General features: G+C 31.0%; 1 protein-coding gene across 1 annotated transcript; it reads left to right on the top strand.

The window, feature by feature from the left end:
- The first annotated feature begins 36561 nt into the window (after nucleotides 1–36561).
- Tecrl (trans-2,3-enoyl-CoA reductase like) lies at nucleotides 36562–120609 on the top strand. The gene is made up of 12 exons (XM_076864754.2): nucleotides 36562–36846; nucleotides 56702–56753; nucleotides 84546–84590; nucleotides 91075–91178; nucleotides 103363–103478; nucleotides 107922–108027; nucleotides 109283–109355; nucleotides 110124–110167; nucleotides 113942–113999; nucleotides 118850–118935; nucleotides 119480–119525; nucleotides 120410–120609. The coding sequence occupies exons 1-12, from the start codon at nucleotides 36613–36615 to the stop codon at nucleotides 120535–120537; spliced, it is 1092 nt and encodes a 363-aa protein (XP_076720869.2). The 5' UTR covers nucleotides 36562–36612; the 3' UTR covers nucleotides 120538–120609.
- The last annotated feature ends 23570 nt before the right edge of the window (nucleotides 120610–144179 follow it).

The raw sequence follows: 144179 nt of genomic DNA, 5'->3' as shown, positions 1-144179 counted from the left end.
TTTTGTATTTCTAAAAGAATGTCATTGGGATTTAAATAAGAATTGCATTAAATCTGTATTATACTTTTGATACTATGGCCATTTTGACAATGTTAATTCTGCCTATCTTGGAGTTTGGGAGATATTTCCACTTTCTCAGGTTTTCTTCAATTTCTTTCTTTAGTGTTCTGTAGTTTTAATTGTAGAAGTCTTTTACCTCTTTTGTTAGATTGATTCCTGGCTATTCTATTTTTTTTTTTTGAGACTATTATGAAAAGGGTAATTTCCCTAATTTCTCTATCATGCATTCATCACTGAAGTAAAAGAATGCATTTGATTTAAGGGTGTTGATTTTATATCTTCTACTTTGCTGACATTATTCATTTATTAGTTGTAAAAGTTTTCTGGTGGAATTTTTTTTTTTTTTTATCTTCTAGATAAAGAATCATGTCTCCAGCAAATAGCGATAGTTTGAGTTCTTCTTTGCCTATTTGTATCCCTTTAATTTCTTTCTTCTCTCTAATTGCTCTGGCTAGAATTTCAAGGATGATGTTGAATAGAAGTGATGAAAGAGGACATCCTAGTTTTGTTCCAGTTTTTAGAGAGAATGCTTTCAATTTTTCTCCATTTAAAATGATGCTGGCCTTGGGTTTAGCACATATAGCTTTTACAATATTGAGGCATATTCCTACTAACCCTAGTATTTCTAGTGTTTGTTTTTTTTTTAACATGAAGATGTAATATATTTTGTCAAATGCTTTTTTTGATTCTAGTTTTTTTGTTGTTGTTGTTTCGATGGATTTTCTCTATTTATATGTGGTGCTGAGACTCAAACCCAGTGCCTCACAGATGCTAGGCAAGTGCTCTGCCACTGAGCCACAACCCCAGCCCTATTTCTTGTAATATGATGAATTAGATTTATTAATTTCTATGTATTGAACCAACCCTGAATCCCTGGGATGAACTCCACTTGATGATGGTGCACTATCTTTTTTATATGTTTTTGTATGCAATTTGCCAGAATTTTATTGAGCATTTTTCCATCTATGTTCATTAGAGATATTGGTCTGACATTTTCTTTTCTTTGTGTCTCTGTCTGATTTTGGTATAGGGGTAATATTAGCCTCATAGAATTAGTTTGGAGGGGTTTCTTCCTTTTGTATTTCATGTAATCTTTTCAGGATTACTGGTGTTAATTCTTTTTTGAAAGTTTTGTAGAACTTGGCTGAGAATACTCCAATAAAATAGAAAATGTCGAATACATTGACAAATTTCTAGAGATATATGACCTACCTAAACTGAATGGGAAATCATACAGAGTTTAAACAAATCAAATTCAAGTAATGAAAGATAAAACACCATCAAAAGCCTACCCAACAAGAAAAGCCCAGGGCCAGAGGGATTCTCATCTTTTCTTAATAATGCTTTTTCATCTAATTCCATATTTTTAGTATTAAAAAAGCACCACAAATTTTTTAGTCTTTTGTACTTCATTTCCATATTTAGTTTCTTTATGCTTTTAATTTTTTCATATCCTTATTTTTAGGTGTGTTTTCTTTAAATAGTCATATTAGAGTTATTGATCCATTGTCATAATCTGTCATATCATTATTGTATTGTTAAATCTGAATTCTTTCATTGATTGTATCCACTGTGTCTTTTTTGACATTATTCAAGTTATCAATTGAAAAATATGTAAATAAAATATATGTAAATCTATTATCATCTTTTTGAAGTTTTAAAATTTCTTTATACATTTCTTATATTTTTAAAAATGATCCTTTATTTAATTTTTCAACTTGTTTTATATGTTATATATACTAATAAAATATCTAGATCTCTTAACTTTAGTCTCTGCTCTTCCCTATTTTTGTTGAATTTTACTCATGGTTTTTTGCTAGTATTTGCATTTTCTTTTTAAATGCAAAGTGCACGTAGCTATATTTATTCCTTATTAATCTGTAGAAATCAGGACTGCCCAATACATAGACTGCTTTCCAGGAGAAAACATTTTTTTCTATTACTTACAATATGATGTTACAACAGACTGCCATCATAACTAAGATGTAGCATCTCTCTATATTGTATCTTCTGTTATTAATTAATGTCCCTAATTAGCCTATTCCAGTAAAATACAAATGTAACAAAAGGAAATTTAGGTTTCATAGCTTAATGACCACTTAAAGCTTTTGCTAATAACTCATTTATTTCTTAGTTTTCTCATTCCTTTCTTGTTTAGCTGAAAAATCTCAGCATGCTTCATTGCCAGTCAATGTTTAATTCTGGGTTTTTTTTTTCATTTCTATTTAAAAATATTAATTCTAGGGTTTCTATACACAATTTTAGCATTTCCCTCAGAAATCATCTATATATGATGATATATATATATATATATATATATATATATATATATATATAAATAATATGTATATCTTCATTATTTCTCTATTTTTATATATACTCTCCTGTAAGAGAATACAACTTTAATGGCAAAACTGCTAAACTTACCAGAACTTCAATATCTTAATAATAATAGAGTGTTTATCATTAATATATCATTATTACTTGTTTAAATTTTTATTTTTTTATATTAGTAATACAAATTACTTGTGGATAAAATCTAATTTACAATTATAAATCTCTTACAAATTACCTTAGATCTCACAATTAAGAGGAAAAATAGCAAGCATGAGATGCAATGATTTTAGAATTTTACAACAATATATTGAGAAAAGAAATTTGCAATATTTTATTCATCTACTCATGCATGATTTTAAAATACATTTATTTAATTCTTACTATTGTGTAATTGTATTAGACTTATATAAATCTAAAGCAGTAGTATCCTAAATATAAATTCTGATTCTTGGTCCACATGTGATCTTGTGATCAATATTGGTTACAGATAAATCCTCATCCTTAGACACATTCATCTTATTAAATACATGCAAAGTTATTTTGCAATTTCTACATTTATCACCGTATTAATTCCATGGAATCTTGAGATTAAAAATAGAACACTTTGTTTGATTCATGATCAACAATATTAAGTACTATCAGTTGTTGGTTTTTTATTGGGCATATGTAATTATTAAGAATATACACATATACATTAGTAACACAAACATTTTAAGAAGAGAAAACTATTAAATGTTTGTTTAAAGACTCATCTTTAACAGGTGGTTTTTAATTGTCTCTAGCCAAGTAAAGTAACCTGGGAGCACTGAATTTCTGTCAGATAGTACTGGAAGTTGGACGAGTTGCTGTAGAAACTAACTATTTACAATAAAACACACAAATACTTATGCCAAACTATATTTCAGTGAAAAAGGTTTAACTATTTGAAATGATTAAGCAGTAAATAGCATTCTATGAATCCTTCTCAGTAAGTATTTTTAGAGGGTATGCTTTTTTAATTCAGTAAATAATTATTGCATGTTGTGCTTTCCAACATTTCTAAGATTTTCAGAAAATTATTTTAGATTAAAATGTTCTATATTAGTCTACTAAATGAAAAGAAGCAGCATATTTCTATACTATAACATTTTTGAATGCATTAAATATAAGCCAATTGTATTGATCCACTGTTAAGTCTTTGTAATAATATATTGTATTACCTTTATTTCATCTAACTATAGAAATTACAGTGTTTCTCATGCATACTCTAAAGTGATAAATCCCTTTTACTTTTGAAATAAAAATCTGTTTTGTAGTGCTAGGGAGGTTACTTTCATTTGCATGTTAATTGAAAAGAAAATAGTGAAAAAAAAATTTTAGTAAGATGATAAAAGAAGCCTATTTATTCCACCTAAACTTAGGTGTCATGTGTTCATTCCTGCTAGATAGGAAACTAACAAGACTACCCAATTAATTACTCACATAGATTGGAATTTTGCAGCTATCTCCTGGTAAAAATGAGAAATCCATTAATCAATGAAAATGAAATGAATCATAAGCCCCATGCTCCTACACACCACTTTAAATTTTGTCTGATAAGGGCTAGGATTTTTGTATACATTTGATGGTAAAAAAAAAAAAGCTCATTTATTTAAAGAGATACCATTCATTAAATTGTTCCATATCTTTCTGATATTGTTAAATCAAACTACTTTGGATAAATTCTTGTTCAGTTTTTAAGACATCAGGCTTATTATCCCTCAAAGAATGGCTAGCATGTTGAAAAAAAATATGTGATAGATAATTTTAACTACTTTGTTTTCAGTATAATTGAGAAAATACAACTCATAAAGCAGAGGGAGTGGTAGACTGCATATATTTAACAATGATGAAAAGTAGCTCGTGTCCTGAAGTTGTGGCTCAGTGGTAGTGCACTTGCCTTGCATAGGCGAGGCCCTGGGTTCAATCCTTAGTACCACATAGAATAAATTAATAAATAATAAAAATATTTTTCTAAAAAGTAACTGGTGAAAATGATGGCAATATGTCATTATCCAATAAGTGTGTATATGTGTGTGAGTGTGTGGGAAATCTAGTCTAGCTGTTTTGCTGAATAAAATGATCTCTCACTTTTTTTTTTTCAGGGAGGAAAATACAATATTTGGAAAAACACTTCTTTCTGGATGATAGCCTTTTCAACTTCTGCATACTCCTTCCCCTCTATTTGGGAGAGCCAGACCAAATGTCTCATATTCAGAGCTACAGACAATTTTGTGCCTGATTGTAAATATAATTTTGTTTCAAAGTCCTATCAAAATAATTAGTTGGCACAAGTAGATGACTCATTCTAGGTCCATTTTAGAAATCAGTGTGATTCAGACAGGGGCAGACAGATATCAGATATTACTGATGCATTAAAAGTAATGCTATTAAGCAAACTATCAAAAGCCATCCTGACAGGACAATGAGCAAAATATTATTTGTTATGAGATTAACTTAAATGAAAATATTGTTTGATAACTTTGTAATTTTATAAAATATATTAACAATGACAAAGTCTATATATATATTTTAGAGGATTTTACCAAGCCAATTACTATCATTTATATAATACAGGCCCTTGAATAGGGTTAAAATTTAACAATCATAGGAAAATAATGTAAAGTCAATCATTTCATACCATATTCCGGGAAAAGTATTTTTTTATCTGTACTAAAGTTTAAAGGCATTATGTCACTTTTGTGCTAAATACTATAAACATCTGAAGAAATTCGCTGAGAAATTTATCACTTCCCACTTTCCTCACCCGATCCTCTGCATCATCAATCCATACAAATCTCTATGGAATGTTATTCACAGAAACACTCCCAACCACCTAACCCACCAGTTTTCTTAGATACTTTTATGCTAGTCTAAAGCTTGAAATACTTTTTTGTCCTATTCCAGTCCTTCAACCCTATGAGGTTAACATCTATTTATCATAAATGCACCATAAAACAACTTTCCTCTGGAATATTTTCTTGTCCTGGAGCCCTATTGTATAACTGGGATAATAGATTTGGCCAAATCCCACAAGTGTTTCTGAAACTTTTTCTTACTCTTTGGTGTTTGGTCTATGGAGTAGCATAACATATTGTTTGCATGTGTCACTTGGAGATATATGTATATATATATATATATACACACACATCATGCAACTATTATTTTAACAGTATTTCTTGAACACATATTGCATCTATTGAATGGTAAGCAAATCTCTTTTGTTGTTGTTGTTGTTCAAGAAATATACCAATACAAAACACAACTTTTTTCCACTATCAGTCTTACATTAAGAATGAAAAAAAAAATATCTTTTTTGCTATGTATTACCTAGTAACAAGCCTGGAAAACCATGGGTGTGTCTGATTATTTTGTTTTCTATTGGTCACAAGAAAATATTTGAGATCTGTTAATTTATAAATAGCACATGTTTATTTAGCTCACAGATCTGGAGGCTGGAAAGTCCAAGAATATGGTACTGACATCTGCTCATCATCTAGTTAGGGTCTTCTTACTGCATCATAATATTGTGGAGAGCATCATATGGCAAAACAGAGCAAGCATGCCAGAGAGATCTTCTTTTTCCAACAGAGACACTTTTATGATAACAAATTAATCCATTCAGGCAATGACTGCCATAATAAGACTCCTAAAACTTAGGAAATACCACCAAGAGTTAATAAATGGAAAGGTGTGAAATTAACAAGTTTATACACACCAAAAGATACAAGAGTTTGGGCAGGGGATATGGCTCAAGCGGTGGCGTGCTCGCCTGGCATGCGTGCGGACCAGGTTCAATCCTCAGCACCACATACAAACAAAGATGTTGTGTCTGCTGAGAACTAAAAAATAAATATTAAAAATTCTCTCTCTCTCTCTTCTCTCTGTCTCTGTCTCTCTCTCTCTCTCTTTCCTAAGTTTGGATTCATGATTGTTGGAAGCCACGAATGAACTATGGGTGGGTCTGCAGCCATTTCTAAGCAGAGGTGAGCTCCTCAGAGAACTCTTGGTGTAATCTCACTAATCTGAGACAGCTTAATTTCCTTGGCAAAAGTCCTGCTCAAGATAAATCTGTGATACTGTGGAATTTATTGGCTCAGAGATCCCTAGGTTCAAATGGAATTCCCCAGGTAGAGAGAGAGAGCAGTGCTTCAACTAGTCTTGAGGCGTCTGCTGCCTAGAATAGAAAAGGAAGAGTTACTATGCAATTGGTAAGTCTCCAATCAGGCCAACTCCCCACAGCCTCTTGTTCTTATTTACCTTGAAGAACCCTTCCTTACAATGAATTCCTTTGGTATGTTTCACCGTAAGTAAATTCGAGGTTTTTCCCTTTGTTAGTATCAGACCCATCCATAAGGTCTTTTCCACAGTAAAGCCCCCATTTAAAAAAAAAAATTCTGTGTCTTTTGTTTTATTTCTTGATATTACTTTTTCAGTCTATTATTTCCAATTGGCCCACACCTCCGAGTGTTACTTATTCCCTCCTCACACTGTTCATGGGGGACACATGAAAACTTTGAGTGATGGTAGGTGGAGAAAGAATGAGAATGAGGGGAAGAAACTGAATGAACTCTTTCTTTCCTTTGTTACCCTTCTATGCTGTGTTATTTTAAGGTATTAATTATGTACTTCCATTAACCATTTGAGAAACTTTTATATAAATATGTAAAAATAAATTTATGTAATTAATGGTTGTATGTGGATGTTGGTCGCTTACTTTGGTGACCTGAAGCTCAGAAGAATTAACATTCCTGAGTGGTTCAGGCCACTCTAGCTGAAAGAATTAAATAGGGATTTAGGTGTGAGAAAGGTTGCAAAATAAGAAATTTTTATCTAGAAATGAGAAATGTGGAATGAATTCCTGTTGGAATCTAAAATGTGTATATCTCTTCTTAGAGTGCTAGAGGATATTTTCCCTTATTAAGAATTTTTCATAAAAATTTTCTGGAGCTTTGTAAAAAGGAACTCTGTGGTTTCAATATCCATTGAATCATATATTCTTTTTTTTCTGTTTTGCTATTTTGATGAAAAAAAAAAACCAAAACTTCTCAGGTGGAAAAAAAATCACCAATATATATGATATGCACAAGGACAATTTTTTAGCTTGCAGTTAATTCCCTTTTACAACTTGTGTTTTTATGAGAAAGTAACCAGATGATTCATCTCGTGGATTTGCCCTGAAGAAAGCCTGTTTATCAAGAAGTAGAGGGAGTATGCAGAATTAAATTTTTATTAGTGCAACTGTATAAGATTATATGAAAACAGATAAAAATAAATGTACTGATATACCTTCTTAAGTTTGAAATAAAATATAAAATTTTAAGAAGGATATACATTTTAGTCCCGTGTTATATTTCCTTAGAGATTCTTTGAAATTTAAAGAAACTAAACTCAAATTTGAGAAAGATTTTGATAGTAAAAAAAGTTTAGCTAAAATTATGACTTCTTATGACTATTATAAATTATGAAGCTAATTTGTTTGTAATGACTTACCATGCAAATTGCATAGATATCATCCATTATGTGTGCATTATTAAAACTGCAAAAGGGATCAATTGATTTAATTTAGAAGAAATAAGACACTACAACAGTACATTCTTAGTTAAGTGAATAAGTACATGATAATTTTTCCTATATAATTTTCTCCTATTCCATTATTAATCTTGGTATCCATCTCAATTATTTATTCTCTGCCCTATTTTTTGATCCAAAAAATTCATTGAATAAAATATTTCTTTAAGTGAATAGTTGTTCTTATCTCGAACTTAATATGAGAGCAGAGAAGTTTAATTCTAGCAAATGTATGAGAGACAAATAAAGCTTTTGGGGACAGGAAATTTTCTAATGATTCTCAAATCAAGCAGATAATCAGCTGAATCTTGAATGAACTATAGCCAGTTTATATTGAGTAATATTAAAATGAAATTTTACCTGGATTTCTGGTTTTTAGGAAAACATTATTTGATATTTTATGCATTATTTGTGAAAAATTTTCTATGTCATAATGGACATAATTTCATAAACTTTTGATTCTGATTAATCTATTGAAAATACTGCCTGGGACACAGAGTATGCATAATACAATGTGGTGTTAGAGACACAATAAGTTAATGATGATTGCATTATAATGATAATTTCAGGATTTATTAAGTTATAGATATTTAAATGATATTTTTCATGAGCATATGACATTTTTGACCATAAATAGAATATGTTCCTTATTCAGGATTTTTGCACTTTGGGAACAAAATATAATTAATCTTTATTCTCTTCAAAATAGCAAAATCTCTAAACATCATCAGTTATTGGTAGACCGATTTTCTACCATGTAAGAATTTGGTATATATCAAAGAAGATAATTAAAAAGAACTGCCCCAAGGTGTATCCATTACAAGTGAATGGGAATACACTAATCAGCCCAATGCTAATTGTGATTATAAGATTCCAGTTGCAGTTTTGCTCATCCAGAGTATTCTTTTTCAACTTGCACTTACATTTTCATGAGATACCCCAGTTTCCCAGTGTCCCTCCTCTCTTTTCTTTCTCTCCTAGCTAAGGTTGTTTTAGACATAATTGGTATAATATTTTCTGATATGGGATATTTTAGTCAGCTTTTCTGCTCTACGATTGAAAGATCTGATGAGAACAATTAAAAAGGGGAAAAGATTATTTTAAGCTCATAGTTTAAGAGGTTCAGTCCTTGGGTAGGGATTGAGATGAGTCAAGACATTATGACAGGGGTATGACCAAAGAAAGCTGCTCCGTGCATGACAGCCAAGAAGTAGAGAACAGTCTGTTTGGGGATACGTTATATTCGAACATTAATACAGGATATACTTTTTATATGGGAAGACATATTTTGTGGAAATCATGACATTATCTGACCCACAGTAATCATTTCATCGAATTTGATTTTCTACTCAAACTACTATATATCTGTGTGTGTGTATATATATTTATATATTATTTTGAGATATGTGATATATATTTCAAAATAAGAATACAAGAATGAGTAACTAATTATTGAAAAAATAGAGTATGGATCAAATAATCTAAATAAAATAGCTTACAAAAAATCAAAATCACTTTTCAAAGATATTTATTCTAGTATGCCTCAGTTATTTTTGTTATAGGTAACTTTATAGTTACATCTGCATTTATAATAATATGCTGATACTCTTACCTCTAAATATTCATTTTGAGTCATCATATATTCATTTTTTTCTATAATACAGACTAACTTTTACTTGGCTCATATTTCAAATTTTGATAGTAATGCCAAGGTTTTAATTCTTTTTTGTTTTGTTTTCCTTGTAATAAAGAAAGATCAAATTATAGAACCCATAACTTGATGTCATCTCATTGGCTGCATTCCATCCTTGTTTAATTTTTTTTCTTTCAGGAATGTTAGTTTGCTGTAATTGTGGCAAAATACCTGACATAATAAACTTTAAAAGTGAAAATATTTATTTTGACTCACAGTTTCAAAGGTTCAGTACACAATCACTTGGCTCCATTGTTTTTGGGCCTATGGTGAGGTACAAGATCATGGCAGAGAATATAAAATGGTTTACCTCATATGTCAGGAAACAAGAGAGAGAGAGAGAGAAAGTGTGCAAGAATTCAAATATTCTCTTTGAAGTCAAGCTTCTAATGTCCTAATTTCCTTACTCTATGTCCCATCTCCTAACAAGTTCCACCAGATCCCCAAGATAGCCCAAGCTAAAGATTAAATCTTGAGGATATGGGCCTTCCTTTGTGGGATATTTATATACAAATCAAAACAAGAGCAACACAATTTTATGATATGATTAATCATACACTAATGAACTTATCAGTTTAAGTGGCTGAAGAAAATATTTCTTCAGAGAATATGCAATGCTTTCACCAAGCACAATTCTAAAAATACAAATATTATGACCCCATTAAAATTCTAGGCAACAACAATGTATAAGAACAATTTTGAGACTAACCAAATATCATAGTCTATCTAAATCTTACTTCCTAGTAAAGAATACAACTCTAGCTGAAGTAAGCAAAATGGAGGATACTTCTAAAATATGGAGAATAGAAAAGTGTCATTAAAACCTGGGGAAGTTTCGGAGAGCTGGGTTGGTAGTATATAAAGATGAGAGAGTGCTCCAGCAGCTGTGACACTGGCTCCCTGCCAAGGGGAATCAGAGAGAGACTGAGTCCCAGCAAACTCCATTAATATGAATGCCAGAGGTATCAGTTACTTAAAATTTGGCAGTTGTGACAGGTTTGTAACCTAGTTTTAGGTTGCAATTTGGAGTTTGCACAGTAGCCTTGATTTGGAAAAGGAATTCACATTTCCTTCCTGCCAACTTCTTAGAGCACAGGTGGCTGGAGCTAGGTGGAATCTTGAGAAGGGCCAAAATCTGTTGTTCAAATTCCTTCTAGGTTAGGAACCAGAAAGCTCTGTACCTCCCCATCCCTGGAATCCCATAAACTTTTTATTACACCAATACAGGGGCTGCAGCCTCATGAAACCAACTTGACCCAGCAGAGGAACTCCTGCAGGGTTCCTTGAATCTTAGGAGATGGGTGTTTCCACACAACAGAGACTCCAAACTGCAGCATAGAATTTAAGATTATGACTAATGGTCATGAAAGATAGCATATTAAAAAGTTGATTTATTTTTTCAAACTGACTTTTTTTCTTCAACTAAAGTACATGATTACTGTGTGAAACATCAGAAAAATATATGTATTTCAGTATTTTAAAATATAGTCTGAATGAGAAAGAATGTACATCTGAGTATGATGATTAAACAATATTGTAAAATAATAGCATAATTTTTTCTTAATTAAAGTTTTTGAACTAGAAGAACAAAATCCTTTGACTTTAAATGGTCTTTCTTGAATTTTTTTCTGGCAGAATTTATGAACTAATCAAATGAAATAGAAGTCATTATTAAATTCTCTAGTAATCTAAATAGCATATCTTAAAATTAGCCAGGTTTTATAAAGTTGAATTTAAGAAAAAAACAGTGTATAAAGAATATGTCATTTTACTTACTTGAAACTATTTTGTGTAGCATAATATCAATATATGTCATAAAACTAGCATAGGCTAGCACAAAAGGAAATAAAAATTTAAAATGAAACCTCAAATCTGTCTTTTGAAACAGCCATCATTAATGGTGTTTTACTCTAAAACTGTAATACTACTACTCTACAAAATATATGCAGTCAACTTTTAGTGTAAAAGGAATTAATGTCCTCATATTTCCCGTATGATACCAGGTAATATATTTAGTTTCTATTCTATATAAATACTATATTTTTCTATCAGTATTTTATTCAGCACTGTTCTCTATCAGGATAACTGAATAAGTAAGTCATGTAGCTTTGTCAACCCAATAAGCATCAAATTCAATGACATGATGTACTGAAGAATGACAGATATTATTTTAATTAGAGAAGAAAAATAATATTTAGAAATTTGAGAAAAGTATCTCCATTTAATTATGATTTATATTAGTGAAGAATAGGAGAAGCTATGAGAGATAGAGCACTAAATAAAGTATGCAAAGTTTATTTAGAAAAACTGTAGTATAATTACTATACCTTTTTAAAATGATAAAGTGTAAGTTTTTGAAAATGTAAGCATTTGACGAATGTGTTACTGGTTGCAGGGAGCGCATATGTTACTGTGTCTCTTAAATTAACCATTTTGATTTGATTCTGATAGTTGCAAGATAACTAAGCCTGAGACTCTTTTCACTTATGATGACATGTCACACATTTAAACTATCTGCTTTGCTTCATACCCAATTAATTCAGGGTGCATTTAATGAATATATCTCGTATACCTATAATAAACCAAGTGCCAAATATTTAATAGTAAACAAAATATACTAATTCCTACTCTCTAGGACTTATATTCTAATGAAGTTGTGGAGGAAAAACTCTAAAAAAATCAAGCTTAATGTGTCAAAGTTGATATGTAGTAAATGGAAATAAAGGAGAAATAGAACAAGACTTGTGGGGATATGTCCTTTGAGATGGAGTGGGTCAGAACATTCTCCTTGATATGGTCATAATTTAGCAAACATCTGAAAGAACTGAAACCAGTTTAGTCTTTTATAATATAATTAAATCTTTCATAATATAAATAACTACACTGCAGTAAGGATGAAAATAGTGAAATCCTGAATGGAGACATATGTAAAGTGTTCTAGATACAGTTAGGCTAGTGAAGGAGCAGAATGTGTGGAAACAGCAGCAAAAAGTTACTGGACAATCAGGATTGCAGAAAAAAAGATCTTGACTATACCACATTAACTTTTGTCTTTTCTTGTGGAGAGATGAAAGAGTAATTTGATTTCTGTGCAAATTGTCTTTTTGGAAGCAAGAGTAAAGCAAAAGACAGCAATTTGGAGTTTATTAACATATTCAAATGAGAGACAATAGTGTCTTAGGTACCAGTGGCTTCCATGGAGATTGTAAAATGGCCCAGATTCTAGATATTTTTAAATTATAAAGCAAATAGCATTTATATATGGTTTGGTGGTGGTTATTAGAAAGGGAATAGGTAAGATTGTCTATACAAATTTTTGCCAGAACAATTGGCCAAATATGATCAACTATAGTCCTTAGTTCAATGTGAAGAAAATTCAATGGTTGAGAAAGAAGTGGTGAAAGGTGTTGAAAGTACAATGAAAAAGAGAAATCCTCAGACATTCATATAATTTACCTAATACACATGTGTGTAGTATAAAATTTAGCTTTCCCAAGATTTTTTCTATACATATTAGGTAGAAGGAAAATTATTGTTATAACAGATAACGATTTTCTTTTAACTTTTACATTTTTCTATCTATAGCTTGATAAATGTGAATATTTTCACATATGTATATACAAATATGTACATATTGATTTTTATCATCATTTAAACTTCAATAGTCTTAAATTTTAATAATATGTATTAGGTTAAGAAAATTAAGATTAACAGGCATAATAATAAGATTAATAGGTATAATAATAATAACACATTACTTGACATGTTATTTGTTTGGTAAAACCACTTAAATAGAGTTAAAAAATACTAAAAGAAATAGGCATGTTAAAGGAAATATACTAAATTGTTTTATATGGATCAGAAGTTAAATGACAAGTACATTAATATTTATCACATAGCAAATGATCTAGTATATGTGCAATCAAATTTTATGGTGTTCATAAAATCATCCCGCATTAGAGACAAAAAAAAGTCATAGGAATATGATAATTCTTATCATATTTTCTCAGAGTTTCTAGTATCAGGGAGATACTACAATGCAAATTACTACAAAATTTGCTTTGATTATTAATTTTCAAACTTCCCTTTTTATATAGATCACTGAGATGACATTATATCATATAATGCCATGAAAGTAAAACTCACGAGCCAAGAAGCTAAGCTATTGCTGTGGTTGGTAACATAGATGAGGTATTGTGGATTTCTGAAGAAAAATTCTAGGTCCTTACATTTATTTTGTATGTGATTTTATTGCAAACTGCTGACAAATGAATTACAATAATAATAACAGAAAGCACATTTTTAGTTTATGTTTAGCATTTTTGACATTTATGAATATATTTTATTTTCTAAATTATTTTTTTAGTTCATCATGACTCATTCCCCTAAATGACTTAGCATCTGTTTCATAAGAAAAACATTCTCTTACATAACTATAATTAAATGACCCAACTCATCATATTTAATTTTTCACAATATTATTATTTATTTATATATATAATTTCTGCTTCAATCTTCTCAAATTGTCTCTATAAGATAACAAAAATTTCGATTTCATCCTAGATCCAATTGTAACCTAAACAATAATTAAGGTTCAGGATTCTTTATTTTTCCATAACATGGAATAGTTAATTACTTTATTTTGCATTGTAATGTTTGAGAAATTTAGTACATGTGTAATATTTATTTTATTCCATTTATTATTGTTATTTTTTGCAAGAATACTACATAATTAATACTATGTCCTTTTCAGTGAATTATGCAAGCTATATCAATTTATTATAATTTTATTTATATCAATATAAATCTCTTGATTACAGAGGTGGTCCCCAGATTGCCTTTATGAAATATTACCAGTTCCTTCTACCTTAGTAGTTTTTCTATGGGGAAACAATTTGGAATTATGTAATATCCTGTTTTGACATTCTCTGATGAATTTTCCCTGAAAAAAGAAATTTATTACAATGGTAACAAAACGTGTTTTTGTGATGCTATTATTGGTTATCAGTTGACATTCTACTCTGAAGAGTATCTTTCCAGTTTTCACTGTTGATGAGACCACAAGCAAGGGAATAGTTCATGCTGATCTTAGTAACTTTGTTGAGGACACATGATTAGTTTGGTCTTCCTGATACATTTGTCAAGTGACAAGAAGTCCATCAGGCTTCATAGCAAGAACTATTGTGAAAAAACTGAAAAGTTTTTAATTTCCACATGTACACAAACCAGTGAGACAAGGGGAGAAATATATTGAGGGTAAGGGTGAATTTTATTCATATGAAAAACCTCATAGTCTCTTTTTTTTTTTGCATGGGTTTTTGTTTTGGTTGTTTGTTTTTTGTTAAGGAAGTTTTTTTGTAACATGTGATAGACATTGAACCACTTGTTCTCTGAAACTTAACATTGAAGCTTTTGTTTCAAGTTATGTTTTAGCATTTATTTCAGAACAATCAAGTTTTTCTTTAATTACCTAAATTCTTTATCTTCCTACATATGATACTTCTTCATCCATCTGTTGTCAATCCATTTTTACAGGAGACAGCCCTGACAGAATCTGGACATAACTACTCTTGACTGAATCTTTATTTCCTTGTAAAATCAAAGGACTATTCTGTTTCCACCTATATTCTAACATAATCCTGAAATTCCCTGTATTTTTAACCTAAAGCTATTTTTAGTTTGTATTTTTATTATACTGTCTTCAGTATCATTTTTATACTGCCATTTATTCAAAATCTGTTATCAGATGCCTGCCATACTGTCCCGTAAACATAATAACCGGGTGGTTCCTACTTCAGTTTTTAGGAAAATAGTTTATCTTTGGTTAGAACCATTAACTACAGCCCATTTAAATGTCAAAATGATTGGGCACTAGAAATGATGGAAATGTGACTCATTGTCCACATTTAGAGTGAATAAAAGTCCAGAAACTTGAGCTTATGTGCCTGTCAAAAACATAGTGTTTTACTATTTCCTTAAGAGCAAACTCTTCAAAAACAGCATTAATCACTAGCTCTAAATTCTCTCTCTCACATACACACAATCATCACAAAACGCACTCACACTCACACTCACGCAAACATGGATAATGCAATGTATTAAGGGTTCATTCGTTTTGAATGTTTTCTACTAAAAAAGGTACATGTGTCTATTTACCATATTGCAGTACCAATTATATATTAAGAGTTTATGCATATTTCTGTGTATTAATAATTAATAATTTTAATTAAAATGATAAATAGTAGATACCTATGTATATATTTGGTCTTTATGTATATGTGTGTAGCCATGAAAATTGATGCTGTGAAATGATTAATAGCTTAGACTAGTTGATGACCAATTATGCCACTTTTTATATCAATTGGGTCAAATTAAGCTCTTAGTGACCCAGGTTTTGCACCTGTAACAATAACTATCTTACAGAATCGTTAAGTGGATGAGTCCAAGGTAACTTGCCAGGACCATAACCTTCACATGAGCACTGACTATTATTACATGAATGTCGAGTATTTTAGCTTAAACATAACTTTTAAAAATTAGAGTAATTCATGAAAATCTTGTATCATAAAATGTATTCCAAAATGAAAAAAAAAATCCAAGAAAATCATAAGATACTCAAGATGATAATAGTCAAACTTTCTTCTTATAGACAAAAATGTGCCATAAACATATCAAGTCAGAATTTAAGATATTTGAAATGTGCAATAATAGACCTGTGTTAAAATATGACCAATTTCAAAGTTATGGATAACAGTTAATGTCCTTACTCTGTATTGTTTTACTCTTATTCTTACTATTAAAAAAAAAATATTTCTCAATATCTGTGAAACAAAGAAACATACTTGACTAATTTTCCTTGTCCCAGTGAAAAATAGAAACTATATATAATAAAAATAAATAAACTGAGTTGTGATTCTCAAATTGAACCTTAACTTTTGTTTGACCCTACAACCTACCAAAAAATGTAAAGATAAATCTATGTAGGAAGTGATTGGTTTGGTTTTTAAATATATAGAATTGAATGTGTTTTTTCCCCCAGTTGTTCTTTAAGTGTTGATAAAGGAGTTCTTCATCCACAAAATTCATGGCAAGAATCTCTGAAAAGATTATTTTTCTAAAACAAATATCAATGACAAATGGTGAAGACTAAATCATTTTAGATAATGGCTTAGTCTGACATATTAATTAATAATAAGGCTATACAATTTCAGAGTGCATTTTCAAATATTAGTTTAATAACTTCTGAGGGAGGGACTATTTTGTAGGTTTTATTCCTATCAGTTCCAAAATAAAGGGCAACATGTGCCACTAAATAGAAGGCAAATAGCAGTGAGACTGGGACTCCAAGGAAAGGCACGCCCTGGGGAGCTGGAAACTCTCCCCTGGGGAGTTCTGAGAACTCAAGAGCAGGAAGAATCAAGTGCCCCTGTAGAAGAACAGTAGGAAATCCACGAATATAAGACAGGTAGAACTGAGTGAAAGACTAAGTTTGAAGGATCTGTACTGAGCTTGCATAAACTGTTCAAAGAAAACTTTTTGCTAAGTATTCATAAAATTTAAAGGACAGTCAAGATCAACAGATATGTGTAACCTTGTTCAAACTGACAACGAAGTAAATTCTGTGCCCTCCCTATTAGTTTTTTCTCACCATTACATATTTTAATTTTACAAGAAACTCTGATCATTTGCATATATGAGATGAGACTATGTTTCCCCAATTTTCTTCAGGAAAGATTAAATCTCTGTGCAATTTATTTGCTTTTCAGGAAGCTATTTAATTTTAACTTAGCCTTGGAGAAGTATGGAGTTTTCCACTGCAGTCTGATTTGCTAATTAATAATAAGGTCATACAATTTCATAGTACATTTTACATATTAGTTTAAAACTAATAACCTTCTGAGGGACAGACTATTTATTCATACCTTTATATTATTAATGATTTTAAATATGAAGTAAAGCATAACTAGAAGAGTAATTAGAGACCATGGTAAGATTAACATCATCTCATATTCAGAGAATTTACCCAGCTTATCTAATATTACATAATAAACATGGGCAGACCTAAAAGTTAGGCAACCATCTCTTTCAACTCTAGAAGCTTTTGTTCTGTATTATAGCTACAATATCTTTTTTAATAGAATTATAGTAACTTTCTGTTATCTGAAATGATTTAATCATCACAATTTCTCATTGATAATTGTTTTAAATCAACAGTCTGAATCTATTACTTGAAAGGGCAAAGGTGAAATTGTGTCATAGTAACAACACCCATTTTCATTTTTCTACTTTATTGCTGTTACAAGTGATATACTTTATGTAACCAAAATAATTTTTGAACTACTGTGTATTAATTAAACTGTTAAAATCAATGGTTTAAATTTTACTGATCACAAATTGGAAAAAAAATGTTTTTGTACTTCCAGAAGTTTATGTAATAGATTGATAAATAAAATATTATTTTAAGAAAATTAATATCCTCTTGTGACTCAGAAAATAATTTGATTTTGAATATAATGTCCTTTCTATTTGAGCCTACTGATTCAGAGCCCATTTTATAGTTCATTAGGATCATTAAAAATGAAAAATCTGAGAAGGCCCAGGTCCATCCCTCCACTGATTGCCACCTGCCAGAGCCCAGCCTCCAACAGAGGACTGCCCCTTCTGACCAGCACACTATGGGAGGCCAGACCCAGCCCAGATCTGTTCACACTGGCCTGCACAGGACCCAGGTTTACAGTAGGTCCAACCTCCACCAGCAGTCACCCACTGGAGCCCAGCCTCAGGATGGCCCCTTCCAACCAACAGACTACAGGAGGCCAAGCCCATCCCTGATCCACCCACATGGGCCTGCATGGGTCCCAGGCTCACAGTAGGCACAGGTCCATCCCTTCACTGACAGATACCCACTAGAGCATATCCTCTGGCACAAGAGAGCCTCTTCTGACCAGCAGATTACTGCAGGAGGTCAGGCCCTGCCCAGATCCACCCACACCAACTTGCACAAAACCCAGGTCCTGAGTAGGTCTGAATTTGCCTCCCAACCCCACCAGAATACCTCCCATAACCCACTTCCATCTTGGGACACTGTAGTCATCACCATAGCCTTCCCCATGCAGTACCCCTACATTTTTGACAACAGGCAAGACCTAGAAGCAGCTACATCTCAGATCAGGCATCCCAAAGAGTGTGAGGTCCACCCTTACAGCCCGATTTCTTTAAGACATGGCTTCCATCTTGGGACACCTCAACCATTATCTCAAGTTACCTAGTTTACTGCCGCCACCAGCTTTAGTAGCAATAACATACATTGAGGGACAGCAGAAAGGTCTGGAAGCCCAACATCAAAGTGAGAAACAGACAGTCTGAATGTGTACTATAAGAATATAGGATAGATAGGAAGGGCAGCAGAATACAACAGACACTAGTATGGCTGTATGTATAAACGTAGCTGTATAACCAATGTGATCCTGCAATCTGTACACGTGGAAAAATAAAAATCCATACCCCATTTGAATCAAATATATGATATGTCAAGATCATTGTATTGTCTTGAGCAACTAATAAAAAAAGAATATAGGATAGAAACTGTAATTTCTCAGATCCACACTTCAAGAAAGGAAGACACATAGACAACATGAAAAAGCAAGGGAGGAAAGTTCCCCAAACCAACCAGGATACTACAATAACAGAACCCATGGACAGCAAAGTTCATGAAATGTCATAGAAAGAGTTCAGAAGGTTCATAATTAAAAAGATCTATGAGTTAAAGAATGACCTAAATGAGCAAATATAGGTAAAAAAATGATCACTCCATCAATGAGATAAGAGAGCAAATACAGGTAGCAAAAGATTACTTTAAGGGAGAGATAGAGGACTGGGGTTGTGGCTCAAGGTAGAGCGCTCGCCTACCATGTGTGAAGCACTGGGTTTGATCCTCAGCACCACATAAAAATAAAATAAAGATATTGCATCCACCTATAACTAAAAAATAAATATTTAAACAACAAAAAATAATTTAAAAAATAGAGATAGACTCTGAAAAAAAAGTCAGAAATCCTTGAAATGAAGGATACAATAAATAAAATAAAAAACTCAATAGAAAGCATAACATATAGACTAGTTTACTTGGAAGAAAGAATGTCAGATAATGAAGAAAAAGACTATAATATGAAAATAAAGTTGATCATACAATGAAGATAGTGAGAAACCACGAATAGAACATTAAAAAAAAAAATAATGGGACAGCATCAAAAGACCAAATCTAAGAGTTATTGGGTTAGAGGAAGGCACAGAGTTTCAAACCAAAGGAATGCACAATCTCTTCAATGATTTGATAGCAGAAAATTTGCCAAGCATGAAGAATTAATTGAAAAACCAAATACAAGAGTCTTATAGAACACCAAATGTACGTTACAACAGATCTACACTAAGTCACATTATAATAAAAAATGCCTAACATACAGAATAAGGATAGAATCTTAAAAACCATAAGAAAGAGGAATCAGATCACATACAGGGTGAGAAAAATTTGTATCTCAGCAGATTTTTCAACCAAGACCTTAGAGCCAGGAGATCATAGAACAACATATACCAAGCTCTAAAAGAAAATGGATGTCAACCAAGAATCTTATATCCAGCAAAATTAAGCTTTATATTTGATGATGAAACAAAAACTGCCCATGATAAAAAAGTTAAAAGAATTTACAACTAGAAAACCTGCACTAGAGAACATCATCAGCAAAATATTCCATGAAGAGGAAGTGAAAAACAATGATAAAAATCAGCAGAGGGACATATTACTCTAAAGGAAAATCTAATCAGAGGAGAAATCAAGTCAAGTTAAATACCAAAAATAAACAAAATGGCTGGAAATACAAATCATACCTCAGTAATAACCTTGAATATTAATGGCCTAAACTAACCAATCAAAAGACATAGATTGGATTTTTTTAAAAATGAACCAACAATATGCTACCTCCAAGAGACACATCTCATAGGAAAATATATCCACAGACTGAAGGTGAAGGGATGGGAAAATCATATCACTCACATGGACTGCAGAAGCAAGCAGGGGTTTTCATTCTCATATCAAATAAAGTAGACTTCAAGGTAAAGTCAGTCAAATGGAATAAAAATTAGCACTACGTACTGCTCAGGGAACCAGACACCAACAAGACTTAACAATTATAAACATATGTGCCCCCCAAAATGGAGTGCCTGCATTCATCAAACAAACTCTTCTCAAGTTCAAAAGTAAAACAGACCACAACAGAATAATTTTGGTGATTTTAACACACCTCTTTCATCACTAGATAGATCTTCCAATCAAAAGCTAAACAAAGAAACTATAGAATTCAATAATACAATCAATAACTTAGACTTAACTGACAGATACAGAATATTTCATCCTTCAACAAGAGAATACACATTCTTCTCAACAGCATGTGAATCTTTCTCTAAAATACACCATATAATATGCCACAAAGCATCTCTTAGCAAATACAAAAATGTAGAGATACTACCCTGTATTCTATCAGATCATAATGGAATGAAAAATAGAAATCAATAATAGAATAAAAAATAAAAGCTACTCCAACACCTGGTGACTAAATAATATGCTACTAAATGAACAATGGGTTGCAGAAGACATCAAGGAGGAGATTAAAAAAAAATAGGTGTGAATGAGAACACAGATACAACATATTGAAATATTTGGAACATTATAAAAGTAGTTATAAGAGGAAAGTTCATTGCATGGATTTCATTCTTTAAAAGAAGAAAAAGTCAACAAATAAATGACTTAACATTACATCACAAAGCCCTAAAAAAAGAAGAAATCTACACCAAAAGCAGTAGAAGACAGGAGATAATTAAAATCAGAACTGAAATCAATTAAAATGAAACAACAACAACAACAACAAAAAATTAAAAGAACAAAAAAATTGATTCTTTGACAAAATAAATAAAATTAACAGCACTTTTGTCATGCTAAGGAAGAGAAGGAGAGAGAAAGCTCATATTATTAACACACATAATGAAAAAGGAAATATCACAACAGACACTACAGAAATATAGATGATAATTAGAAATTATTTTTAAAACTTATACTAAAATAAAATAGAAAATATTAAAGTCATCAACAAATTTCTAGAGTCATATGATTTGCCCAAATTGAATCAGGATGTTATACACAATTTAAACAGATCAATTTCAAGTGACAAAATAGAAGATGCTCTCAGAATTCTACCAACAAAGAAAAGCCCAGGAAATGATGTATACACAGCTGAGTTCTACAAGACCTTTAAAGAAGAACTAATACCAATATTCTTCAATTTATTTCAGGAAATAGAAAAAGAGGAAGCATTTAGTAACTCATTCTATGAGGCCAATATCACCCTGATTCCAAAATCAGGCAAAGACACATCAAAAAATGAAAACTTCAGATCAATATCTCTAATGAAAATAGATGCGAAAATTCTCAATAAAATTCTGGCAAGTTGAATACAAAAACATATCAAAAAGATGTACACCAAGATCAAGTGGGGTTCATTCCAGTGATGCAAGTTTGGTTCAACATACAGAAATCAATAAATGTAATTCAGCACATCAATAGACTTAAAGATAAGAATCATATGATCATCTCAATAGATGCCGAAAAAGCATTTGACAAATAAGCACCTTTTCATGTTTAAAATACTAGAAAAATTAGAAATAATAAGAACATATCTCAATATCATACAGGCTATCTTTGGTAAGCTCCAGGCCTACATAATTCTAAATGGAGAAAAATTGAAGGCATTCCCTCTAAAAACTGGAACAAGACAGAGATGCCCTCTTTCACCACTTCTATTTAACATAGTTCTTGAAACACTAGCCAGAGCAATAGACAGACAAAAGAAATTAAAGGGATACACAAAGGAAAAGAAGATCTCAAATGGGCACTATTTGCTGATGATATGATTTTATACCTAGAAGATCCAAAAGTTCTATCAGAAAACTTCTAGAACTAGTAAATGAATTCAGCAAAGTAGTAGGATATAAAATCAATACCCATAAATCAAAAGCATTTTTGCAAATCATTGACAAATCCTCAGAAAGGGAAACGAAGAACACTACCTCATTTGCAATAACCTCAAAACAAACAAACAAACAAAAAACAAAAACAAACAAACAAACAAAAATTTGGGAATCAACTTAATGAAAGAGGTGAAAGAGCTATATATTAAAAATTACATAACTGTAAAGAAAGAAATCAAAGAATACCTTAGAAGATGGAATGATCTACCTTGCTCTTGGATAGGCAGAATTAATACTACCAAAATGATCATACTTCCAAAAGCATTATAAGATATAATGTAATTCTAATAAAAATCCTAATGACATTTCTCATAGAAATAGAAAAAGCCATCATAAAGTTCATCTGAAAAAATAAAAGACCCAGAATAGCTAAAGCAATCCTTAGTAGGAAGAGTGAAGCAGGTGGCATCACTCTATCAGACCTTAAACTATACTACAGAGCAACAGTAATAAAAACAGCATGTTATTGGCACCAAAACAGACTGATTGACCAATGATACAGAATAGAGGATGCAGAGACTAACCCACAAAATTACAATTATCTTATTTTAGACAAAGGTGCCAAAAACATACATTGGAGAAAAGATAGCCTCTTCAACAAATGGTGCTGGGAAAACTGGAAATCCATATGCAACAAAATGAAATTAAACCCCAATCTCTCACTATGCACAAAACTCAACTCAAAATGGATTAAGAACCTAGGAATAAAACCAAAGACCCTCCATTTAATAGAAAAAAAAGAATGCCTTAATCTCCATCATATGGCATTAGACCCTAACTTCCTTAATAAGACTTCTTTGACACAAGAATTAAAATCAAGAATCAATAAATGGGATGTTTTCAAACTAAAAAGTTTCTTCTCAGCAAAAGAAACAATCTGTGAGGTAAATAGAAAGCCTACACCTTGGGAGCAAATTTTTACCCTTCACACATCAGTTAGATCACTAATCTCCAGGGTCTATAAAGAAGTCAAAAGCTCAGCACCAAAAACCAAATAACTCAGTTAATAAATGGGCCAAGGACCCAAACAGACACTTCTCAGAAGATTATATAAAAATCAATCAACAGATATGTGAAAAAATATTTATCATCACTAGCACCAAATAAATGCAAATCAAAACTACTCTAAGATTTCATCTCATTTCAGTCAGAATGGCAGCTATTATGAATATAAACAACGATAAGTGTTGGCGAGGATGTAGGGAAAAAGGTACACGCATACACTGCTGGTGGGACTGAAAACTGGTGCAGCCAATCTGGAAAGCAGTATGGAAATTTCTTGGAATAATGGGGGAACCACCATTTGACCCAGCTGCTATCCCTCTTCTCAGTCTATACTCAAAGGACTTAAAAACAGCATACTACAGGGACACAGTCACAATTCACAATGTTTATAGCAGCACAATTCACAATAGCTAAACTGTGGAACCAACCTAGATGCCCTTCAATAGATGAATGGATAAAAAAAATGTGACATATATACACAATGGAATTTTACTCAGCAATAAAAGAGAGTAAAATCATGACATTTGCAGGTAAATGGATGTAGAAGGATGTAAAAGGATGGAGAAGATAATGCTAAGTGAAGTTAGCCAATCCCAAAAAACCAAATGCCAAATGTTTTCTCTGATATAAGGAGGCTGATTCATAGTGGGGTAGGGAGGGGAAGCATGAGAGGAATAGAGAAACTCTATATAAGGCAAACAGGTTGGAGGGCAAGGGAAGGGCCATGTGGTTAGAAATGATGGTGAAGTGTGATGGACATTATTATACAAAGTACATATATGAAGAAATGAATTGGTGTGAATATATTATGTACACAGAGATATAAAAAATGTGTTCTATGTGTGTAATATGAATTGTAATTCATTTTGCTGTCATACATAGATTAAAAAAAATAATTTTAAAAAGTGAAAAAACTTAAAAAAAATTAAGACCCTATAAAAGTTACAATGTAAGAGATTAAAACAATTTTTAGATATTTTAGTATATCAATTGAACTGAGTTAGTACCCTGCCTACTTTTTTTTTTTGTTATTATGAGTGATTTTTTTTTAATGAACTGGTATTGTATCATTTAAGTTTAGAAGGCTAGAAAACAGGAATAATTTTAATGTTTGAACAAGGTGACAGAGTAAACCAATGCCCATTTGGGGACCTATGCTGAAAATTAAATTAAGTTTATATGTTGAATATAATCCAGTTTTCTAAAGTATGAATTGATCTATTAGACTTAATAAAAATTTTGTGAGTTTCACATGTTGTAAAATGCAACATAAGCATCAGATCACATAAGTGTTTAATTAGAATGCAGATATATGAATCCATACATGGAATTTGCAGGGAAATGGATGGCATTAGAGCAGATTATGCTTAGTGAAGCTAGCCAATCCCTAAAAAACAAATACCAAATGTTTTCTTTGATATAATGAGAGCAACTAAGAACAGAGCAGGGAGGAAGAGCAGGAAGAAAAGATCAACATTAATCAGAGACATGAGGTGGAAGGGAAAGGGAGAGAAAAGGGAAATTGCATGGAAATGGAGGGAGACCCTCAATGTTATACAAAATTACATATAAGAAGTTGTGAGGGGAAGGGGAAAATAAACAAGGAGGGAAATGAATTACAGTAGATGGGGTAGAGAGAGAAGATGGGAGAGGAGGGGAGGGGAGGGGGGATAGTAGAGGATAGGAAAGGTAGCAGAATACAACAGATACTAATAGGGCATTATGTAAAAATGTGGATGTGTAACCGATGTGATTCTGCAATCTGTATTTGGGGTAAAAATGGGAGTTCATAATCCACTTGAATCTAATTTATGTAATAGGAGATGTCAAGAGCTTTGTAATATTTGAACAACCAATTAAAAAAAATAAACAAAAAAAAGAAAAAAAATAATAAAATAAAATAGTGGTGATATTTTCTAGGTAAACTGCTTATTTACATATTTACCCAAGTCTAGGAATAGGATAATTTGATATACATTTTGAGATTCTGTCTTTCCTTAGCTTCCTAAACTCCAATTCTTTTCATTAATATATAAAATTTTCTCATCAACATTGAAAATATGCACAAATGGATCATCTTTAGATTCCTATATTTTTCTCTTTCATTCACCCTTCTGCAGGGTCACTGTCTTATAGTATTTACTTGGGTGACTTTTATCACAGATTAAAATCATAATTTTTTTTCATGATTTTCTTTTCATTACCACAATGACTACCATATTGTGATATCAGTAATGAATAGTTTAAATTAGAATGGAAAATTTATTCATGTGATGACTTATTCATTCAACCAATAATACTGAGTACTTACTATGAGTAACATTCTATATCTTGAAGACAAAGCATTGGATGAAATTTGATCCAATCACTGCCTTATGAACTGTATGGTTCATCATTGTTTAAATATCACAAATGCATATAAATAATTACATCTTCCATTGATTCCCTGCAGAGTTGACTAACTGTTAATGAAGAATTCTAAATATAGAAAATTGAAATACATTTTAGAAAGAGAGCCAAGAAGCTTTGTCTAATGATGGGAAACATAGAAACACATATAGATATTCCAACTTGACACACTATGATTTAGAAAATTCACAAGTTTGAAATCAGTGCAGTATCTATGATAATAGCTAACATAATAGACAGAAAACTCATATAATACTAGGCATAACATTAAAAAGAAGAACAAAGACCTGACATCAGTGGATGACTGACATTGTTCAACAGAAGAACTTTGTATATCATGATAGTAATAAAGACAGTGTCTTGTTGGCAAAACAAGAGCATATAGATGAAGCAAAATAGAGAGTCCAGAATTAAATCTACACAAATGTAATTTTGATTTTGACAAAATAATAGAATATTGCAATGAAGAAATGATAGTATTTTCATTCAATATACTGGAATAACTGGGAGACCTTGCATTTTTCATAAAAATAATACAAAATGGATCATGGAAATAAATGTAAAATACGAAACAGCATAGCATCTATAATGTAGCATAGGAAAAATTTTGGCTATCTTTATCTTTGGTAATTACTGTCTACATACAATCCCAAAATCACAATCCATGAATGAAAAAAAATGAAGAAATTGGATTCTAATGAAATTATTAACCAGCATATGTAACCCTAGATAGGCAACTAGATAAAGGAAATTTTTGTACATATACATAATGGCATTTTACTCAGCCCTTAAGAATAAAATGATGACATTTTCTGTCAAATGAATGCAACTTAACAACATTGTGCTGAGTGAAACAGCCTAGACCCAGAAAGTCAAAAGCCAATTGTTTATCTTATATGTGGAAGCCACAGAAAAATGAGGACTAAAAAGGAAGTATAAAATAGAAGGGATAACTGTGGAGCAGAGGAAAGATAATGAGGTGTGGGAGCAGGGGAGGGGTGGGAAAAAACAGCAGAATGACATTAACCAAACTACTTTATGTGCATACACAAATATATCACAATGAATTTCAATTTTATGAATAACTATAGTGCACCAATTTAAAAATAAATCAATAAATGCATATTTGTAAAACATCTGAAAAAGTTATTCAAAGCTTATTATAATACAAAAAGAAATATTAAAACTCAACAATAATAAAACAACCTAATTACAAAATGGATGAAAGGCCTGAATGGACACCTCACCAAAGAAAATATACAAATAGGAAATAAAGATAATTAAAGTTACATAACATTCTTCATACACCATAAGGGAATCACATATAAAAACAATGAAATTCCATGACCTGACAAATTCTTATTACAATGGTTAAAATCCAACAAATTGACAACAACAAATTCTGATGAGGATTTGGAGAGACAGGAGCTCACATTCATTGTTAGTGGGAATGAGTGCATAATGTTCCACTCAATTTGGAAAACTGTCTCCATTTTTTTCAAAGCTACACTTAAGTTTACCATTCAGTCCAGGAATCACGTTGCTAGGTATTTACCTAAATAAATTTGAAATTATATTCATATCAAAAGCAACAGATAAATGTTTACATTAATTATGACCAAGAAGTCTTTCAATAGATTAATGAATAAATAAAGTATGATTCACCTAAACAATAGTATATTATCAGCAATTAAAAAAATAATAAGCCTTCAGTCTTTGAAAAAACAGAGACTTAAATGAGATTACAAACTGAAAACTGTCCAAAAACACTACGTGCTAAATAACTCCAACTAATGACATTCTGGAAAAGCTAAAGGTATGAAGATAGTAAAAAAAATCAGAAATTTTTAGTGGATCAGGTGATAAAGAATGATGAGTAAGTGGAGTATAGGACATTTTTAGATCATTAAAACAATCTGTATAATATTGTCACTGTGGAACATGAAATTAACCATTTTTCAAAACTCAGAAGTGTAAAACCAAAAGTCTAAACAGTAAAGTAATTTGTGTGTAGAGTTCATATAATCTATGAATATTAATTTTTTAATTTTAAAAAATATTCCACAATATATAAGCTTTAATATTAAAAAAATTGTGTGGTATAGTGGCCCATAGAAATATATGAAAATTTAGGTTTGTATGTTCAATTTTTTTGTTAACTAAAACTGTTCACAAAATGATAATTAATTTTAAAAAAATCAACAGAGAAGAAATAGCACTTCAAATAGGGAATAAATGGAAATGGAATATTTTTTTGTCAAAACAAATATGAAAGATATCAAGGTAAAAGCAATGATGTGCTACTTTTCCCCCTTATTTATATTTTACAGTATTTAAATGCATTAGGAAGAAGATTGTCACTGAGTTTTTTTTACAATACTTTTCTGATCTTAATGTTTTAAATTGCAGTATAGCATATAAATTGGCATACATTTTCTGCTGTCAAACAAATATCAACTTAGGTGTTATTTTCTTAATGATTTGCATATCAATTTTTATAACACCTTCATAAAGACAAATATTTTATTTTTCAAGCTACTTTGTATTCACAAAATGAAATAGTAATTATAGTGTTTTTATATTATATAGTTTTCATTCTCACTTTTTTATGTAAGTAAATGAGTAAATATATCAGATAAATATATACAGATTTCTGTTTTTTTATGTCATTCCCTTTCATTTTTCTCTTTTTTTAAAAAAATGTTCTTTATTTGTTGTTTTTAGAAATACATGACAGTAGAGGGTATTTTTTTTACTAAACTGCATTTTAACATATTATACATACGTGGATTATTACTTCCCATTCTTGATGTTATACTACATGATATGGAGTTACACTGGACATGTATTCTTTTATGAACATAGGACAGTTAATGTCTAGTTTCATTCTATTGTCTTTCCTACTCCCGTTCTTTCCCTTCCCTTCATCACCCTTTTTCTAATCCAGTGAAATTTCTACTCTCTACCTGCTTATCATGTGTTAAAATCTGTATATGAGAGAGAACATTTGGCCTTTGATTTTGGGGGATTGGCTTATTTCACTCAGCATAATAGTCTCCAGTTTCATTCATTTACAGCAAATGACATAATTTCATTGTCTGGCTAATATTCCACTGTGTATACATACTATGATCTCTTTATCCATTCATCTATTGAACAGCACGTAGGTTGCTTGCATAACTTACCTATGGTGAAATGAGCTGCTATAAACATTGATGTGGCTGCATCACTATAGTATTATAATTTTAAGTCCTTTGGGTATATACCAAGGAGTGGGGTAACTGGGTCAAACAGTAATTCCAGTCCAAGTTTTCTGAGGGATCTCCAAACTGCTTCCCAGAGTGGTTGCACCAGTTTACAGTCCTACCATCAGTGTATGAGTGTACTTTTCCCCTCACATCCATGCCAACATTTATTGTTCCTTGCATTCTATTTTTAAATTTTTTAAAAATTTGTTTTAAATAGTTATACATGACGGTGGAAATAGAGTATAATTTATCATTCTTCTGATTATAAATGATGTGGAATCCCAACAAATAGTATATATGTACGTAGGAAAATAATGTCTGTTCATTCTACTGTCTTTTCTACTCTGGTACCACTTTCCCCTCCCTTCACTGACCCCTACTTAATCTAATGTAACTATATTCTTCCCTACCATGCACCCCATTGTGATTTAGCAGCTGCATATCAGAGAAAACATTCAACTTTTGGCTTGTTGGTTTGAAAAAATAAAAGACCCAGAATAGTTACTTGCATTCTTGATAATTGCCATTATGACTGGAGTGAGATGAAATCTAGATATAGTTTTAATTTGCATTTTTCTAATCGCTAAAGATGTTGAACATTTTTTCATGTATTTGTGGACTGATTGTCTTCTGTGAAGTGTCCAGTTTCTTTGTCCATTTATTAATTAATTGGGTTATTTGTGTTTTGGTGTTAAGGTGTTTTTTTTTTTGTTGTTGTTGTTGTTTTTGTTGTTGTTGTTGTTGTTTTTTAGTACTGGGGATTGAACTCAGGGACACTCAACCAGCCCTATTTTGCATTTTAATTAGAGACAGGGTCTCACTGAGTTGCTTGGCTCTACTCCATGTGCTGAGGCTGGCTTTGAACTCCAGACCTCCTGTCTCAGCGTTAAACTGCTGGGATTACAGGTGTGTGTCACTGAGTCTGGCAGGTTTTTGAGTACTTTATATATTCTGAACATTAGTGCTTTATATATTCTGAACATTAGTGCTCCATCTGAGGTGCAGCTGGCAAAGTTTTCTCTCAGTCTGTAGTCTCTCTCTTCATGTTTTTGATTGTTTCCTTTGCTGTGAAGTAGTTTTTAGTTTGATACCATCCTATTTATTGACTCCTGATTTTACTACTTGCACTTTTGGAGTGTTGTTGAGGAAGTCGTTTAATAAGCCAACATGATGGAAAGTTGGTTCTAAATTTTCTTCTAGTAGGGACAGGGTCTATGGTCTAGTACCTAGATCCTTAATTCACTTTGAGTTGAGTTTTGTGCATGGTGAGAAATAGGTGTCTACTTTCATTTTCTTACATATGGATTTCCAGTTTTCCTAGTACAATTGAAGAAGCTACTCCAAATATGTTTACTATGACTTTGTCAAGTATGAGATACTGTATTTACATGGGTTTGTAACTTTGCCTTCCATTCTGTTCCATTGGTCTTCATGTCTGCTTTGTTGCCAATACCAGGCAGTTTTTTTTTTTTTTTTTTTTTTTTACTATAGTTTGTAGTATAATTTAAGGTCTGATTATTGTGATGCCCCTTCTTCATTTTTCTTGCTAAGGATTTCTTTGGCTATTCTGGGCCTCTTAACTTTCCAAATGAATTTCATGACTGCTTTTCCTATTTTTATGAAGAAAGCCATGGGAATTTTAATAGGAAGTGCATTAAATCTGTATAATGCTTTTAGTAGTATCGCCATTTTGACAATATTAATTCTGCCTATCTAAAAATATAAGAGATCTTTTCATCTTCTAATGTCTTCTTTAATTTCTTTCTTTAGAATTCTATAGTTTTCATTGTAGAGACTCTTATTTTTATAGATTCACTCAAAACTAATTTTTTTTTTGAGGCTATTGTGAATGGGATAGTTTTCCTAATTTCTCTTTCAGTTGATTCATCATTGATATATAGGAATTCCAATTATTTATGAGTTTCAATTTTTATATCCTGCTATATTGCTGAATTCATTTATGAGTTCTGAAAGTTTTTTGGTGAAGTTTTTTGATCTTCTAATTATAGAATTATGTCATTGGCAAATAGGAATAATTTGAGTTGTACAATTAATTGCTCTGGCTAGAGTTTCAAGGGCTATGTTGAAGAGAAGTAGTGAAAGAGGGCAGCCCTGTCTTATTAAGTTTTTAGAGAGAATGCTTTCAGTTTTTCTCCATTCAGAATGATGTTGGCCTTGGGTTTAGCATATATAGCATTTACAATGTTGAGGGACTTTCCTACAATCCCTAGCTTTTTCATGTTTTGAACACGAAGGAGCACTGTATTTTGTCAAATGCTTTTTTCATCAATTTATTTCTGTACATTCTAAAGTCTTTCACTGACATTTCTTTCACAGTGGTGTTGATGGATTATTTTACTGAAGTATCTTGATTTGCTTAGGGTGATTGGTTTCCTTACTTTTTCGTGTTATTTTTGTGTCTACCCATCTAACAGTATTTATCTGAGGCAGTAGAGTTTCTACCCTGTAGACTTATGGTATCACTGAAGGTTTCCAGTACCTCAACATTTAGGGGGAGACAAATAATAACAACAAACAAGGTGAACAATATAAGACAGTAACCCAAATAGTTCCTGCTATGACATGTACAACATTCAACATTATCACAATAAACAAAAATGATATGATCAGTTATTGCCCACAGTAAAAGCATTAAATTTGCAAAAAAAAAAAAAAAAGGCTTACAATTTCAAATGGTAGACAGGGAGAGAACAAAAGTGATGTAGGAAGTGATGATTATGAAGGAGGAGGAGAGAAAATAGAAGTAAAAATTTAAAGAAACAGTGAAAGAGAGAACAATAGAGTTTGACTGTTAGTGGAAGGCAAGAGAGAAAGAGAATCAAGGGAAACAGATAAGTGAGAGAAATACATATATATATAAAAGAAATTTTAAAAGTTAATAAAATTAAAAATAAAATAATACAAACCAAAATTGAAATTATTAAACAAACATCCTAGTCCTAAAAAAAAATCCATAAAAAATATTGGCTTCAAAAATGCTAGAAATGCATAATAGCACAAATATGAATATGAATAAATGTTCATGAAATATTAGGGTCACAATTAAACAGAGAAAAAAGAAGAAAGATCTCCATTAAAAGTTAAAGAATTTTTGTTCAATAAAGTTCAAAAGATTCTCATCCTCTCTTCTCAGCAGTGCTAGGTGGCGTGGCCTGGACTGTGATGCCTGCTCTTCCCTCAGGGTGGGTTTGCTGGAGTGAGAGAGGAAATCCTGTGGGTCGACCTTCTGGTGGTGGGTTTTAGGCATAGCTGATCTTCAGATTTTTTTTTTGTTGAATTGCAATTTGCAGATTTTAAATCAATACATCTCCAGGGCCCAGCAATTGTCAGACCATGATGGAAGACTGCACCCTAGGGATCTCCCAAGGTTTTCACTTATTCAGTGAGGGAGAAAATTCAGTCCCCTCTGTCACCTGTGGACCCTACATTTTCTGATCTGGGTTCAGTCTCCTAACTCAACATATCCTGCCCCTGCCCTTTTGAATTCTGAGCCAGGCACATCTCTCTTAGCCCATCTTTTGAGTAACTGGATTGGAATGGGAGGAGGAGAGCTGGATGGGTTTCTACAATCACTATTCTCCTGTGTAAACTCCTTTCCAAGTTTGATTTTCCCCTAGTGTCACTTAGATACACTCTATGTCATGCATTGTGAATTTTCCAGGCCCGTATTCCGTATTTCAGGCCAAATTCAGATTTTCCAGGAATCAACTTCCCCAGCCGCTGTACCTTTCACTGCAGCTGCAAATTGAGTCTTTCCTTTGTTCTCTGCACACTGTCAGGAGAGATGCAGTTTCTTTGAGCACAGAATATTGTGCAGAACACCTTTCAGTTTAGTTGGTCAGTGTCTTTGATCTCTGAACTCTCCATGCCTCAGGCCGCCTAAAAATGAAGGTATCCTTAATTCCTTTATCCCTTCACTTTGCTTGAAGAAGGATAGCTCTGACTGATACCTCCAGTGGCAGCAGTGGCACTGGAGTTTTCTTCCTTATTTTATTATATCCAAGATACTGAGTGGCCAATCTGCTTTAAATGTCCAGTATTCGTTTTCAGCAAAATCCCTCTTTTTTTTTTTTTTTCTTTTTTCCACTCACCATGATGTAAAAAGCTGCTTTTCTGCAGTCTTGCTCTCATAGCACAGAGTAGTCAGGGAAGCAACCTTCTCTATTCCATCATCTTGAAACATCCCCCCTCTATTTTCTCTTTATACCTTTATTATTATTAATAGAATAACAATTATTATTTTGATGATGGTGGTTTATTTTATACTTTATATTTGTCAGTCTCTTCTTTGTTTCCCCTATTCATTAGAGGTCTTAGATTTTTTGTTTTGTTTTGTTTGTTTGTTTGTTTGTTTTTAACTCAGAGGCACTCAGCCACTGAGCCACATCCTCACTCCTATTTTGTACTTTAGTTGGAGACAAGGACTCACTGAGTTGCTTAGAGCTTTGTCATTGCTGAGGCTGCCTTTCAACTTGCTATGCTCCTGACTCAGTCTTAAGAGCCTCTAGTATTACAGAAGTGCACCACTATGCCTGGCCTATTCATTAGACTTTCAAAGAGTATTGTTGAATACTTGCTGGAATGCCCCACTGTTTGTATTTTCTGTCTTCATAGTTGTATTCAGGTAATAAGCTGTGGGGCAATAACACATAGATGAGGTATTCTGATCTCATATGATAGTGAGTTCATGATAGAAAAGTGAATATTTGGGGTGATATGAGACTCAGCCACATTGTTAAGATACAGACTGTCTGTCAGATTTCTTATCTATAGAGTTTCCATGTTTCTCTCTTTATTACTTAATTTTTGTAAGTCTGTCACTCAGTAAAGTATATACTTAAGGAGAGGGTATTATTACATATACATATATTATTTGAAGTTGTTATGAAGAATTTTTTTTTCCTTTTTTATCATGTATTTTATAACAGTATGGATTTATCAGTATTTTATTGTTTTTTGAGTTACAGTACATTATTTTGATACTTGTATTGCTGTTGAGTTATTCTGACTTTGGCTATGGGAGCTTTCTTAGGTTTTTTTTATATTTATCTTTTTTATTTTAGAGAGAGAGAGAGAGAGAGAGGGAGAGAGAGAGAGAGAGGAGAGGAGAGAGAGATAGAATTTTAATATTTATTTTTTATTTTTCGACAGACACAACATCTTTGTTTGTATGCAGTGCTGAGAATCGAACCCGGGCTGCACGCATGCCAGGCGAGCACGCTACCAATTGAGCCACCTCCCCAGCCCTATATTTATGTTTTTGACTATTCTTTTTTAAAATATAAATTATCTCTGATAAAAAGGTTATATGGCTCATAGCTATGTCATTTTATACAGTACACATAGTTAGAAATACATCATTCTTCTACTCTTTCAAGATGTAATTCTTGCTCATACATTCATTTTTTTTTTTTTATTTTCTCTATGTTTCTTGAGTACTCACCATTTGCCAGTCTCTGTTTTAGGAACTGTAGATAGTCTAGAGAATGAGCTCAGTGATGTAATAGGGTGCTCAATGGAGTAGAGCACTGTATACTTTTGTACAGAATTATGGCTTTTTCTTAAGAAAAAATAAGATGCTCCTGTAGTGTACTGAGCAGATTACTAAATTAATTGCCCAGATATAAAACCGAATTACTCAAACTGCTATGTTAAAATGAACTATAGTTTGGCAAATGTTCCCAGAGAGATCAATTGGGAAAAATGATAAAAGTGAGGCAGATGATGTTATGATAGCTATGAGGATAGTGAATAGATTGCATTCTAGATTTCTGATGAATCAGATGTTAAGTATGGGTAAAAAATCACTCCAAATGTGGAGTCCAGAACAACTGAGTTAAGGTTATGCAACACATGTGCACAGAAGTGTATGCAAATGCTTGTGCAAATTTCCACACATACAAATACATGCAAATGCACATGTATCTCTACTTTTATGCTTTTGAAAATACAAAATATTGAGTATAATGATGATGTACAACATGAAATTATAACTGAACCATATATAAATGAAACTGATGTCCTTATTGTGTAGTAAACATTTGAAAAAAATATTATATTTATTTTAAAAAGTAAAGGGTAGCCTCATATACATAACTGAAATTTTTTCCTCCATACTTTTAGCCATTTTCCTTTAAATGTTTTTATTTAAAATAGCATTCTAGAATGTTATCCTTTAATATCACTTTGAATCAATGACAATATACTTTAGAGTATTTTTTCTTGCTAATTTTTCTTCACCATATATAAAATCTAAGAATAGTTGCAATCTCTTTATGAAAATCTCTCTTTCTAGGTTGTTTATCACATTTCATTGTTTATTCTAAGATTATTTAAATTTGACCCAATTTGATGTTGTGGGAAGTGTGATGTTTAGTACTAATTTTCTATATCAGTTCAATAATTTTCCGAAGACACAGAATGTGTAGAAATGCTAAAATAAGATTAGGTTCTTCTCCCTAAGTTATAAAATTGTTGTCTACATATTCTAATCTCATTGTTTACCATCTTTTCATTCCATGTATTGAGTGAAAACTTCACCATTTTTTGATGTGTTATCTTGAGTTTTTTGAAATGTATAATAGTGCTGATGAAAATAAATCTCTCAGAATGTTGTAAATGTAAATGTGCATATATATTAAGGTATAAAAGACATTATATATAAAAGGTATATAAAAGACATTAGTCTTTTCTTAACATAAATTTTAAAATGTGTTACATAATGCATTTTTTCATAATTGGAACTATGAAATGGTTAAACTATATTCAACTAAAGTTAAATATAGCTTAATGTGAATGTGCCTGCAACAGTATGCATGTTTTTGAAGATAAGTGTATCCAGAATTCAGAAATAATAAAAACTATCTATTTTCATGCTTTGGAATCTCAGATAAGAGTGGTCATATTAAGAAGCAGAGATAAAAGGAGACAGCAAGAAATAATTCAAATGCTGGTAAAGTAATACCCTATCAACACTGCAGCAATTCTTAATGTGTGTTATATATAGAAATAAGATCAGTCATTGTTTTCAAGCCTGCTAAATAAAACTGAACTCTCGGAATGGCATGCCACTTGACCTCTCAGGAGTTCGCCAGAGGTATTTAACTGGTGTAAAGGGGACTCACTTGCAAGTGTCTCCTGTTTGCATGACAGTTTCTCCTGCTAGTTCACACAATGTTCAAAAGACACAGGTCCCTTTCCTCAGATCGCAAGCGAGAATTATTCTTCCAAAGAGTTTCACGGTCCATAATGAAGAATGATATAAGAAATTTTCACTCTTTGTCTCAACTTGTACTCTCAGCAGGTCCTCTAAAAGCAACTCCAGCAGTCAAGCACTCAAAAACTACTCACTTTGAGATAGAAATCCTTGATGCTCAAACCAGGAAACAAATATGCATCGTGGATAAGGTGAGTTTTATTTACTTAATTGGTTTAATTATATCTCAAGCAAAGATTATTAATCCCTTGATTAAATGCTGACAGGACTGTGTTAAGAAAACATTCCTGTCTTTTAAACTCAATTTTAAATTGAACAGGACAGAAACTTTATGAATTGTTTTAGGAAAAGATATTTGCTGTGTTTTCATATTCTATTTAAATTAATTAAATGGTAAATAATAATTAGGATTTGGTTTTCCAGCTTTCTGTTGACCATTATGCCCAAGTGAATTTCTAATGCTCAATTTCTCAGCCTATGATAAAACTATTGCTAGATTTTCTCATCAGGCACTTTATTGCATGTGCAAATTAGTACAGAATTTCAAGTGTTTGTAGAAAATAATAAGCAAAATGTCCTGGAAGTTACCAGTAGCAATACAAAGTATTTATCATAAAATCTAACCATTTTAAAACTTTATGTTAAGGTGTTATTTGGCTTAAAAAATAACTTTTGTTTGTTTAAAAACACAAGTTCACTTTTGTTTGCTTAAAAACCGAGTTCAAATTCCTGAAAAGAATGTCTTTTCACATTCATCCAATTTATACTCATAATCACAGATGGGTCATTAAGAAATGATAAAATACATACATTTCAAGTGAGAAAATTTAAGTGTGAATATATGTGCACATTTTAGATATACATATATATGTAAAATAATACAAAATAATTTATTTCTCATAAAATTGAAAAGTAACTAGTTTATGAAGAGAAAGGCTGACGTTTTTAATACAACATTTCTTAATTTATTTTGCTTTAAAAACATGCTGCAAGAGTGTTTGCTGTCATCTTAAAAAATAAAATTCGATTATGCATTCCATTTAATCATTCTCTAGATGGGCTTTTAGATAAGAGGAAAAGAGAATAAATTATTTACTGCTTTTAATTCCCAAGATCATCTGTAGTTTCATGTTTACTAATTGTAATAACATAACCAATCTATTAATTGTGCAATATTATTTATTTGTGATGAAAATAAAGATTAAGGACTTTTTACAATTACATACAGATCATAGATTGTATTTAATAGATCAAAAAATTTTTCTTTTTCTACAATTTTGAATAATATGCTTTTTAATATTTCTACTGGGGCATATATGTGATTAATATATTATGTAAAATAGAATTTTGATATATGGAATTCATATATGATATAAGTTCTTTTTACTATCTCAATAAAGGTTTGGATTTTTTAAAAGCATACAAGATTATTATAAACTTAGAAAATAAAATTATCAACTAGAATTTGCTACTGTTGGCAATATCTCATTATCAATAATCAAAATTGTATAACAAGGATACCATTAAATCAGGGGAGATTAGACAACTAATGGAATAGAAAGAAAGTAAGTCAGATTTCTATCTTGAAGTGATAGGAAGTAATCAGTGTCTAATTAGTTCCTTCATACATGTAAAATATGTATGACTGAGATTTTATTTGAAGGTAAGAGGAATTTTTGTGTTTCTGGATATCACTTAGTTTGAAAAAAAGAAAAGAAAACATTCAGAAAGTCAGCATTCTTAAAGATTTTTCTTATTAATCTCATATGTGAACTGTTAGAGTCCTGGTATTTTCACCTCAAGTGGAAAAACTTTATAGAAGTCCAGTAGGCTAAATAGGAGATTAACTTTGGATTCCTCACCTTCCTTTACTGCACAATCAATTTATAGGACATACAACATACTGCATTCAAACCTTTGACTTCACAGTAGAATTGAATTGCATTGTTTTCTTATTTTTATTTTGTAATTTGGTAAATTGTTTCATAATGCTTATGGCACACTTGAGACAAAAAAAGTGGATGACTATTTTTTTTGATTCAAGATTCCTAGCAGTTTGCATTTATAAATATCAGAAAGACAAATTTTGTTTCTTGTTCATGACACTGTTTTTCTTAGGTTAGTAAGCTATTTAGTAAGATCACATTAAGTCCTGTTTTTTGCTCTTGGCTTTTACCCAGTATACAAAAGAAATGTTGCTTATCACTTGATCCCTGTCTTTCAATACTTATCATGTTACAAGTTAGTACAAGTTAAGTATGATGTACTTTGGAACTAAACATGCCTGAATGAATCCTTGCTACATCATGCCTAGGTATGAAGACTAAAAAAATAGCCAATAAGTTGCTTCTCCCAGGGCTTTTATTTAGAATATAGGTTAATAAAATCTGTTTTGTGAGCTTATATTAAAGAGAAGAATAACACATTCAACATGACAGTAACAATTTATTTTAATTTTAATAATAATTTTGAAAGACAATGTGGTTGATACCTAAAATCTAAAAAAAAAGAAAACTTTTATATCTGGCTCAAAATTTTAAATATGTTTTTTGATATTTGATTATCCAATGACATGACAGGAAACCTTCTCTCCTTCTACTAATTTCTACAGCTTCAGCCTTTTATTGTCCTTGCTTTCAAGTGTTGTAATTGTCTACCTCATTTGGCTTTTCTCATTCTATGTATGCCTCTTCTATTACTGCTCAGAATCAGAGCTTGCTGACATCATCAGTGAGGCAGTCGCAAACACTTTTGCTAAATTTAAAAGGCCATTCTCATGCTATGTTGACAACATTTTCCACTGTTAATAAACTCATTTTTTCTTTCCTTTTTTTCTTTGTGGTATAGGGGATTGAATTCTGGAGTATTTTACTACATAGTTGCATTCCCAGATCTCCATATCCTCCTCTTCCTCCTCCTCCTCCTCCTCCTCCTCCTTATACTTTCTCTTCCTCTTCTTTCTCCTCCTCCTTTTCCTCCTCTTCTTCCACTTCCTCTTCCTCCTCCTCCTCTTCCTCCTTCTTCCTCTTCCTCCTCCTCCTCCTCCTTATACTTTCTCTTCCTCTTCTTTCTCCTCCTCCTTTTCCTCCTCTTCTTCCACTTCCTCTTCCTCCTCCTCCTCTTCCTCCTTCTTCCTCTTCCTTCTCCTCCACTTCCTTCTCCTCCTCTTCTTCCTCCTCTTCCTCTTCCTTCTTCTCCTCCTCTTCTTCCTTCTTCCCCTTCTCCTCCTCCTCCTCCTCCTCCCCCTCCTCCTCCTCCTCCTCCTTTCTTCTTCTTCTTCTTCTTCTTCTTCTTCTTCTTCTTCTTCTCTCTCTCTCTCTCTCTCTCTCTCTTTCTTATTTTGGGACAATATTTTGCTAATTTGCCAAGACTAGCCTCAAACTCATGATCCTCCTTCTTCAGCTTTCTGAGTTGCTGACATTATAGGAATGTAATCAGAGCCTCTTCTATAAAATATTTTGCTGAATTTTGTTGTATATGTGTAGTTTAACCTGTAGTACTTTGTTGGCTACTCCCTTTCCTTGCTGCTGATTCATTATCTGGTGTATTGGGTGTGGATGCTCAGCTCAGGCATCGGAACTTCTTTCCATCTTCAGCCATTGCCATATTTAGTTCTATAGTTATAACTATCATCTCCCTATTGATGACTTTCAAGTTTATAACTGCAATCTATTTCCCTTCCTGAACTTTTTTTTGGTTCATCTGTATATCTAGCTATCTAGTTATCTATCATCTGTCTAATCTATTTACTTATGTACAATCCATCTGGATCTTTCTAGGTATTTCAAACTTAGTATATCTAAAACATCACTTTGTCTTTTCCCAATAATATTCAATATTGTTCTCCAAATAAATAAGTGGGAACTACATTCTTCAAATAGCTCAAGGTAAAGACTTAGAGGAGTCCTTATTCATCATCTCTTAATCCTACCCCACATGAAATCCATCTTCTTGGCATTACCTCCAAAATATCTCCAGACTTTGACAAACTTCCACCACCTCTACTGCCAGAACTCCTAAATCTTTACTCTGCTTTTGTCATTAGCACTTTCAATGTATTCCCTACATAGAAACCAGAACCAGCTTGTTGAATTGTGTCAGATAATACCATGCTCTTCTCAAAACTAGTCAAAGCCTCCTTTATATCTTAACAGTCAGGTATTCCTGAAAACCTATTGACTATTTAAAACTGCTATTTAAAATACTATTACTTTTCCTCTTTTAATTCTTTACTGAATTTATTACCATCTAACATACATTTTTTAAATTAGTTTATTATTTGGCTTACCTTAATATGTCAGCTTCACAAAGCAAAGATTTTGTTGGCTACTTGTTTTTCACTCCAGTATTTTCTGGGTTTATAGTAGTGTTTGGCACAAAGTGTTTAACCAGTATGTAATGAATAAATGGACAGCTGTTTGAGAAGTATGTGGATTTGAAAGTGCACATGTCTAATAGTGAGAGTTTTAAGGTGGACGAATATAATATTGAAAATACATCTATTTTATGAATCGAATTATTATTGGAATAAATGCAAATACATTAACTTAAAAAGGCATTTTCTAAAACCATTTCACCAAATCCCAAATTCCTCATAGTCTGCCCCAAACACAGATGCAGATAATGTAACTTTATATTTGTGAATAATTCATTAATAGATAGTCATGCTCTGATGACAAAAGTTAGCACATTTTAGCAATATCAGATGGAGATATTGATTTAATTAATTTACTTATTTTCCATTAATGCTTAGCATAATATAACCAATTAAGGATGATTCAAACTGAAATATCAAAAATAGATTTTAAAAATTTTCTTTTTTTTAAATTTTTTTTAGTTGTAGATGGACACAATATCTTTATTTTTATTTGTTTATTTTTTATGTGGTGCTGAGGATTGAACCCAGGGCCTCACACATGTGAGGCAAGTACTCTACCACTGAGCTAAAACCCCAGACCCTAAATTTTAAAACTTTAACAATGAATTATTTCCAGTTGTTGCCTCTTTTTGCCTTGCTTCTATTTTGGTAAATGTCAGAAGCTTATCTGGTGATAAGTCACTGAATCGAGAGCATGACAAGAACTCTAAAAGCTAGGACTGATAAATGTTTCCAGTATCTTCCCAGTCACTCTTTGATCTTTTTTCCAAGGAAATTGACCTCAAAAGATCACTTTTTCTGGTGATTTTTTTCATTATGTCAAAATTCTGAAAAACTTTCTTGATTTCTTACAAATAAAACAAAGTGCTTAATGATTTTCTAATCTTTCTAGTGTCCAAAATAACAGAGAATAGTAGGGAGCATTATGGAATTGGAAGACTGCATAAAAATTGAACATTTAACTCTTAGAAATTTAGAGAATTCTTGATTGACAATTGTAAAGATTGTCACTTTTAATGTTTTACTTTGCACCTGATACTTTTCCTTGTTTTGTTTATCTATAACATGAAAATGAGATGTACCTTAGAATGTCTTCTGGAAGTTTCAGAACCTCATATTTCTTCATTTTTCTTCCTTTTTCTCTTTCTCTACTTCTCTTCTCCCCTTCCTCTCATTTCTGCCTGTTTTTCTTCTCCATCTCAGTCCACTTGCTCCTACTGCTTCTGATAGAGCATGATATAATTAAAAACTTATAAGCTTTGAATTCAGATGCAAGAGAATTTTGATACAAACTTCAAGGTGCATTTTCTTTTTTTTTGGAAATTTTCCAATATCTCTGTCCCTTTTTATCCTTTTCTGCAAATGAATCTGATATTATTTTTCTATCCCTTTATAGAGGAAGACATTGTAACACAGAGATAGTGATAGATAGCTATGAATAAAATTGTTCATAACAAGAGGTCTTAATATTCTACCCTGAGAAGCATTAATGAGTGCCCTTAGCCTAAATTGGGTTTGTTAATTTCATGGCTGTAAACTGTAAAGATATCATTATTGTCCTCTAATGTAGGAAATGTAATGATACTTTATTTAGAAATTCTACATAAATAAGTTTAGAAAATGCATTTTTTTTATTCAGAGGTCCAAGCAAGATAATTTTGATGATAAGGGAGACACTGGTAGTGTCAAAGATTGTTAAGAACCATAGACAAATATTGTAAGCATTCCCGGCATTGAATGTCATGGTGTTTATTGTCGTATTTAATAGGCTACCTTAGGTAAAGGGATTTGAGGGGAAGTGCAATATGGAACAGGTTATGACAATCAGTAGAGGATAAAAAATTTGACTTTGTTGGCAGATATTTCTTTTGTAACCAGTTTATTTTCAGCTCTGCTCTCTCTCTTATAAGTTCTTGGGATTCCTCTTCTTGGAATTGCTTTAATCTGTTCTCTATTACTACTGCATGTTTCATCATTCTAACCTGCTTACCATTCCTAGACCACATTTTGCAATTTCTATTTTTTGAATTTTGAGCAACCTTGATTCCTTTGCTTGTCCATTTCACAAGGTCCAATGGAACTGATAAGTCCTTTGTGTGTCACATAGGAGATCCTATATGCAGATGTGTTCTTCGTCCCAATAACACTTGCTTCAAACATTCATTATATCTTTTATCTAATAGTTGGTAATGTGATTTTGTAAGGTATCATGGAAAAATGAAATAATAACGGTGCTTTTTCATTCTGATAATAATAATGAAGTGGGACTTGTCATTGCTAAACTAGTATTTAATTATTAGTAATTTATTTCCATTGTATTTTCAATGTATCAGTTCATGAAAAATAGAAATAAAAATGCAACTTTGTGTTACATGGTTTGAGAATCACTGAGTTAATGGGCATGAAAATGTACTTCTTAAAATTGACATGAAACAAACAAATCATGTGACCTAAATGTTTTTGTACAACGAATACATATTGGATATAAAATTAGAACATGTCACATCCAGGCTCCTCTTGCACTCTATTCTAAAGATAGCATTCTGTTGACAGGCAAGGTAAAACTAATAACTCTCAATGGTATGTGTTATAAATATAGAAAATAGGCAATGGCTTAAATGACTTAAACTTTTAGACCTATGAAAAGAGAATAAAACTGTTTTGTTTTTTTTTTGTTGTTGTTGTTGTTTTTTTGAAATTTTTCCTTTAAATAAAATCAAGAAAGATAGGATAGAAAAAGAAATGCTAAGCATTAGGGAAAGAAAAATAAATGGACATATTGTACAATTAAAAGAGAGTCTTTTTCTTATTAAATTGAGATTGAATGTAAAAAGTTAAAAACACCTGTTCAAAAAGTACATAGACTTTGATAACATTTTTGTATGAGAAATAGATTAATGACTATGACCAAGACAGATAAATAAAGGTGAGAGGTGTATGCCTATTTTGTTATTCATATTGCAGAAGGAGCTATTTATAAGTGGCTACTACAGATTACATGTGTTAAAAATTAAATATTTTTCTTTCTGTACAATATAGGAGCCTTCCTGGAAAGAAAGATTACACATTTTAAAATAAATTGTAATATAACACATGACAAACACAAATTTACCTCAAACCATACTGAAATGGCTATGGAAATAATTATTTGTCTATGAAGTTTAGGTGTGAAGATGAGAGTAAAACAAGTATTTCATTAAAGGATGCATTGAAAAATCTTAAAAACCATACAAAACAATATGTTAGCCTGGATGATGTGGAAAGAGCATTCCAAGAAAGAATAATTAGCATATTACAGGCAAAGAGCAGGTAGGTAGCAAGTAAGACTCCTCGCCTAATGTTATTATGTGTATGAATTTTGTTGTAGAATGAAACAAACAGAATAAAATGGAATAGCATGGCTGATGATAGAGGACCTAGATGCCTTGTTAAGGCATTCAGACATTACATAACAAATTAGGGGAGTGCTTTTTCATAGCTCTGTTTCAGAAGATTAAATCTGATAACTATGTGGAAGATAGAACAAATAGTAAGAGTTTGAAGATGGTTCAGTAAAACTGAGAAGCAAATCTTTTGGGAGCCTGCTCAGGAGTTCCATATTTGGGAGGCAACATGATCTCATGGGATTTGCTTAGGCTTTGCAGATACTCAAACACCTCTTATATTTAAATAGCTCATGACATTAGGCAAGGTTTGTATTTTCATTCCCCTTATATTGATATATGATATCCTGTTGGAGGTATCCCAAATTACCACCTTCCATAAAGAATTTACTCAAATTGTTATAACATACAGCCTTCAATACCTTAGGCTATAGTTAACAAATTGACATTTATAAATTTAATAATTAAACTAAATTATCACATCCATTATATATTTAGGGAATTAATATATAAAGAAAATTCAATAAAAATTTCACATGCTACTAAAAACACTAATGTAAATACATTTTCCCCCGTATATGTGCATAATGTGAGTTTTTTCAAAGTAAGTACAAATTTTTTCAAAGTAAGTAAAAATCTTTTAGTGCATCTTTAATATGCACTTGAGCTTTTAAGATGTATACAGATACATATTCTACTTCTGTCTTTACTACACATCATCAATCTGTCTTAATCAGTTCGGGCTGCTATTGCAAAATTATCATAGATTAAATGGCTTACAAAAACAGAAATTTATTTCTTAAGATATTGCCAGTTAGGAATCCAAGGTCAAGGAGCCAACAGAGTATCTGGTAAGGTATTCCTTGTGTAAAAATGAATGGCTACCTTCTTCCTATGTGTTCATATAGCAAAATGGTCTAGCAAACTTTCAGGTCTCTTCTAAAAATGAACTAATTCCATTAATGAGGGTTTCATGAATCCTTGTGATTTTTCTTATTGTATGCATATCATGAACTTTTGTGCTCCAAGTTACTTACAAACTTTATTTAACTTATTCCTCATTAAAATTAGCATTTAACAAAATTAGCACTAATCTAAAAAATATTGAGAAACGAACATTCCATTACCATATATATATTAAATTATCCAAAGCCATAGAAAGGTTTGAAAGGGCAAGTATGTCTCAGAACGACACTGATAATTATAGCACATTATGACTTGAAGTTCTCACACCCCATATTTCTGGACACAAATTTGTACTCCCTAAAGGTTTAAGCTTATGTTATCAGAAGCCTATGAGTGATTAAATATATTTTTTGCTACAATTTGTTTAAAGAAACACCTAAGATCTGCATAGTACTAAATTATATGTAATTGTGATTAATCTCAAATTTACCTTTATTTATGTAGTATCTTACTTTATGCCTTGAAAATTATGCTATGCACATAACCACATGACAAGAACTCAAACGTTTGAATGAAAAGCTTCATTTGAATATGATATTACACCTGAAGTTCATTCTGTTGATTATTATGAAGTAGCAAAAATATCTTGCACAGTCATAAACCTAGAATATTGATTTTCTTCCTTCCCTTCTGTGGATATGGTGTTCCACATCCACAGATTTTTATGTCTGTATTTAATATACTGAAAAAAATTGTATCTGAACTGAGTATCTATCAATTGTTTGTTTGTATCATTGTTCCCCCAACACTACAGTGTAGCAGCTACTTACATAACATTTAAATTGTATCCTGTGTTATAAATAATCTAGAGAAAATATAACACAAACTATAATAGAAGTAGGAATAAGGTGCAGATTGAGCCCAAATGATACTTTTCTACTGAAGTAATTTGAGAGCAACTAGAAATCTCTTCCAATTTTAACAGTTTCAGCACATGGAAAGATTATCATGGCATTGTATCTAACAGTAAAGGGCAGTCTCTTACAGTAGAAATTATCTCCTCTAAGTGCCTTAGATCCTTGGCCTTTCAGCTTTAACAGAAAGCATAGTACTATAGAGACACTTCTGAAGAGTTCAGAAATGAATGCCAGGGTGAACTCATTTCCCACTTAAGGTTTCATATGTGCAAATCCCTCAGGTTGAACACCATTAGTATATAATATTTTATTAGTGGATTTTTAAACTGACAATCATCAAATAGTCTTCAATTCATGTTGATCCTCTGGGATTTCACTGAGTAACCCCAGTGAACTGTGTGTCACCACATTAAGCCTGTCAATGTGGAACCCGCTTAGTTTCTACCAAAAGTTGGTTCTGTTTGTAAAAGATTTGTTTTGAATTGTGCACCACATCTAGATAACTTATTATATTTGAGAATTAATAATTCCTTCAAGGAATGTTCTACCTCTTCTTTCTTGTAAATTCATCATTCTAACATGTTTTTGTGAAAACAAAAGGAATTATTACCTGTCCTTTTTTCTTATTTCTTTTTGAGTTTTCCCATTATGCATTTTTAATGCCTCTAAAACAGACCCTTAATATTTTTTCAAGTTTGGAAGTGTATAACTTTGCAGTTATTGGTTATTTGACTTGTTAAAAATTATAATCTAATGTAATTAGTAATTTCTTTTAGCAAAACATTTGATGAATTACTATCTGTCTAAATGAATTTTGTGTTTGTCAATACTGTCTTATACACCACTGAATATGGATTTATTATGTGTTCCTCAGAAGCTTCATTTAATAAAATACAGTTACAATCTGAACTTAATTTAATCAGGACTTTAACATAAAACCTGAAGAAATGATTCAGATTTTATATTACTGCCTTTCAGAAATCTCCCAGTAAAATTCTTAATAAACTGCCTTTATCTTTTTTTTTTTTTAAAGAGAGAGTGAGAGAGAGAGAGAGAATTTTTTTAATATTTATTTTTTAGTCTCGGCGTACACAACATCTTTGTTTGTATGTGGTGCTGAGGATCGAACCTGGGCCGCAGGCATGCCAGGCAAGCGCGCTAACGCTTGAGCCACATCCCCAGCCCATAAACTGCCTTTATCTTAAAAGCTATTTTTAATGTAGAATTCCTTTAACTCTTGAGATAGTAACAATGTAAACATCCAAAACAGTCACAGATCTGAATTTTTCATTGCTAAAATAAAATGGTTCATTTTAAAGTGGAAAGAAAAGTTAAATAGGTTTTTTTTGTAATTATAGACTATTTATTTATATTTTAATCAGCATTCTTGGCATTGTATAAACCTGATTTCTTTTTAAGGACTTTATTTTAAAAAAATTCTACAATTTGAATTAATAGTCCATTTATATCATAATTTTAGCATATAAATATAATTTGGCTAAAATATCTAATTTTCTAGGATTATTAGATTTTTAGGAAGATATTTTTCATTTTTTTAAAAAAACTTCTTATCACATACTTCATAAGGTTGTTTATGTTGACTATCTGTATAGATCATAATATAGTGCCTGCCAACAATAAGTGCTCAATATATTTTTCTATACCTTCTACTCCCACTTTACCCTCTCCTGCTGAATGGTGAAGTCTAGTGGATAAGAAGAAGGTTTGGAACCCAGCTATTTGCATTCAAATTCCAACTCTGTAGCTTAATTATATGACTTCGATAAATTATTTAATCATGTTGAATCACAGTTTTCTCATCCATAAAATGGAAATAATATATATTTTAAGCCATAAATTTGGTGTGTGAATTAAATTATTTAATAAAGGTAAAGGTCTTGAAATAGTACAGGACTTATTAAATATTCAATGATGTTAATCATTACTGTTAGCAATTTTATTAATGATTCCCCAATTTTATGTCTCCACATAGTAATTTTAAAAAATGTGACAAGAATGAAATAAGCATTTTATATATAACACAAAACTAGCTAGAAAATTTACTTCTGTAATTAAAAATTCTAATTTCTATTGAAGTGACAGAAAATAGCATTATATATATATATATAAAGCATTGAAGTTGTCTAACTTATAGTATTCAAAAACACTCAGTTTCTTTAAAAGTCTATTATTTTTCTACCAAGAAACCTATGACTAGCGGAGCAGAAATAAAATCCCTTATCAGTATAATTCTTTTTGTCTTTGTTTTCTGATGTATTTATTGATAACACTTTTACTTCTTTTGCATTTAAAATTATCTTGGGGGCTGAGGTTGTGGCTCAGTGGTAGAGTGCTTGCCTAGCACATGTGAGATGCTTGGTTCAAATCTAAGCACCACATTTAAAATAAATAAATAAATAAATAAATAAATAAATAAAAAGGTATTGTGTCCAAATACAAGTATTTTTAATTTTTTTTGGAACATTTTGTTGCATAATAATAGAATTTGGAAATGCATATGGTATTACCTATTCTACACAATGATAAAAAATCTACTTTCACATCATAATATTTGGTCACTTATATTTGCTTCCCACAAGAAAAGGAACCCACCATTTTTAATGTAACACCACTGTGCTTTTTTTTAACAAAAATCAATAAAACATGACTATTTTATCATATTTTACTGATCCAATATATTTTATTGGAATTCCTTATAGGATAAAAATAAAATAAAATTCCAAGACTTCTTAGCAGTCTTTCATGGCTTTATCTACTAATTTTGGGATTAAACTTAGTCAAAGAAAAGCTTAAAGAATTTGTACATAGTTACATTTAAAAAAGAATTAAAATGTAAGTCAAACTTAATATAATTAAAATATTTCTCTGTGAATACTTTTAATAATTCATATTTTAATTTGTGACTTCCAGATACAAATGGTGTTTGATACTCTAACAATACATATTCTAACTTTATTATATTTATTGATATTTTCTGTAAGATGTCAGAATTAAAAAACACAGAAAAATAGGAAACTTATAGCCAATATTTCTCAAAAAAACTGAAATACTCTCACCCCTTTTTCTATTTTTAATATCCTCATGAAGTTGGCATAAATAGATAACAATCTCTCTTACTAGAGGAATTTAAAAATTATATATAATTATGTTTAAAATGTTTCTCACTGGAAATTTCTGTAATGATAAGATTTATTAATTTTTTTTGCCACAAATTTGAGTTAAGCAAAAAATTGGAATGATTTTTCTTCTATTTTTAATATAAGTGGTCCCATAGGTCATGGTCACATTTGCAGTTAAAGTCCTAGACTTAGATACTGGGAAAAGAATAATCTTGTGATGAATATCTATCATGATCAACAAATCTAATTTTATTATTTTGAGATTCTAATATATCTTGGTTTGTCTGTCAGTCAAGCATAACCTATATGATGCTGACACGTGCACCACTTCATACAAGGAATGGTGTGATGGGGTAATATTTAAATAATGCAACAATAGCTTAATCATTTTTTGACAGAGTGAGGGAATCATCAGAAACTGTAAATATAAAATCTCTGGTGATATAATTGTAAAATAATTGCTAAAACTGTTGCCTAAATTAACTTATGGATTATAGTACAAAACTAGTGAATTTGCTGATCTAGAAAAATGGGTAGGGATAAATTAACACTGCCAGTGGTTTGCTATTGTATGCCTTTAGCAATGGGTTCTAGAAGAAATGAGTTCACATAATAGCACAAGTGCTGTCAAACAGACAAACAAAAAGAGTTTGAGCCTACTGTCAAAAATATATATATTAGTCTGGACTAAAAAGAGCTGTGACTTTTTAAATACTCAAATCATTGTTGACTCCTAAACATGAAAGAGTAGGAAGAGAACTCTGGATCAGATAATTCAAAGACTCTGAAATTTGAGCTTGATTTCATGATCAGAAGGAAGTTTACAATACTTCCACAAGAATATGGAGAATGTATTTTGAAAATATAAAGAATATTGTACCAAATATTTGATGATCAGAAGAGAGAACTCTGTAAATATTAATAGTCTTATTAAGGTGTTTTTTGATTGGTTGTCATGTAGGAGCATGCTAGGAGTAAACTTGCCTATCTCACTGAAGTAATTTTTTTTTGTGCTGTGAAATGCAGGTTGAAGACATACATTTATTAACACAGGGAAGCTTTAACAATTAAACTTATTCTAAACCTTTCTAAAAGTGTCTGCCCTTGAAACAATGTTGTAGATGATAACTGCTTTGTCAGATGCCACTGATAAATGCAGAAGGATATACTACTAACTAATCCTGGGAGTACATGTCTCATGTGTATGGAAAATAACCACTGGCTACTTTAAACCACTGAGTTTTGCAGCACAATCTGGACTATTCTAACAGGTACACAAAATTAAACTGAAATTAAAATTGCTTTCATGATTTTGTCAGTTCATCATTAAAGATTGTTTAATCATCAGAACCATCCATAACAAAGAAAAAGGATTAAGAAGTTTTTCTGTGTCATTGTCAAATACTTCTGCTTAATTCTTTGTATACATGTCAATGTCAAACATCATTTAAAACTCTATGTCAGAATTACAACGTTATTGTTCATGTAGGGCAGTTACAAATTGATTATATTAGATAATCTAACCATTGGATTTTTAACTCTTTAATGAATATTTAGTGAGTGCCTAATGTATACTAAGATTTTAGCAAGTGTGTGTGTGTGTGTGTGTGTGTGTGTATACTAGAGATTTAATCCACTTTAACACTGAGCTACATCCTCAGCCCTTTTTATTTTGAGATAAGAAGCTATGGAGGGCTTCACTAAGTTGCTGATGCTGGCCTCAAACTTATGATCAGTTTACTTCAGCCTACAGAGTTGCTGGAATAAAAGGCATGTGCAACCATTTCTGGCTCTAGCAGGTAACATTCAGTGTAAAAAAAAAAAAAAAACAGAATAAGAGATCTGATTTTAGATATATGAAGTTGAATCAATAGAATTATGAAATTTCTTAGAAAATGAAGTTCAGCTATGATGATGATTTGGCTTGAAAAATTTTGTGACTATTGATGTCATTAATAGAGTGGAAGCAGTTCTTGGTCAAACACATATTGCATTTAGTTCTGTTTAATTTGAACTTAGTTGAGACATCCATGCAGACATGTTAAATATCCAACTGTAGAAATAAGTTTACAGGTATAAAAACAACTTGCCATTAAGAGTATACATTTTGGAATATTATATTAAGGATATGGCATTAATAATATCCTCCTTATACATAAATAACTTATTTTTACACAGGATAACAAAGGTGATATAATGAATGTGATAGAGCTTCATATATCAGTTAATCTTCAAGCATTTTTTCAAAATTTTAAACACACTAAAAGCTAAATGTTCATTGTTCTTTAAGATGAAAAATACTCTGAATTTAAGTGTTCAGAATGAATTCTTTTGTGAACATGCAATACGCACAGTTAAATTTGGAAAGTTACATGATCACTTTCAGTGGCTGACAATGTATAATAGCATTTATGAGAACACTGAGTCAATGAGGCAGAAATAATTGTAGCCTCTGTCTTTGTGGTTTGATGTCAAGCAGTCCATTAATAATATGAACTCTCCAAAGTTTATTTTCCTCTCTAATTATTTTTGCCGGGAGCTCCTTTCATATTGTCTGTACTTTAAAAATTGTAACATAAATCTTGAGGTAGGTAAAAAACACAAGACTATAACTTCAAAGTTTGAAGTGACCTTTTAAAATTTGGTTTCAAAATTTATTTTAAATCTGTATTTCTCAGGGTTGTAGGATCTGAGTTTGCATATATCTAAAAAAATCTTAGCATTTTATAATATATAAATATATAATAAATAAGAGTATCTTTCAGCTTACTCTCATAAATGATTTCGAATAATCAATAATGTTTTACAACCAATGTTTAATGCTCTCTCAAGTGATATGCCCAATCTGGATGAACTATGGCCTTGTGCTGAGCTCTCTTTGTTTTAGAATCAAATTCGTTAAGCAGTTCTTGTAACTTTCCAAAAAAATGAGCAGAGTGGTAGTAAACTTCCATGCTGCCTCTAGAAGTTTCCACCTAGATGATAATGTGTAACTTCCTGTCACATTTCACAGGACAATCAAGTCATATGACTATGCCTGAGTTCAACACAGTAAAGATAAAAAAGTACTCCATCTAGGAGGCGTGTCTAGATAGGGATAACAAATATTTCAATAATTATAAATCTGTAAAAGTAAGCTAGGGCTCTCTGGAAAAACATATTTATTCAAAAATTAATATGCTAAAATTAATTCACTATAACCATATAAGATATCCTGATTCTTCATTCAAAATCTATTAACTTATTTGCTTAGTTTTTAATAATCTGGTTTCTAAGAAAGATGTGAGATCCATAGTAGATAAGTGCAGGAACAAGTTCAAGAAATAAAAACCAGCAGCTTTGGGAGTAAATACTCATCTTGGTAGAAGTGAATTGCTTCCAGATATGTATGTAAAAACGTACAATGCCCTTCAAGTACTAAGGCTTAAAATGGAAATACTGTATCTACTGTCCACATTCCACTAGTTAAAGTAAGTCAAAATGACAAGTCCAGCAACAGCAAGCATCTCTTCCTGAAAAAAATGGGATGAGGATTAGAACAAATATTTACTAAAATTCATCAATTTGCAACAGTTCTTCAATTTTCCCCAAACCACTTAAATAACCTTTATCCACAAAGTAAAATAAGAAATATATTAGAGTGAGAAGAGTTTTCAGTTTGGGTGAATTGAAAATATTTGATGTTTAAAGAAGTAGGTATGTTCTACTTTTTAGAAAACTGATGTCTTTTCCCAAATGATGCTGTGTATGTTAGAATGGGGGTTACCTGAATCATTAGGGAAATTGATGACACATTTTATGATTTCACATATTTTTGTGTGTTTGTGTGTATAAAATTTGAACAGTGTGTTTTCTACCCTACACTAAGTATTTTTAGTTATATTTTCATAGCTCTGTATGTAATAATTTATATGGAATTTATCTTTCCATCTGTTCTTTCTCTGTTTTTGTAGACATTTTTCTTCACTATGTTTACTATCAGTTTCTGGTTTACATATTATAATTACTCTTCCAAATGAATTTCTAATAGTTATTGTTTTTCATATTACTTAATTGTCATTCCTCTAAGCAGAATCAATAGCATTTTGGAGTTATCACTTAATTTTAGAAGTTTAAGAAAGTGGTCCAAACTTTTACAAAGAAGTGGTAGGTAGCACCATTGCCAGCCCTGAGCATTGTGGAATCTTAGCTCTTAACAGTACCACTCTTACTGTTACCAGCAAAGTCTTTGATTAATTTGATCAATTTTGAGATAAAAATCAAGGAGAGACAAGCAATAGCAACCAAATGAGATTTTATTGGAGTTTATGCTTGAGCATAAGGGAAATAATGTCCAGGTCAAGTGTTCCTGATTGGCTTTCCCAATGCACAAGGAGTAAAGATTATAAAGCCAAAGAAGTGGGTTCATGCAGACTGACAGTCACTTGATGTGTATAATCTCAGAATTTTTGCACACATTTTGTCAGCTATTTGATCTGGCACTACGGTTTTCACTTGAAGTGGTGATTTGCACACATGCATCAATTCAGTCTGAACTAGACTCTTGACTCACAAAAGATGGTCAAGACACTCACTGCTGCCACTCCAGGAAATTTTGTCTTAGTCATATCCTGGCAGGAGTTGCAGGACAGCATTGAGGAAGAATCAGGAGCTCCTGGATCTGGTCTTTGGTGGAAAACATTTTTTCTTTTCTTTTTTCTTTTTTTTTGAAAGCAGCTTTTATTCAGTGTTATTAGGTGGGAAACCTTGGTAGGAGGGTCAGGAGGTCCTTCCTGCTCTAAATACAAGACAATTTTTCTCTAAAACAGAACTTTATTTTGAATGTGAAAAAGCTTTTTCGTGTCCATGAAATGAAATATGAGATAAAGTAATAATGCACCAAATGTCAACTATAATCAGTTAAAATTTAAAAGTGAATTTTGGGGTCAACTAACAAGTACCATTTACCTTTCTATTTACTATTTTATGTTTCAATTTTCTCTGATGAAAAATTAACATTAATAAAGAGAGTTTGGGGGTGGCCAATGCAGAAATACTTATTTTTCCCATTTGTGCAATTAGTTGTGATTTATGAAAATGAATAAATTACTGTGATGATAATTTGTCCTTTTTACGATGCTAAAAACTGGCTACAAAATAGAAGTTATTATGAATAAACTCCCTGATGAAGCCACTGGGACATCAATTTAACAATCAAAAGGTCTTATGTGCTCTGTTAATTATCATCCTCTCTTTGTGTTCTGAGTACAACTAAAGGACTGAAAGGGCAGATAAGCACAGTCTTGTGGCTAATTGAGTAGATGTCTGAATCAATTAGTGGTTAATTTTTTCTTAAGTTTTTGTCTAAAAGCACTGTAGAAAGGGCAGATCTCAAAAACTCATTCAGATCAGAACTTTTCTGACATGAAATTTAAGAAAAATTTTGTTGGAAGTTTTAATACAATCCCATTCAACATGTAGGTTTCTTTCAGGAAAACATAATCTTAGCTTAAATGAGTGCAGCTTTGAAGGGGGGAAAAAAGTCCTATATAGAATTAAAAGATTGTCATTCAAATTATTATGATATAAAAAATAGCATAGTATTCCATTTAAGAAAGATATTGCTAATCTGATTAATGAATGTGAATTCTTATACTCTTTTCACATGAATTTACATAAATTCATTGTTTACTTTTACAAAAGCTAAAATTTCATTATGTGCTTTGCAGAATACTAACTGTTGGCACACAATTTACAGTCACAGCAGCTCATTGTCCTCAAGATCCTTATAGGTTGAACAAATATAAAATAAGTTACCCTCATAAGGTGCCAAAGGAACACACACTAAATCCTTATTGAGAGGTTGTTGCTCATCAAATGTTTTCAAAATCTGGGAGCCCTTGAAAAAACTGATGGGCAAATATTTGTTACTCTAGGAATAACACAGGTTTTAGGCTACCCTCTTAGAAGAAGTAACATAAAAGTGATGAGTGAATAAATAACTGAGATAAAACAATGGAGTCTATTAAAATAAGTCAAGTTTTTAAAAAAATAAGTATTAGATGTCAATCATAAAAATTGCAATTAAATACAAAGTGCAAAAAATATAAATGTATATTACATTCTCTATAAACTAGTTTTCTAATATTTCGTAAAATGTTTTAGAGAAGAGTAATGATATAAAATATCAAAAATTTTTATACTTACAAAATTTTTCACATAAATGAGAATTAATATCATTGCCTAAGGCTTAAATCTTACAATTTTCTTATAAATTTTCTTATAAATTAACCACATAATTAAATAAATAAAAAATAATTCTCACAATTTGCTGAATCTTTGTAGTCTTATTAAGCCAAAGAATATGATAATTTTTATTTATTTATTCATTATTAGAATAAAATTAATAATAATAATAAATAAGAATTGCCTGGTCAATTATTATATGCTTGACTATGCATTTTTCACTTAACTCTTCCATAATAGAGTTAAGGCTATCTTAATGTAGCACAAATAAGTAAAATGCATGCTTGTATAATTTTCATATATTTCATCAAGCTTCTATTCATATTCAGAGAAAAGATATATATTTTATTAAGTGTTCAAATGAAAATAATCAGAGCTGGAGGATGTAAATTCCAATTTGAGAGATTGATAAGAATAAAGCCCAAAAGTCAAAAACCACTATGATGGCTTCATCCATTTTATTGCAATATCATCTTCAAGAACTTTGTAATTTAGATGAGTAAATTTTCTTTTATTCATTTTTATACTTTAAAGAGGTAGTTTTAGTAAATTAAGACAAAAAATTTGGTCAAACCATTATTCAGTTAAAGGATCCAAATACCATGCCTTGAATGTATTTTAATGGACCTTTCAAATATTTAGCTGGAGATTTTAGTAAAATAAACATGGGGCTTCTAAAGGTGATTTTTCACATGCTAAATCTGACATAAACATTTCCTTCTATGCTATATAAATCAATTTCATGTTCTTATACTTCCTTGTGCATTATGTCATATTTTTAATTGCAAATTTCATGAGTTTTGAAGACAGAAACTGGATGTTTAGGACAGAGAAAATTGCAAAATATGTTTTAGAGATAAATCTTTGACTAAACTCATAAAATAATTATTGACATCCATAAATATAATTTTTAAAAGATATGTTATTATTTGTAATGTATCAAGATGGCAAATTAGCAGTAATTAAAAGCTAAACAAACTAAATATGCTTACTTTATAAAAAAAATTATTCCCTATTCATATTAAAATATATTTCCTTCTTAAATGTATAGAAAAAAATTAACACTTTTTCTTATGTTTTCTCTTTTCCTTTTTCAGGTGACACAAAGAGCTACTATTCATGATGTTAAACAAAAGTTTCATAAAATATGTAAGTTCTAGATATAATTTAGAATATGTATTAATTTTTTTCAAAATATCTCTAATTTATGTATAAGAATAAGTTAAATATTGTGATAGTAAGAGTTATAGAAATCATATTTTCGCAGGGAACTAAGAGTTAATTCTTCTTCACTGTAAATATTTTCACGTTTAACACAAATTTGTGCTTTATTCTTCAGCAATATATTTTTGTTTATTAGTATTATTTTATTTATTTCACCCATTTTACTTTATCATAAATTATTTCTTTTCATCATTTAAATTTATTTTATCCTAAAAGAATAAAAGTCATTAATTGACGTAAAGTATTTATATAAGCAAATATTTTATTCCATTATTTATACTGGTCAAATTTTTTCCACATAGAAATTCTTAATAGAAACATGCATATTTTATTACTTAATTTTATTTTTGTATTTGTTATTCTTTAATTTGTGTATTAGAGGTATTTTTTAAATTAATTTTTTAAAAATAAATGACAGCAGAATGCATTACAACTCTTTTTTTAAAATTTTTTTAAAATTTTTTATTAGTTGCTCATGACAATACAATGATCTTGACATGTCATACATTTGATTCAAATGGGGTATGAATTCTCATTTTTCCATGCTTACAGGTTGCAGGATCACATTGGTTATATGGCTATATATATATATATATATTATCGCTATATATGTATATATATATAGCAATACTAGTGTCTATTGTCTTATTACACATATACAGCACATTTTTTCATATCTCTGGTTGTATATAAAATATGTTTACACCAATTCATGTCTTCATGCTTGTACTTTGGATAATGATGTCCATCACATTCCACCATCCTTGCTAACCCCATGCCCACTCCTTTTTCTCTCCGCTCCCCCTGCCCTATCTAGAGTTGTCTATTCCTCCCATGCTTCCCCTGCCTACCCTGTTATGAATCAGCCTTCTTATATCAGAGAAAATATTCAGCATTTGTTTTTTGGAGATTGGCTAACTCCACTTAGCATTATCTTCTCCAATGCCATCCATTTACCTATGAATGTCATTAATAACTATGATTACTTTCTGAACAGGGTTCATTACAATTTACTTAAAATATTTATATTTGGTATACTTTTTGTAGATTTTTGTTTTTATATCTTTTTAATGAAATTTATTGTAATCGTTAAACATTGTAAAAATGTCTGTAATTACTGGGAACCATGTTTTTTACTCACTTTATTTTTTGAGCACTTTTATTTTGCAGAAAAAAAATTAAATGTAAAATACAGACATTTTACAACTACTGCAACACATGCCTACTTTCTTCTGTTTTAAGTATCCCCCCCCAAAAAAAATGGTGTATTTACTATCATTGATTATAATTTCAATCATAATGACAAAAATCACTGGGGTTAACTTATGGTGTTTATTTCATATTAGTTTTGCTAGAGAGCACTTAAAAAAATTGGGACTTTCTTGAACAATGCTTCTTTTGTAAAAATAATCTTGAAGTTGACAATTAAATGTATTAAGCCATTTAATAATATTGAAAAGAAAAAAATGACATTTCATTATTTTCTTTTAAGAAAAATATAGAATACTTTCTGTAAATATAGCATCATCTCAGGAATAATGACTACTTCAGAGAAGGTAGAAGATTGTCATTAGCCTTCAAAAAAGGCTTATATAACCAATGTAACAAAAAATTGTAAACATTTTGGGGAACAACTGTTTAGAATTTAGAATTGAAACAATATATGGGAAACATATATGGAAAGAAATAGAATTCTTTAAAAAATTCTTACATAATTTTAAATTCTTGAGGAGGCAAGTACTGATAATTTAAAAAAGAGACAAAAATTTAAAAAAAGAAAATAGCACAGCATTGTAATGAGATTGAAACTAAATACCAATAGAATAGAATAGAAGAAAAATGGACAGAACCACATAAATACAGTGATACTTGACAAAGGTGCCAAAATCATATATTGGAGAAAAGATATCCTTGTTATCAAATGATGCTAGGAAAAGAAGGTATCTATATGTTCTAGGAAAATGAAACTATATCCTTATCTTTCACCCTCCCCAGAAGTCTATTCAAAGTGGATCAATGACCTACGAATTATGCCAGAAATCTTTGTCAGCTACTCCTCCAATGGGGGATTATTTTCCAGAATATATAGATAACTCAAAAATCTTAATGGCAAATGTCGAAACCGCCCTCCGGCAGGGGTTGCGGAGAATCGCTAGACCGGGTAGTGTCTGGGGGGAGCCAGAGGGTAAGTGTCCACGACCCGGCCAGCCACCCAGCCTGGCAAAAATCACACCAAGTCCGGAGTTGAGTCAGCCAAGATGATGCAGCAACTGCACTTTATTGCAGATGGGGAGGACTTATATAGTGGAAGAAAGAAGAGAAGGGGTGGGCAAAGGCAGGAGCCAATCAGAGATATATGTGGCCCTGTTGCTGGGGGGATATTCTTTGTGTTTGCGGGAGCCATATCTTGGGACAGTTCAGGCATGTATGTGTAAATCATTTCCTCATTTCAGTTTGCCACATACACGGAAATTCCACAAGATCAGAATCACAAGACTGTTTTTTCATACATTTGTAGCTCTGTGGTAAACATAGGCCCCAACAGGCAAAAACAAGTAACTGGATCAATAAATGGGCAAAAGAACTAAACATTTTTTTTTTTAAAGAAGAATTACCTATGGCCAACAAATATATGAAAAAAAAAATGTTCACTCCCTGTAGCAATCATGGAAATGCAAATCAAAACTATACTGAGATTTCATCTCACTCAATTACAATGGCAATCATAAGGAACACAAATAATAAGGAATAGTGGAGTAAAGGTACACTGTGACATTGTTGATAGATAGGACTACAAATTAGTACCACTTTGAAAAGCAGTATTAGAATTCCTTGACAAATGGGGAATGGAACTCTTCTTTTGACCCAGTCATCCCACTCCTTGGTTTTTACCAAAATAAATAAAATCAGAGTATAAAGTGTTAGAGACACATTAATGTTCATGGGAGCACAATTCACAATAGTGAACTTATGAATTCAGCCCAGGTGCCTATCAACATAAGAATGGATAAAAGAAAAAGTGGCATATATACAGAATGGAATTTTACTTAGCAATAAAAAAGAATGAAATTATGGCATTTGCTGGTAAATGGATGTAACTGGAGAATATCATGTTAAGTGAAGCAAACCCAAGTCAGAAACTCAAGAGTTAAATGTTTTCTTCCATGTTTGGAAACCATAATAAAATATGGAAGCAAAATAAGACACTAGAAGGGGGATACATGGAGTAGAAGAAGGGGGTAGGGATGAAGATTGCAAAAAAAGGAGAAACTGAGGAATAACATTAACCAAATTATGCTATGTACATATATGAATTTACCACAGTGAATTTCACTCTTATGTATATTCTAAAACACCAACTTAAAATCAATCAAATATAAGGAAGACCAATAGATTAGATGAAGGGGAATAGAGAAAGAAAGAAGAGAAGGAAAAAAGAAAGTCCTGGAGACTGAAATGGAACAAATTGTATTCCGTGCATGAAGGAGCATGTCAAAATAAACCCTACTATTATGCACAACTATAATTAGCTAACAAAATATTTTTAAGATAAAATCAAAAAGACATTAAAAAATAAATTGATCTTGGATTGTAGAAATGAGAAGACATTTGAAAATGACTTCTTTTTAAACTGAAAGATCAAAAGATATAACAAAATGATTGCACTGCAAAAATTATGACAAGGTAATAAGTATATTTATTGTCTAAAAATGACATCTAAGTTTAATCTACTTTTTATGGTTTAAGTATTAGGTGTCCCCCAAAAGCTCTTGTGAGACAATTTATGAAAGTTTACAGGAGAAATTTATGAAAGTTTATTAGGATATGAGAGTTTTAAGCTAATCAGTGCATTTATCCCCTAATTAGCTGGGTGGTTACTGTAGGCAGGTAGGGTCTGGCTGGAGGAAGAGTAATGGAGCTCTCTTACTCGGCTTTCTCATGGCCATGTCCTGAAATGCTTTTCTTGAGCCAAGAGCAATGGAAACAGCTGTCTGTAGACTAAAACCTCTGAAACTGTGAACCTGGAATAAACTTTTCCTCCTATAAAATTGTTCTTCTTAGCTATTTTGGTCACAGGGTCAAAAAGGGGGACTAAAAACATTATGTGTATAAATAATCACCTTAAAAGAAAACTATGGCTTATTTTATGATGGTATACACACATTACAGTTATGTAAAACCTTAAATACTAGATTGAGAATTTTGGTATTTATGTGATTGGGGCCCATTTCTATTAATTTGAAAAAAAATGAAGCCAAGCAACATTTAGAAAATCTTAAAAATATCTGAATGCATAAACTTGCTAATTAAAAATTAGCAATAACATGGTTAGTTGCAATAGCTATAGTAAGACTTAAGGATTGGTTGACCATGATCATTTTCTTTTGCAGGCATAGTTTGAGATGTTAAGACGCTTATTTAAACTCTGACCTTTATACTTTTTAAAAAATTCTCTTAACTTTGACAGTTATACAAATTTATTTAAAGGCTATAAATACTCAGGCTTGGTGATACAGATCTGTAATTCCAGCTACTGGGAGGCTGAGGCAGGAGGGCCTCAAGTCCCAAAATTAGCATATGCAAATTAAGGAGATCCTATCTTAAAAATTAAAAAATGTTGAATATTTGGCTTAGTGGTAGAACACTACTGGGTTCAATCCCCCTATACTACAAAAAATAAATCATAAAATAAACTAGAAAAAGAAAAATAATTTTCAGCATTTTTTCATTTATTATACTATCTTTCAAAATCTTACTGTTCTTTAGTTGTCATAAATGAAAGAAACACAAAAGCATATTTTGCTGCACTACATTACAAAAAAATATTTAAAAATCAATTCAGTTTTATATATTATACTTCATATGCTTGCCAAAACATAAAAGACATTTAAAAATACTGCTAACATTAGAATCTGGGATGATTTGGACAATGGTAACTTTTTAAAAATTGTTCATTGTTTTAAGATCATATATACTTAGCATATTTTAAAACAAGATAACATTGAATTCTAAAGCATATATAAAAAGAATAATCATACATATACAAAACCACGATATCAAATTTTTACAAACTTACTCCTAGAGTTTTTAACACCTAATAGATATTTTTTCTTTTGGTTTTTCTGACACTCTTCATTTTCAGGACTAATCTTATAAGTAAATGAATAAATAAACAACTCTTATCATAACCCTGTGCTTTCAAACACTGTGTTTCCTGTCTTTTATCTCTAACCTTTGTTCCCTTAGTTTTTCCTAAGTGATAGTGATCTTGATATTTTGTCTCTCTACAACTTCTCCAACATAAGCTTTACATTTCTTTTATTTTAGAGTTTATTTGGCTGTTATTTTTTCTACCCCTTTATAATGATTATCTCAATGCTAGTCCAAGGTTAATAATTTTTAGTTCTTTGTTTTTGTAAGAATCACCATTTAGATGACTCTAAAGAAACAGAAATGAGGAAACCACACTCAATGTGTGTGTTGATAAGAAGGAAAGAACAATGGCTTCCATGAAAGAGAAAAAGCTGTTGAAATTCATCCTATGTTGTGCTTACACATGCAAACATGGAACTTCACCTATTTCTTTTTTTGTCCTCCCTCAATGCTTCAAAAAATGCATGAAGTTACCTCTACTGGGACTACTCTGTTAGTCTTTCTTTATCTCTACACATGTGCCCCTTAACACTTGTAATTATCACTACTCTCCTTGTATCTTCAAATGTCTTTTGGAGATCTTTGGCAATCTTCACACAATGTCCCTGTATGTCCCTATTAATTCTCATCTTCTCATAAAAGTTGCACAGAATAAACATTATTATAAAAACTGAGTGATCCTCCTGCCTCAGCCTCCTGAGTATCTGGCATTATAGGCATGGGACACTGCACCATGCTATTTATATATTTTGTATGATTAAAATAGTGTCAGAGCAGAGAAGATTTTGAAAAAGTAGAAAAGGTCACAGTATAAATAAGTCTCTTAAAGATTAAAACTGTGCTCATAAAAGACATTAATATGAGTGCAAAATAAATTCTTGAATCTTAAAGCTATTGAAACTAACCATGCTATGTTGTATTTTTCATTACCAATTATGCCCCTGGATATTTCTATAAAGGATTATGTGAGTCCAGGTGACACTGTGACACAAAATATGTGACTATATTCTAAAATTTCAATAAAGATTTAAAAACTTCATATTTATTTTTAATTACATATTCTAGAGCTGTCATTTATTATTTCAGGTTATTCAAGTCAACTATTATCTCATTTATTTTCTATTTTAAATGTAATTTATCTTAACGTACAATATGTCTTTATTTGAATATGTTTAAAATAAAAAAATGAATTTATAGATCCATTTGGCTTTTATTAGTAATGTATTATCACTTCAATGATTGTTTAATGGGAATAAATACATAGTATAATTTAAACCATGGTTTTGAAGTTAGGTGAAATATAAAAAACAATGAGTATTTGAAGAATATTGCAATTCAGTCTTTCTGAAATGGCAAATCATAACCTTTTGATATGATTCTTTAAATTATGTGAATAATTATATTTTGAAAACATATTAAAATTTTCACAGAACTAGCAAGATGAACCATGTGAGATTTTGATTCAAGTGAATATATGTACCAAATACTAGTTTTCTTTATAGATAATGGTAAATACTGTAGAAAGTCTCTTGAGATTAAAATTGCAATATTCTTTTTATCAATTATTAAGTAATCTATGTTTTTTAGTGTTTTCAGATCACCTTTCTTTTAAAATTATCAAAATCATTTAGGATAAATAAAGAGTAAAGAAAGAAAGTCATTATAAATAAAACCACTATGTAGAAGAGTGCTTTACATATATTCTGCTCCCAAATTTTGTGTGAACTAGGCATATATATTTGTCAAAGTTAATTTTTAAAAAAAAATGTGTGTTTAAGATGACAGAAGGAAACTGTGAAGTGTTAGGAATAAAGCGAGCTTTTGTGTTTTGATGTTAGTCTTGTTACTATTTATCTTTCTGTCCTCAGGTCTATAAATTATTAGCATCCTTGTTCTCCTCAAACATTATCACTCAGATATTTACACAACTCTCTCAATTTTTTTAATCTTCTGGGATTGGTAAAATGTGTTTTCATAGGATAATTTAGTTCCAAAAATTGACAGGTTTAATCTTTACAAAACTGTCTCTCAGTACTTCAAAATCAACATTCCTTATTCAAGCAAGTTTCTCTTAGTTAATTTTCTTATTTTCCACAAATGATTAAAACATTATTGTTTCTTGGTTTTTTAGACAGTTGAATTGCCTTTAGAAAATTGTTTATTAAATTTAAATTTTCTCTTAGGCAGAGTACTCTTATTAATTTTTTCATGTTTGCTCATGCCTTTTTATACCAGTTAATAAGATTTCTTTATTTAAAAAAAAAAAAAACAGTTATCAAGACTCACATACTTTCTTCCTATATGAGAATTTCCCTGAGTATCCTAACTTATACTCTCGTGTGTTTTTACATTTTAGAATGATTGTTAACATCAAATTTGATTGTTGCCATCAAGTACTGTGCTTACAATACTGCATGTTCTAGTTTAGCTATTTTGCATTAACATTTTAAATAAGAGCAAATTTTATTAAATTTTATAAAACGCTGACTCATTGCCATGAACCTCCTAATATATTTCCATGTAGCAAATTTCTAAAATATCATGACAACCCTATAATCACTTAAGTACATTAATAATTTTCATTTAATGAATGAAATTCTTTAAACAAATTTGTATAGCTTGCTCAAGATCACATAGCTAATAAAAGTCAGAGCTGTGATTTACACAGAGGCAATAGTTTCTGTACCTGTCCTAAAACCAACCTTTATTACCTCTTTTACTATTTTCTGTTTGTCACCAATTTTAGATGTCCAAACAATACTGGTTATTTTATTAGGGAAAGGCTATCATTAGTTCTCACATTTAAATAGGGAACTAGAAAGTTCATTTTAGGAATTGTGTAATTAATAAGAATAATGTAAATCTAATCACAGTTCACAATGAGTTTTTCGTTACTACGTTAAGAGCACAGGGATGCTAGTAATTCATAAAAACAGCTGTCAGTAGAAATAAGCAACAATGCAAATATGCCTTGAACTTGCTAATGTAATCTTTTCCTGTGAGACTAGTGGCATATGAACTGATGTAAAAAGTCAATGGATGATGAGCAATTGCAATGTAATTTGTACACTGACTCTGTGTCAAAAAAAGAAGTTTCTGAAAGAAAAAGCAAAATCATTTCTCCCATGAATTCTTTGTTATCTATTGGTTGACAACACCATAAAAGTTTCAACATTTATTATCTATTGGATTACTTGTCTCTGCAGTTCCTGTAAAGAACCATGGGAAGAAAAGCAAGGAAAAAAAACAATGAAATTAATTTTAACCACACAAAGGCATATATAATTTATTATGGCAGTTGAGAAGCATATAAATCTTTGCCAAGGGCTAGGAGATATAAAAAATACTAAACTTTGAAAGTTTAAAGACTAGTAATTCAGGACAAAGATAACAGAACAGAAAGATTTATCACACATAGTATGGAATAATGGGTGTTCTCTAGTGTTCTTCCACACTGGGGGAGACTTTTATACAAGAATCTTCTGATTTCTCACCAAAAATAAGTTAGAAAACTGGTTTATGCAACCAAAGAAAGAAGTGACAAAACAATTTTAATACTATTAAATCAAGTTGTACATAATATTTTCTCTCATGGTTTATTCAGCAAGAGAAATGATTACCCTCATCAAAAATTTAGATGGAAAAAGGGGATAAGTTAGCAAGTTATTTATATTTATTCTTTGTAACTGTTATGATTATATTTTGTGAAAACTATGGGGAAAATGATTATTCTAGGAACTTTCTAGGAACATAAAAGGTTCATTAATACCTTTTAGCTAGTTGATAGTAATAACAACTTTTTTGATACTATATATAAATTTGAAGATTGCAATAAATTAGCAAAAATTTTAGCATTGATGCTCTGGTCAGTGAAGAAATCTAAACAAGTGTGCCTACTGAACACAAAGAAAACAAATTCCATTCTTCTTTTTTCTCTTCCCCAGCTGGTCACAGCAAAAAAAATCCATTAGTTAGTTGAATCCTCAGTGAACATGAAACTTTTTCAGAAAAAAAGTTTTCAGGAATTGCATTTTATCAATTTAAAATTAAACAGAGATTCTATTCTTTATTTGGCATACTTCATAAGTTCTTTATATAATTTATATAACATAATGTTAATTTTTCTTCAATTTTATAAAGAGGAGTATCATAATTTTGTCACTCAGTAACTGTAATTTACCAAATTTTATTTTATATTATTTTTATTGCAACTGGACCTTGCCTTATTGGATCTACTTTAAAATACTGATCATATTTATATTACTATAAAATTTTGTTGTATATTCATGTACATATTTTTATATTATATTGCAATATAAATTGGTACTCATTTAAATGCGAAGAATTCTAGTATCTGATTATTTTGTATTTGCTATATTTTTCCTTTTTTGCACAAACAATAATGTTCTAGAATATATTACTAAAGGCTTTGTCAAAATTATGAAATTTTTATTTTATATTAGGATTATTAATGTTACTCTATGTAGTCATATGGTCACAGGTTTTCTCTTGATACTTGTAGGCATTTGTCAGAATATTTCAAAGTAACAATTCTTTTACGCTAATTAAAAAATGTGTAAAATTTAAAACAAGAAATTCTGAGGAAAGTAGTTTCCTAACTTACACATTTCAGGAAATCAATGATTTATTTACTTCTATAGTTCCAAATTTCACTAAAAAATATCTAAAATGTATATCATCTACCAGTATAATAGCAAGGTCTGTAAATTTGGTGAAAAATATACTTTAGACAAGGCTACATTTCAAATCTATCCTACTTTACTAGATATTATATAATGTTAATAATGATATGTAACAATACATTACTCAGAACGTAGTTTCTTGTGATACATCTCTAATGTTTTGTATTTTGAAATTTGCATAGTGACATAGAAGCATAATAAAATAATCTTCTATATAAGCCTACTTGATTATTTCCACTAAAAAGTCCTTGCTGTTAGTACATCCCTTAAATTTCTTAAACCTATATTTTCTTTGTGGCTTCAATATAAACTACAGTATAAACTCCTGGAACATGTTTGATTTCCAAGCTACATTTGGCATTGAAAATGGACTCCTCTCTGTGCCTACTTTAAAATACTGGCCAAATTTATATTGCTTACTGTCATTGAATGTTCATATAAGGGTTGAAAATTCTATTTACCTATTTGATATATGATTGTTTGCTAAATCATAAGAGAATAAACTATTAGGAAGGGATGGCCATTTGCCTGTCAAGGTTCATGTAATAAAACTGTCATAACTAATAATAATTCTTAAACTGCATGAAGGGCGATCCTGTCTATATATGGTTTGTTTCTCATTATGCTACAACATTAAAGCTGCATGCTGCTGTACAATGTCAGGTTTATTTTGATTCATCCTTCATAATATGCTGATGTTTCCCTAGCCTGCTATTACAGAATAATGTTTTATAATTCCCATACTCTAGATTGTTGAGTTAGCAATCTTTGAATTGGAGCAAGCATTTAACATTATAAATGCCCCCAAATATAAAAAGAAATATTATATTTATAGCCAAGTCATTTCTTTCTTATATATTTTTGAATATTCAACAATATGATGACATTTTAAACTCAATGGGAAGTAGATATCTGGATAGTGATAAAAATGGTTCATCCTATTTCCAAAAGGAATGCTCTCAATAATAAGAATCTTAAAGCAGATGCAGTACTAAAAGCATTGTTAAAAAAGTTAAAGGCAGTGCCTCAAGCTTTAATAAATATGTTTGGTTTTATTTTTATTTTTTTTTGCTTTTGGCAGCTACAGTTTCTAAATTTAATTGCATTTTTAGTAGGGTTATAAGAATATTTTATGTATTATGAACAGTATAAAAAAGAAAGTGAGACTAGAGGCATGGCTTGAAGCAGTGCTAGGCCTCTCTTTTCATTCCCTCCTGAAATTTTTTTGCTTAAGAAAATTTTCAGAAAGAAATGGAATGCATTGGTATGGATTTTAATATAATAAAATAAACACAAGCACATAGACTCTTGATAAATTTTATTGATAATACATTTATATTTCAAGGAAAGGTAAATTATGTTATTTCTTCTTATATATTTTCTACTAATATGGTTGGTTAAAAAATTTTGTAATTATTCACAGTTCCTAAAATAGGTCATATTTAAAGTTGTATAGATTCTAACCTTTTAAATGTTATGAAAATACAGTTGATCTCACTGTTAAATTCAGATGTGCTAAACTGTAACAGTATTGCTGTTATCCCAAAATTTAACAGTATATCAATATCTGATTTTCATGAGTGATTTTTAAAGACAATTTGCATATACTGTCTTAGCAAAGCATCCTATTTAATACAATGCTGATTATTATTTTTTGAGATATTAATAGTTTACATTCTTACTATAATAAAATAATGTGTATACTAGATATAACAATGAATTGCACCATTATAATGAACCAACAAAAATATGGGGAAAAAGAAAAACAGATTCTTAAAAAGAATAAAATATTATCCACCTACTATTAATATAGTGTTTATCATTCTCCAAGAATTTCTCACATTATTCTACGGTGATACCTTCATTAGTCAGCTTTCGTCACTGTTACTCTTAAATTTCCTGAGGAATGCATTATTCATCTTTATTGCTACATAATAAGGGATATTTATTTAAAAAACACAACTTCTCTGCCCATTTGTTGTTTGGGTTACTTGTTTTTTTGGCCTTAAGTTTTTGAGTTCTTTGTATATTCTGCTCTATCTGAGATACTGGTGGCAAAGATTTTCTCCCATTCTGTAGTCTCTCCTTTCATGTTCTTGATTTCTTCCTTTGATGTGAAGAAGCTTTTTTATTTTTAATTTTTTAAGGCCATCTCATTATTTATCCTTGGTTTTACTTGTACTTTAGGAGTCTTGAGGAAGTCAGTCCCCAAGCTGACATGATGGAAAGTTTGAACTACATTTTCTTCTAGTAGATACATGGTATCTGGTCTAATGCCTAAGTCCCTGATACACTTTGAGTTGAGTTTTGTGCAGGGTGAGACATAGGGGTTCAATTTCATTTTCATTTTGAATACATACTTTTTTGTTGTTCTTATAATTGTTTTGTTTGTTTGTTTTGGTGTACTGAATATTAACTCAGGGACACTTTACTATTGAACTACATTCTCATCCCTTTTATATATATATATATATATATATATATATATATATATATATATATATATATATATTTAAATTTTGTGACAGGGTCTTGGTAAATTGCATGAAATGGCCTCAAACTTGCAATCATGTAGTTTCAGCCTCTTGAGCCACTGGGATTACAGGAGTATACCACCACACCTATATTTTCAAATACACACACACGTATGTGTTTGTAAGCAGGAAATTAGAGTATTAACTTTTCTAGAATAAAAATTAAAATATTTTTTACTGTTTTAAATTCTTCTTTCACAGAGTTTAATACAAACACATTGAAGATACATTTCTTTTTTTTTAATAGCCTTCTTTCTCTTTACTGAAAATAGTGATTTATGAGTCATCTATATCTTTCCACACATTTCACTGGTTTCTAAGAAACTAAGGGAAAAATTCTCGTCAGCTAACTGGGAGAACAGTCACCCATTTAAGGTACTGATCTCTACAGAGCTATAACAATGGGAAAGGAAATAAAAAGTTAAGTGACTGTAATGATAGTATATTCTCAGAATGCTTTAAGTTACATTCTTTTTAGAAGAGATTTTCTTATAAAATTCCCTACAATTATAATTCCATTTTTGTTTTTATAATTCAATACACAGCTTTAGAAGACTTTCAGACTTACTTTACTGTAAAAGCATGAGGAAGAGTGTCCAATTATGTCCTTAGAGATTTAATTCCACAGACATCTTTAAAAGCATCAACATTCTCCACAACTGAACAGCTCATAAAAACAATGTCAGAAAAATAAAATAAAAAGATATCAATAATCCCTTTTTTCTTTCTTTCATTTTTAAAAGATTTTACTACATAATATTCTTCTTCCTAGAATTTTTGTCTTAGGGTATAGTTAATAAGAATAAAAAAAATTAGCCAATTACTACAGACGAAATTTCTCTAATCATTTAGGCCAATCATTTGTCAAACTGAGGGGATTTGTTGTTGTTGACGATATTTTTTTTTCTTTTTTAAGGTAATATGTGACCAGATTTTATTTACTTTCTTAAAGACAAATGTAATTTCCATTAAAAAAATTTCAATATTTAAAATTAAAGACATAATGTTGACAGAAGATTTTTGGCATTAAGAATGCTTTTTAAAATTATATTTTTGTTAAATATATTTTATCTTTAAAATTGGTTAATATCGTAGACAGTTAAAATTAACTATAATAGAGTTTATTGAAATATGTGCTATCTTTGTACTTTGTTGAAATAGTTTTCTTTGGCTGTGTAACGTTTAGCTTCTTAAAACAACCGAAATTTCTTATTTGTCAGTTGTATTGGCTTGGGTCTGAATGGGTGTCTCAGATTCTTTGCCCCAGTCTCCAAAGGCTAAAAGTAAGTTTCTGGCATTTTTTTCTAAAGGTCCTAGAACAATCTGCTTTCAATGTCTCATTGAGTAGTTTGTCAGAAGCCATTCTAAACTATGACAGGCTTCCAATATTTCTTTTAATGTTGCCTCACCATCTTCAAATCAATAGCCTTGTATCCGGTCTCTCATGCTTTCAATTTATTTTTTTTTATTTTTTTTAATTAATTTTTATTGTAGGTTGTTCAAAACATTACATAGTTCTTGATATATCATATTTCACACTTTGATTCAAGTGGGATATGAGCTCCCATTTTTTCCCCATATACAGATTGCAGAATCACATCAGTTGCAGAACCATTGATTTACATATTGCCATTCTGGTGTCTGTTGTATTCTGCTGCCTTTCCTATCCTCTACTATCCCCCCTCCCCCCTCCCCTCCCCTCTTCTCTCTCTACCCCCTCTACTGTAATTCATTTCTCCCCCTTATATTTTTCCTCCTTTCCCCTCACTTCCTCTTGTATGTAATTTTGTATACCCCTGAGGGTCTCCTTCCTTTTACATGCAATTTCCCTTCTCTCTCCCTTTCCCTCCCACCTCTCATCCCTGTTTAATGTTAATCTTCTTCTCATGCTCTTTGTCCCTACTCTGTTCTTAGCTACTCTCCTTATATCAAAGAAGACATTTGGCATTTGTTTTTAAGGGATTGGCCAGCTTCACTTAGCATAATCTGCTCTAATGCCATCCATTTCCCTCCAAATTCTATGATTTTGTCATTTCTTAATGCAGAGTAATACTCCATTGTGTATAAATGCCACATTTTTTTTATCCATTCGTCTATTGAAGGGCATCTAGGTTGGTTCCACAGTCTTGCTATTGTGAATTGTGCTGCTATGAACATGGATGTAGCAGTGTCCCTATAGTGTGCTCTTTTTAGGTCTTTAGGGAATAGACCGAGTAGGGGAATAGCTGGATCAAATGGTGGTTCCATTCCGAGCTTTCCAAGAAATCTCCATACTGCTTTCCAAATTGGCCGCACCAATTTGCAGTCCCACCAGCAATGTACAAGAGTACCCTTTTCCCCACATCCTCGCCAGCACTTGTTGCTGTTTGACTTCCTAATGGCTGCCAATCTTACTGGAGTGAGATGGTATCTTAGGGTGGTTTTGATTTGCATTTCTCTGACTGCTAGAGATGGTGAGCATTTTTTCATATACTTGTTGATTGATTGTATGTCCTCCTCTGAGAAATTTCTGTTCAGGTCCTTGGCCCATTTGTTGATTGGGTTATTCGTTATCTCATTGTCTAATTTTTTTAGTTCTTTGTATATTCTGGATATTAGGGCTCTGTCTGAAGTGTGAGGAGTAAAGATTTGTTCCCAGGACGTAGGCTCCCTATTTACCTCTCTTATTGTTTCTTTTGCTGAGAAAAAACTTTTTAGTTTGAGTAAGTCCCATTTGTTGATTCTAGTTATTAACTGTTGTGCTATGGGTGTCCTATTGAGGAATTTGGAGCCCGACCCCACAGTATGTAGATCATAGCCAACTTTTTCTTCTATTAGACGCCATGTCTCTGATTTGATATCAAGTTCCTTGATCCACTTTGAGTTAACTTTTGTGCATGGCGAGAGAAAGGGATTCAGTTTCATTTTGTTGCAAATGGATTTCCAGTTTTCCCAACACCATTTGTTGAAGATGCTATCCTTCTTCCATTGCATGCTTTTAGCCCATTTATCGAATATAAGATAGTTGTAGTTTTGTGGATTGGTTTCTGTGTCCTCTATTCTGTACCATTGGTCCACCCGCCTGTTTTGGTACCAGTACCATGCTGTTTTTGTTACTATTGCTCTGTAGTATAGTTTGAAGTCTGGTATAGCTATACCGCCTGATTCACACTTCCTGCTTAGCATTGTTTTTGCTATTCTGGGTCTTTTATTTTTCCATATGAATTTCATGATTGCTTTCTCTATTTCTACAAGAAATGCCGTTGGGATTTTGATTGGCATTGCATTAAACCTATAGAGAACTTTTGGTAATTCATGCTTTCAATTTAACTTCTGTCACATCTCTTCTGACTCCACTTGGTGTCTCATGTAGACTGGACCCACAAAACAAATATAGAATAATCTATATTTTTATTACATTTTCAATATCCCTTTTAGCATGACGTGTACCAAATTTTACATTTGATGATGGTATATAAAAGTCAACGTCTTTTAAGGGCCATTATTCTGCTTACTACATATCTTAAGTACTTTTATGTCTTTTTTAATATTCTAACATTCAGTTCATTACACTGTAATATTTCTACATGTCTATATCAACTTTTGGATAGGAATATAGTAAAATGACTATCCTTAGAATCATCTAGATTCCAATTGTGTATTTAATTTCAATTATAAAATGGAAACATACTTAGCATTACTTTTGTCATTGCTATCTCAGAGTCAAATGTCACAATTTTGAAATGAGTCAAGTTACTACATACACTATTTTCTAAGAAACATTAATTTTACTATAGGAGAATATTTATTTCAAATAGAGATATTTTAGAAGACAGGGTGATTTATTTAGCTGAAGTTTATGTGAAAAGTTAATATCTGCTCAAGCTATATATCAACACAAATAATATTTCCTTGATTGAAAAATCACTGAAAACCTCTAAGTTCAAGCATCTTCATCTGAGATGGGCAACATTATGATCAAAGCTGCATTGCTTCCCCAAAATTTATATGCTACTTATATTTGCCTACTTTAATTTATATCTCCATTTGTCCCTCCTGCAATAGACTTTGTATTCCATGATGCCTTTTTGCTGATGACTCAGGACTCTGCTTAAAAACAGCTTATTTCACAAACTTCTCCAGTAGGGATAGTACCATCTGCCTTGATGTCTATATAACCTTTTCACTGATGCACTCATACCATATTTGAATTGCTTGTGTCTCTGTTGTTACACTGTGAGTTCCTTGAAGTGATGGAATATGTACTTCTTTTTATCATTCTTCAACTAGAAAAATACCAGTTTTAAACACCAGTAATAATCATTCTATCAATATTTGGTTAATTATTGGTCTGAGACCAAGAACAAAATAGTTATGTCATAGCTTTTGGATAGGAACATAGCAGTATGACAATTCACCTTAAAATTTTATCCTTAAAATCATCTAGAATCCACCATGCGTTTCATTTCAAATATAAAGTGAACGCTGCCTAGCACTGCTTTTGTCATTGGTAGTCCAAAGTCAAATATCACAATTTTGGAATGAATTAAGCAAGTGTATGTACATAGTTTTCTAAGCATCTTTAATTTTATTATAGCTGAAGAACTATATGGTAATTTTACTTGAGCTTAAGAGTTTTAAAATCTATGTTGGTTATCTAATCTTATATGAATTACCAGCTAAAATTTCTGTTAAACCTGATTTTTAAAATGACCAGTTCACAGGAGATTTTACAAATATCCCAACTATCTATACTTACTGCAATAGTTAGGGTTCCCAAGAGAAATAGAATGACAGCGTGAGTGAGTGTGTGTGTGTGTGTGTGTGTGTGAGAGAGAGAGAGAGAGAGAGAGAGAGAGAGAGAGGGAGAGATTAAAAGGAATTGGTTCACTGAATTGTGAAGTTTTGGAGAATCCAAATTGATGGAAAAGGCGACCAGACTGGAAACTCAGGAAAGAAGTGCAATTTGAATTCAAAGGCTGTCTGCTGGCAGAATATCAGTTATAATCTTTGAATGACCAGATGAGTCCTACCCACTTTATAAAGTGCAATATGATTTATTCAAAATTTACCTATTTGTGAGTTATTCTCATCCAAAAAAGTATCTTCACAGAAATATCTGTAAAAGTGTTTGGACACATTAGCTATATAATTTGATCTCTTATTAAAAGGAATACGATTGCTTATTCTATCTACCTTATCCATAGTTGGCATCTACAGGAAGCTTTTTTGAAAATATTATAAGGCAAAATGAGATAGTAAGCGAATTCAAATGGAAAAACTCTGCTCTTCTGTCATCATTCTTCATGGTGAGAAAACAAAGCTATCTGAATACATTTTCTGCAATAACTTGAAATTAAAGTTGTATTCTGATCCAGTTTGTCTTTCCTTAAGGTATAGTTTTCTGCAATATAGGTAATATACAATAACTTAAAGCAAATCCTGTTTCTCTACAGAAGGTAGAACCTTAATATCTTATTGTATTAAAATTTTTAAAAAGATACTATGTATTCTTTAAACACTAATCATTAAGTAATGCTACTTATAAGTAGTGCCTTAGTTATTTTAGAACTCATATCAGAAAAATAATTTTTAAGAATCAGCTTCTACTTAATTTTATAAATAGTCCTTTTGCTTTCAACTATGCTATACTTGTTTACATATAAATGTTTTTTTTATTCATCTCCATCTATCTTAAATAAAGGAGTTTGTGGGATGAAATTGGCCTTCCAGAAATGTTAGAGTTGTGTCTTATTAGACCCACTATTATATGTCTCTTCAAATTTACCATCACAATGTGATATAACTTTTAGGATCTATTGTATCTGTGGTTTCACTTTCTACAGTTTTAGTTAGTTCTGTGTGAAAATATTAAGTGGAAAATTCCATAAATTAATAATTCATAAGTTTTAATTTGCAAACGATTCTCAGTAGTGTGATGAAATTTCAATCCTTCTCTTTCTCTGGCACATGAGTCACCCTTTTGGCCAATGTCTCCACACTGTGTATACTACCCTCTTGTTAGTTGGTTACCTCATTTATCAGTTCATTTCTTACAGTATCACAGGTCTTGTATTATCACAGTTCTTGTATTTGGATAACCCTTATTTGACTTACTAATAACTAAAACATATAAGAGTAGAAATGCAAAGGAGACAATGGGATATAAAACGTGCCTTTAGATGATGTGGCCATGTACTATTTCCAGAAGAAATGGGAGATCCTTAATGTGTCTCAAAGATCTGGACAATGTTGCATTGTAGCTTTCTTGCATTGCTGACATAAAGTGGAGGATGAGGAGTCTTCTTTCTGATCTGGAAAATTTTTTTGTGTTTCTCCAGACAGTATTATCTAGGAAGGTGCATGGTCCCAAAGGCTCATTCTTGTGAGACACATGTTCTGCTTTAGAAGATTCTTTTCATCCCCCTTCAGCATAAGGGGACACACCCTAGGCAGAAACTGCAGGAGTTAGTACATCGTAGAGTTTAAAGATCAACAAAATTTTCACCAGCATGTTAAACAACACAGTGGAGAGAAGAGAAATACTTCAGAAAGAATAGGGGCAAGGTCTCCAGTTTGGGAAGACTTCAGAGACTATATGAGAGATAAGTCTTTCATGTGCAGGAGACTGGGAAGAGCTTGCAGACTACTTCAGCACTATGCACTTCATTATGTGAAAGCCACATAGAAACATCTAGCGCAAAGGGACGCAGGGATAACTTTTATATTGGGGGAAAAGGACTAAAAATGCAGTGAAAATAAAAACAATCATCTGCAACTGCACATTTTCCTTCAATGACAAGTCTATATATGAGAAAGTCATTGGGTGTAAAGCCCACGTTGGAAATGTTTGTGCTACGTTGCTAAGCTCAAAAAATCAGAAAATTCACACTGGATATATAGGCTTTAGAAGGTCAGGAATGTACTGTCTGATTATTCAAGAAAAGGGCTCAAACTAGAGAAGATCTCTTGAGAGTGACTTTGAGAGGCACTCAGCTGGAATTTGAACTTGATCTGCACTGGCAGTTTTCCCAATCAGTGTCAGCTGTGTGAGAAAATTTCAGGAGCTGTGTTATACTTTATCATAGTCCCAGGGCCTTGTCAGAATTATGTCAATGCCAGGGCCTATGGAAAAAGTTATTTCACACCTACTAGCTCACAGGGTCCCTATATAGCATCTACATCAATTGTGATTTTTCCATAGAAATGGCCCTCTGGGATATAGATATAGAGTGCAGGAGAGATGTATGCTCTCCTCAAGTTGAGAACAAATTTGCCTTTTCAAAGCTTTTTTTGTTCTGTGTGGGCCCTTAGAAGTTTGGACGGTCTGTTCTCCTCTCAGTCTACTGATTCAAATGCTAGTCTCTTCTGTGTGTCATTTTCAAAGACACACCCTGTAGTGATATTTAGGAGTAAACTGGGCAGTTCTTAACACATACTCATCAAACTAACCATTACTGTAAACCTCAGCCCCTGCTCTCCCAAGAAGCTGGGGAGACAGGTTTCGGTGTTTGTTCTAATGCCTGTTGGCATCATGAGGATTCTGAATTCTCGGTGGGCCTCCCTCCTTCTCACTGGCTGTTAGGACACTGACGTGACTGAGGCCCTCTCAAGAGGACTTCAACTGGAATCTGTTTGTGACTTAGAAAATCTTTGTCTTCTTTAAGGACTATCTCAGTCTTGGTGTGCAAAATAATAAATGTCACTATTTTAGGACAATAAAAACAAACGATGTGGAAAATAGAACTTCTTGGGTATTTTGAGATTGTAATTCCTATTTCCTTTTACCAGTTATTCTTTTTTTTTTAATGGTGCTGGGAATCAAACCCAGGGCCTTTTGCATGCGAGGCAAGCACTTTACCAGCTGAGCTATATCCCCAGCCCACCTCTTACTTGTCATTGAACACCATGATTGTTCTTGTGCATTTGCTATGTAGTTTTATTCAAAACCTGAAATCCATAACTTTTTAACTAAGAGCTATGTTTTAAGTTGCACTTGAAACTGCTTGCACCATTTCCAAAATTCACCACAAATGTTTGCAAATTAAATAGTAAACAATTATCAAGTCTTTCACCTCAGTCTAATTTCCAATCTGAATCCAATGAACTAAAGATACTTCCTTTTTCACATTATTTATATGAAATGCTCTACATTTGATTCTCTTCTGTTAGGACACAATTTTACATACCACACTTACAATCTCAAATTTCAAATTCTTATATCAAAAATTGTTTAAAAAGTATATATAGCTCCAAAACTGTACTGTTGTAGGTATATAGAGATAGAGAAACTTATAGCAAAATGTAATACAGATTATATATAAATATATGTGTATATATACACATATATGGGTTATATATACACATACACATATATTGGTGATATTGTTGTTATAATGTTATATACCTGGAAGTTTCCCTATGATTTTGCTACATTTTTTCCATCCCAGTTGTTAATGGTAATTGGTTTACAATGCATTCACTCATACATTCCATAAATACTTATGCATGGAGCATTGTATTTAGGGATAGAGTATGTCTTTTTATCTACTAGAATTAAGGGAGATATATTTTCTTCCAAGATTTATGTTCCCAGGCTTTGGAAAAGATATTTTTCTGCAGCTGGGAAGGATAATTTTCTCTCCACAAACCATGACATTTTGTTTACTCCCTACTTTTTAAAATCTATGGCTGTTAAATATAATTGATAATTCATAATTGATAGTCATCTCCTGAAAGATTTATTTATCAAAAATCTTCCAGAACATTCTGTAAACAAAACATACTTTTGCGACCTGAAACAACTATTAAATAATTTGTGACATGGAATTATTTTAATTATTTTCCATTTAACAACATTTAGCTAATTACCTGAATAAAATTTCTAAGCTTTTTTTGTTCTGTGTGGGCCCTCAGTAAAATGCTGAATTTGCTTGGAAAGAATATGTTAAGTAAACTCTGTGTGTTTGTGTGTGTGTGTGTGTGTGTGTCCCTGAGCACATGTCCACACATGCTTATATTGGTGGCAGTGCAAAAAAAACAACAACAACAAAAAAAACCACTTAACAGATAATTTGGAGTTGGGTAAAAGATGGTTCTTTGATATACTTCCTGTTGTACACCTGATTTGGACTGTTTAGAGTGTTTGTTTTTATTTCCTATAACAGTAAGTAGCTTGCATATAATTGATAAATAGGATTACAGAATCAATATAATGTGGAATTTATAATTTTGATACCCATACTTGTTAGCATGGTATTATTTTTTTTTACATGAACTAACAGTAACTGAACACCAACTAAGCAACACAAACAGATGAAGATATAAACTAGTAACAAATGCTGTATTATGAGATACATTTCTTACCAGATTTCATTCCAACATTTCCTCTGGCTTGAAAATGTTTTTTATCTATTTTACACTTCTTTGTTAATTTTAGCAGTGGAAAATATTTTTACATATATTTCGTTTACCCATTCACTCTTTTTTTCTAAAGATAAAAAATTTATGTTTTTGAAGTATTATTTTATTTTGAACCTTTTAAATGGTGCTGGTATTTTTATTATGACTATTACTATTATTTTTAGTGATCATAATTCAGAGTTGTAAAGATTTTAAGTTATTTTCTCTTAATTCTATTTATTACCCCTGTTATTTTCACAGTATGATTTTTCAAAAAGAAATTTCAAATTATATGTATAATGTTTTAGTAGAAATGCAAACAAAAAGTATAAAAAATACAAATAATAAATTTTTACTGTTGTTTATATACTTTAATGAGCTCCTAGTAAATTTTGATAATTTGCACTTTATCTCATTTAATCTCACAATATCCCAAATAGTGAGATAACTCTCTATTTATCATATTTACTTTTACTTTGATAAGTACATGACTAAAGTAAGAATCACAAAAGTTATTTCCCTAAGATATATGTATGTGTGTGTATATATATATATATATATATATATATATATATATATATATATAGCAACTAGCAAATCATTTTCTGAAGAGATAGGGAAATTATTTACTACAAATAACTAATCTCAAATTAAAGTAAAATTATGGTATGTATATAACTTTTTCCAATTCTTTAAAAGAAGCCTGGATGTTTATTGAAATCTCATAAAATCACCCATTTCTATGTCAGACAATCTTCTAACCACCATATGCTAGTGATCAAAATGTTCAAGAGTGCCTGTTCTCATAGAGTTTGCACAATAGTGAGAAATGGACCTTAAACATCTTAATGGAACATAAAATAATTTCAGAGAGAAAGATCAAAAACAACATGAGAGGAAATAAAACTGCATGATAATCCTGGGATTTGCTCTGTCTTGTAGTGTCAGGGAAATGCCTTCCGTGTGGAAGTTGTTCATTAATTCAGAGATGGAACAGTTGAGCTTAACCAGAGTCAGGGTTGCCAATTAGTAAGACAGAAGGAAAGTAAGGTAAAGTAGAAAACCCTTTTTGTCAGGGTGTGATTATAGGTAACAATTCTAGAATTTAACCTTGAATAGTGTGAAACTTTGAAGAACTGAAAAGTTTGTCATAGTGAAAATAATTTCTGGACATTCCTTGAATAATTGAAGAATACTTGAGACAAAAATATCACCATAAGTAAACAGGAAGGAAGGATGATAACAATGAGGAGAAAGATGTTCAAAATTTGTATTTGGAGTAGTTGGACTTGTTAGTGTAAGACTCTGGGAAAGAATGGCAGATCAAAGACTGGATTTGAGTATCTAGATCTAAAGGATAGAAATTGAAAAAGATGCTGAAATCACAAGCATTGATGTATAAGTAGTGGCAAAGAGGATGTTCTGAACTTAAGTCATCAACCATTTGATGGAAAAGACCATAAGAGATAGCAACAAGAATGATAATAGACATCAAGTTCTAGTGATGTGCATTCCACAGGGAGAATGGAAAGCAAATATTTGGGGCAAGATTTGATAAGAAGAAGAGTCCTAAAACACGTTCTAATACACAATTGAGTGGGTTTTTCATTAGTAATAAAAACTGGTTGAAGAGTATTAAAAGATCTTTTATATTACAGAAAAAAATATTGAGTGTAATTTGATATTTAAACGTTTATAACAGATGTTGGACCAGGAGTGGTTTAAAGTACATTGAAAAAGTCTGAAAAGGCCTGGAGAAGTGGACAATCAGGTCTGATCAGTGCGGTTGTACAAAATAAAATTAGGAAAAGTGCCATTGTGCTAATGCATGCTCTGGGAGACTTGAATAGTTGATGATGTCCAAAGGAAATGGCATATAGGCATAGCAATCAGTCTTGATATTTCCTTAGATGATAGTGAGTAATTAGATGAATAAATTGGCTATAAACTTTAGTGAAGATAAATGGTTCAATTTCACTCTATGTTCTTCTTTTCCTCCCACATAATTCTTATTTAGTGCCTTGAATTGTTCTGAGATATGAATTTGTTTTATATCTCTTTTCATCACCTTGTAATTTCATAATTATGAGTATTTGTTTATGTAGCTTTAAAATTTTGCATTTTTAGAGCCAATTTCTTTATACTTCCACAGAAATCCTGTTCTGCAATTGCTGATTATACAGTGTTATAGCACCTTGTCTTTCTTAGTTGAGCAGTTTGTAATAGCAAACTTTCTAGCAGATGCTTTTTCTTTCTAAGGTCAGCAAAATAATATATGTTTTATTGGTGCTGGTTTGCATTTAACTTTTTAGGTTTTTTTTTTTTTTGAAGATGAGAGAGAAAACAGTTGCTTTTTTCAGAAACACAAACTTTATCACTAACATATTAATGTCCTACTGACTAAAAACATGAAAAAAATTTTTCACAATATTATTTTTAAATAATATGGAAAAAGAGTTTTTTTAAAGTTATATCTATTTTAAGAGTTCTTTATTTCATTTCCCCAACAAATGTAGGAATATATGCTATGCTGTCCTTTAAATACATATATTACACATATCTATGAGAGAAAAACAATGTTAACTATTTGTATCTTTTAGGAAATTCTTACCTTGCAGAAAAACTTTCTTTCTTCCAAATAACCTTATTGCTATTCTTTTGAATAAGGTTATATTTATTTCATTTAACAATTTTTTGCTTTTAAAAAATTATCTTGATTTTCTTGCAAATCTCTTCTTCTTTAGATACATCATATGGAATACTTTAGAATCATCACATGAAAAGGCACATTTCAAGCCCAGTCATCATGTTTGACATTTTCTATTGATGTTTTCTTGCCTGTTATCTTTCCTTTAAAATGTTGAGTCAAAAAGTAGGTGTAAAACTGGAGCTCCTTTCATTAGGTTTAAGTACAAGAAGGCTGTTACCGTTTATTTTCTGGAAAATCAATTTATTTGTTTCACCTCATGGTCATAGTTCCTTTAATTTGCTCATCCTTTGCTCTAATTTCCTTACCTTGCAAGATGATTATGAATCAGGGTGTCATTTGAAATGCCCTTGACAGCTATCAGGCTCAGAGTTGGTTTTCAGTTACACATCCACTTATTTTGGGTCAATTTTTGAAGTTAGGTTAAATGAAGTTCATTTAATAACTAAAGAGATTTAAAAAAAAATATCTCTTGTATAATTTTAAAAGTCTCCTATCTATCTTTATTTAAAATGTTATTAATGACATTTCTTTTGGTAATATAAAGGATTCATTAAAATTGAGATGCACCATGGTGGCTCCAGTATTTATCATCAGCACTTGTTCATCAACTGTTATCCTTTGTGCATTTTTATACAGTGAATGTCATTAAGACACTGACACAGATTCTAAGTCTTTGTGTACATACTTGTTTTTACTTTCTATTTTATTCCTGATATGATCCTAAAATATAAATATTTCTTGTGTGTAAATTTCTAATTATATATCTATCTACATATATTTTTCACATTCTTTATCTTTTAAAAATATACAATGCTATAGGTACTATATTTCCTTTTACAAATATTAATTGCCTATAAGTGGCTTATTGGATATAACAACCTTATTGAAATAAATATATGTGAATTATAGCAAGACATTACTTATTTCATTACTTAGTTCATTTAATAGTTAAAGATCAATTATCTTCCAATTATCATTAAAAGAACTCTAATGTTACAATATGGTAGCAATTATACAAAACAAGTTCAATACCTACAATAATATAAGAACCTGCCATATCATTGGAAGTACTCAGTATAGTTATCATTTATCTGTGAGCCAGTTGTTCAACTTCAATGTAAACAGCACTACAAATAACCTTTTAAACTATTCAGTCATACTATAACCCTTATGTAATATGTCTTTTATGCTTTATAAATTATCTTTTCTCCTTCACTTTCTTCAGTCTAATCCACCTCATCCCAACAAGAAACCCAAGTAGCCATTCATCTAGTTCATACACAGTTTCATTTGTCTACAATGATAGTTTTGTTTGGTATTTCCACCAAAGACGTGTTATAGAATGCTATGGAAAATGATGTGCTAAATTGGATATTATTAAAATAGATGAAACTTGACAACATGTATATACCCATTATAAGTATTCAATTAGTGTTGGTTAAATATAAATGAAATCTGAAAAGTTTACTTTTTGTTCAATACCCATAGTTTACTAACAAACTCAATTAAAACTGTTATTTGTTGCATTAATTTGTATCATATTTTCTTTAACAGCAGATTTGCACTGTAACAAATTTATTTTAAAATATTTTTTGATCCAATGATACTAATATATATTACAAAACAACAAATATTAGCATTATATTAGTAAACACAAACAGAAAGCAAAAACAAAGTGTCTTTTTCTAAATATTTTCTAAACAATAAAATGACAACGTTAAATATGCCTTATTGTTTGTCATGTTATTCCAAAATTTTGTTTAGAAATATTTCTAAGTAGCATAAAACTTGTGGTTGTAATTTTTGTCATATGGGTTACTTTTCCATGACAACTTCCATGTATAAGTTGTAAATTCAGGGAGAATTGATTCTTACAGTCTATTATCATCATTCTTGCTGACACTTAAAAGGTAATGTTTTGAAAGTAAAGATTATAATTGTGGAACGTTTCTTTGAAGAAATACTTCTTTTTAATTTATTATACAATGGAAAAATTTGTTTAACATTGGATCTCAAAGTCAAGTGAATTTTCAATAGAGATTTTAAAATAATGGTATAGAATTTATATTTAAAAAAACAAGTACTAATTGTGAATCAACTTTTCATTATGGCTGTGTATAAGAAAGTTGTTTTGGTGATTCTGTACAGATAGCATTATTGTATTTATTCTTAATGTTGGAATAAAGATAGCATATTAAAATGATATTTCTTTTGTGATCAATACAATCATGATATTAGAAGTTGTTAATACATGTTCTGATAGAGAGTCCTACTCCTATAGAGAAAATAACCCATTTTCAAGTACTAAATTAGACAAATTTCAAATGATACCAAAGGTCTCCAAGTTTAAATAAACATGTTTAAGTTCTTTACTGAATAACAATTTACATTGTCAAGAGCCATCCATGGGCTGTGTGTGGATTGCATGGGCATCGCAGCCTAGTGAATAGGAAAATCTGGTGTCTAGGAACTTCCACTGGAAATTATTTCTGGCTAAGACCACCCAAACAGATATGACCCTATTCCAGTTCTTTCTGGTCCCACAGAGCATAGGAGAGGGGGTGACCTGCTGTAGCCACACAGCCTCTCAGAGATGGGTGTGACCTGCCAAATGCCAGTAAACCTGCTGACTGCAAGACACCATGAAGCAAGACTCCATCCCTGAAACCTTACTGCTGCCTTTGGTGTACCCTTTAGATAAACCCTGGGAGCTATTTTCTAGTTATTCAGCTCCTGCTTCTATATGGGATGGACCTGTAAGAAGCTCCAAGTTCCCTTTAAAACTATCTTTTCTGGCTTTTTGTCCTTTGTTCCTCACTAATCATTCTAGACTTTAATTTTTGTACAGTGGGATAATGTTCTGTGGCAGGAAGAAGGATCCCCTTAGCGTGGCTCTGGATGGCTTCTGTTATTACATAAAGTGCATCAATCTTAGGCCACACATATTGGCACATGTCAGTAACCTAAGCACAACTATGGAACCAGTACCAAGATTAAAAAGTAGAAAATTGCCAACTGAAAGCTCTCCTCATAATTTTTTCTACTCACTCACCACCGATGCTGGTCAGCACTCTGTCAAAGGTAGCTACTATTTTCATTTTTCACGTAGTGTAAGCATTTTATTCAATCTCCAAGATGCAATCTGTGCTTCAATGGAAGCTGTTAGATTTTTAATCTATGTTTGGTTTTCTTTCTTTATTTTTTTGATAATTACTTGTTGATTTTCATTGAATAGGTCCCAAGTGGTGCCCTTCTCGAGTTGGACTACAGCTAGAATGTGGTAAGAAAGAATTTTCACTGATCCATTTATTTAATTTAGAATCAGTTTTCTACCATCAGTGTCTCATATTTATTACTTACTGTGTATATGGAAATATTGCATCTTTTCACCAAGTGCTTCACTTTTATAGATGAGGAATATTAGTCTTGAAAAGATGTTTCTCACATATGCATCGTTTCTGAGTATTAGAAACAGGACCTAAATTAAATTTTTTCTGTCTCCAAAGTGTTAACAGCTATACGCTCTCATTTTATTGTTCTTTGAAATATTCTCAGAGATAATGCTTAACTCATTGAATATTTTTGTTTGTTTGTTTTTCTTTTTGGAATCATAAAGTAGGAAAAGCGAAGTAATGAGAGGTAAAATTAGTGAACATGAGGAGAAATATTATATCAGTATTAAAATTTCTCAGATTTTTAAACTGTTTCTCTCAGGAGATTTTTTCAATGAATACATTTAAAAATGGGTCTTACTTAAGGATCATCATTATTGACCTTGAATCAACTTGTTTTTAAATTAGGAATTTTGAATTTTAATGAAAGCTGTGGTAAGAATTAATTAATTAATCTATTTATTTATTTATTTACTTATTTATTTTGTGGGAGACAAAATCCTTAATATTAAATCTACAAGAGACATTTGAGTAATTACATTTTTAAATATTTCCATTAAATAATATATTGAATTTTTTCTAAGGCTTTTGTTGACACTCAGGTTGTCTACTCTCAGCTATTACTGGCATATAAAGACAAATGCAGATTTCCTTGTATGTCTCAAAGATGTTTTTTCTCATTGATATTTTTTTAAACATATGAGACCCATAAACACACAGGAATCTATGACATTCTTAAAAGTGACACTCTTGATAATCTCTGAATCATTCTTGCTTAGATATTCAAGTAAAATTCTCACTTGCCTAGAGTTTAAGAAAACAACATCATCATCTGCTTTATATCTGCCTCCACAGATCCTAGTACAATACATGAAATGTAACAGTTGTACTGTTTTCTGATGTTGACTCTCATAAACAGAATGTTCTCCAAGACAGCTGAAGATGTCAATGTGAAAAGTAACTTCAATGTGAAGGATAGTATAAGGGAATGAGAATTGTTAGTCCAACTTTTTGCTTTTTTCTTACATTTATTTACCTGGTTTTGTGTACTGGGATTTGATCTGAGCATGATTTAAGTGTTGATAAGTCCTTGGATAGGAACATGATAATGTATTTGATAAAAGAGTCACTTAATTAACTGAAAGATTAGAGTATTGTTGCAAAATAAAAAGTTTATTTAGGTAACTTTAGAATATTAACCTTGACTTTTATAGTTACCTATCTACAGATCTTCTTTTGTAAGGAGGAACTAATAAAATACGTAAATAATTTTAAGTGTTCTATAAAATTATTTTTATGAAGCATACATAATGACTGTTGCATGCTATGAGTTCTTCACTAATCGTAGTAATAAGTAATTATATTATAAAGGAAATACAAAGTACTACTAAAACAAAACAGAGTCAGAAAAATTAAGTATGTTTGCTCACAGAATACATTTACCAGAATTAATTGCTTTATGAGCAATGACCTCATATGAAATGAGAGACTTATACAAAATATTCATAAAGGGACATCTCTAAAGTGTCAACAAGATTTAGCAGACTTTATTGTTTTTCAGTTATTTTGTTCTATTTAGTTATACATGACAGGAGAATGTATTTTGACATATCATGTATTTATATGGAGTATAACTTCCCATTCTTGTAGTTGTACATGATGTAGAGTTACACTGGTCATGTATTCATATATGAACATAGGGAAGTTATGTTATATATATTCTATTATCTCTCCTATTCTCACCCTCCTTCCCTTCCCACATTCCCCCTGACCAATTGGGTGAAACTGTGTTCCTCCCTCCCCCCACCCCAACAGCCTATTATGGGTCTATTCTTCTTTATGGCTGAGTAATATTCCATTGTATATATGTACCACATTTTGTTTATCCGTTCATCTATTGAAGCATACCTAGGTCGGTTCCACAGCTTAGCTATTATGAATTGGCAAGCTTTGATTTTTATGGTTAAAATGGTAAAACATTTATTTAGCTTACTGGTTCTGCTGAACCAGACTCTACTTGGCTGAAGTTAATTATATTAATTTTTGCAGCTGTGTTTAGCTGTTAATGACTGTTGTAGCATGGCTTCAATTATGTGGTCATGTGCTATATAATTGTCATCCTTTGGCAGGAAATTCTGCACTTTTTCACATGGTGGAAACAGAAATGTAAACAATAAGAAGATCCACTCAAAAATTCTTGAGACCCAGATTTGGAAGTGGTAAATGATCTCTTGCCTCACATTCTGTTAGTCAAAGCAAGTCATTAGCTTATATTTGAGGGTGGAGAAGTACATATCAACTGTCTATGAAGAAAATACAGAGTTATACTGGGAATAATATGAATATGGAGATGGTTAAAAATCATAGTTATTATTACAGTAAATCTGTCATGCAAACTGATAAGTAAAATATATTGTTTTCCACCTTAATGACATGCTTCATAATGAACTGGAAAGACTGGTTTAAATTTCTAATTATTAACATTATTGGATCGCTACACTAGACAGTTGAAACATGGATAGAATTGGCTTTTATTCTCTTCTCATGACTATCTGAAACCAATACATAAAACATATCCACAAGCATAAACTACAAAAGCCCTGAGAAACCCCTAGGTTTAGGGGTATGCGATCCAGAGCCTGGCCCATTCCTGAAAAAGTATCCAAAGACAAACTTACACTTGAGTTAATGTGTGCAGGAAATATGAAGCACTTACTTGCCTGAATTATGATCTAGAAAGAGCGGCAGTATCTCCTGCTAGACATGTTCTCTTGATTCCACACATTTCTCCCTCTTGGAATAGGAGCATAGTCATGGAAGGCTAAGGACAAGAGTCCTGATTCCTAAATTTAAGAGGGATGTGATTTATGATATATCTGGATTTTGTCAAGTTGTTTTTTCAAAATGTCAAATTGATGGAACATTTTAAAAATAGAAGGTCAGCGCTCCCTTAAAATTGGCAAGGATGATAGAGGAATAAAAACTAATCCTTCTCTTAGGAGTGCCAATAAAGGTGTTTTGGAAAGGTATTTTCAGTACACTTTCAAGTGATACAAAGCATCAGAATTTTTTCCCTATTAACATTTTCTCATTCCTATAATACAGTTTCAAAGTATTATTGACCATATATAGTAACCAAATTATTTATCTTGATTCATATTTTGTTAGCTTTTTATGTTACAAATTACCACAAATTTAACAGTCCAGAGCTATTCCCTTTTATTGAACTGATTTTACATTATATCTGGACTCTCTGCTCAGCATAGGATAAAGCTATAATCAAAGTGTTGGTGGGGATGAATTCTCATCTGAAGACCCTTCAGTAAAACACCCTTCCATCTTTATTCATGTTGTTGGAAAAGTTTGTTTGTTCTTTAAATTGTGCTTTTATTTGTTTGTTTGCTTTTTGAAATAATGTGACTGAGGCTTCTGTTTAATTACTGAATGTCAGGTGGTAAGGCTTTTATCTGTTCTGTGAGGCCACCTGTAATCTTGACGTGTGCCCATCTCTGCCTTCCAACTAAGAGTAGCACAAATCTTTCTAACATACTCAGTCTCTGAATTCTTGTTTCTGATCTCTAAATATAGATTTTTAAAATTCACATAATTAGATCAGGTCCACCTGGATAATTGCCTTTGCTAAAAGCCAAGTAACACAATTTAGTAAAAAAGCAATGATTATCACAGTCACAATCCCAGGAATAAGAAAGAGGCCAAGAATCTTATAGCTATGTATTAAAAACCTGCCTAACACATATATCTTCTTAGCACAAATCTGAGCTACATTCACATTTTCAAGGTAATACCAATTTTATGTGTATATGCATGTGTGTATGTGTGTATACATTTAAAGCAGATTTTTGAAATGTAACTGTAAAATGGTTCTCATTAAAGTACCCAGAGTATTATTACTATTTCCATTTAAATTTTCGGGTTATTCAAGTTATGAATCAAGCCCAGGTGCCTGTAAATTGATGAATGGATAAAGAAAATGTGGTCCATAACATGGTGGAGTTTTACTCAACCATGAAGAAGAGTGAAATTGACAGTAAATGGATGGAACTGGAGAATATCATGCTATGTGAAATAAGTAAGGGTGGAATGTGTAATTTCATATGTGGAAGCTAGAGCAAAACAAGGGGGAAAATAAGAGGAGGGAGAATCACATAAAAATAGATGAGAACACAGTGGAGTAGAAGAAGGAGATTGAGGGGGAGGGAGGAAGCATGGGAAAGGGAAGAACAGTGGAATGAAACTGCCCAAACTATCCTATGTACATATATGAATATATCACAGTGAATTCCATTTCTATGTATATCTATAATGCATTATATAAAAAAACAAACTATAAATAAATAGGAAAAAAAGACCAGTAGAGTAGAATGAAGGGAACAGGGAGAGGGAGGTGGAAATAGAAAGGAGAAGTACTAGGTACTGAATTAATATAACATACTTGTGTCATTATATCAAAAGGAACCCCAATATATTTAGAACTATATTAATAAAAAATTTAATAAAATTGGAATACTATATTTTCAAGTAAAAACTCTATCATTTCAAAATAGATTGTCACTTTTGAGACTAATATCATTTTTCTCCATATGTCAAGTTGTCAGGGTTCAAAATTATCAATACAAATTTTATAACTCTCACAAATATAAAAATAGAAATGAACAAATAAAAATAAATAAATTTTCTGGCTACTAAAATTGGATGTATCATATTACCATCTTTAAGTGTAATACACAAGAACTATATATTTTAACTTATTTTAAATAACCCTGATTATGGATATAAATAAGCATTTGAAATTCTGAAAATCACCTCATGGTAAACTCAAATTAACATTTTTCTGTTTCTTTCAAAAAAAGAAAATGGAATGACGACTTTTAATAAGAGGGATATTACAAATCAAGTTGCCCTATAAAGCATGATATAAATAATAGCAATTATAATAACAAAAATACCAGCATTATGCCCACAAGATTTATCCATTTAGTACATGTAACTCCACTAATTTTTCTTCACTCATAATATACATTGTTATGAATTAAAAAATACATTAATTTCATCTCTTTAAGGAATATTTAAGCTTTTTTTCAATTTTTGTTATTATAAACAATGCTAAAAAATTTACATATGTATATTTTATTATACATATTTCAGAATTGTCTGGTGTTATTTTTTATGAATAGAATGTTTACCTCTTCTAAGACATGGGTTCTATCCTATTTTGTGAGTGTTCTTCTCAGTAACTTTTAGGGTATCTTCCTCTCTCTGTGTCTGAAACCTGCAAAGCTGGAGAGCTCAGTCTGTTTTTACTCTATTACTTTCAAACTAAATTTTTTAAAGTCTTTTTTAAAAAAAAAAAAAAGAGAGAGCGAGAGAAGAGAGAGAGAGAATTTTTAATATTTATTTTTCAGTTTTCAGTGGACACAATATCTTTATTTATTTATTTTTTTAATGTCATGCTAAGGATCAAACCCAGTGCCCTGAGCTTGCCAGGTGAGCAGGTTACCGCTTGAGCCACATGCCCAGCCCTCAAACTAAATTTTCAAACCATCCAGTCATCTAGTTAATGACTTTCAACTATCTTCTGAGATATCCATTGAGCTGCTTACTTGACAACTCTTTCTTGAATAACAAATATCATAAATGTAACACATGCTTATAGAACACTCAATTTGCACTCCCAAATCCTGCTGTTCTCAGTCTTCCTCATGTAAGTTAATGAGATAATAATACACTTAAGTACTCAACCAAAAATATAAGGACTGTTTTATCTCACTGAATCCTCTCCTCTCAACCATCAGCAAGTTTAATATGATCTGTGATCAAAATATATCAGGAATTAATAATTCATCATTATTTCCATCACTTACCACCTTAATCCAAATGAACATCATCTGTTGCTTGATCAGTTTTCGGTGACTCTCTAATACTCTTCTTTGTTCCCCTTCTCATTTTCCACACAGATCCTGAGTGATCTTTAAAAAGATAAATCATGCCACTCTTTTCATGCTTTTTAGTGATCATTGGAATTCATCTACCCACATCTAATTTTCCTTATTAAAAAAATCATTTAGAGAGTAGCTGAGATTTAGGTTTATTAATGTCTAAAATTAAACTGTGTAAAAAAATCTTGTATCTATTTGACTAGGTTCTAATACTAGATGTTTTTAAAGTAGCTATACATCTATTTTATAAAATATATTGTTCATTATTTTCAGTTTGAAAGATTATTGTGCATTTTACTTTCTATACAAATTTCTTTGCAGTCATTTTTGCAGTCATTGGTTTCAAATTAAGAAAATATTTATCTTTATTTTCAAATTGTATTTAAATAGTATTTTCTTGTTCTTTTTATTTTAGGTGGACCTTTTTTGAGGGATAACATCACTATTCAAAGCGTTGCAACTTCCTCTATTATAACACTGTATTTTACAGACCTAGGTCAGCAAGTCAGCTGGACCACAGTAAGTGTCAACTTGAAATGCAATATACATGTCCCATATTTTGCTGTAATTCACATATTGATAAATTATTTCTATCAAATAAATTGACAGTGAAACAAATATTGGGCTGGCTGGATGGTATTTTTATTTCTACATTCTTAATATAATCAGTAGTCAAAGTTCTATTGAAAAATTCGAGCAACAGAAATTAATGGCCACATTCTGTGGCCTATACCCATAATCCCAGTGGCTCAGTTGGGAGTATTCCAAGTTGGAGGCCTGTCATTGGAATTTATGGAGACCCAGTGTCAAAAGAGTGCCCTTCGGCTCAATCCATTGGAAAAAGAAAGAAATAAGGAAGGAAGAGAGGGAGAAAGGAATCCATGGTTTAATAAAGGAAATGTGGGTTTACACACACACACACACACACACACACACAAACAATCCACTTTCTGACCTGCGGCATCAACTGTGCTTCTTCTCTGCTTTGTCAGGTAAAAGGTATCTCTTAACTTTTCCCTTCTAGGAGCCTAAGGACATCAAAGAATCTTTTGTCTTTTGACGATGGAAAGGGGAGGGATAGAATATTCAGTAAAAAGAGAGCAGAGGGAAGACTTTTAGGAAACTCTGAGAACGAAGAAGCAAGATTTCTTTCAGCTTTTGAAAGGTTCTTTTGGCTCTGTTTGGGGACAATAGGAGCTCTCAAAATGGCCACAATTGATTTCAATAGCATTAGAAGAATGAAGACTACAACAAAGAATATGAAGTGCTATAAAAGTAAAAATACTCAATGGTCATTCACAATCATTGAGCTACTCTCAAGTGATGGAATGAGTTGAGGAAAAAGTTTCAGCAGGAAGAGAAAATACCATAAGATTTTTAGTAATAGAGGCAGGTGATGTTAATCTGACAATGGTGAACAAAGAATAGTGCATTCTATTTTTTTCAATTAATTTTTTTTCACAAAGGGCATTCTTTTATGTGTACTCTTTAAATTTGGACCTTTTTGTTTCGAATTACATTTCATGTTTGCAATAAAAATCACTATTTTTTATATTTTTCTTTCAAAGTGGCTTTCCTTTTGATAACATTAAAAATCAGCATTGTCATTCATAGTGCTTTGAGCTTTTCCTTTGAAGAACCAATTTTAAAAATTATTACAAATGCAGCTTAATTCACACATTATTATTTAATTCTCTAAAACAGAAATTCAAGTTTACATTTATTAATTAAAATATCATCATATCTGTCAGTTTTCTAAAAATCTTTGTTTTTGAGGTGTATTTTCTTTCTGTATTTATGGGGTTTTTTTCAGTTCTATTTTAAAGGTCTGATGTTATTGTTGTAAATAGTTGTTACAGTTTACAAAATCTGTCAAGCTTTTGAATGATAATTTGTTGCACTAAAAACTGAATTTAGATGGTTCCAAATTCTTGAAAGTTATAATATTTGGAAAAAATAAAAAACTATTTATGTATGCATTGTGTACACAAAGTTTTAAAAACTTAAGCAGGACACCTCCATACCCGATTTAAAAGGATTCTGGACAGAATGATTTGATCTACTGAAGTTAAAATATTCGAGGATTCTTTTCCCACATTTATATGAAAAGGGAATTCTGTTTACAGAAATTGTGTCAGGGTGAGCAGCATTAACCATGAGTTCATTAAAAATTTTCAGCTGCAACATTTGGATAAGCTCTGCATAGTAAAAGCACTAAAGTGGAATTCTATGCCAACTGTACTAGAAAATTATATCTTATTTGAGGAGAAAGTCATCTAAATGACAAAGAGAACTCTGGAAATAGGCTGGATATTTTTAAATCAGTCCTCTGGTTCACACATCATTTTTCACCAACTGAGCCAGTCCTATTAAATGCTAAAAATATACACATTACATTGCAATCACACCCACTTTATATCAAATAAATTATACAACAAAAGCAATGGCTTACAACATATAACACTCATACGCATTTATAAAACATTAAAATGTGCTCCTAAGCATTTTGTGGGTTTTTTTTTTTTTTTTGGAAATAATCTATTTAATTTAGCAAAGTAAAAAATTAGATTTTAATGTTTTGCACCAAGTAAATGTGCTACACATTATTGAAAAACTTCCTACCTCAATAAAAGATTGAGGATAAAATCTTAATATGAAAATATCATAATCATCATTACTAAGTACTATTAAATTAAGATCTTAGTTTTCAACATTTTTTACATTAATGTGTATATCTATAGACAATTTATTCCCTGCTTAAATTCATGCCTCTACAACCAAGATCAACTTACAGAATTATTTTATCTCCTCTAAGGAACTCTTTCATGTTACTCCTGTATGTTCACATACCCTTTTCTCTATTGAGGAGCAATCATCTCAATATTTTTGTCTTGTGAAGAATGATGTAATAAACAGTATTTTGGGGAATGACATGGATTTTTCCCTAAGTACTGTGCCTTCATGTTAGTTCTCATATGTATCAATACTTGGTTCTTTTTTATTGATGAATAGTATTTGGCTATACAATGGAAATGTAGTTTATTTGAATATTCACCTTCTGAAATCCAGTTGCATGATTTTCAGTAATCTGCTACTATAAATTATGCTGCTATGAACATCTGTGTACATTTCTCTATGCACTTTTTTAAAATTATCTGTGATAACAGTGAGTTTTGAGAGTTCTTTATATATTCTTAAAAAGTCCTTTGTTTAATGTGTGATTTGCAAATAATTTCTCTTCATCTTTAACTTTTCTTTTTATCTTCTAACAAGAATTTTCACTGTGCAAAAAGTTTTCAGTTTGAAAATGATTTAATTTAAGGATACTGTCTTTATAGGTTTTCAGGTATCTGGAATTCTCAACCATGTCTTTGAACACATGAACAACAGGCTTTTTAACTCTCTCTCTCTGTGTTATTCTTGTCATGTGAATCCTCAATGCTTTTATTTCAGATGTCTGCTGTTCCCCTTAATTTGGATCACAATATCCCCAGTCATGGTATACCCACATACTTTTGACAAGTACAAAAATATTATCTGAAAAACTTTGAAAGCTAACTCAGTCTGAGGGTGATGTTATCTTCTTTCAAAGATAATTTATCATACTCTGGATGGACTGATTGCACTGTTGGGTCCAGATCATCTTGATCTAATCAATGATTGAAATTATTTCAGGCTGAGCTATAGTACCTGTGAATACAGTACTTATTAGGTATCTTCATCCCTGAGAGATAATGGGCCACAGGTTTTTAAAATTAATAGTATTATTTACATTCCTGGGCATGGTCAAAGACTTGCTTATTCATTTTTCATGCTCTTATCAGGGTTCATATCCCAGGTTCAATTGGTTTTCTCCAGAGCACTTTTTCAAAGTTTTGAAATCCCAATTCTTCAAAGACTCAAGAGCTCTCTGGAACCTAAAAATACTATTAAAAATATTTTGATAAATTTTTCTCTCTGGGCTCATAAGAATGATTTGTTTAAATTACCTATTACCTAAACTAAACTTCTCCATATAACAATCAAATATAACAATCAAACTAAAAATATGTTAAAATCAATTTTCATGTAATATTATGTTATCTTCAATAACATTCATCTTTCCAATAATATCACATAAAGTGATATTATTTTTGGAAAGTGTTCTCATAATTTTATTTGTACTTCTCTTTTCTTGAGGATATGAAGATTGGAAACACTTTATTTTTGTTGTTAATTTCCTACAACTCTGAAACAGGCAATTTCTTTTGTTTCCAATTTCTATTTGGTAATTTTATGACAATAAAGTAATTCCAACACCTTAACATTGTTAGTGCTAAAAAGATTTTCGTTTCAAGATAGGATCAAATACAATAAACACTGTTTGAGTATGCAAGTTCCAAACAATCAACAATGCAGCCTCATGTCGTTGCTTTTATTTATTAAAAAGTAAACTTGCCATTTCCCCTTTGAATTTTAGAAATATACATATGCAGTTGATTTTCCATTTCTGAGGGGCACTCTATCCATGGACTGAAACAACCATGGATCATACACTATGCTGTTATATGTAAAATATTTGTATCTGTACTGGACATAAACACATTTATTTTTTCTCAATATTTTTTAAACAATACAGCATACAACTGTTTGCATACTATTTACATCTTATTAGATATTTTAAATAATCTAGATATAATTTGGAGTATACTAAAAAATGCAAATGGTAATTTGGAAATATTATGTCATTTTACAGACATGGGCAACCATGGCTTGTGGTATCTGCACTGGTCCCAGAATCCATCATCATAGATAGCAAGGGATGATTACATAACAAGTTGAATATTTTACAGAATTCCAACAAGTCTCAATTACATCATTTGCCTAGCAGAAGTAATGAATTTTGCATTAAAAGCAATATGTTACTTTAATCCAGAAACTTTGTAAAAAGTTTCTTATTTCCATTGATAATGGAAATAAGTCAAAATTTAAATGTAGATTATATCTTCAAAATAAGTAGAAAATGTAATTACTTATTTTGATATAGAATCTCAGGTTATGGTTTATATTGGAGATTTTTTTTGTAAGTTCTTATAATTCACTTGACCTGTGTACATATGCATTTCTGTTTGCTTATGCCTGATTTTTATATATTTTTAATTTTTTACTTCTTAGTGGAAGAGCAATTCTATTTTGATAAGCTATTATATTAACACTGTAATATCTGGTCCTTATACTGAAACATTTTTTGATTACTTTCTCAGCTTAGTAAAACATCTTTCATCTTTTCTTATATTTAGACTCAAATGAATTTTTTAGAAAAATGCATTATCCAAAAGTTAGTTATTATCATCCTCTAGTGATTTAAATATGTACACTTCATATTTATGTACCATTTTAACTTCCATGTTTCAGCCTTAACAATATATGTGATAAAGTATTGAGCCTTCTAAAATATATTCATGTACACTAGCATGCTTTTCAGATTTCTTTTTATGAGACATAGTGATAAGAATATAATTTAATTTCCTCTGGTCCAAAGAAACTTCATATCTATGGTAGGCTTTTATTAACTTAATAAATAGTGACTTTTTATTCAGATTAACTATTGTTCACATCATTGTTCTTTTTTGATCTATGCCTAGATAATTTGCTCAAATGTTATTTTATTAGATTATTTGATGCCGGGATACATTTTTTAAACATTTTTTGTTGTTGTACAAAAATGTTCACCCTCCTCATTATTACAATGTGTTGACTAGACCCTATCAACAGACATTCAATAGTGAACATTCTCCTTATATTTGAAAAATCTGGCATGTCATAAGTCATAATTCAAGACAGTCTCTCAAACAAAGTTGCTTTTACAATGAATTGACCAGATATTGTATTATGATTACCTTCAGAAGTCTTTCTTGGCTTATGAGATATATATTGCTAAAAGTAGAATTATAACTAGAGATCTGCATGTAAAAAAGGCCATATTTATTATGTATCATTATTATAAAAACTATGTAATATACTTACATTTAAGTATACATTTATATAAAATCACACACACATACATATACATAATAAATTCAAATTTCAGTAAAGTGGTGAACATAATTCTAACAAATGTCTTAGTTGCATATTTGAACAAAGCATACAGATTCAGTTTTTTTTTTTTCTTTAGAAAATGGTGAAAACAAAGCAGTTAATGGCAGTCAAATTTAACATTGTAATATCTGTTTGGTTCCTATTATCCTTGAATACTCAGAAGTAACTTAATTACATTTCCTTATCTTTCTGAATATTTCAGAGTGACTTTAAACTAGTTTTAGCATTAAAACAAAATCAAATAATGAGCAGTTATCAGATTTGTAAAATTATCAGAAAACCAGTCAACCAACTATTCTTTTCTCAGTCACACTGTCTTGTTTCTGATGATTTTTTTTCAAATTTTATTAGTGTTTTGTTAGTTAAAAATTCTGCAGAACATAATTCCTCTCAGCCCTAGCACTTTGAAGTCAATCCTTTTTGCCACACAACTACACTCATTAGAATTAAGGTATGATTAAAAAAAAAAAGAACTGAATTATTTCAGTCTGAATCAGAGTCTAATCAACTGAGTTAAGATAATACATGGAAAATGACAGGGACAGTTCTTGTGGAAGAGAGAGTATACATTGGGTTGAGGAAGTGAAAAAAAATACATTAAATTTGTTTAGTGAAATAAAATCTCCTTTGTTCCAATTTTTAAAAATCAGTTTATTAGTTTCAGTATTTTCTACTTTCATATTAATGCAATTTCACTATTGTATACTGTTACAATTGTCCATTTTATTTTTATTATTTATTGCATTGTAGTTATACATAATAGTGGAGTTCATTTTGACCTCATCATATATGGTATATAATTTTCTCCCTCTCAGTCCCCAGTATTTCCTCTTTCCTTCCCCCTGTTCCCTTTCCTCTATGCTTCTGGTCTATCTTTTATTTATTTATTTGAACTGGGGGCTTCATAGATATACATTAAGGCAAATTTACTATGGTAAATTCACACACACACACACACACACACACACACACACACACACACCATAATTTGGTCAATTGCATCCCTCAGTTCCTCCTTTCTGCATCCATTCTGCCTCCCTCTCTACTACCTTCCTCTACACCATGATCTCCTTTTATCTTCTTTATTTGACTTCCTTATTATTTTCCTTAGCTTCCACATATGAGAAAAAAATCATTGAACCCTCAGCTTTGGGGTCTGTTTTTTTCGACTTAGCATAATGTTCTCTAGTTCCACCCATTTACCATCAATAGTCATAATTCCACAATTCTTTACGGCTTAGTAAACTCCATATTGTAGAGATACCGCATTTTCTTTATCCATTCATCTGTTGATGAGCAATTTGGCTGGTTCTACAATGTGACTATTGTGAATTGCACTGTTATAAACACTGATTTGCTTGTATTGCTTTATACTCTGAATTTAGTTCTCTTGGATAAATACCAAGGAGTGGTATAGCTGGGTCATATGGTGATTCCATTCCTGCCTTTTGAGGAATTGCCATACTGTTTTCCATTGGAGAGATTCATTTGCAGTCCCTCCAAAAAATGTATAAATATATCTTTTTCCTCACATACTTTCTGATATTTTTTATTACTCATATTCTTGATGATTGGCATTCTAAATGGCGTGAGATGAAATCTCAATGTAGTTTTGATTTTCATTTCCCTGATTCCTAGGGATATTAAATGTTTTAAATATATTTGTTGGTCATTTATGCTTCTTCTTTGAGTAAAGTCTGTTTAGTTCTTTTGCCCACTTATTGATCAAGTTAGTTATTTGTTTATTTTGGTGTTAAGCTTTTTGAGTTTTTTACATATCTGGATATTAATTCCCCATCAGAAAAGTTACTGGTGAATATTTTCTCTCATTCTCTAGGTTCTTTCTTCAGGCCCTTATTTCACTTGCTATGCAGAAGGTTTTTGTTTTGTTTTGTTTTAATTTGACGCCATCAAGTCTGTTGATTCTTAGCTTTGTGTCTTGACCTTTAGGGGCCTTGTTAAGGAAGTTGGCGCCTGTACCAATAGTGAGCCTATGCTTTCATCTGATGGTTTCAGTATTTCTGATCTAATTTCTATGTCTGTAGTTTCTATGTTTTTCTCTGCAGTTCTACGTGTTTCTGATCTCATTTCTATGTCTAAGTTCTATACATGTAGTCTACTTTGAGTTGACTTTTGTGCAGGAAGGAAGATAGAGATCTAATTTCATTATTCTACATATGGATATTAAGTTTTCCAGCATCATTTGTTAGAAAAGCCATCTAGATTATTAGAACATTTATTTGTTCCAAATAAATTTTAGCACTGTTTTTTTTTCAAGTTCTGTAAATAATATCAGTTGTATTTCATTGGAGAGTGAATTTAATTATTTATGAGACTTTTGTTTGCTGAGAGCCATAGCCAATTAGGAATGATGCATGGCATTTTGGGTTGAAAGGTGACCCTGCTCAGGGATTAGGGTGGCTCTGGGTTTAGGGTGGATCCTGCTGGGAATAGGTCGTCTCAAGGATTAGGGCAGATCCTGCTGGGATTAGGGTGTATCCTGCTGCCTCAGGCGCCTGCTCCTTTGGAGTTCCCATTGAGTTCTTGCGGGGTTCTGGGAGAACTGGCGCAAAGCCCGGTGGAGGGGTGGAGGCAGGGTGTTCATGGGAAGTGTGGGTAGAGTGTCAGTGAGAGTTCGGGAATAAAGAGTTGCTGTTTGAATCTACAAGGCTTTGTGGTGGCTCGGTTATTTTGTGCCCAGCCAGACTGTGGCATTTGTTAATATGAACATTTTGATGATGTTGATTTTGTCTATGCTAGAACATATGAAGTCTTTCCATCTTCTAATGTCTTCTTCTATTTCTTTCTTCAGTATTTTATAGTTTTCATTGTAAGAGGGCTTTTACCTCCTTGGTTAGATGATTCCTCCTTCTCCTCCTCCTCTTTCTCCTCCTCCTCCTTCTTTTTCATTTTTTTGAGGTTATTATGAATGAGATAATATTCCTAATTTTTTCTCAGCAGATTAATTATTATACTCCAGGATAGTGATAGTTTCACTATCACTCCTCCTTCTCCTCCTTCACTTCCTCCTCCTCCTCCTCTCTCTCCTCCTCCTCCTCCTCTTTCTCCTCCTCCTCCTTCTTTTTCATTTTTTGAGGTTATTATGAATGAGATAATATTCCTAATTTTTTCTCAGCAGATTAATTATTATAATCCAGGATAGTGATAGTTTCTCTCCTCCTGCTCCCCCTCTTCTTCCTCCTCCTTCTTCTTCTTTTATATTGCTTTTGTGCCCTGCTACTTTGCTGAACCTGCTTATCATCCCTAGAAATCTTTTAGTGTAGTTTTGGGTCTTCAAATATAAGATCAAGTCATCAGCAAAAATAATTTAATGGTTCTTTTTCTATTTGTATTCCTTTAATTTCCTTCTCTTGCCAGATTGCACTGATTAGACTTTCAAGAGCTATATTAATAAAATTGCTAAGAGTGGACATTTTTTCCCATTCCTGATTTTAGAGGAAATGCTTTGAGTTTTTCCTATTAGTATTATGTTGGTTTTATACTTTATAATGTTGATGTAAGTTCCTTCTATTCCTAAATTTTCCAGCATTTTAAACATGAAACTGTGCTGGATTTTGTCAAAGGCTTTTTCTGCGACTATGGAGATAATCATGTGATTCTCTTCCTTAATTTTTTAAATGAATTACATTTATTGATTTGCATATGTAGAACCATATTTACATCAGTAGGATGAAACCCACTTGATCATGGTGCACTATCTTCTTAATAATGTTTTATTGAATGTTATTTGCTAATATTTTATTAAAGATTTTTACATCTATGTTCATCAGGAATATTGTTCTGTAGCTTTCTCTCCTTGACTGTGTATTTGGTTTTTGTATCCAGATGATACTAGCGTCTGAGGATAAATTTGTGAATGAGTTTTTTATTCCGTCTTTCCCTCTCTTTGTATTTCATGGAATAATTTAAGAAAGATTGATATTAGTTATCTTTAAAGATCTGTTAGAACTTTGCAAAGGATCCATCTGGTCCTGATATTTTCTTTGTTGGAAAGCTTTTAATTTCTGTTTCACTCTCATTGCTTGATATTGGTCTGTTTAGGCTATCTATATCCTTTTGGTTTAATTTTGATAGGTCATTTGTATCTAGAAAGTTAATAACTTCTAGAGTTTCTAATTTATTGGAGTATCAATTTTCAAAATAGATTCTAATTATTATATGGATTTCAGAAGTATATGTGGTCATATTTCCTCTTTCATCTCTAATTTTGCTGATTTGAGTCTTTTGACTCTCTTTTGACTCATTTGGCTAAGAGTTTATCAATCTTTATCATTTCAAAGAGTCAAATATTTGTCACATTAATATTTTTATTACCTTTAATTTTTAATTTTACTAATTTTGGCTTTGATTTTATTTCGTATCTTCTACTTATTTATTTATTTATTTTTTTACTTTTCTATAACATTTGATTATTTATTTGGGATATTACTTGTTTTGTTTTTTAATGTACAATACTATAAATTTTCCTGTTAAAATTGCTTTCATAATATCCAAGAGAGTTTTATATGTTTTAATTCCATTCTCATTTGTTTTTAAAATTGTTTGATTTCTCGCCTGATTTCTTCCATAACCGATTCCTTACTTAAAATTCTATTAATTAATCTCCAGAAGTTTCTGTTCTTTATTTAGTTGATTTCTAATTTTATTCCAATATGATCTGATAGAATTCAGATTCTCTCCCTCCCTCCCGCTGCCTCTCTTTCTTTGCTAAGATTTACTTTATCTCCTAAAATACAGCCTATTATAAAAAAAAAAAAAAAAAAAAGGTTTCAGGTTCCATGTCCAACTGAGAAGAAAATAAATAAATTTTATTGTTCATACATGAAATATGTTATAGATATGTTAGGTTCTTTATCTTAACAGTATATATATATTTTAATTCTGAAGAACTTTTAGTTTATGTCTGGAAATTCAGGAACTCACAGCTGTGAATTCTTCTAGAGATTCTGGGGCACAGGAACTATTTCCATGGTAGTTATGGTTTTCTTGCCAGATGGTGCTTGTTAGTTAGCCTAGAGATCCAAATCTGCATGTTTGGAAGGGTGGTACATCTTCTGGCTGTTTTTGTTGGGTGTGGAAGCACTGGGTGCAGGGCTGAGCACTGTTGCTGATTGGAATGCTGGCAACCTGCTCCACACAGCTGTAATTTCTTTATGGCAGCATAAAGCTTGGTGATTGCTAATGTGTGGCACCTGAATGCAGGCTCCCTGTGAGCAGTTGGTGGCAAAAACCTCTCTTGTTCTGACTGATGTGGGTGACTGGAGTACTTTTCCTCAACTGGAGTGTAGGCTGTTATCGGGCCAGGCTTTGTGTGAGCTCCAGTAGGGGTCTGGTTATTGTGAATTCTTGAGCACCTGCTCCCCTCTCCTGGGGCTTCTTTGGAGCAATGTTATCTAAGCACATGGTGGCTGTCTTCAACTGAGGGGCCTGTGAGAGCAGGCTTCCTGCTGACAGACTGTTGCACAGAAGTATTACCCTGATTACTGCACATCATTGTTTTTTACCTGTTACTCTGAATAGGGCAGGATGTCACTTTGCCTGTCTTCATCTGAAGCAGAGGCTGTGGTGAGCTCAGATTGGAGTTAGCACTCCCTGGCAGTGATTTATTTGTTCTTATGTCAGCTCTAACCCACTCCCCTTGTGGAGGGCAGAGGGGAGAAGGTTTATGAACCTCTACAAGTTTCTTCTAGATGGATCACTGAGACAATCCACCTTAGAGGCGCTCCCTATGGTTTTATTTCTTGCTATCTGTAAATGGGGAGAAGATGTGTTTATTCAATCTCTTCTAAAGAGGCTGGCTAGTTGTGGACTCTACAATCTGCTTGTCTTGCCTGAAACAGATTTCTGACCACAATTTGGGATAAACTGTGTGGTCTCCTTCACTATTCTTGCTGCTTCTGTCTGTCCCATTTTAATTTGATTAACATTTCTTTTCAACTATTGTTAAGTCAGGATTATGGGCTTTTCCTCTTCTTCTTTCTCTCTGTTACCCCTCCCCCAAATGCACCCTGCTCAGAGTTTAGGGTCAGGAAATGTCCTGATTTTCTACTCCAGGAACCAAATTCCAAGTCCCCCCATCTCCCAAGTTGTCCAATACTGAGTTTGGGCTGGTATTCTGTCACCCACCTTTCTGGTTATTGTTCTTTTACTGCCTTTTTTCTGGGATTTGTAGAAGAGTCAGTGTTTGCTGCCTACATCCACACTGCCATCATCGGAGTCTCAATATTTCTTTTTATTTTAAATTAACTATTTGCATATAATGAGTTCTCCTTAACTCTTGCATGGTTCTTCTAAGGAAGATTTATTTATGTTAGCATCTTATATAATTATTTTAATGCCTACATCCACACTGCCATCATCGGAGTCTCAATATTTCTTTTTATTTTAAATTAACTATTTGCATATAATGAGTTCTCCTTAACTCTTGCATGGTTCTTCTAAGGAAGATTTATTTATGTTAGCATCTTATATAATTATTTTAAAATAGCATGTCTTCACCTAGCCATTTTACCAGTTCAGGCAGTAGATGAATACTAATGAAGATAAGTAAACCTTGAAAAACTTATAAAATTATTTTAAATCTAAATTACCTTCTTCTTTCCAGGTATTTTTGGCTGAATACACAGGACCTCTGCTAATATACCTCCTGTTTTATTTGAGGATCTCATATGTATATGACAGGAAAGAGAGCACTAGAAGTATACGCCACCCAGTGGTACAGTAAGTGATTCATATAGCTCTTACATTTTGGGAGGAGATACTTCTCAAATTACAGTGGGTTTAGGGCTGGATAAACCCATTATAAATTGAAAATTTCATTTCTAAATTCATATAGTATGCCTAATTTATGGAACATTATAGTTTAGCAACATACTAAATCGTAGACTCATCAGCTGTTCACTTTCATGATTGTGTGGCTATCAGTGATGTATGACATTCTGTTGCTGCCTAGAACACCAGAGTCTTGTACCACATCTCCCTTACTAGGAACAAAAAAAAAATGTAAGTTTGAAGTAAAATTTGTACTGAATATGTATGGATTTCATAAAAAATTAAATCATCATTGGGCGTGATGGCACACGCCTGTAATCCCATGGGCTCAGGAGGCTGAGGCAGGAGGATCAAGGTTTCAAAGCCCTCTTCAATAAAAGCAAGTTGCTAAGCAACTCAGTGAGACCCTGTCTCTAAATAAATTACAAAATAGAGCTGGGGATGTGGCTCAGTGATCCAGTGCCCCCGAGTTCAATCCCCGGTATCCTCCCACTCTCCCCCAAAAAGAAAGATAAAACATAATTACACAAAATTTATTGTTATATTTTGAGAAAAATGGAAATTTTAAATAATACAGTTATACTAATAAAAGTAATAGAATTTTAGGGATGACAAATTTTTTAGTGCATGGTAGCAACATAAAGAAGTCTAGGATAACAGAGATAGAGCCAAGTAAGGAGACATTGGATCTCATTGATGATGGTCTTGCCTAGGAATATTAACTTCTTTTTTTTTCCCTTAAATAAAGAGAATGTCTAATTCATTTAGAAAACGACTGAGGCTGAGAGATTAGAAAGAAAATGTAATGGCTACCACTAATTTTTTAGAGCAAATATGTAACATGTACTAGATACATAGCACAGTATAAATAAAGAACATTTTTAAGCAGCATTCTCAAAAGAATTAACTGACAATGGTTACTACTCTTAAATGCAAACACAAAAACTTTAATAATATTTCTTTGATAAATGTTTGTCATATTGTTTCAGAAGAATAAATATAACAACTGTATAAGAAGCATATCAGAGTAGATGTCAAACTCCTTTTGAAATTTAGGCATTTAACAGAAATGTGCAAAATGATCTCAAGACTTCTAAGATACTCTAACTTCAGGATAATATTGTTTCTCAATATTTAGAAGATCGATTTTCAAATGCCACACCCAATTGTCACAAACTCAAATGCTAAGTCATGCAAATTGCTTTCAGTCATGTTATAAAGTAAAAATCTTTTCTGTTTTGTTTAGTTTTGCTAAATTTATGCAGAATGTTTAAGTACCATGAACTTCATTGGATCTCTTAGAAACCTTTGAGCACTGGGATAAAGACATATCTCCTGCAAAATCTCTATCTTCATCAAGTATTTCCTGAAAACCAACCTATTAGCTAAACATTTCCTTCATCATCTTCTTCAAGAAAAACCTGATGTTCTGCCTCTCTTGTAGCTCTGTAGAGTTAAAGTTGTGCTTTACTTCATGACCCTCACATCTTGAATCTTTCTTGATAAAGGATAAGATATTCTCAACTATTATGATTGGAAAAAATAACTAGAACCAAACTCATTTGTGGATTTACAATAAATTTGGGAATGGACAAAGAAAAAAACTGGTGCTAGATAGGAAGCCCAACATAATCAAATAGAATAAAAATATTTCAAAATGAAATTAGACTTGTTTAGTTATCAACTATGTACAGTGGGGCAAATATCTCAACAGGAAAGCTCTAGCTGTGTATGCTATGTATGGTCTCCTCTTTCCTATGCCCTTGTGTTATAATAATATAAAACAAACTGGGGACCTATTTCATGGCTATCATGTCTTGAACCAAAATTTCTTATTTAGGGTTCTGGTATGTTGCCAGATTTATTCTAAATTTTAGACTTTGTTTGTTTTGGTTACTGGGGATTGAACTTAGGGGCACTAAACCACTAAGCCACATCTCCAACCCTATTTTGCCTTTTTTTTAGAGATAGGGTCTCACTGAATTTCTTAGCATTTCTGAGGCTGGCTTTGAACTCATGATCCTCCTGCTTTAGCCTCCCAAGCCACTGGGAGTATAAGCATGTGCCACCTCACCCGGCTAATTTTATGTTTTCTTTTAAAAAGTGGGAAGTTGTATTACTCAAGCATTTTTATAAATATTCTGAAACATAACCCAGAAATGAAGAGAGATATAATTTCCCTTACCAATCCTTAGAATTTACAAATCAACCTTCCATATCATGACATTTGCTTTTTTTGTCTGTTTGTTTTGCTGCCTAAGAAGGTTTATACTCCAGATACCCACATTGTTTTGTTTTTCGCCTTTTAAATAATTTTTCTGTTAATTATTAACATACACATCACATAGAACATGTACCTAATATTAGAGGTATATTATATATTATATTTTTATGAATTAATAAATTATAGACTTCTAGATGACTTAACCCAGATACTATTGACCCACAGCCTGCATGGGGAGAGAAGAAGTAACACTTGGAGGTGTGGGCCTGCTGGAAAAAAAGTCTGAAAAAGTAGTAGTAAGAAATAATACTAGGGGCTGGGGACACAGCTCAGTTGGTAGAGTGCTTGCCTTGCATGCATAAGGCCCTGGGTTCAATCCCCAGCACCACATAAATAAATAAACAAACAAATAAATAAAAAAATAAAAAATAGTGAGTGCTTTTTATTTAAAAAACAAAAGAAAGAAAGAATAGGAAAGATGCAAGAAAATATATTTAAAGCAAGGGCTTAAGGTGTGGAAGAGATCTGATGGGTCTGATCCTAATAAAGGAAGAAAGCCCTCAAATGCCACCAAAGGTAATTACTGGGAAGAAGCACTCTTTAAGATAAACAAGAGGTGATAAGCTGTGGGAAATTGGCCCTGTTCAGGCCCTTATCACTTGCACAGTAATTCTTCCTCCAGATAGCTGGTGCCTCAAGGCACACTGGTATCTCTTTTACCTAAGGCTAGCAGGTATCTAAATTTAAAGCTACGATTTAAATTCCTTGCCATGTATGGGAATTGACTCCATTAACAGCAGCTGCCTATAAATGGGCCTGTCTTTCTATACCATGGCATGGAAAGATTCCCAGATGCAGCAGTCAAGATGTCCAAGGCTATGAAGTTCAAAGTAATAATTTATTTGCCACTCCTGACACTATTGTCTATTTTTGTTTGTTTGTTTGTTTTCCTTAAAGTAACTACCAGATAAAGCAGAAATCATTTTTGTGTTGTTTTTTGTAGTGCTGGGAATTGAAACCAGGACTTCCCACAAGCTACATAAGTGCTCTATCACTGAGTTACACCTCAATTAATGAATTACCCTCATTAATTCATTTTTGTTCAAATAAATTTTCAATTTGATAAATCATCTCAATATCTTACTTTGCAAAAAGTAAATGGCATGCTAATTTTTATGTTCAAACTTTATTGGTAAAGTTACATAATCTTTGATCCATACTGATTTTCTTAATAGCAAAGCTTTGAGATTTGACCTTTTTTCTTCAAACAAAATATGTACTAATTTTAATGGAATTCTTCTTAGTATTTCTTTTTTTTTAAAGAAAGAGTGAGAGAGAGAGAGAATTTTTTAATATTTATTTTTTTTAGTTTTTGGCATACACAGCATCTTTGTTTTGTATGTGGTGCTGAGGATTGAACCCAGTCCACATGCATGCCAGGCTAGTGCGCCACCCCCTGAGCCACATTCCCAGCCCCCCTTCTTAGTATTTCTAAAAATGATATACTTCTGTAAGTCACATTTAATATTTACTTTTAAAATAATAGCTACGTTAAAATGACAAGAGGCAGCAACTTAGAATACAACAAAAACAAATATATGAAAAGACCAAATATTACAACATCCTATACAAAGAAAAACAAATGATGCATTAATGACTCTATAGAAAATAAAATTGTAACTTTCTCCATTTTACTACCTTCTAAAGAAGAACCAGACCATTAAAATTATTCTGTATATTATTAAGTGTCAAATGCATCTATTTGAAGCACATAATCATAAATCTTAAAAATCTACTTTTTAAAAATTTTTAAATTGTCTACTTCAATCTCCAGGCATTTTGGTATGAAGGCATTTGCAGTTATGATATTTAGATTATTTGTGGGACAAGTGTGGGCATTACAGTTTAGAATTTATATCATAAACGATTTTCATTTTCAGAAGTACAGTTCTTACAACTGTTATTTCATTATTAACTTTAGAAGAATTCTAGAATAAAATATAAAAGTAAATATTGTGTTTGGTTACCAGAATCAATATTTTCTAATACATGGATAGTGTGGTAAACTAACAAACATGTAAAATAATTAACACAAAGCAAGAAAAAATTTTGTGAGAGAATTTAATGTTTATGTTTATGTTTGTTTGTTTGTTTGTTTGTTTTTTCAGTTTGGCTTGCCTCTTCCATTGTATACATTATATCCGATATCTTTTGGAAACTTTATTTGTTCACAAAGTTTCTGCAGGACACACACCTTTGAAAAACTTGATACAGGTGGGATTTAATGTTATTTGTATTTTAATTATTATTGAGAAAATAAGTATATGGATCATTAGCAAATCTTTAAGCTTTGAATCATCTTTTCCTCAAGACTATATTTTTCTGATTGTGTCAACATTTATTAAAACTTATGTTCCTGAAATGTCCTTCCTTGAGCAATTCTATTTGAGCTACCCTCAGCCAATAAAGTTTAGAGAGATTTGCCAGGACCTTATCGTACAAGATCAACTAGATACTCAAAGGAACATTTTTCATTTTAGGAAGAGTGAGCACTGAATTTGGATTCTTTAAGTGCCTCTTGAAAAGGATAAATATCACATATGAATACCCATAAAATACACACTTGTATGTGATTAATATGACAATAATTATTTTATTTATGAAAATGATAGTGTAATACTAAGGTTTTTCCTTTTCCCAGAAAAGGTGAATGCAACAGTAATCAACAAACCAAAAGCTATCAAACATGGGAAATTTTTTGAAAGATTGAGTTAAAAACTTATAATGGACACCATTGGTCACTGTGATTTGACATTTCAAATTTAAATTTAATTTGATTTTCACTTTGAAATTTATTTAAAAGATATGTTCTCAAACGCACACAAATACCCTGATTTTTGGCAAATATCAGCTTTCTAAAATGTCCCCATCTAATTTTGTTGTTGTTGCGCTTGTTGTAACACAGCAGTAAACCCTAGAATGCTAAGAAAAGATACATCATGCAAAAAAGCAATTATTTATTTATTTATTTATTTTTGACAGAAGGCAATCAAATTTATTCTATTGGTGGACAATCTGTATGTTATAATCCAGTACTCATAAATCTGGCCTATATTAGAGAGGTTCTAATCAATCAAGTTGTATATTTGCTAATGATTAAATAATTCATTTTTTTCCAATTATGGTTAGAACTTTTTATGCAGCAATAATTTTTTTACTTTATTCATATTTTTAATATACAAAACCATTCTTGAGAAATCTTTCTAAAACATAAAAATTACTTTTTACCTATATTGTAAATATTCATTAATGTTAATGATAGTGGTACAAGGGAATATATATCCTCAGTGATATAGAGTTTTAAAATGCTCCCTTATCAATTGAAGAAATATATTTTTCTAGCTTAGACAATTAATACAATTTTTCATACAAAAAAATGCTCAGTGTATGAAATGAATATATGAGCTGGCTTTAGAGGATTTGACAAGTATAGTTTCCATAACTTCTGTTTTACTTTGTCTATTTGTAGGGTTGTGCCTTTTACTGGGGATTCACTTCTTGGATTGCCTACTACATTAATCATCCACAGTATACACCACCATGTATGTAGAATTTCTTCTCATCTAACCATACACTAAATTGCTAACCTCAAAATTCTAGCTTAGACAATTTATATAATTTTTTATACAAAAAATTATCGAAAATATTTGTTAAAATATAAATTTGCTATTTCTTTTGTAGTTGAACATTATTATGTAAATGTAAATTTAAGTAGGACTCAAATGTAAATTTAAGTAGTAAATTTTATATATAAATACATTTTATATATAAATAGGTAAATGTAAATTTTATATATAAATACATTTTATATATAAATATGCATATATTTATATAAACCAGCTAACATAGTGCCTGTTATAAAACACTCCCACACATTTGACCAATTAAAGTAATGAATATTTAAAAACAATGATGCAAAATACTGATTATTATTAACATTTTATGTTTATGGTTAGACATTAAATAAAAGCTTTATGTGGTATTATTATATGTTGTTAGGCCATTATAGTTTTGCTTTTAAAATGAGAAATGAGAAATGAGAGAGATAAAATATTTTTTAAAGAGCTAAATTACACCAATTAATTTTAGAGATTTTCTTTAAATGTTCTTATAGCACTAGAAAAGAAGTATTTTATTTTCAACAAAAACAATTACACTTTAGTATCACCCTAACATGTAGATAATATAGTTCACCATACTGCTGGTTAGGGAATAGTCATGATCATGAAGCCATTAAACATTTTGTGAATTACATCTGTAGTGTGACAATACAAAGTGTTTGCATAACAAATTCTTTTCCTACTTTTTAGCATTTGGAAATAGGCAAGTCACAGTATCTGCTATCAATTTTCTGGTATGTATCAAATATTTACTTGCTACTCATGCTCTAATTTTGGTGTTATTAAGAACATAAAATACTTTGCTTTGGAAGATTTGTCATACAGAAGATAAGATCTATTTTTGTATCAATATATTATATATAATGCTATAAAATGAAATAAATTCAATAAATTCCTATAATCAATTCATTAGCTCTCTAAATCTTTTAATCAAAATGTTGTAGTCACTTATAAAGAATAATAATTATTTTAATTATTATAACCATTGAAAAAATATAGTCAGTGATTCTTCCTATTATAAAGTCACCGATTTATAAAATTCTAAGAGCAAAAACTTTTACAAGTATACCAAATAAACATCCCCAAAACAATTTTGGCCAAATTGTCAATGTAGCTAGTTCAGTATGAAGAAAAGTCTGTCCTCAATGTTTTATCTTTCTTTTTTTTTGAATTATTTTATGTGGTTTTGGGGAATGAACCCAGGGCCTGTGTCTTCCCAAATTCTTTCAGTCCTGTTCTTCAGACTTTTCTATGGAACCAAACATGTATATTGATTGAATTATGTAAAAATTGATATCAATTTATATATTAGTAAGTCAAACATAATATTACTTAATTTGTTAAACTACTATAAAGCAGGAAATCATGCTGTTACTTGTATATTTATTTAAATATTTTTTTAGCAAATTTGAATGATGTTGCTTTAGTATTTTTGTCATGTTTCTGTATGTTCGTTATCTATGATGTTTGTTATTTGTTACATGGGACTATATGTTTTGTTTTATTATATAAGAAAATTTTATTATCTAATATAGCTTAAGCTTTAAATAATGTATATCAAGAGCAATGATAGTAAATGCCTAAAATTTTAGTTAAGTCATTTTGTTAACATATAATGTGGTAAATGAAGACTTCCAGTTTAATAATGAATATACTGTAAATGTGTAAATCATGCTGAGCAGCATATCAGTGTTTCATATTAACGTTTTTCTGAAATTAACCAGTAAATAATGGAATCATATACTGAGTTTTAGAGCACAACAGAATTTTCTAATTTTACTCAGCTCTAACCTAAGGGGAAATTATACCAACAACATTTATGCAGGTCGCTTATTATTCTGACTTCTATTACAGTTCACAGAGTTTTAAAGCTGAATCTTAAGATGAAAATTACTGCTAGTCCTAATTACTTAAAATCCATTAGGAAGTCATTCATTTTTGTAGCTAACACACAGCAAGGGAAGTATGGAGGGGAAGAGTAGAAGTTCAATAAATTTGACAAAGGGGAATAAAGGGAAGGGGGGATGGGAATATGAAAGACTGTAAAATGAGTTGGACATAACTTTCCTATATTCATATATGAATATGACCAGTGAAACTCCATGTCATGTACAACCACAAGAATGGGGTCCTAATTAGAATAAGTTATACTTCATGTATGTATAATATGTCAAAATGTACCCTACTGTCATGTATATCTAAAAAGAACTAATAAAAATATATTGAAAAAGAAAAAAAATCCATTATGAAATTTCTAAGTTGATAGTAAATTAATCATTTCTAGGGTTTAGATACAGTTGTTTTATTTTCCCAACCTTAGAGAATATATAGATAAGTGTTTCATCAGGACATTGCAAGATGAAAAATATAGCTTATCAATTTACCACATTTCACTCACTTTATATTGTGTTTTTAATTTTAGTATGTAACTGGTATGTTTGGGGAAGGGCACTCAATGATAAATTATGTATCAATACATGAATACTCCGGCTGTGTATATGAAATCTTATGGCCTGGACTTTGAGTAGAATATTTATGATTTCAATGTTTACTTTTGTTGTGATGAACAGGAAGAAGAAAATGGGTTGAGGTTTAAAATGGCCAAAATATTGATAATCTCAAAGCAAACATATTCATCAGATGAAAAAAAATAATTTCAAAGATATTTTGTTTCTTAATAAATATTTTAATCTCCTTTTGCATTGTAAGTGATGAAAAATAAGTATGACATGATATCTATATTGAAATGTACACATATACAAAATGTATACATGTAACATTCATGTAACAAATCATTAATTTACAATTAATTGTTTTGTGAAGTTGAAAATGAGACAAATTTAGAGAAGATCAATGTAGGATAATAATTTACTAGTGATTACATAGGTAACTAAAATTATCACATGCTTTATTGAGCAAATAATATATGTCAGGTAGTTGAATTAATCATCATAAAGTCTCTAGATTTTAGAATTGATATTTGCAGCTGGCTGGGGATAGAGATCAGTGGTGAGTAATTGCCTAGCATGTGTGAGGTGCAGGATTCAAATCCCAGCACTGTGAAAAAAGAAAGAAAAAAGAATTAATATTTGCATTTAAGAGACAAGAAAAAATTCAAAATTTCTAATTCACTTATTGAGTCTCCCACAACTAGTAAATGAAAGATGTGGTGTGAAAACATAGACTCATGTAGCTAAAATCCTATATTTACCCACAGTCACAGGTAAAAACAAAACAAAATAAATAAAACACAAGAAACAAACAAACCAAAATGAAAAAAATTTTATTAAGTGAAAACTCAAAATTCATCTTTATATTCCTAATGATGACTTAAAAATCGGAGCCTCTCTTATTTTGTGGAATTATCATTGTATGAAATTAATAATTATATTGTTTTGGGTATCTTCAAATATTGTTTTAGTATATTCAATATGTTTTTAATGTTATCTCCTGAAAGAACAGTTCTATCTAAGTTGATTATTTCAAATAACAGTTTTACAAAGGAGAAATGGATTTGGGTTTTCTCTTTCAATCTACTTCTTTTCTAAAATTTAAAATATGTTGAAATCTATGCCATCTGTTTTGTGTGAATTACCTAGACATTGCAGTCTGTAAAAATATTTTTGTATGTGAAGAAATGCATACAAAAATGTTTGAAAAGAAAATAAGAAATCAGATACGTTTTAAGAGACTAAGTATTAAAGGAGCTAACTTTAAAGGATGCTTGGTTTGGGGGATTTGTTACTTTTAAAATGATAGTGGCTTTAAATTATAATGGTTTTGAATAATAATCTACTATCAATAAGAAAGTATTTCTTTGTTGAACTCATACCTTATCATACCAGATAAGGTAAATATGGCAAACAAAGGAATTATCTCACCTTCAAAAGATAGATATTGCAAATTTTCAATATTATTAGACCCAGGAGACTGTGGTAAGTCTTTGATCTTCTCAGAGGATTATAGTGACCTATAACAGAACATTAGTGGAAGAGCCAAGATCTAGAGGACCAATGACATATGAGCAGCAAGGGTCCTTGTGGGGCAGTACTGCCTACAATAGTCATTTTAAGAGCTGAAACCACTGGGATTCACCCTTCCTCACTGACTCTGAGAAGATTGTTACTGCATTAATTAACTGAGAATACTGTAAGAAGTCTGTCTTCTGCAATGTGCGCTATGTGTTCATGGTAAGAAAATCTATGTAGAGTAACAAGCTTTAAGCTAATAATAAACACTAATTGATTAATAAGGTGATTTGAACCTGGTTATCAAAAAAGATAAAGTACATTTTCAGAATTTTTCATTGTGTCTAGTTGTTTTATATTCAATATAGTCAAATAGTTGCTTACATTGTTTTAAAATTTTCTTATTACAAGTAAAAATGTTTGTCTTGCATCTTTGGAATTAACATATTACATGGATTTTATTTTGTCTAGAATACAGTTTATTAAAAAAATAGGCATTGGTTTATCTCTTTATCACACTGAAAAATTTATATGTTGTAGGTTTGTGAAGCTGGGAATCACTTCATCAATGTGATGTTGGCTCATCCCAATCATACAGGTTCGTTTCTTTTGTGTTTTATCTTTCCTAGAGTGAATTTTGTTGATAATTATTTTAAAAAGCTTTACTTCAGGTTTTTTTAAGGAGAATATTAACAGTTGGAAATAAGAATAATGTACCACATATTTTGTTTGTTTGTTTGTTTTATATATGTTTTCCAAATATGTAAACTAAATGACATTCCCTAAAGATGATTCCCTTAAAATGCAGCGTGCAGGTCTTCAGCTACACCCTCCATTGACACAAACCAAACAATCACACTAAAATATGTGATAAAAATTCTCATGATTAAGAAGTAAATCAGTACAAAATCAGTTGATGAATATTCAAATTCCTGAACACACAATCTTGATCTGATTTGCCAATTTTTATATAATCCTTGATAGTTCAAATATCTTTTTAATTTTTTTCCTAATGAAATTGAACTTTTTAACAAAAAAAGCCAAAACTCAATCACAATAAAATAGGCAGTGCCTGGAAGAATATTTTAAATTTAATAGCTATACATATTTAAAAAGTTTATAGTGTGTGCTATTTAAAGATGGCTTTGTTAAGTCAGTCCTCTCGTTTAGATTTAATAATATACCACAATTTCTATATAGTACATATATTTATTGTAAATTTCAAGTAGAAATTGTCAACATTTGGACTTCAGTTTATTGATCCAGCTAAAAATATAAAGGCAGAATTATGTTTTCAAGCATGTTTTAAGATCTACCTGAATTTTTTCACACTTTCTTGATAGGCTGATGAAGCATGATAATGCTCTCCCAAATAATTGCTGAATGCAATAAAATATACAACATTACAAAGTAAATTTATTATCATAGAATATTTGAAAAATCTGTGCTGTAAGAATATATTTTATTATATTACATAAAATTTTGATTACTACTCAACTTTTTGAATTTGTTGATCATCAATAATGTGTGTGGATATCTAAAAATTCTATGCCATGATTTATCATGGTGAGAAAATTTCACATAGTGCAAATGCTCTTATGGTTTATTGTCTTCATTTATATTGAAGTATAGCTTACCTTTCATAAAGGGGTTAAATATTATTTTTATCTGTTTTAAAATGATAGTATATACTGACTCTCTTTAAAGGCATGTGAATCTCCAATAAAAATTTTCTGAGAGTCTAATATTTTTTGGTGCAGAGAAAAACACAATACAATTTAATAAAAATGCTAAACTTGTTAATGTTATTTATATCACAAATTTCAGTCATAATTTTGGCTTACTAACAATTTGTCAAGCTCTTTAATTTATTTGGAGTATGATGTGATTACTTCAAAATGAAAATTTTAAGACAGCCTGCAATGTTAAAATTATGCATGCAAGAAAGCCATCGTATTATAATATTTACTCCACAATTCATCTAGCTTTGCATATTTCTTTTGAGAAATCATATCCCATCCTAATTTTCTTTTCTTGATTGAGTTGGTCTTTTTTTGACCTAAGGCTTAGGTGACTTTTTTTTTATCAGAACAGTCTATTAATTTTTAAGGTTATGTGACAGAGTTGGTAATTCCAGATCAGTTTTCCCAGGACTTTAGGTAATCTTCTACTTGGCTGATTCATATTTTATTTTAGTTATAGAAAATTGTGTTGAAGTATGGTTTTAAAGTTAGTTTTTTTTATAGTGTGAAATGTAAGGGAAGTTATACATCATATGCCTCCAGCATCTTCATCACTTTCTATTTTTATCTTTTGTTGTTGTGGGATTAACTTTTTTATCTACACTTAGTAGATAATCACCTGTAGGCAAATTGAAAAATGTTCCATATTATTGAGGTTGTTTTTCTTTTTTTACAGTTTTTTTTCTTGAGTTCAATTAATTTATTTTTTACCTTCCTGTTTTTTCAATATCTACTTAAGTTTTGGAGTTTTTTTGTGTGTGATTATGTTCCCTGATGTTCACAAATGCTTGTGGTGTGTGTGTGTGTGTGTGTGTGTTTGTGCTGAATGTGTTTTCTTCTTCACTAAGGTGGGTGGATACTTTGTTCATTCTTCTATGTGCATTTTAATACTGTGTTTGTTTAATCTTAGCACTACTATATACTATCCTAAATGCTAATCATAACACTACTATATACTATGCTAAATACTAAGTAGAGTGCTTGGAAATTATAAACCTGCCTTTATTCAATTTTATATATATATTTTTTTTTTCCTTTACCAAGTACCCTCAAAATCCAGTCACACAAGTATTCTTCTCTGGTATGTTGGTTCACACTGACTAGGTCCTGCAGTTCCTTTGGAACATAATCTCTTTTTCCCTTAGCCAATCCAGAAAAACCTTAGGTAGCTAATACAATAAGATAATGATAGTTACTGCAAAGGTTAGGAGGAGATATGGGGAGGAACTTAAAGAAGATTTATAGTAGCATATTTTCTTCTTTATTGACTTTCAGTAAAGGGGTGTTAATTAGGGTGTAATTGGGACAAGTGAGTCATTTCTATAGACTCATGAAGTTCATGAAAATCTAGATCTTCTAAGGTTTTTGGATAACCTTCAAATGTAATTGTCTAATCCTTGGAGCTTGACCACTTTTATAATTAAGTACTGGGTCTAGGTCTGGTATTCAGCTTTCTGTGGCCTCTCATTGCAAAAGGTAAGATGTCTTTACGTTTTACCTAGGAAGAATTCTAATATTCAAATTTCACTTTTAATTGCCAATTATAAGATTCAGTTTTAGCAATTGTTTTGTCAAGTATGTTGACAGAAAGTACCACTTCATTCCACTCTTTGAATTATATTGGATAAAACATTCCTCTCCATCAATATAACATATCAATATTACATTAATAAAAGGTTTCACACCTGCACTGCTATCTTATATCAGAAACTATCTGTTTTGCATTTTTGAGCAGTGAAGTACTCATTGCAGGCTCTTTATTAGGTTATTCTATTCTAAATGTCCATTCTAGCATCTGCTTTTAGAGCTACTCTTGGTGACAACCAAGAGATGCCAACGCAAAGGTGAAGGTTAGTGTTCAGAAGTTTTTTAGGGAGGTAATTTCATAAACAACAACGTAGAAATCATGTTAATGTAAAAAAATGATAACAATGCATTCTCAGGAAGTATCTACAAGGAGCATTTGGGGCATTCTAATATAAGAATGAATAAAGAACATTGTTCTGAATTGAGTCATCTTTTACTGTATTGATCAAATATTTGATGAAGACTAAACCAACAAGAGAGGATGACCTTGCCTTAGATTGCTTTCTTCAGCCAAAAAATCCAAGAAATGCTAAGACATGAAGGTGTTCTTTCTGGAGCACTTCCTGAATCAACAGAATAAATTCTTTCCTCTGGAAGAAAAATCTGGGTTGTGGAGAAATTAAATATGAAGAGCCTTCTGACTTTCACCAGTAATCCTACTCCAGAGGTTGAGGCAGCAGGATCACAAGTTAAAGGTTATCAGGGCAACTTAGAAAAAAGAAAAGGAATCTTATGATTTTCATTTTATAGAAACACTATCATAACAAGTATAGGTTAGAAACATCATGGAGAATGTGTGTATAAAACTAGTAATCTTTAAACTTACATACTATTACAATTAATACCAACTATATACACTAGAAACAACATTTTCTGTTTATATATGTTTTTCTATGTCATAAAACATATCCATTAATCTACAAATTACATTTAGAAGAAATGTGAACTTGTATTCTCTTGATCATGCCCCCACTTCCAGGGGCTGAAAACCCATAAGTTAGAGGCCTTTATCCAAATTATCTTTTGTGCATATGGTACCACTGAAATTCAATGACTATAACTGGGGTAAGTTCCTCAATTATCTCTCTTTTGATTACTATAGGCACATTACACAAAGGTGTTTACATAGATCTTATGAGATAATCTCTGGTATTAAATGGCATTTGTGTTTGCCCTTATCTTGAAATGAGCAGTGCATGAAATCTGCACAGTGCTTAATATATTTTTTACTTTGATATTTCAACCATAGTTACAATTTTGAAAATAACATACTGACATTTCATTATGACTTTGGAGTTACAACCAAAAGAGATTAGTTGATTTGTTATCTGATTAAATCTTGTTACGGAGAATAAAACAGTAAATTTATAATTCATATTTAATTTTACAAATGTCACAGCTCAAAGTTCAACTTCATATCATTATAAATTTCATTTTCTAAAATGTTTCTTGAAAAAATTTGAAGGAAAAAATAACAAAAATCAAGTGACAATATGCTAAATATAATGAGAGCTGTAAATAAGATTCTTAATTGCTGAGAAGAAATAATTTATATGGTATTTCTGAATATTAACTATACTGATTTTCAACTTAATCTTTTTATGAGAGATTTTCACACTCCTTTGATATAAATGGCATTCTTATAACTTTTCCATTGGGTTTTTGCTAATTTAATACAAAGGGAGTTTTGAGGTATTTGATAATCTCAGCCAAACACATATTCTATGACACTAAAGGAGAATGTGAAGAAGCATGCAATTGTCAAAGCACACTTTATAATTTTAGCATATAACACTGCTGCAGCTATTATAATATACAAAATAAATTTAAATATTTTTTATTTAAAATATTGAGGACTTTATTATCCTTAAGTATTGTGCAATGTTACAGCACTATAATTATAGATATGATCAAAAACGATAGCTATTTTATCTGAGTCAAAAAGGTCATAATATTTGAAATTGGGTCTCTTCTGAGCAATTTATAAAATAGGTTGTTGTAAATATACAATGTAATTTCATGGGGTATGTAGTTATTCTCAGGAATTTAGTATTATACAAGCATATAATCAAATTTACAATATGTGACATCATTGACATTTTACTCTACTTTCTAAAAGGAAATAATGCCTGTTTTCCACGTCCAAATTATAACCCCTTCACATGGCTGTTTTTGCTGGTTTCTTGTCCTAACTACACCTATGAGGTATGTTGTTCATAAATGTAAATTATAGAACTTTATATGATGATGTGAAAATTATATGTTTATATATATATATATATATATATATATATATATATATATATAAAATACATTATCATATATAATGATCTACTATGAAATGTATATTCGTTTTATCTCTAGATATGGGTTCAGAGATACAGATTTCAATTCAAGTTATAGATTTAAAAAGTATATTTCAACCACTATTTTCACTGTAAGAAAAAGAATATTTGTGCATAAATGTATCTACATTTAAGTAGTTTGAACACTTTATATAAAATGTCATTAGAGATTTTGAGAATTTTAATATTTATCCAAGTTTTTAAGATGATATTCTCTATTTTATTATGGATAGGGTACTATTTTTGGAATTTTGGACTTTCATATGTAAAAATTGAAGTATTAGCTTTGGAAATATCTACATTTTCTAATAATTTAATCTTTTAAATTACCTGTTTAAGTGCACAAGTGAACAAATTATTATATTAACTGTATGCATGTGTTAATTTATGTTTTAATTTAACAGATTGGGTCATGGATTAGTTTCACAGTCATGACACAAACACTGCCAGGTAAGACTTTTATTGACAATTACTCAAAATGAATTGACAGGTTTATTGACAATTACTGAAAGTGCATGAATATTTAAAAAAAGAGTGGTTTCTGAGATTAAGATACTGTTGTACTAAGTTTGGTGTGTTTGCAAATGGATTTTAATACTTCTTTATTTTTATTTTTAGTAGTATTAAAAATACTGAAACATCATTTATCTCTATATGATTACTGCTGTAACCAAGCTAGGAAATGTAATTCAAGTATATAAAGCAACGAGATTTTGTTAAAAATAGTGGTAATATGCACTTAATTTGAAACTTTCTTTTGTACACTTACACAATCCCTTGTATGTCTTATTTATGGAAGTTTTCATGAGAATCTAAGAAGGGATAACTGGTGAGCATGAATGTGAAATTTCAAATATATGCATCTTAGTGCATGGTAGAAATTTGATTGCAGTGCTTTCTTTATATATTAGAAGAAATACAGGTAATATATATTTCATCTATTTGTTCCATTGTACAATTTTGAACCATAATTAATGTGGTTTATCACATCATGTGTGTGTTTATATATGTAAAGTCATATTACATGCATATGGAAATGTATTATTGAAAAAAATTTCAGGTCAAAAATTTATATTTGGAAGTATTTTATAGCAGTAAGATATTAAAAATGTGAATTAATTTTGAACCTTGCTATGTATTTGTATCTTTATTCATAAATGCAATAAATATTGATTGAATATACATTATGCTAGTCATTGAATGTAAGGATATTGATAAGAAACTGCAATATTTCAGAAATGTTTTAAAAGTTGTGTCTGATACTGGTTCTTTGTTCAAAATAAGTTATTGTATTCACCATAGAAATAAGAAAGGATAATTTTTTTTTCTTCTAGTTGGGATATTTACACTTCTGATGAGTATCCAGATGTCTTTGTGGGCACAAAAGAAACATAAGATTTATGTGAAGAAATTCAACGCATATATGCACAGGAAATCAGCAATAATTCCATTCATATTATAAGAAAAAAAGATTCTTATCTTGTATAAAGAAAGGCAATATATTAATTCACTAAATAAGACTTTGTAAAAGATAGTTGACTGTTAAGCTCTAGCAATTCATGAATGGCATTTTTACAAAATAAAAATATAAAATTTTAAAATTCACCAAAATTAAAATAATAAACTTGAGGTTAAAAAATAAGAATAATAAATATAATTAAAGAAGAATGACACTGAATATGTTTTCAAGAGATTGATCTTTGAATAAGTTTTTAAAATTTATTTATTATGTCACAACATTCTTTCATAAGACAATTAAAATATTTGAATTCTAAAATAAATGTTTTTGAAAGTCATAGCCTTTACATCCCTGGAATTTCATACATTATTTTGAGAGCAATTTAATTTTTTCCTTTATTGTTTATTTTGTGACTCTGTGAAATGTCTTATGTTATTAATTTCTTATGAAAATTGTACTCATATGGAAAGTGAATTTTACATAAATAATCACATATTTTATTTATTCCTAATCTATACATTGCATATTATCATTCTGAAAACATGACAATGAAAACATTTTCAAAACATTATTTGTTAAATCATTTAAAACATGCATTTTGATAAGTTTATGTATAAATTATTTTATATCTATATGTAATTTATTTTATATAGATAAATTATAGGATATTTTCAGATATAGACATATATGTAATTTAAATGGATTGTATGGCTAAAATTATATTAGTACTTCATGGGCATTTAGAATGGAAACATGTTTTATTTTAACATATTTTAAATGCCTATAACCTCTCAGGTCTGTATGCAGGTGTGTGTGTGTGTGTGTGTGTGTGTGTGTGTGTGTATGATTGTGCATATAATTATGCACATATGTTTGTCAGAGAAGACTGATGTTATAAAAACCAAAGTGTATACTTGTTAAAATATTTGAAAGAAATTCTCAGTTCCTTCATTTTAAAATTGGGATTCTTTAGATTGGTAAGTTTCAAAAGCCTTTCTAATTCTCAGATTTTATAATTGTGTAACAAAATATCCTAATTAAAGTTCTTAGATCATATACATGTATGAAAAAACATCTTAGGAAATGTAGACTTATATGCCCCAAGTAATTGTTTATTGTATGTGGCCAATTATTTAAGAAATAGAAGTTTCACCCTTTAAGAGCTTTACCTTCATTCCTAAATGTTTACTGTTAAAATATCTCAGGTTACAACCACCACTAACTCTCTAATACCTATACAGCAAAATAGCATGACATCTATATAACGGTCTTAAAAGTAATGGTTAGTGTATTAAACCACATTTGTCTCATATAGGTATGTAATTAACTATCTATCATAAATATCCCTCCTGGAAACATTAAGGGAAGTTGGTGTTTTTATACCTGAATCCTGAATGAACCTAGGCAAAATGTGCACATTTGTTTGCAAGTAGGAAATCTTTATTGTTGCAAAGAGGACGGAATTCATATCCAACGGAACTTTCTCTTTGTATTGTGTATATATGCCCTTATCTGGGCATATTTGTTTCCTCTCAGTTATTGTTGTAGACATGCTTTAGTTAACAGATACCTCAATTATGAAGTTTTTCAAAATTTATTAATTATTTTTACTTCTTTGGGTTTCTGTATATTTTTCTCTACATTATTCTCTGTATTTTTCTCTATTGTAAAACACATCACTAAGAGAGCTTGATAAAATTATACCATCTTTTTTTATGATGGTGGACAAGCATATATAATCCCGCACCAGCCACATATACACCTCCAGTTTAAAATTTTTCTTTTTCATAGAATTTCAGAGTTGCTGTACCTCAGGGCATGTATACTGCCCACACACATAAATGAATGTACATAGGCAGACTATAATTTCTTTGAGTTGTGTAATTTCTTAAATATTTCCTTTTTCTCCAGCTTTCTCTAGCCAAGACTTCCATTCCCACTGTATTTATCTCAGTTGTTTCCTAATTCTGAACTTTGATACATGTTCATAATCATGCTTTGAAAAGTAGGATGGGGAGCAGAAACAGATCTCTTATGATTTCCTCTGTATTTAAACTCTTTAAATGAATGTGTATGGCTTTTTCTCTTAAATGTAAAATAAAAACTAGAATAAAACTCTAATAATATGTATTCATAACATAATATTTTGTATTGTTATTTAAGAACTTTGCCATTCCTTTTGATACAAAGCAAATCTCTATGATAATATCATAAATTTACCCAGATGTTCTTTTGACACAGATAACTTAATTTCAGCTTATGGGATCTTTTGTAGAAAAAAGTTTCATTACTGCATAGATTTTCGATGTCCTTACTGGTTTTAGATCTCTGTGGGTTTGGTGGCAAGGGGGAGTGTAATTGCTGGAGATAGTTCAGAAAACTGGGCATTTAAGTATAAAGTTAAAGTGAAAATTAATATGTGCCATATTTCATTTAAAGTGTATGTAATAATTTGACCATATCCATTAAAAAACAAGGATAGGGCCTGGGAATGTGGCTCAAGTGGTAACACACTTGCCTGGAATGTGCAGGGTGCTAGGTTCAATCCTCAGCACCACATAAAAATCAAAAAAAATAAAGATGTTGTGTCCACCAAAAACTAAAAAATAAATATTAAAAAATTTCTCTCTCTCTCTCTCTCTCTATCTCTCTCTCTGTCTTTCTCTCTTTAAAAAAAAATCAAGGATAATTTAAGGGTGAAAACTATATACACATACATTAGATAAATTAACTATAACATTACTAACATAGTTGTTGAAGTAATATCCTGCCCTACATGTATTTCATTGCATCTTCTTTTCACAAAATGCCTACCCTCTACTCTTATAAAACAGTACTTACATTCTCAGACCCTAAAGTTTCTGTAGGTGTATTTTCAATACTTGTAATTTTTATGTCAAGGTAAGATTCTAATGATATTAATAACTAATACATTCCATGATTTTAATAGATAAATACATGAAGGTGTATTTCTAATTTAATGACAGATGTATATACTTGGTATCTTCATAAAAGTGGTAAGTGGTGGGCCAAAAAATTTTGATATTTGGGAAAGGGACAAGTCTATTGCTATTATCTATATCAATTGGAGAACAGTAAAGGGATTCTGACACTCCCTATCCAATTTTTCATACTCCATTTTTAGATAGATCTGTTTATAGAATTTCAATCAGTAAGAATAGAGAAGGGACTGAAACAGCCTCAAATTTTTAGATAACTTGCTCATTGAAGAGACAATAAAATAAACCAAAATTGAAATTCTGCATATTTCCTTGCTTTACGATTGAATATTTAAACCTTAAATATTCTTTAAAATATGCATATGCACAAAAACAAGATAAAGTTGATAACTGCAGCCATGCACTTCTCCCACACTCCTGGGATCCATTTGACTCAGATTCCTCACAAGTACATGTTTGCTCTTCTCAAAGCATCCTACATTTCTTTTGACACTTAGACATATGCCTGTTCCTTTCATTAATGTCTTAGAGTTTCATGGATTTTTTGTTGTTTTGTTCTAATTTTACTATTGGATGATTAAATGTTCTTAAAACCGTCAATAATTGTGACTAAAGGAATATAATTGTTTTGAAACCAATTTGTTATCTATGTGTCACTCAGAAACACCTGCACTTGGGTGCTGGGATTCTGGCTCAGCAGTATTGCGCTCGCCTAGCACCAGTGGGGCCTGGGTTCCTTCCTCAGCACCACATAAAAATAAAGGTTTTGTGTTGTGTCTATCTACACCTAAAAAATAAATATTAAAAAAAAATTAACTGCACACTGTCCCTTCCACGCAGGAGACTATAAGACTTGAATTACAATCAAAGCAAAAATTTGCAGTTTGAAAATTGTTATGCAGAGGTTGTTTCATTATTTAAAAACAGGAAATAAAGTCATACAAGCACACCACAGTTTTAATATAAAAATAGCATTATTAATAAAAATAAAATAATCTTCAGGAGAATTAAAGTAAGATAATTAAAATGCGTGTAATTAAAGCAATATTATATTTTGTCCATATTTCATCATTTTGTCACTTGAGTTACAGGGGATAAGGTAAAGTGATGGATGGATATTGCCTCAACCTGCCAGTGCTTATTTAAAAATCACTAAGATTGACAAATGTCTGAGTTATATGAGATGGAAATGGTGGTATATAGGGACTCTATATATACTCTTCCCCAATCCTCTATTTGGACAGACTCATGATCTTGATATTAGTCATTATAAGCAACTCTAAATTGATACATATGATACATATCCCCTATTAAAATACATATGCCTTATTAATTTTCTTCTATGTAATATGCCACTGGTAGTATGTGATGACCCAGAGTGCTATTTTATAGAGTAATTTTGTCAATTGCTAATTCTTTTTTTTTTGACTATGCATTATTTGAATAGATTTCCAAGATTCTTGGTAGTATTTTATCATATATCAGCTATATGTGGAGTTCAGCTTTGAATTATTCTTATATAGCTGGATATTTCCTGTATGTACTACCAAAATTATATATTTTAACTAGAAAATGTTGTTTTGAAATTTCTTAGGGAAAGATAATACCATTATCTTAAAAGAATTGTTGTGAATCTGATTCACATTATCAGTCTTCTGACCATTTCTCTATCTAGGATTATAAGTTTTTAGAGTGAATTTGTTCTCCATTTTTATTAATTTTATAGGACATAACCCTTTGAAAAATAAAATAAAACATAAACTCTAAAAATTAAAAAGATCATGACTACCTCTAAATTTTTCTTTGAAAGAAATGTATAGATACGTACATTCATGTTCAATACCTTCACAAATTGTGTTCCATTCATTTACTTGGTGTTTAGTAACTTTTTCCACATGTTCAAAGATGATTCAAGATGAACCTCCTCAAAGAAAGACTCGATCAGTTTGTCACCCCATCATTGTAGGACTCTCTAGATCCACTTAGATAAAGTACCTACTCCAAGCAAAAACTGAAAATTATATCAATTAGAAGGGGAAAATAAAATCCAGACTTCAGTTTCTACATTAAAATTTTTTAAAACAATGATTATTATGACTTTTCCAGGTGATAGTTTTTCACATTGCTTTTGAAGTTTTCCCAGGTGACAGTTTTGCACATTGCTTTTGGAGTTTGTTAAGTGTAGCCAATAAATTAATAACTTAATGCTTAAAAATAATTTAACCTATGAAATTTAATACATTTTAGTAAATTTTCTGGTTAACACAGTTTTGATTTCATATATTACTAAAAACAACAGGAAAGTTCATTTGATCTAATCATTACTCTGATAACTACTTTTTTAATATTTATTTTTTAGTTGTAGTTGGACACAATACCTTTACTTATTTATTTTTATGTGGTGCTGAAATTTGAACACAGGGCCTCACATGTGTTTTTTTATGCTCTACTGCTGAGCCACAACCCCAGCCCCTCTGATGACTACTTTTGGAATAATACTTTATTCCAAAACAAGTTGCAAAAAAAAGTGTTTTACAAGTACCACATCTTCATCTCTTACATGTTTTTACAAATATTACCTGGAGAGAGAAATATCAAAACATAAACAAAGGAATTGGCTGCCAATCCAATCCATATTGTTATGGTATGCTGCATCTCTATTTTTCCCCTGAACTGTTTTCTACCATGAATTGCTACATTTAAAGTGTATTTCGTATTTTTTAATTACTTTGTTTAAATTTGATTAAAAATAGACGTGTAAGGGATTTTGGTTTTTATCAAACTTTTCTGAAAAAATTATTCTCTGACTCATACAAGCACACATAACACACACACGCTAATCAACTCTAAGTAGCATCACTTCTTACACAAAATATATAAAATGAAAATATTCTCAATTTTAAATGTGTATGTTCAATCTTATCTCTCTAGAAAATGCTATGCATAACACCTAAGCCAAATGAAATCATAAAATTCATAATCATGTTTGTATGTTGACCTTTAGCCTTCTTCCAGTAATTGAACACATTTTCAAGATATTTAGGTTCAAATTTAAGTAGTTAGCTTTCAGCACATGTTAACTTTTAGCAATTAATGGTCAACTATAACATTTATGCTCACAAATTTAAGAAAAAATGATCTGTGAATCAACAATAAGGATTTCTTCTATTTTTTACTTGTATTCAACAAAAAGGAGAAGAAAACCCTGCAGTTGCTCCTGGATTTTAGAGGTGATTATAGCAAATGTTGCGCTATAAGCACAATTAAAGGTTTTTACCCAGTTTTTGCATAATGATAATAATTAAGAAACATTTATTTTAAAGGCTGCTTAAAAGTTAATTTTCACCCAGGTGCAAACTGAAGCCTATAATTTGCCTTCCTTCAGAGGAGTTTTGGTTGTGGCAATGTACAAAATCATCTCCACAGACAGACTCCGGGCTAAAACAGAATTTTGGGTTTTTAACTCTAGTTGGTAATGGTGCTTAAATGTGTGATAGAAAAAAAAATGAATGGACAGTCATCACAAACTTTATTTTCTTAAGAATAGGGAAGACATATTTTCATATTATTTGTTTGAGTAATTAAATTTTATAAGCCTGCTGTCAGAAACATTATTTACATCACATTCACAACAGCCTCAAAGCATAATTCCCTTGAATCCCCTCTTTCTACCAGCTTAAAAATCAGTGTGATTTCTTTGATCAACTCTAACTCATAATTCATTCTTCCTGTTTCAATGGTCTTAATGCTATCTCTTATCCAGATGAAGTTCTTCATACTTCATCATAGAATATGCAAGTAGAAGGTTTTTTTATGCTTTAATCATCTATAACTAAATCAAATGAGAACAAAATACTATACGTAAATCGAATAGCAATTTTCTAAATCAAGTAATTTTACTTTAAACTGAAGTTAATAACATTAAAAAAATTCATTTTGGAAATAAATGTAATTTACTTAAAACTGACACTGGCTAAGTTCGCATATGTTTTCACACATGAGTATTTTTTTACCTATAAAATGAAATATTCACAAACCATAATAATATTTGTTTCCTATATACTATTTCAGGAAGCTAATGTAGATTCAAATAATTTTTGATTCTCTTTGTTCCTAAAATTACATTTATAAAATCCATTTTTGATTTATATGAACAGCATTTATTTTATATAACATAATTTTTATAAATTTATTGGAAATATTTATTAATGTTTTGTATGTAAAACCAAGTCCAAACTCTATGAAAATAAATAGGATTCCTTCTTTAATGGAGTTTTCTTTTCAAAGTAGAAAATCAGAATATAAGAATAAGTGAGTGATAACTAACTTTATACTGGAAATGCTAAAAATAAAGTAGATATGAATTATGACAAAATAGAGAGCAACCTATGAGGTATGATGAATCACGTGGTGTGATCTTGAATTTCCTCTAAAGGGCATGAACTTTCAGCTAACACGAATATTCGGGGAGGAGTATTGTTACAGGTAGAATATTTTAGATTATAGAGCGAAATGGAGAGAAAGAGGGGCAGGGAGCGGGGTGGGGAAAGGAAAGAGGTACAAGGGGAGTCAGGGTACCGGAGGCCAGAGGAAGGGAAAGGATATCAAGGAAAGGGAAATGGGGGGGCCAGAAGGCAGAAAGAAGGAAAAGATAAAAGAAAACTCTAGTTTGAGGCACTGACACAAGAAACTTTGGATTCCTTGAGAAACTGCAAGACACTTAGTGTGATTGGAATGTACTGAATAAAAACAGAAGAGTCTGCACATTCTAAAGCTGGAAAGAGTGTGAAGCAAGATGTCATGCATGGCCCTTAGAGGAGTCTTACTTTGACATGCAAGTTTAGAATAATCCATTCTGTTGCAGGAAAGAAGAAAATATGAATTTGAAAAAACATAAGAAATAACATCTAGCGAATTTACAAAAGATTAAAAAATAATTTCTATTTTATTCTAAATGAAAGAAAAAAATGTATGATAGACAATCAAAACATTATGTGATCATATGTGCTTTTTAACATCCCTTATTCTGTTTCTTATGTGGAAAAATTAAGATAATGGGAAAAGAGACAACATAGATAACATTTAGAAGAATGCAGTAATATCCAGAGAAAGAATTATTTGTTATGCAATTCTCTGGGTTTGGCTTTTACTTTACAAAGAAAACAAAACTTATAACATAAGCTCCCCAACACAGTGTCATTTAAGTTGAGGGGAGTATGAGAGTGAAATCAATGTACCCCTGATTTCCAATCTTACAGAAGCATTTTCATTAGCTCAGTACACAAGAAAGCATTTCAGTGTCAATAATTCCATGCCCCTGGAAGAGTCAGCAACTGTTTTTGTTCCTGCCCATTGTCACATGTGTATTTGCCAAATGTACCCCAGAACTACACTCCCCATTAGCAATGTAGGATTTTTTTCAAAATCTATAAGTCTTCCCAAATACATCTTTTTGGAAAGACTGAATGGGTGCAAAAGTGAAATATTCCAACCACAAACTGTCTCTTCAGCAATGGTGGTGTGTCCCAAATACTACCAATGTCATATGTAGACCAGTCCAAATAATGCAATCATCAAAGGCACATTGTGACAGTCAGATTATCTTTTTGAGATTTCTGGGCCTTCTGAGGCAAGAAAGTGTCATTAGGGGTTCAGAATAAAAAATAAAGTCAGAAACCTTGATCAATTGTAATTACTAATTGTAAGAACAAATAATTTCTAATAATTGCCCCACCAAAATAAAAGATTTGCTGTATTTTAAAAGGGTATGTATGTTCAAATTTATATGTATATACATGGTAATGATGCTGAGGCAGACATTAAATGTGGACGAGAAGGAGAATACGTCTAACAAATCAACTCACACTATTACTAAGTCATGAGATACACTATGTAGCTTTTAGAATATATATCCTGTGAATTTTTATTAGCAGAATAAGACTTTTATCAAAGTTCAAGTAAGTATAAAAATAGAAAAACACTTTATCTGAATGTGCAGGCATTTTATAACTTTTAATAATAATAGTTTTGAAAAACTACTAAAGAAGACAAAATCAAATTTATGTATTAAAGTCATAATGTAAGGCAGGATTAACACAGAAGATGCAATCATAATATTTGCAATAACTTGTGACTTGAAATATTAAGAATATTTTTTCTTCCTATTATTCTGTTTTCTAGATTTTCTATAAAAAATGCTAATATATTCCACTTTGAGATTTGAAAAAAAATATGTTGTATTGAACCCAACAAAGTCTTTATTCACGGTTTCCTGTGTTTACTGTGTAGTGTCATTCTAAATATAACTTTTCATATTCCCTATATTCCATAGTGACACATAATCATTTTCATATGATTTTATGTGGCTAAATTTCTGTATGTATTTTTCACACTGTGTGTGAACTCTCTTTAAGGTGATCTTCTTTTTGAAAATTATGTTGAAATTCACATTCATATATAAAATATATATGGATAATTCTTCATTATTCTATGTATGAATGATTTTTTTCAAACCAAGCACTGCAGAGTATTTCATAAACAGAATATCACCAGCATCCTAGAAACCACCCCCCCCACCTTATTCTTTTTTAAAATTAGTGGCATTCCCATACACAGATAAAATGTGAAAATGCCAAAACCTAATTTTAGTGTTCCACTAAATTTAACCAAATCCAATCATTTAAATTTGGTTTGATATACTGCCAGAGTGACTGTCTTCCAGCCATGATACACAGAGTTATCCCCACCAGTAACAAGTGAGAAGAGATATAACAGGAGATGCTCTTAATTTCTCTGAATTCAAGGTCCATAATAAGTTGCATTCTAGCTTAGAACCAAAAAGACAATGCAGAGTCTCACTTATATCAAATACAGAATTACAGCACCCCCTGTTTGCTTGGCATCCTTTTTCCTAATCCAACAGCTACATTCTTACTTTCCTTACCTATTCAGTCTTGATTATATGAAGTGACTTCTACTTAATTACATTCATCTAATTACCATCTCCTCATTTAATAGGATCATCCAGAGGCTTCAAATTTCATAAGAAACATTAAGTCTTTGCTTGAAGGTTTGGTTTAGCCATCATCTCAAAACATACATGTGTACCATACCCATTCAGTTTAATCATATTTTCTCTTTTCTTTCCCTTCCAAGAAAAATCTAAAATAACTATAATTCTCTGTATTTATAATGTTTCAAAACGTTTTTAATTACTTTTACTTATTATTTTTATTTATATGCAATACCAGGATACACCCTGACAAAGTTACAAAAGTGTGGAACATAACCCGTTCCTTCAGTCCCCAGCACTTCCCTCCACTTCTCTCCCCATATCTCTTCTCTTCACTCTACTGATCCATATTCAATCCATTTACAGTTTACTTCTTACATTGTTTTTTAGTAAGTATTCCGTGGATGCATCTGATGCAGGAACTCACAATGACACATCAATTCATCATGTGCATACAAAATTTTGCTCAGGCATTCCACTGTTTGAAAATTTTGCTGTCCCTTCTTCCTCTTCCTTAATTCCCTTTGTCTGCTCTACTGATCTTTCCTCTATTTTGATTAAATTCTCTCTCATTTTAATTTCTTTCTCTCTCTTTTTTATCTGCCCCCCTCCATTTTGGTTTAACTTCCACATATCAGAGAAAACATTCAACATTTTTTTTGGTGGGGGGGACCAGCTTACTTTACTTAGCAAGCTACTCTCCAGTTCCATCCACTTACTGGCAAATACTATAAAGCCGTTCTTCTTTATGGCCAAGTGTATATTTGCCACATTTTCTATTTATCTGTTGAAGAGCCCTAGGTTGGTTCCATAGCTTTGCTATTGTGCATTGTGCTGCTATTAACATTGATGTGGCTGTAGTATCATTACTGTAGTATGCTGATTTTAACTCCTTTGGATATATCTTGAGGTGTGGGTCAAGTGATGGTTTCATTCCTAGTTTTTTGAGGCATCTCTATACTGCTTTACAGAGTAGTTGCACTAATATGCAGTTCCACCAACAATATGAGTATATTTTTCTCTCTACATCCTTACGTTTCCCTAATTGTTAGAGATGCTGAACATTTTTTCATGTATGGGTTGACCATTTGCATTTTATTTTTTGTTGTTTCAAAATTTTTCCCTGTTTAGTGTCTGTTTAGTTCTTTGGCCAATGTATTGATTAGGTTATTTGTATTTCTGGTGTTGAGTTTTTTGAGTTCTTTGTACATTTTGGATTGTAATATTCTCTTTGAGGAGTAGTTTTCAAATTGAACTCTCATATTTACTAAATTTATTATATTTGATAAGACTTTAAAATTTTTAGGACTTAATAAAATAAAGACAAAAAATGATTAAATCACAATAATATGTCTGGCCTGGTGCTGAATCCATAAAATATAAATCATAACTTTTGTAGTTTTATTATTATTTCAGGCATATATCATTAACCTCACAAAAGTATTTGTCTTAGGCACTAATTTGTCCACCTTTTAGAAAAAGAACTACATAATTTTTATCTATGTATGATCAAACCCTACTACAACGTATAAGACTATTAATAAATAAATGCTTGGAAACTAATGAGATTTTCTCTTTATATACTCTCACGTGAGGGTTTTAATACCCTCCTTTTTCTGCAAATACTAGAGGCAAGTAATTTTTGCAAAAATGATCACAATACCAAATAACTCTACTTATTTATACATATGAAATCTTTAATTCTATGAGAAAAGAAAACAGGGGGAGGCTTGAAAAGAAAGTGGCATAAGAACTAAATAAGGACAAAGCTAATTATAAGTATATTCCTGATGCATAGGAAAGGAATAATGATACCAATTCTACTGGGATAATGTAACGAATAAAAGTGTAAATAGTAGTTTGCAATATGCTTACTTGGCACGACTGTATTATATAATATTTCAAGTCACTAAAGATTGTCATAATGACTGAATTATAGTCTTCAAAAGATAACCAGTTGCACCTTTGTTGATATTTTTAATTAGCAACATTATAAACTTGAGGCATTTTTGAACTGTTTTATTCTTTATTCCATCTTAAATATTTTGTGGAAATAGTAAGGCAATTAAATAAAGGCATAAATAAATATGCAAATAAACAATGGTAAATATAAAAGCTTTGTTGTTGTTTTTCTGGGAATTGAATTTAGGATCTTGTGCAAGCTAAGCAAGTGTTCTATCCCTGAACCACATCTCCAGCACACTATGCAAGAATATTTTTGAACATTATTCTCTTGCTACTTTAGGGATTTAAGGGCAGAATTCGAGAGCTGGCTTTGTTTTCTTCCGTACACATGTCAGATAAAATTAACATAAAGGGAGAAACAAAATATCAACAGATTAACTTTGACAAAGGCATATTAAAACTAGTTCAAATCAGAACGAAATAGAAAATGGGAGTCAATGATTAACAACAAATATGAAATGAAAATAATAGCTGATTTATTCTCTTTCAATATCTCCAAATGTAGCTTGGTCTGCTTGTATATGGCTGACTTTTCAACAAACAGTCATGGGCCAGACATAATGACTCATGACTCATCCCAGAAACTCAGGAGACTGAGAAGAAGAATTGTGAGTTCAAGGCCAACTTGGGCAATTTAGTGAGAACCTGTCTCAAACTGGAAAAAAAAAAAAAAAAAAAGGATTGGGAGGCAGATTAGTGGTAGAGCACCCCTGTATTCAATTACCGGCACTGAAAAGAAAGAAAGATAAAAATGAAATAAAGATATTATGTCCACCTAAAACTAAAAAAATAAATAAATAAATAAATATATAAATATATAAATAAATATATATATATGAAAATAAAGACCCATGGTAATATACTCCAATAAGTTTACATTATGTGTGACTACCTTTTACACCTCCTCAGGGTGTGTTTATGTTACAATGCTCCTGTAAATACTATATGAATAATTATTTGAAAATGCAGATATAAATTAAATGTAAAATTTAATATATACTAAATTAGTATTTTACATAGTATTATTTACTAGATTTAGATTTTAACATAAATCTCATCAAATTTAGATTTTAAGCACTATAGGGATACTTATTTGGAAATTATAAAGCAGTAAACTCCTCCCAAATACTCTGAAGTTAATTACAGTGAATATAAGATGATGAAAAAGAAAGATTATATTTTAAATATTTTTCTATCTTTATTTGTTAGTCATGCAAAATAATATCAAAAGCTCTTTTTTAAAACTTCATGAGGAAAAATGTATGTGTGTATAAATTTTGCATTTGGAAAACTTTTCACAACTACATGATGTATAAGTAGCATTGATATGTATATTATGTGTACTCAGTGAAAATGACTTTCAACATTGGAACACTGTACTGTAATAATTTCGCTTTTAATTCCATGAATGAAAAGTTGTTTACGTATGTAAAAGCCATTTTCACAGTACTTTTCAGAATGTTACATATTATCTTGCCAAAATCATGTTAAATGATTTTGCAAGAAAATCATTTTGCTAGAAATTGAAAACTCAGTGTATAAAGTCATCCCATGACAGCAGCAAATCTTCATTACAGCCTAATTTCTAATTTCTAGACACTTTAGGTTCTTATATCTACTGGAACATTTCCACATTTTTCCCTAATTTATTTTTTATTGGTCCAGAAAATCTTCAGTTTACTAATTCCCTTGTGTACATTTAGCATTTGAATAAACATAATCTCCATTAATGTTGCAGTTTCACTACTATCCAAAAAAATGTTTCATGGAAAAAAAAAACAACAACCAGAAAACAATATAAACCAAAATGAAAATAAGTGAAAGCAAATTATCTTTTAATTTATTTACAATTTTACATATTTTGTTTTAAATAACAGTTTCTTCCTGATTCCCCACATCTCTGGTCATAATAAAGGCATTCCATTACAGGTAATAGGCACATAAATGTCTTTAAATGTTAAGACTCATTGTAATTACCTGTGACTATTTGTTAAACATATGCAACTAAATTAACATGTGGATTTAAGATACATTAAATATAAGTGAAAACAATGCTTTGCCTTCTGGTAAGACAGCCTCAGGGTAAAGAAACAGTAAAAAAACATGCCAAATTTTAATACTTAAAATGTCCTGTGAAGGCTTTTGTCTAATTCAGCTTTTACTGGCCTTCATTGAAATTAACTTGTGTGTGTGTGTGTGTGTGTGTGTGTGTGTGTGTGTACATTTCTTCCAAAGTGCAAAAACATACAGCTACAAAATCAACTTTAAAGTTGATTTCTCTATAAAGTTTTCCCTGATTGATGTTTTATTTTTTTTTATTCTCATATGACAGGTTATGTTTGTCATTTCCTCTAGGCTTCCAAATATACATACTATATTATATTCAAGTATATTTTGTTATACTAGTTCATATACCATCTCTCATGCTATATGCACTTCTTGCCTGTCTGTTTTACTACATAGAAGTATTCTAGATATTTCTTGAAGGCAGGGATAGAGCCTTCATCACTTTATATCTGGAGTGATGCTAAATGATTATGGAACATTACAAAGTTTCAGTCTATACAGACACCACCACTGAAAGAATGTACTTGTAGGGATTATTATTATTATTATTATTATTATTATCATTATTATTATTTCAATTGGGAATGTTAAAGCTAGAGTTGCTAATATGAAATAATTGTCTATCCACCATTGTATAATTCAGGTAAATTATTTTTCTTACAACTAATACATAAGGAAAAGTCCAATTTTAAAAGACTGAACTGGACTGTCATGTAGTAGGTGTTAACAGAAGTGATCACTTCCATCTGCTTTAACTCAGTTCACGTAAGGGTACTAAATTTATACAGCTGAAACAGACTACTGGGAAATGCTGAGCAAAGCAAGCAGTTTTATGGCTTGAAGGCTATAAAAATACATCATCTGAGAAAATATCTTAAAATTTTGACAATCTTGGAGTACATATAATGGATGATCACACTGCTTCTATACTATTATTTGTGATTAATGCATTATAAAACATGATGACAAGAAGTCTGACCCTGTGAAGCACTGAGAACATTATTTCTTAAAATACTTGGAAAATAGAGATACAATTCTATTTCTCCAAATGTTTCATCACAGACAAGTAATTAAATAATTGGAAATAAAGAAAAGCAGACAATGGAGACTGTCATTTGTGGGATTATTTAATGAATTGAACAAACAGGCTGGAAGTTTTCTCAAAATACTAATAAATGTTTTCAATATTAAGCTGAAAACAATAGACAACATAAAATCAAAATTAAACATCAATAGAATTGCCAATACCACATTTATATTCAGAATTAAGTAATGTGACAATTGAGATGATAATGAAATCTATTGATGTTTTAGTCTATCAGTGATTAAAATAACATCCTAATCTAGAAGTTTATTTGCACTGTTTATTTTCCAAATCTTTTTGCTGCTTGCATTTCCTGAAAGCATTAGTCGATTTCATTGCTCAAAAAATGGTGATGGTTTCATTGGCAAAATAAATATACATTATAAAACATGCATTATATACTCCCTTTAATTCACTTAACCAAAACAATTTTCCAAATCACAGAAAACCAATTTTAAAATTCAAAATAAAGATAAATTAAAACATATCAATTTTATTAATTATCAAAAATATGTAATTTATAAACAGCACTATATACCAAAATTTAATTAAAAACATGATGAAAGACATGAACATAAATATCCAAGGAATAAAAGAACTCAAGGTTTGAAGAGCTCAAAAAAACTGCACATAAAGACATATTATAATCAAATCTTGAAAGACAAAGATAAAATAATGATTTTGAAAACAATAAGAAAGAAATGAATTATCAGATAGAGGGGACCACAGCAAATCTATCATTGGAAATACTGAGCAAACTGTCCAGTATATCCAAAATGATAGTAGTAAATATATAAACCTTCCAATCAAGAATATTTCATACAACAAAAGTGTCCATCAAAAGCGAGGAAGATATTGAAATTTTTCCAAACAAAAACAAAGAGAAATGTGGTATCATAAGAACTCCTTTGCAAGATTATACTAGCCATGAAGGTGAAAATGAAGAAACTAGACATTACCCTGAAGTGTGAGAAGAGATAAAGATCTCAATAATTCTATCTACAGGAACAATTACAAAATGCCCAATTATTGTAACCATGGTTTACAACACTATTTTTGTTTCTTAAGTGATTTAAGAAATGCATAAATATTTTAAATTAAATTATTTATCTGAAAGTTATAATTATTGAAGTTGCAATTAGAACTTTACATTTTGTTTTCTGCATAATTTAAGAGAATGAGTCACAAAAATATTTATAATTTTGGACATATAATATTTAGGTCTGTAATTTCGTGAAATAAATAATTGAAAGGAGTATCGATGATGTTACAAAACAGCAGAATTTTTTAAGAAGAAAGTAATTACAAAATATAGAAAAGTGAACATGAGAATATAAAGAAGACAGGATATAATCAAAAAATAAGTTTCACTTCAATATATCCACCAAATACAAAGTAATGTGTTGGACAACTTTATGTGTCTATGACCAAAACACCTGAGAAGAACAATATATAGCAGGCACCCCTAGGTTTAATGGCCAGTACTAATAAATAAATGGCAAAGTTCAAGAATAACATTTATACAAACATAATATACATAAAAATGATCAATAATCATGTTAAAAGATGTTTAACACTACTAATCATTAGATAAATGCAAATCAATACTTCAATGACATACTATCACACATAAATTTAGATGAATACCATAAAAAATGTTTGTGAAGATATGCAGAAATTGGATCACTTGGGCATTGTTGGTGGGAATGTAAAACTGTATAGTAGGTATAAAACATAAAAAAATTTACAAATAGAATTTTCATATAATCCAGAAGCTTCACTTGTAAGTACATACCCAAACAAATAGAAGGGAGGAGCTCAATGAGATGTATGTAGGAACATATTCATGGATAACACGTTTGACATCAGATAAAAAGTGGAAGGAGTGCAGTCATCTACAACAGGTGAATGGACAGGGAAAATGTGGAATATATACACACAGTGAAATATTATTAAACCTTGAAAGGAAGTTTAGATACATGCTATAACATTAATGAACCATGAAGACAGTATCCAAGGTAAACTATTCTAATAACATAAATGCATATACAATAACATAAATACATACGATTTCATTTATATAAGGTATTTAAAGTTACCCAAATTCTAGAAACAGTGAAATGGTGCTTGACAAGGGATAAGGGTAGGGGAATGTACAGTCAGTGTTTAATAGAGTTTCAGTTTCATGGATGAAGAGCAAGGGTAATAAATGGTGGTGATGGTTACATAATGATATGAATGTACTAATATCAATGAACTGTATCATTCAAAATGGTTTACATTTTGAATTTTTGTTATTTGTATTTTACCACAATGAAAAAGTTGAAAAGTTGACAATACCAAATCTGGGTAAAGATGAGGAGAAAATGACACAATTATTAGTCCTGTGAGTGTACAAGTCTATTTTCTTCTATTATAACAATATACCTGTAATTCAAGTTTTACAGTCTCCTGCATGGTAGAACAGCGTCTGGATGTTTTGAGTTTCAGAGAACAAATTAGTTTTAAAACAATAATATTCTTTTACAAAGGAAAAAGTTTCATTTAACTCACAGTTTTGAAAGCTGTAATTTCAAGACTACACTTCATCATTATGGCCGACTGGTTAGAGCCTCATTGTGGCATGATAGCCTCAAAATTGCATAAATAAGAGATCACATGATGGTACAGGAAACCAGAGAGTAGAAGGAGACCAATCTTGTTTTTTTATAATAACCAATTCTCACAGGAACTAATAACTCCAGGATATCAACATTAACCTCTTCTGAGAGAAGAGCCCTCAATCACCTAATTACTTCCACAATGACCCATCCCATAAAGTTTCTAACACCTCTTAATTCTGCCATAATGTGGACTAAGTTTCAACACATGAGTCCTCAGAAGACATACTCAAATCATACCCAAACCATAGCTTTTAAATACTATAATTAAATTCAAATTTATCAGAAGATTAGTAGATACAATGTTTTAAAGAATATGCAAGTGCTAAATATTTTGTTTAGGAAAATTACTAAAATATGAAGAATGGAAGAAAAATACTATGAATATTTTCATTTTAAACCTACTTTAACACTAAACTCAGAAACAATCTAAGTATTAAAGAAGTTGAAGATTCAAAAGTTACAGTGCATCAACCAAATTAAGCATTTGATATATATGTACAGTTTTTATGAAAATTGTATAACAATAGGCAATTTATTGTTTTAAATTTTCAGGTTGAAAACTAACTTTCTTTAGTAGGTAAATCTATGAATTTTGACAAATACACAAACTCAAGTAACATACTCTACCACAACCAAAATACAGGACAATTCCATAATGGTATTTTGATATTCAACCACTCCACAGATCCATTAATCTTGGAAACCAGTAGTATTTTCACTGTCATTATGTTAATTATGAGGATGGCAGGATGTCACATGAATGGTATCATATAATAGGCACACTTTTGAATCCTTTTATTCATCACAATAAACTTGAAATTCATTCACATCAGTGTGTGTATCAAGAAATATTCCTCATTTTTAAGTAGAATTCCAATGTACTAAAATTCAGTTTACATTCAGTAAAAATTATTTCATGTTTCCACTTTTGATATACAGATAAAGACTTTGTATGTATGTATGTGTGTGTGTATACACACACACACATATATATAACACACATATACGTGTGTGTGTGTGTATATATATATATATATACATATATATATATATACATATTTGCATAGAGGAGTGTGTGTGTGTGTCTGAACATAAATTTATAAGTGATCATATTTTTGTATAAATACCTGAAAATGTGATAGATGTATCATGTGGTTAACTATATGACTAAATCACATAAAAAATTCTAAGATGATTTCTAAATTGGTAGTATTATTTTACATAGTCTGTAGGATGGATTTTTTATTTTAAAAAATAATTAGAAACATGATTTTAAAAAATATGTAAATCAATTTAGATATTCAATGCTTATAGTTTGCATTTATTTATTTATTTACTTATTTATTTACTTATTTATTGCTAAGTTCATCCACAATGTTCATAGGTCTTATGAAAGGCTAATAAAAGACAAAAATACTTTGAAGCTATTTCAGTAAGGAGGTCCAAACGATCTAAAGGCATTGGTACCTAATCATAAACAATGGCAAAGAGGGGAAACCCTGTGCTTTTTCTCTATTACACTAGTAATTATTTTCCCCAGGTGTATTATGTTATATTCATATTTGCTAGTATTAATTGTGCTCATGTATTTTTAAGCATATTTTAATGGAGGTAGGCATCTCTTATCAGTTTACTTGAACTTACTTTAATAATGCTGAATACTGTAGCCACTTGTTTTCCAATATAAATAAATAACTTGGCCATTTCACTAAAAAATGAGTGAGTCAATTCTTGTGGTAATAATAATATAAGCAAAAGAAACATAAACCTCCATATATAAGATACTCTATATATTTCAATATTGAACACACAATCAAGTATTTCATTATAATTATTTTTCACCAAGGTATCTTGGCATGGAAGTGCTTGCATATTTATTTTACTTCAGAAGATTCATTTCTCTGATGTTACACTACTAAAGTTTATTTTCTGTCTTGGTTTATGGCATGAAAGAATGGAATATTCTTCCAATTGTAATATTTGGTAAGTATTATAGTCAGGTCAATCCAATAAGCCTAGAGGAAAAGACTGGCTGTCTGCCTCAGTAAAATTAAATACTGTACCTAAATGTGTTCATTGTACAACATCACTGATTAAAGTACACAGGCCAAGATTCTGCTCAAATATTTACCTTGTGGCTGATGAATAAAATTGACTTTAGATGTTCAATTTTCTGAGCGGGAATCACCAATTCTTATTACATCTTATTCTATTCATTATCTTGATCATTTCAATATTGTTTTTATGATTCATTTTCTATTCTTATCTTGAAATAGAAATTATATGATTTTGAAGCAGAAAGTGATTTTAAAATGATAAAACTAAAGGTACAAAAAAATGTCTTCTTTTATTCACTTTTCTGAAACTGCATTGTTTTATTTTTGAATTGAATCTTATGTAAGGATGACTAGAAATATACACTGTTAGATCTCTTCTAAATTAGCTCACATCTATTTTGTAGTTGAATGTGTTCCAATGGTTTGATTTTTGTTTTAAATTTACTTTGAGTGAGAGAGCTATTCAAACAACAAAATCAATCAAGCAACCAGCAAAAACTTACTTGAGCATTTACAGTGCCGGATCACAAATCTTATAGTTTGGATCTGTAATGTTCCATAAGGCCCATTTGTTGAAGGTTGGATGCTTTGGGAAAGTGGTGGAAACTTTAGAAGGAAGAACTTATTTATAAGAAGTAGGTCACAGATGTGCCTTTTCAGAGTTATTTTGTGCCCAGTCCTTTCTTTTCTCTCTCTCTGTATTCCCAGGCCTACCATGAGCAGCTTGGGTCCACCACTACTTTCTGTTTCACCAAAAGCCTAGAAAAAATGAATCCAGCCAACCATGAGCTGCAACTTCTGAAACCATGAGCCCAAATAACTCTTTCCTTCCTCAAAGTTGATTTCTGTCAGGTATTTTTGTCATAGCAATGAGAACCTAAACAAAATAGCGAGTAACATTTGTTTCACTGACACACACTTTCATTAAATCACAATCTTGTCCTACACAATTGAGTCACATCATTAGTAGAAGCATAATAAAGACCTCTTGTTGACAATACTTAAATATATCACACAATGCTATTTATTAACTAATTTTGAAAAATATATGCTTTTATTATTTCTTTATTTTTTTTTCAAAATATATCTGCATGTGAAATAAATATTGACTAACACTAAAGGAATTTTAACATAGAAATAATCTTTAGAACCATTTCAAAATAGAATTTAAAACATTTGCATTGTGATTTTCTTAATATTTTAGCTAATTTTTATAGTTTAAATATAGGTGTACCACAAAAACTCCCATGTGAAAAAAACACAAGAAAGTTAAGAGGTGAAATTATTAAGTTATGAGAGTCTTAACCCAAGCAGTGTATTCATCAACTGAATGGGTGTTAACTCAAGGGAACTGGAGGAAGTGGGTCTTTGGGGGCATGACTTTGGGCATATATTTTGTCCCTGTGGAGCAGAGTGTCTCTTTATGCTCCCTGGTGCCATGTCCAAAACTGCTTTCCTTCTCCACACCTTTCCGCCAAGATGTTGTGCCTCCCTTCTGGCTCATACCAGCGAAACCAGCCATCTATAAACTGACACCATCATTTTTTGGTACTGAAGATTGAACCCAGGGGCGCTTAACCACTAAGACACATCCCCAGCCCTTTCTAAAAATTTTATTTAGAGACAGGATCTCACTGAGTTGCTTAGGGCCTCATCTAGTTTCTGAGGCTGGCTTTGAACTCCCCAACTTCCTCTCTCAGTCTTCGAGCCCACTGGGATTATAGGCATGCACCATCACACCCAGATGGACTGAAACCTTTGAAAATATAAGTTCCCAATAAAATTTTCCGCATTTAAAATTGTTTTTGTCATGTCTTTTTATCAGAGTGGAGAAAAATATGTCTAAAACAATAAGAAAAGTTTAAAGTTATATTTTAATTCTAATACCATAGGAATCATTCTTTTGCTTATGATCATTTTGGCTCATGATTTCATTTTTAATCTATTAATATCTATATGCACTTTTCAAAGGAAAATAAAATCATACCCTCAACTGTACCCACAATTTTAAGGGATTTGAGAGTGCTAAAATCTATTTATATATCTCAGTAGGCTTAGCTTCAAAATTCCTGCCTTAATTAAATTTAAAGTAGAAAATATAATGCCTTAGGAAGTCTGACATTCATTTTAAATATCTAAAAATTATGTCACTATATTCAGACAATCAGCAGCTATAGATGATAGTCTTTAAAGTTGTTAATGTTGCTACTTCTTGAGGAAGTAAGAAAAAAGTCCTCTTAACCAGTCGTTGTTCAAAGGCAAAACATAGCAAAATGAATATTCAATAATATCTTAACTCTTGCATTGTAAGAATGGATTTTTAACTGAAAATGTAATTCTCTTTGTGGGGAGGTATATTATATTATACAAAACTCACATTAGAAGTATTTTCACATGATTTTTTTTATTTGAGTGACATGTGTAATGTGTGTGGATTTAAGCCAATTAAGGATACACTTTAAGCAGTTTTGATATGGCATAAGAAAGGAACAGCTGGTTGTCAGCAATGTTTACTGTGACTTTAACATACAACAACAGCTACAGAATTCAAAGTCTTAATGAAAGAGAGGCTTTAAAACTGCTTGTGGATAGAACTACAAATGTTTTGGGAATATCTCAGTAATTTGTTCTCTTCTAAGGAAAACAAACTTGATCTGAGATTCCATTGCCTGAAAGAAGTCCATATAATGCAAATATTAACAAACTCTTCAGGCTCTTTGATCACTGGCTTTCTTTGTTCTATTTTTCAATTCTTAAGTGCTATATTATTAGATTGGAGCAAAGGGAATAAATTCTTACATTTGTTTGACAGAAAGACTACTGGCTCCATCAGTCTGTATTTCTTGTGTCCTGCTTCCCTTGAAATTTTACATAGTAGTATCCCATGCATTTACTCGGTTTTCATAATCAATATGGGAGGATATAGAACACAATGAGCTGATACACAAGAGATTGTGTGAGCATAACTCAAAGTATTTATTTGTCAATAGAAATGTGGTATTAGAACTAAATTGGAAATGGTCTGGGAACTTCAAAGCTGAAGAGTAGAATAATCTAAGTCATTGAGTATCAGAAGGAAGATGCCTGTGTGATACCAATTTAAAAATAATGAATGACTAGAGAAGGAAAGAGTAATATTTCTTATTCATGGCAGTTTCATATGTTGAAATTGAGTAGATTCTAAATCAGAAGAATTTTGATTCTTTTCTTTTTCATTATTTCAATATGACTCTCAGACCATCGTTCAGAAAACTACCAATTTGGGACTAAATTTTTTTAATAAAATTTTAATGAAATGCAGTCAGAATTTTTCTTTAATATGTTATTTAGTTTCACAATGCCTCTGCCGATTTGAGCAGCTATGTATATAATGTAATAAATTCATGTTTGTTTTAACCACTGTTTAGTTATGGTAGTAAAAGTATTAAAAATTTGGGGATATAAGGCTTACTATTGAAATTAGGACTTATACAAATGTGGGAAGAATTGTTCAAGTGAAAGAAAAATGGGAACAGGAAGATAAGGTACAATCACTGTCAACAATCGCTTGGGTAGGTGAAATGGTTGAGCACATTTGAGCTTTAAAGAAAATCCTAGGTGCTATGCATATCTAAAAGTGAAACAGGAGAATTGGTAGACAGATCTGTGAATGTTGTTATTTTGAGGCAACTACAGTGAAGGGTTTAGCTGTTGACTTGGATCCACTGTTCATTGCCAGAGCCAGAACTTTGAAGATCATTAGAATTCTGGAGTATATTGGACAATTTTATATCTTGTCCTCAATTGTGTGGTTTCTGACATCTCTGAAAGTAAAGACCTGTGTTCGCCAGCCTTTTG

The sequence above is a fragment of the Callospermophilus lateralis genome, chromosome 8 (assembly GCF_048772815.1).
Source record: "Callospermophilus lateralis isolate mCalLat2 chromosome 8, mCalLat2.hap1, whole genome shotgun sequence".
Taxonomy (NCBI): domain Eukaryota; kingdom Metazoa; phylum Chordata; class Mammalia; order Rodentia; family Sciuridae; genus Callospermophilus; species Callospermophilus lateralis.
This window is presented reverse-complemented; position numbering and strand designations above follow the sequence as displayed.

What these genes read in the sequence shown, in the direction of transcription:
- Tecrl (XM_076864754.2), top strand. Translation starts at nt 36,613, where the DNA reads ATGTTCAAAAGACACAGGTCCCTTTCCTCAGATCGCAAGCGAGAATTA. An exon ending in AGCAAGTCAGCTGGACCACA is followed by an intron (nt 91,179 to 103,362) that starts GTAAGTGTCAAC and finishes TCTTCTTTCCAG; the next exon opens with GTATTTTTGGCTGAATACAC. An exon ending in TATCTGCTATCAATTTTCTG is followed by an intron (nt 110,168 to 113,941) that starts GTATGTATCAAA and finishes TATATGTTGTAG; the next exon opens with GTTTGTGAAGCTGGGAATCA.